Source organism: Populus alba, chromosome 4, assembly GCF_005239225.2.
Source record: "Populus alba chromosome 4, ASM523922v2, whole genome shotgun sequence".
In the NCBI taxonomy this organism is placed as follows: Eukaryota; Viridiplantae; Streptophyta; class Magnoliopsida; order Malpighiales; family Salicaceae; genus Populus; species Populus alba.
The window spans coordinates 784901-929079 of NC_133287.1; the positions used below are offsets into that span (position 1 = coordinate 784901).

The 144179-nt window shown below is 34.6% G+C and overlaps 8 protein-coding genes, 2 long non-coding RNA genes and 1 pseudogene across 15 annotated transcripts; 4 read left to right on the forward strand and 7 right to left on the reverse strand.

Moving 5' to 3' along the window:
- LOC118059263 (probable F-box protein At4g22030) overlaps nucleotides 1-6027 on the forward strand; it is a 12045-nt pseudogene extending 6018 nt beyond the window's left edge.
- A 2012-nt stretch (nucleotides 6028-8039) lies between these two features.
- On the reverse strand, nucleotides 8040-10925 carry LOC118059257 (aminomethyltransferase, mitochondrial). The gene is made up of 4 exons (XM_035072098.2): nucleotides 10766-10925; nucleotides 9636-10214; nucleotides 9189-9307; nucleotides 8040-8816 (listed from the first exon to the last, which is right to left on the reverse strand). Exons 2-4 carry the CDS (start codon nucleotides 10194-10196, stop codon nucleotides 8270-8272), a joined length of 1227 nt encoding a protein of 408 aa, XP_034927989.1. The 5' UTR covers nucleotides 10197-10214; nucleotides 10766-10925; the 3' UTR covers nucleotides 8040-8269.
- Nucleotides 10926-34626: 23701 nt separating this feature from the next.
- LOC118059261 (uncharacterized) lies at nucleotides 34627-37268 on the reverse strand. Its single transcript, XM_035072101.2, has 6 exons — nucleotides 37025-37268; nucleotides 36855-36931; nucleotides 36725-36761; nucleotides 36111-36318; nucleotides 35359-35497; nucleotides 34627-35093 (listed from the first exon to the last, which is right to left on the reverse strand). The coding sequence occupies exons 1-6, from the start codon at nucleotides 37245-37247 to the stop codon at nucleotides 34878-34880; spliced, it is 900 nt and encodes a 299-aa protein (XP_034927992.1). The 5' UTR covers nucleotides 37248-37268; the 3' UTR covers nucleotides 34627-34877.
- A 5524-nt stretch (nucleotides 37269-42792) lies between these two features.
- LOC118059273 (L-ascorbate oxidase homolog) lies at nucleotides 42793-46891 on the reverse strand. Its single transcript, XM_035072113.2, has 8 exons — nucleotides 46551-46891; nucleotides 46300-46409; nucleotides 44613-44883; nucleotides 44425-44527; nucleotides 43972-44317; nucleotides 43502-43870; nucleotides 43320-43398; nucleotides 42793-43205 (listed from the first exon to the last, which is right to left on the reverse strand). The coding sequence occupies exons 1-8, from the start codon at nucleotides 46692-46694 to the stop codon at nucleotides 42993-42995; spliced, it is 1635 nt and encodes a 544-aa protein (XP_034928004.1). The 5' UTR covers nucleotides 46695-46891; the 3' UTR covers nucleotides 42793-42992.
- Nucleotides 46892-50196: 3305 nt separating this feature from the next.
- LOC118059260 (agamous-like MADS-box protein AGL62) lies at nucleotides 50197-50667 on the reverse strand. Its single transcript, XM_035072100.1, has one exon. It carries the CDS (start codon nucleotides 50665-50667, stop codon nucleotides 50197-50199), a length of 471 nt encoding a protein of 156 aa, XP_034927991.1.
- A 3389-nt stretch (nucleotides 50668-54056) lies between these two features.
- On the reverse strand, nucleotides 54057-57493 carry LOC118059271 (uncharacterized). The gene is made up of 7 exons (XM_035072110.2): nucleotides 56978-57493; nucleotides 56806-56886; nucleotides 56487-56567; nucleotides 56059-56139; nucleotides 55620-55765; nucleotides 55429-55539; nucleotides 54057-54836 (listed from the first exon to the last, which is right to left on the reverse strand). Exons 1-7 carry the CDS (start codon nucleotides 57465-57467, stop codon nucleotides 54252-54254), a joined length of 1575 nt encoding a protein of 524 aa, XP_034928001.1. The 5' UTR covers nucleotides 57468-57493; the 3' UTR covers nucleotides 54057-54251.
- A 2120-nt stretch (nucleotides 57494-59613) lies between these two features.
- LOC118059269 (glucan endo-1,3-beta-glucosidase 1) lies at nucleotides 59614-62395 on the reverse strand. Its single transcript, XM_035072109.2, has 4 exons — nucleotides 62128-62395; nucleotides 60729-62033; nucleotides 60034-60061; nucleotides 59614-59844 (listed from the first exon to the last, which is right to left on the reverse strand). The coding sequence occupies exons 1-4, from the start codon at nucleotides 62198-62200 to the stop codon at nucleotides 59664-59666; spliced, it is 1587 nt and encodes a 528-aa protein (XP_034928000.1). The 5' UTR covers nucleotides 62201-62395; the 3' UTR covers nucleotides 59614-59663.
- A 1169-nt stretch (nucleotides 62396-63564) lies between these two features.
- LOC118059270 (uncharacterized) lies at nucleotides 63565-65125 on the forward strand. The gene is made up of 4 exons (XR_004689286.2): nucleotides 63565-63919; nucleotides 64073-64206; nucleotides 64478-64661; nucleotides 64814-65125. It is a non-coding gene; the product is annotated as an uncharacterized lncRNA (long non-coding RNA).
- Nucleotides 65126-68018: 2893 nt separating this feature from the next.
- On the forward strand, nucleotides 68019-90429 carry LOC140955502 (uncharacterized). The gene is made up of 5 exons (XM_073408677.1): nucleotides 68019-68223; nucleotides 68798-69684; nucleotides 69850-70014; nucleotides 70939-72497; nucleotides 90078-90429. The coding sequence occupies exons 1-5, from the start codon at nucleotides 68019-68021 to the stop codon at nucleotides 90427-90429; spliced, it is 3168 nt and encodes a 1055-aa protein (XP_073264778.1).
- A 14693-nt stretch (nucleotides 90430-105122) lies between these two features.
- LOC140955512 (uncharacterized) lies at nucleotides 105123-106285 on the forward strand. Of its 2 annotated transcripts, none has more exons than XR_012169706.1 (2): nucleotides 105123-105326; nucleotides 105918-106285. It is a non-coding gene; the product is annotated as an uncharacterized lncRNA (long non-coding RNA). The 2 variants fall into 2 exon arrangements; XR_012169705.1 differs by having other exon boundaries at nucleotides 106087-106285.
- A 513-nt stretch (nucleotides 106286-106798) lies between these two features.
- LOC118059258 (uncharacterized) lies at nucleotides 106799-110165 on the reverse strand. 5 transcript variants are annotated; one of them, XM_073408715.1, is made up of 6 exons: nucleotides 109998-110163; nucleotides 108845-109403; nucleotides 108702-108782; nucleotides 108252-108397; nucleotides 108060-108170; nucleotides 106799-107601 (listed from the first exon to the last, which is right to left on the reverse strand). In XM_073408715.1, the coding sequence occupies exons 2-6, from the start codon at nucleotides 108858-108860 to the stop codon at nucleotides 107176-107178; spliced, it is 780 nt and encodes a 259-aa protein (XP_073264816.1). In that variant the 5' UTR covers nucleotides 108861-109403; nucleotides 109998-110163; the 3' UTR covers nucleotides 106799-107175. The 5 variants fall into 5 exon arrangements, with proteins under 5 accessions (XP_073264816.1, XP_073264815.1, XP_073264813.1 ...); XM_073408714.1 differs by having other exon boundaries at nucleotides 109964-110163; XM_073408712.1 differs by lacking the exon at nucleotides 108845-109403 and having other exon boundaries at nucleotides 109964-110165.
- Nucleotides 110166-144179: the final 34014 nt, after the last annotated feature.

Genomic DNA, 144179 nt, shown 5'->3' on the forward strand with positions numbered 1-144179 from the left:
CGACATCGATAGCATTTGGTATAAAAGGAATCGTCAGATGGGATTCCAAGTTGTTTGAGATCGCCAGAAGGGGTCTCGTTTTCGATATTCATCAATGGAGGTCGCCAGAAGGGACCTCAAATTTCAGCTTTGGTATAAAAGGAATCGCCAGATAGGATTCCAAGTTGTTTCGCTAAAGGAGATCGCTAGAAGGGATCTCGTATTTCGATGGAGGTCGCCAGAAGGGACCTCATATTTCAGCTTTGAATAAAAGGAATCGCCAGATGGGATTCCAAGTTATTTGAGATCGCCAGAAGGGATCTCGTACTTCGACATTCATCAAGGAAGGTCGCCAGAAGGGACCTCATATTGAAACCATTTCTTAGAAAAAACATGGAGTTTACTAAGAATTCTTCCCCCTGGGTAGGTCACCCATACAATGAGACCATTATTTTTCTCGGGTAGGTCACCCATACAATGAGACCATCATTTTTCTCGGGTTCGTCACCCATACAATGAGACCATCACTTTTCTCGGGTAGGTCACCCATACAATGAGACCATCACTTTTCTTGGGTTCGTCACCCATACAATGAGACCATCATTTTTCTGGGTAGGTCACCCATACAATGAGACCATCATTTTTCTTGGGAAGGTCACCCATACAATGAGACCATCATTTTTCCTGGGTAGGTCACCCATACAATGAGACCATCATTTTTCTCGGGTTCGTCACCCATACAATGAGACCATCATTTTTCTGGGTAGGTCACCCATACAATGAGACCATCATTTTTCTGGGTAGGTCACCCATACAATGAGACCATCATTTTTCTTGGGAAGGTCACCCATACAATGAGACCATCATTTTTCCTGGGTAGGTCACCCATACAATGAGACCATCATTTTTCTTGGGAAGGTCACCCATACAATGAGACCATCATTTTTCTTGGGTAGGTCACCCATACAATGAGACCATCGTTTTTCTTGGGTAGGTCACCCATACAATGAGACCCTTCTCCATTTTTTTTATATGGGTAGGTCACCCATAAGAATGAGGCCATTCTTCCCCCTGGGTAGGTCACCCAAAGAATGAGACCACTCTTTCCCTTTCCACTCGGGCAGGTCACCCATCATAATGAGACCATACACACATTTTTTTTGTAAAGGAATCGCCGGTTGGGATTCCAGGTTAAAGGAGATCACCAGATGGGATCTCGGATGGATTTCCATGTAAGAATTCAGAGGATCGCTGGATAAGGATCTCGAGATGACTAAGTTTTGATCATAGTTTTTGGGCTAAGGAGGATTGTTATAAAGGACAAAGTTTCAGAATCAATCAAGCTTTGACCGGATCAGTTTCGGGAGTTCCGTTTCGGGGTTTATCTTTATAACACTTACTGCGCAAAATCCATGCTCCGTAAGTATTATAAAGAGGGGGCATCTGTTGTAACCCATTTTTGGGTCCCCATGAAAAATAAAAAATAAATAGCCAAAAGAGGCTAGAAAAATAACGGAAGGCAGAAGCACTCAGAAAATGGTTAGAAAACTGGTCAAGGAGTATAAAGATACAAAGATTGGATTTTTGACAGTATTTTCTTGAAGGATGAGAGCCCTATTGAGAAGGGAAATTTTTGAATTTTGAGGAGAAGCCCAAATTTGGATGTTTATGGACTTAATTGGATTTTATTTGAATTTATAAAGGATTTGATTGCAAGAAAAAATTGATTTTTAAGTCCAATTTGGGCTTTAATTAGAAGAAATTAAAGTTCTGGGGCCAAATTATGATTTTTAGGAATTTATTAAGTCAAATCAGGGGCTTAATTGCATAAATATTGAAGTTTAAGGGCCAATTAGGGACTTAATTAAGAAAATCCGAAACCAGGGACCAATTTGGAGAAGGCGCAAAGATAGAGGGGTCTGTTTGGAAATTGTTTCAGGGGCTTAATTTGAAGAAATTGGAAGTTTATTTGATCAATTAGGGGCTCAATTGCATAAATCAGAGGCCAAGGACCAAAATGAAAAAAGGCGGCCAACAAGAGGGGCGGGGACCGAATTTGAGGGACTGATTTGAAGTTTAGCCATTTAAATGAAACGGCGCGTTTTACCCAAAACGACGCCGTTTCATTAAAAAAAAAAAAAAAAAAAAAGACCAGAACGGTGTCGTTTTGAACGACACTGTTCATACTTCTTCCTTTCCCCCGTTTTAGCAGAACCGAAGGCAAAAATTTCGAAAATTCTCCCGCGTCTCTCTCCTCGCCCCCACCACCGCCGAAAGAGCCGACCAGCCGTTGCGTGATTGAAGGCGCACTAACCATGGTCTCCCACCCGTTCTGCCCCTATAAATATAGAAGAAAACCGAAGAGAAAAAACGGGAGAGAGGATCGGGAGAGAGAGGAGAAAGAGAGGAGAGAGAGAGAGAGCGAACCGAACATTTGGAAACAGCCGCAGCGCCGCCGCCCGGAGCCACCGTGCACGAGCCACACCACCGCCAGCGACCACCTCCTCCACGCCAGGTACATTTTCTTCCCCCCATTTTTGTGTCTTCTGCAGGTTTGCCTCCTGCATGCATTCTGCATGCAGGAGGCGGGGAAAGAAAATTAATTCTTCCCCCGCTGGGCCTGGGGCTGCTGGGCCAGCCCGATGCTGGCCCAGCCTTGCAAGTCTGGGCCGGTCTTGGCCCAGACCGTAGGAGTTTTTCGGGCCGAGATCGGCCCACGTTTGTTTCTCGGGCCGAGATCGGCCCAATGTCATTCAGGCCGAGATCGGCCCGTCTCTTTTTGAGGCTGAGCCTGGCCCATTCATTTGGGCCGGCCCAGCCCTATAATATATTATATATTATTATAAATTATAATATATATATGTGTATATGTTATATATATATATAAAAATATTTATAAAAAAAATCTGAAAAAATCTAAAAAAAATGTTGTTACTTTCCTTTCATATATATATATATTTTTTAAGGGGGTTTTGTATTTTTTTTTTATATTGTGGAGGCATAAATTCAGTATTTAAAATATCTGATTTTCGTCGAGGCACCCGAAATTTTCAAAGATAAATTTATTTTTTGCTTTAAAAAATTTCTAAAATTCCTTAAAAATATTGTTGATTTTTTTTTACATCTTTTTAAAATGACTTAATATTAGTTTGTATTTTTTATGATGTGGAGATACAAATTCAGTATTAAAAATACCCGATTTCGTCAAAAAAAATATATTGTTTTAAAAAAAAAAAATATTTTCTTGCGTGTTGCATACGGCCAATACTCTAACATGTTTTGAATGTTCTTTTTATATAAAAAAAATATTGGAAGTTTTTGAAAATGTGTTTTCGCATAGATTTCTTAAACACAAATTATTTTCTTGCATTTCTGGATTTTACAACATGTTTGTAAAAACTCCAAAGGGTATTGGCCAATATTCCAAAAACTATAAAAATCTTATTTTGGGGGAATTCATTTATTATTCACCGTTAATGTTTGGATAAAGAAATCCTTAAAAGGATGAATATCCAAAATATTATTGGGATAATAAATCCGCACACATTCTTGAAAGAAGCCTTGATTATAATCGAGGACATTTCAAAATTTAATTTTTTTTTTATTATTATCCCCACGATTTATGAGTCGCAAAACTCTTGAAATACTAAGGGAAAAATGAGCTTTCAAAGCACATGGAGTCTCCTTAGATTTCTATCCAAAATCAATTGACGAGCCTAGAAAATATCAACATCATAGCAATTATAAAGCAAACCAAACACCAAGCAGCTTACCTTAGGTAGGGCGTACTAGGGGTGCTAATACCTTCCCTTTACGCAACCGGTCCCTTACCTTAGAATCTCTGAAAGACCAGTTCGGTTTCCTAGTGACCAAAATACTAGGTGGCGACTCCAAAGAACCAAATCAGTAAAACAGAACAAAACGAAAGTCGTCAATTGAATGTCGCAAAAACAAACTTTTTTTGTTTGATTATTTTTTTGGGGGTGCGACAGTACATAAGGAAACAGTTTATATAGAACCTATGTACTATTTTAAGTGATCATAGGATAAAATTAATTATATTTACGTCAGCGGATAAATTTAATTTTTATATTTTTTTTAAATCTATATTAGTTTAAGTTAAATTTCGATTCGATCCGATTTTTATATCTATCATTCTAAAAAAAAAAAATATTTATTATTTATTTAATGTGGAGGTATAATAACATAAATTATGTGACATTTTATGTGTGTATCATTTGGCATATGCAGTAATTATTATAGGTTTTTTTTGGCAACTTTTATAAGTATCTATTAGATATATATACATTAATTGTTCAGTTTAGTGAATCAAGAATTAAAATAAAAATGTTGATTTAAATTTAATAAAAATAATATTTGTGTGTTTAATATTTATAAAAAGTATATTCAACATAATAATGTGTGTACGTAGAGCAAGTTTTACAAGGTCACACTTGAGACCAAAGAAGCTGGCTAGGCTAGGGAGAATTTTTGAAGTAAATAATCTTCAAGTGGTGGTGAACAGGTCCATGCGAGATTCAGCAGCCAATGTTGTGCCCTGTCAACTGTCACAAAGTCTATTCAACCTTATGACCTTTTCTTTACAGGTATGTTCGTTGCTATAAATACCCTTCCATTGCCTCCCTCCATTTTCATCATCAACCTCTGAATTCTCACCCTACATATTACAAACACATCGAAGAAGCCAGAGAACAGAAATAATCAAAGAAAACCCTTACATTTTTCTCAGAAAACAAAGGGAAAAAAAACATATATACAATATGGCCTCTTTACAAGCTTCAAGCTTTCTTTTCTCTTCTTCTTGTTCTTGTAGTTGTTCACCAAGAATCAATGCTGCTGTTGCGGTACCTAAGCTTTCAAGATTTCGTCTCCCAGTTCCAAGAACCCCATTAAGATTTGTTGAGGAGCTGAATTTAAGAGATGGGCTCACAAGTACAGTCCCATTATTAGAAAACACAAGGCCAGATCAGTGTGAGCCAATCGAGTCTAAAACTACTGCTGCAGCAGCCAAGCTTTACGCAATCTTAGAAGCTGTTTCTGATAGAGTAGAGATGCACAAAAAACATTGGGGAGCAACGTGACAATTGGAACAAACTTCTTTTGAATTCAATTAACATGATCACTCTAACAGCAGCAACAATGGCTGGCGTTGCATCAGCTGGTACAGTTGGAGAGCACCTCTTTTGGCTTTGAAGATATCTTCTACTCTTTTGTTTTCTGCAGCTACTGGAATGTTTACTGATCATGAACAAAATCCAGCCTTCACAGCTTGCGGAAGAGCAAAGAAAATGCCACTAGATTGTTCAAGCAACTTTATAGCCAAATACGAAACAACACTTGCTCTTCGCGATCCTACCGCGTTAGATGTGAAGGATGCAATGGAGAAGACATTGGCTCTTGATAAAGCTTACCCTCTTCCTTTGTTAGGAAAAATGATTGAAAAGTTTCCTGAAAATTTTGAGCCTGCTGTTTGGTGGCCTAAAAACACAAGGATCCCCAAGAAAGCAGCACAAAACACAAGGAAAGAATGGGTGCAGTGGAGATCTTGAAGAGGAGATGAGGGAGGTGATTGAAGTGATAAAGAGAAAAGATAGTGAAGATTACATGAGACTAGGCAACTTGGCATTGAAGGTTAACAAGATCTTAGCCATCTCTGGTCCATTACTCACTGGCATTGCAGCTGCTGGGTCTGCCTTTGTTGGCCATGGATCATGGGCAGCAATTGTGGCTGTCACAGCTGGTGCATTAGCTAGCACAGTCAATACATTTGAGCACGGTGGCCAAATCGGTATGGTAGTTGAAATGTACAGAAACTGTGCTGGATTCTTTACACTTATGGAAGAGTCAATTGAAACCAGCATTCAACAAAGAGATTTCGAGAAAAGCGAAGACGGAGAAATGCTCGAAATGAATGTTGCATTGAAGCTTGGAAGAAGCTTGTCACAACTAAGAGATCTTGCCAGAAAATCCTCTTCTTCTCATGCAGATGGAAGCACCATAGATGAGTTTGCTAGCAAACTTTTTTGATAGTTTTAGACCTCCCTGTCCATAACTAATTCACATTCTTTTAAAAATTCTTTTGTACATCAAAGTAACATGTATAGATTATCACAAATGATATTCAATTTTTTCCTCAAGATCGATGTTCAAGTATGAGAAACTTCTTTCTTAATTACTTTGCAAGGATGAGAATTACCACTAAATTCATGAGATCTTATGATATCTAAAATGTAAAGGGAAATTTGACCGGAATTTCCGGATCAAACCGAGATTTTAAGCGAGGTGAAACTTGTTCCATTTTGTTTTGTTTTTTTGACTGGTATGAGATGTTCCGAGCATTCCGGCTGAAACAGAACGGAATTAATAACTTTGGTTCAAAGAAGCAGGAGATTGTAGCACAATCCACGACTGAAGCAGAATTTATTGCAGCCACAGCAACAGTAAACCAAGCTCTATGGCTTCAAAACATCTTAAGTGATTTGTCAATGGAGGAAAGAGAATCAACAGAGATTTCAGTAGACAATCAAGCTGCTATTGCAATCTCTCATAATCCAGTATTTCATGGGAAGACTAAGCACTTCAACATCAAGCTTTATTTTTTACGGGAGGTGCAGAAAAATGGTGATATTAAGTTAATTTATTGCAAGTCTGAAGATCAACTTGCTGACTTATTTACCGAACCACTTCCAGTAAGTAGGTTTGAGTATCTAAGGAAAATGTTAGGAGTTTGCACTTCTTAAAACAATGAGGAGTGTTGAAGTTTGCTTCACGATGCTGCGGTCAAAGATCCTATTTGTAGTTTATTTTTTCCTGCAATAATAATAGCTTGTTCTAGTCATTAGTAATTTGTTAATCTGTTAGTTTGTTAACAAATCATGGCTTTATTTTAGCTTTTTCAGTTGTAATTTGCTTCTATAAATATGTATGAGATTGCTGTCAACTATCAAGCAATTTTGTTTTAATTCATTCTTAATCAAAGAGTGCAGTATCAATATTATTAGAAAGGATGAGAATTACCACTAATTAAATTCATGAGATCTTATGATATCTAAAATGTAAACGGAATCAATGTTCTTAAATTTTACATTTGTTCCAAGCAAGTGGTTATAGTTCTAAGAGATCATATTGTTAAAGATCACAAGTTTCATATATTTTTAGTCCTGATGCTTGGCTAGTTAAATAACGTTTCTCGAGCTCCCAAGTTGTTGAATCTGCTAGTTGCAAAGATTATAGTTGAGTGAGTCGTCATTTAAGCCACCAAATCCAGAGGTTGGTCTTTGTGTGCTACGATTCAAAGCTGTCTCATTCAACAAATTGCCTCGTAAAAATACTTCAATAAATTCCAAGAGAAAAGTCAAAATATCAAGTTTTGAATACGGAGATGTGAACAGTTGAACCTGGAATGAATGGACTTGCTCTTAATTTCAGGCCATTTCTAGGGCTTAAGGAAATAGTCCAATATGGCCCAAACAACAGCCCAGATGATTAAAAGCAACCGAACTTCTGTTGAGATTTTGAGCATTGACCTCTGGTCATAGAAGTTGCAAGGATAAAATGTGCCAAGTCCTCCTGGATTATTATTCGAAACACCAAGTGTCGATAAATTTATTAGATTATTTGTTCAAAAACTATCTACCTAGGTTCTAAACAGTAGCCACCAATGAGTTTGACGAATTTGAAACCATGTCATATTTGAACATCTTGGTGTACAAAAGCTTTGTGCTTTGCTTTTCTTGTGATGTGGGCTGACTCCATCTCCCATCTCATCTTTCCAAGGACTCAACTTTATTTATCTGCATACCATGGCGGCTGCTCTTGGACAAAGCATGGTAGCTGCAGATGTGTACCAGTCAGCAAATCTTCGGTATTCCAAAGGCCTGTCTCAGCTATTCAGTGCAGGTCCTCGCGTGTAGGAACATACCAAGACATGGCACAGCTCTTTTAGAGCTTAAAAGCCACCATACTAAACCAAACCACCACCTATATACAGAGAAGGCTCACAAAATCCTTTGCAACGAGTGCTTGAAATGACCATCACATAAAGAAAGTAAATGTGGTTTTCATTTATTATCACGAAATTTGTTCTCTCATTTGGAAACATGTAACACAATCATTCCTGTCAACTAATAATGAAAAAACATGAACAAGATATTGGGAACTTCTTAGAGACAGGAATAGGGGAGATTTCGTTGAAGTGATCGAGTTTATCGAAAACAAGTCAAAACAGGAACCCATTACAAAATGCATGAACTGAAGTACGAAACCTGAGTTAAGATGGCTTGTAATATTTAGTTGGTACAAATGGCTTTTTTGTGACAACTCCATCATAGGCCTTCCCACGTACCAGTATTTTAGCTTTGGTGCCTGCCTTGTGTGAACCAGATTTCACGTATCCCATGGCTATATTTTTCTTGAGGCATGGGCTAAATCCTCCACTTGTAATTTCTCCAATGTTAGTCCCTTTCTCATCCTGAATCTCACTGTGGGATCTGGGAGGTGGACCAGTAGAGGTAAATCCTACAAGCCTGATTTTTGGACCTTCTGCAAGTTGTTTGAGTATTACTTCAGCACCCAGAAAGCCACCTTCTGCCTTCCTTCTCTTCCCTATCGCCCAAGACAGTCCTGCCTCTACTGGTGTTATGTGCTGTTCCATGTCATTACCATATAAGCACAGCCCAGCTTCAAGTCGGAGACTGTCTCGGGCACCAAGCCCTGTCAACCTTATTTTTCCTTCAGATTTTTCTAGGATTGCTTTGGCAAGATCCACTGCATTCTCTGAAGGAACTGATATTTCAAATCCATCTTCTCCAGTGTATCTGAAAATCTCAGCAAAGAGACAAATAATTCATCATGACCAATAAGAGAAAAATAAGCATGGCAAATAAATGGTTTAAATGCAAGAGAACATTTGAGAATATTGTACCCTCAGCTCCAAATAGCTCTAAGGTTAAATTAATTCTTCTTCGCTACGTCGTCATAAGGTGTATAGTTGAAGACAATTATCATATTCCCAGAAATTTTATTGGAAAATAGAGAATATAGATGGGAAATTAAGCACACAATCAAAGTGAAATGTCAACAAGACAGCTATACTTAAACTCTTAATGACTACATATAAATGGTCATAGATGTGCATTCCATATTTGAGGAATGAGGACATATGAAGGAGAAACCAAAATGAAGCATACCCTGTCCTAGTGATAAAGCAGTGCGCTCCATTGATGTCTGTAATACGGAACTCCCCAAAGTATAACTTGCTCAAATCATCTTTTGTCAGGTGTTGGAGAACAGAAGCAGAAAGAGGACCCTGCACCCAAAAAGTGAAGAAACTCTATAAATGCCATGATATCAGGTGTTGGAGAACAATGTTGCTTCTCAAAAGATATGGAAAAGGAAAACAATAGGAGGGAGAGAGCGAGAGAGGTAATAACATTCAAAGCATAAGGCTATAATCGCAAAGCCTGACAGTATACACTTTAACTTTGTTCCAGACATGCTTTAGTTGTATACTAAAGTCACAGATTACTATGATAGCTGAATTCAAGTCAATAATCTAGTGTCATGAATATCAAAACACAATAAAATATCAAAAAAACAAAAAACAAAGAAGCAAAGATAAGAATACAAGGATTGACCTGGAGGGCGAGAAGAGATCTCTCATCATGGATGTGCCATGAGACATCTCCACCTTTTGCCTTAAATGCCTTCATATGCTCCTCAATGTGAGCAAGATCCTTATCTCTACACCCTGCATTCACAACTATGTACATGTGATCATTCTGAACTTTGGTGATCACTGAATCATCAATTGCTCCTCCTTTCTCATTAGTAAAGACAGTTAGAGTCCCAGTTCCAGGTGCAAGCGCGGCAACATCAGCAATAACAAGCTTCTCTAGGAAAGGAATACAGTCCTTGCCCTTGAGGCTAAAGCCACACATATGTGAGACATCAAAAATGCTACCGTTCTGTCTACAATTCACCGTTGATTCCATGATAGAGTCCTTGTACTGAATGGGCATGCCCCACCCAGCAAATGGCACCATCTTGCCACCATTAGCAACATGGAAGTCATAAAGAACAGTCTTTTTCAGCTCAGCTTCTGAGGCAAAGTATCGACGTCCCACAACCTTCTTATCAACCTGAGCAAGTCGGCGGGTAATTGATTGGCCAAGTTGCCACAAACCTTCTCCCCTCATTTTCTAAACTGAATATATCTGATCAAAATAATAATAATATGAACTCTTATTTACAAGTACCACCGAGAAGAATCTAACATAATCAGCGCGTGCAAAATACAGAATAAAGTTTGGATTTTGATCATATATGAGTTTATATTTAATCAACCCATAAAGTGACAAATGATGCCAGCACCTTCAAACCAGAGCAAAAGGGATCACAAATACGTGAGTGATATGAGAGCGCAAGGAAACTAGGACATGATTTACAAGTTAATGACACTGCATATAACACAAGGAACTAAACTATGCAATCCAGGCAACATTCTAACAATCGAAACAAAAATCACCAATCTTTTACTTCCCATTTCCCAACACTATCTCATAAACCAGCATTCATTTATGTAACATAACAATCTGTTAAGTCTCAAAAGCTACCAAATTGCCAGATTGGAAATGGGTTTTCTAGATCTCATTCAAATACTCGTTACACAAAAGAAGTATCGCCATTCAATCACCCTTATAGAAAGTAAAGCTGCAGTCTTTAAAGCATAAATGCCCAATAAATGTCAAGAAATAGAGAGACTTACATGGTTGTTGGTGGTGGTGAGTGTCGCTCAAAGGAAAGCAAATCTAGGAGAGCTCAAAAGAGCATCTCTTGCAATGGAGTTGAGAAGATAGAGAGAGAAAATATGGCCAGTTTTATATGTGTTGAATATGATACTATGTTTTTTTTCGGTAAGGATGTTTGGTGGTATGTGTAGTGGGTGGAGGAGGGTGACTCTGCCACATCAAGATGCAGCCAACTGCAACCCCACCATTAGTGGGTGGTGCCTAGGACTATGGACATGGCTACCCAATCTTTTTTTCTTGACCTTTACTTTTTTATGTTAAGATAAGAATATTTTCGATTAACTTTCTTTTAATATAGTACTTTTTTCATATAATAATGAGAATTTAAATTTCAATAATTAATTAATTGTTCTTTCTTGAGATTCTTAGTTTTGATCAAGATTATTTTTATATATATAAATTGATTTAAGCCGAGCCCGAAGGTATTCAGCCTTGTAACTCTTTCGTTTGTTCAGCTTTTACTCATTGCCTGTTAGAATCTTATGGATGTCAAGAGGTACAATCTGATACCAGAGAATATCTACCCTTTGATTCAACATTAGGTTAAAAGGGGCTTGCCTTTTATGCTGATTAGTCCTCTTAAATCAAAGCACATGAAGATTAGGGTGCAGGTTTTTTATAGGAGCTAAGAGCATGGGATTAGAACCATGACAGATTACCTATTAGCTGTTGAGGTATCACTGAGTCTGACACTGCAGAGAAGAAAAGGAAAATGGCAAAATGGGTTGGTGAGATTTGAAAGGATTCCACTGGGTCAGGAAAAGGCTATTGGCAGCTCAAGTATGGGAGTTGGTGGCTCTGGAAATAGTCACAAGAGTCCTGATAATAGAGGACTTGATGACCTCCTTCCTGGATAAATAGGCTATTGTTAGGCTGAAATAGATTGTGTATATTTGTGGTTGAAATTATATTTTATAATTTTTGATATTATTTTAATATTATTTTTGTTGTGTTTTTTTATTATTTTAGTAGTGATTATTTTTCAAAATAATTTTGTTTAAAAATATATTGAAATAATATTTTTATATTTTTTTTTAAATTTATTTTTAACATAGCACGTTAAAACAATTTAAAAACATAAAAATATTAATTTAAAATAAAAAAAAAATTTAATTTTTTTTTTTTAAATACTTTTAAAAACATTACAAAAAATACAGCTTTAATTACAGTTTCAACAAGAAAAGTAACTAGGGGTGATCATTTTCAATTCGGTTCAATTTTTATCAAAAACAAGTAACCAAACCGAATTTTTTAAAAAAAATTAAAACCAGTTCAAACCGGTTTTGGCTCGTTTTTTTTTGTTTTGGCTTGGTTTTTTGGTTTGGCTTAATTTTTCGGTTTGAATTCGGTTAGGTTTAGTTTTTTCGGTTTCAGGCTTAGAAAACCGAAATCAAACTTAACCAGTCAATTTTTTCAAAATTTTAATCGGTTTTTTTTCACGGTTCGGTTTTTTGTAGTTTTTTTTTCGTTTTTTTGATTTAATTGGTTTTTCAGTTTTTTTGCTCATCCCTAAAAGTAACAGTTTAAGATTAAAAATAAGGTTGTAATTTGTGCAAAGAGACAAGGTTATGTAACAAGTAGAAGTTTGTAGTTGCCTTGCATATTTTTGGCAAATCAATACCAGGTTATGTGGGCATTTATTTTACACAATTAAGACCACATTCAAGTCTCTGGTTTTTTCTGTATTAGACCCTCTACAATCTTGTCATGAATTTTTTATCAAATACAAGGCAGAGTCAAAGATTATAAAAAATGATGTGTGTTGTAACCCATTTTCGAGTCCCCAAATAAATGAAATAAAATAATTAGCCAAAGGAGGTTAGAAAAATAATAGGAGGCAGAAGCGCTCGGCAAATGGTCAGAAAAATTGGTAAAGGAGATTAAAAATACAAAGATTGGATTTTTGACAGTATATTCTTGAAGGATGAGAGCCCTGTTGAGAAGGAAATTCGAATTTTGAGGAGAAAAGCCCAAGTTTGGATGTTTATGGACTTAATTGGATTTTTAATTGATTTTATAGGGGATTTGATTGCAAGAAAAAATATTTTTTAAGTCAATTTGGGCTTTAATTGGAAGAAATTTAAGTTCTGGGGCCAAAATATATTTTTTAGGAATTTATTAGGCCAAATCAGGGACTTAATTGAATAAATATTGAAGTTTAATGGCCAATTAGGGGTTTAATTGTGAAAAACCGAAACTAGGGACCAATTTGGAAAAGGTGCCTTAAATTACTGTTCACTTTCTTCCTCAAAAAACTGCCTGAGTGGCTGCTTTCCATGCGCGTTTTCCGGCTCGTGTGGCCTCCAAATCTGACACAACATATACCAACATGTCCACATGAAACCCCTTTATCCCGTAGAATGATCAGGTCGGGTCGAAAAAGTCATAAACGGCTCCGGTGAGTGGCTCAAAGTGGCCACCTCGGGCAGTTCACAGCCTGGAGCTGCCAAATTTGGCAGCTCGAGGTGCACATTTTGAGCCAACGGTTAAGATGCTTCCCAACTGAATCAAGGGCTGAAATTTTTCCCCAACGTAGACAAGATTGCCCTCTTTCACAGCCTATAAATAGAGTCGGATTTTATGATCTGACGGTTGAAAAATTCAGGTCCAAAGTCAGCCAAAAACCAGCATTTTCGCCCAATTTCTGCAGATTTTTCTTCTTCTTCTTTCTTCCTCTGCAACAAGAAACCGACGCCGTCTTCCTCCAACTACACCGCTGCAACCACCGGCTGAACCACCTCATCGCAGCAGCCACAACCTCTTCGGCCAAGTGAGCCCCTCTTCCTTTCCTCCTCCTTCCTTTTCCTTTCCTCCTTTTTCTTCTTCTTCTTCCTCCCTGTCTACTGTTCATCTGCATGAACATTAGGCGTGAAATATAATTCACGTCCTACTGTTCACGCAGGACGTGAATTATATATATGTGTGTGTGTGTGTGTATTATTATATTATATATTATAATATATATGTATATATATATGTATATTTTTTCTTTAAAAAAATATATTTTGAAAAATCTTAAAAAATATTGTTGATTTTTCTGCATGTTTTTGTCAAAGTGGTTTAATGTTGGTTTGTATTTTTATACCGTAAAGATACAAAACCAGTGTTAAAAAATACCCGGTTTTCGTCAAAATATCAAAGATTTTCAGAATAAAAAATGTTTTTTGCTTTCAAAAAAATTCTAAAAAGTCCCTAAAAATGTTGTTGATTTTTCTGCATATTTTTATCAAAGTGGATTAATATTGGGTTGTATTTTTATACCGTAAGAATACAAACCCAGTATTAAAATACCCGATTTTTGTTAAAACATCAAAAAATAAATATTTTCCAAAAAAAAGGGTTTTGTTTTCATGCATACGGCCTAGTCTCTCCAATATATATATATAAATATTATAACATCATATTTTCACACAACAAAGAAAATTTTCAAAACAATATATGTATTAGCATGCATTTTGGCTTTAATAACCAGTTTATTTAAGCCATGAGAACTAGGCCAATATTTCAAAAATTCAAAAAATCTTTTTTTTGTTTTCTTTTAGTATTTGGGATTACGAATTTATACGTAAAACGTATTCCTAAATATTATTAATGAAATTTTGGTATGGACGTTAGAACGGTTAGGATTTTACCCGATAAGATAAAGTCTTTCTTACCGAGGAGGATTTTTCTTGAACCATAGACAGACCAACAACTAGGAAAACACGAAAATACCTTAGTTTTTATCAGACAATAAAACAATGCAGCTTACCTTAGGTAGGGCGTATTTGGGGTGCTAATACCTTCCCTTTACGCAACCAGTCCCCGTACCCGATCTCTGAGACCAGTTAGGGTTCCTAGTGACCAAAATACTAGGTGGCGACTCCCATTCCATTTTCTACCAATAAAAGACAATATTTTTTGTTGTATCCCATAGATATAGATAGATTTACATTATAGATTAAGAAAATGGAAAAACTATGTTATTTTCGCCGCGACGCCGCACACGTGCGACAGAATGGCGACTCCACTGGGGACCTTGTAGACTAAGCTTTGTTTTTGTCTGATTGGTTTGTGTTTTCGTGTGTTTATTGTTAATATGCCTTTCCGTTTATTTACATATTGGTTTTTTATTTTACGCGTATTATTTATGCATTGTATAAAATTGTCTCATGCATCACTTGCTTTTATTTTGAGAAGCACACACAAGCCTTAAGTTAAGTGGGGAATTAGCGATTTACCCTAAGACTATCGGTCAGGGTTTAAATGCGTGAAACACCCAACTCATATCTGAGTGTCTGCTTGGTAATGGCGGACATACGTGTCTTAGCTATTCCTTGCAACGCCCCCATACTGTCTTTACGAAGAACGTCACTGGGCAGATATGAGACCCTTCAAGACCAGATAGAAAAACTACCCACTCTCACTTAATAAATAGAGCTTGTCCTTAGGTTATGTATCTTATTTGCAATATTATACTCATCGCGCATCACTTGTGCATCACATTTCATCACGCATTTTGTTTTTTAAATTATCATATGCATTCCAGATCGTGAAACATAGGTCCCCCTTCCAGAGTCCACTACACTAGGCTAAGATCAAGAATGGAGAATGAAGAGAGGGTCATCCTAGAATCCCGCTACCAAAGTGAATTGGAATCTGTAAGGAATGAAGTTTCCCGAATGACCAATCTGCTTGAGCAACTTTTAAGAGCCAAGAACGGGGAGGGAACGTCTACCCAACCACCTATAGGAGCACCGCCCGCTCATGCCCCGGGGGTATCTCAGAACTTGGGGGCAGATTCAGTGACGGAGCAGCACTTTGCACCTGCCATTCCCATTCAGCCCCCTCAAGCTCACATCACTGTAGATTTAACAGCAGATGGGCCTTCCGATAATAGGATATCAACCTTGGAAGAAAGGTTAAGAGCAGTCGAGGGAAATGACTGGTTTGACCCCATGCGAGCGTCTGAAATATGCTTGGTACCAAACATCACGGTACCAAAAGACTTTAGGATACCAGAGTTTATAAGGTACACTGGGTTGGAATGCCCAAACACTCACCTTCGATCTTATTGCAATAAGATGGTTGAGGTGATTCATGACGATAAGTTACTGATCTACTTTTTCCAAGACAGTCTATCGGGGTCGGCGCTAAGTTGGTACATGAGGCTGGATAATGCCAAGATCAAGAAATGGAAGGATTTAGTTGAGGCTTTCCTTAAGCAATACAAGTTCAATTTGGAAATTGCTCCAGATCGAACGAGCCTTATGTCAATGGAAAAGAGAAGCCAAGAATCAGTAAGGGCTTATGCGCAAAGATGGAGGGACGAGGCCACGCATGTGCAACCCCCTTTGATAGAAACGGAGATGGTGACTTTGTTCGCCAATACATTCAAGGCACCCTACTATGAGCATTTAATGGGTAGCTCATCTCAACATTTCTATGATGTTGTACGCATAGCGGAAAGAATAGAGCAAGGGATTAAAGCTGGACGCATAATTGAGCCATTGGAGACAAAGGGAAGAAAAATGAAAGATCCCGTTAACAACTTCGAAGGTGGGTCCAATGACAAGATAACAGATTCATATAACCCACAAATACCTACCTCTTATGTGGCCCACATAAACTTTAACAAACCTTTTTCCCTTAATCGAGCAAATGACCAGTCAAACACCCAAAACACCCACCAAAGACCAAACACAAGATACATTTCAGAACAACTACCGCCATTACCCATGCCTCTGAAGGACATATATGCCAAACTACTGAGCATTGGACAAATAGCTCCTATCCCTACATTACCACTACAGCCACCATTCCCCATCTGGTATAAGCCCGAGTTGACTTGCGAGTACCATGCTGGTATTCCCGGGCATTGTCTTGAAACGTGCTATGGTTTCAAGAACAAGTTGTTGAAGCTCATCAAGATAGGATGGGTGTCATTTGAAGACACACCCAATATCAGTTCAAATCCATTGCCTGGTCATGACAAAAGTGATAGGGGATAAAGGGTTGGAAAACCTTGGTCAAGAATCATCAATAATAAAGAAGGCGAGATCGAAGGAGAAGATAAGGAAACGCAAGTGGGGAAGGAAGATGAAGCATTGCCTCGGTTGGCTTTCCACACACTAGAAGAAGTTTCAGAACGGGTTCACCCAAGAACTTCTCGTAGTTTTCAAAGTGTAAAACAATTTTATTTGCCTTAGCATGTTTTTGTCATTTGCTTTTGTCTTTGCTTTTATTTTCTCTAGTGGGCGATGAGGGCTCATGATGTCAGCCAGATTTTGTGTTTGTCTTTGAGCCTACCTTTTCTTTAAATAAATGATGAGATTATGCATTTTTTTTTGAACAAGTTGAGTGGTTACAAATAAAGTATCATAAAATGGTTTAATATGAAATTTAAGAAAAGCTACCCTTGAAATACAACCTCACCTCTGGATAACATAATGAATTGATACATCACCTGTAAATTTTCTTTCAAGATAAAAATAGAGTTTATCAACCATAACAATGGCATTTTGAAAAAAAAAAATAAATAATAATAATAAAAAAATCATTATTCACTCACTAAAAAAGTTTATCACCGGCTGAATGAATTGCTTCTCTATATAAAAACCCAGACTAATATCGCACCCCTATACTAGGGGGCAAGACGAGATGTTTTATGAAAAGTTTTACGATTTGAAAACCAAGCTAAAGCATTTGACAAAAGCATGACAAAGAGGCAAATACAAGTCATACATTTTGAGAAAATGACTACTTGAAGAAAGTCAAAGACCTTTTCTCCAAGAATATGATAGACAACGCGAGAGATGAATCCAGCATACGACTTCAAAAGCAAGTTCATGTTAAGAGGGAGTCCCATGAACTAGAAGAAGAGGATGGGGCCTATGTTTCAAAACCAGGTACGAATGCATGCATTGCATCTAATCATAAATCATTGCGTATATGTTTTTTTTGGATCGTTACAGGAGGAGATCTTAGCGCATTCCAACAAGATTATGGACGAAGAAAATCATTGAGTTGATTCTAGAACAACAAGAAGAGAAGATAATGGTTTTCAAACCCTGCCAGCAGGAAGAACGACATCGATAGCATTCGGTAAAAAGGAATCGCCAGATGTGATTCCAAGTTGTTGAGATCGCCAGAAGGGATCTCGTATTTCGATGGAGGTCGCCAGAAGGGACCTCATATTTCAGTTTTGAATAAAAGGAATCACAAGATGGGATTCCAAGTAGTTTGAGATCGCTAGAAGGGGTCTCGTTTTTAAATATTCACCAATGAAGGTCGCCAGAAGGGACATCAAATTTCAGCTTTGGTATAAAAGGAATCGCTAGATGGGATTCCAAGTTGTTTGGCTAAAGGAGATCGCTAGAAGGGATCTCATATTTCGATAAGGATCGCCAGAAGGGACCTAATATTTCAGCTTTGAATAAAAGGAATCGCCAGATGGGATTTCAAGTTATTTGAGATCGCCAGAAGGGATCTCGTACTTCGACATTCATCAAGAAAGGTCGCCAGAAGGGACCTCATATTGAAACCATTTCTTAGAAAAGCATGGAGTTTACTAAGAATTCTTCCCCCTGGGTAGGTCACCCATACAATGAGACCATTATTCCCCCTGGGTAGGTCACCCATACTATCGCACGTGTGCGGCGGCGCGGCGATCGTCCACCCTCAAGGAAAAAAATCGGAATGGAATATTCCTGGCAAAAAGGGAGAGACAAGGAATTCTTGTCTCTACATGTGAAAATATGGACTGCGAGTCGCCACCTAGTATTCTGGTTACTAGGAACCTTAACTGGTCTTTAGAGATCGGGCACGGAGACTGGTTGCGTAAAGGGAAGGTATTAGCACCCCAACTACGCCCTACCTAAGATAGGCTGCATTGTTTTGTCTAATAAAATCTAAGTCATGTTGTGGTTTCCTATTGTCCAAAATATGCATTACATGTAATGTCATACCCCGGGTTCTATTGTCCAAAAAAAAAAAAAGAATTAAATATCTGGAATACGCATTACGTGTAATGTCATACTCCAGGTTTTATTGTCCAAAAAAAAGAATTAAATATCCGGAATATGCATTACGTGTAAAGTCATACTCCAGGTTTTATTGTCCAAAAAAAGAATTAAATATCCGGAATATGCATTACGTGTAAAGTCATACCCCGGATACTAAGAGACAAACAAAATAAAATTTTTGTTGTTTTTGAAATATTGGCCAATATTTTCTTGACTTTAATAAACTGGTTATTAAAGCCAAAATGCATGCTAAAATATTTTTTTGGTGTATGAAAAATACAATATGAATTTTTAGCTTTGAGACACTTGGCCGTATGCACAAAAACATTTTTTTCTCCTTTTTTTTTTAATTTTTTTGTATTTTTGTGGAAGTTTTTGACGAAAACCGGGTATTTAAAAATCAGATTTTTGTATTTTTAACAACATAAAAAAACATACCACCAAATATTAATCAAAATGACATAAAAATTACGCGGAAAAAAGTGTAAAATGCTGAAACAAATATTTTTTGATTTTTTTAAATGGGCCGGATCAGGCCCAAAAATATGGGCTGGGCCGAACTTGGCCCAAAGAATGAGCTGGTTACTGTGCACATAGTAACCGGGTTACTGTGTGTACAGTAACCAAAGAATTAATCTGCGGGTTACTGTGCACATGCACAGTAACCGTGAATTAATTAGCGAGTTACTGTGCACAGCACAGTAACTCGCTAATTAATCTTCATCTGCTGCAGAACGTAAACGTTCTGCATGCAGATGAAGCTGAACAAAAAAACGACGGGAAAGTCTACCTGGAGCGGTGGTGATGTTGGCAGCAACTGATGTGGCAGGGGTGGCGGCGGCGGAACTGGCTGTTCGCGGTGGCCGGCGGTTTTCCTTCTCTCTCTCTCCTCTGTTTTTTTCTGTTTTCTTCTCTGCTTCTTCCTCTCTTCTCTGCCTTCTCTCCTCTCTTCTCTCGGTCTTCTCCCTCTCTTCTCCCTTCTGTTCCCTTCTGTTCCCCCCCTCTTTCTTCTGCTGTTCCTCCTCTATTTATAGAGCCCGTGAGCATGTTTTTTTCATTGTGGAGCCAAGGAACGGGTCATACGGCGGCTGGTCGGGTGCGGCTGTCCAGGCGTGCCTCCCTCAGTTTCGGCGGTGCGGTAGGTGGTCGGCCAATGTCTTCGGTCGGTGGGCTAGAGGGACCGACGGTCGGTGGGCTTGAGGGACCGGCGTCATTAAATATGCATTCTTTTTCCTTCTTTGCTGCTGTGTGTTCGGCGGGGAAGAAAGGGGAACAGTGCCGTACAAAACGGCACTGTTTTGAGCTTTTTTTTTTTTTGTATTTATTATTTTTTTATGGGGACCCAAAAATGGGTTACAACACATACAATGAGACCATTATTCCCCCTGGGTAGGTCACCCATACAATGAGACCATTATTTTTCTCGGGTAGGTCACCCATACAATGAGACCATCATTTTTCTCGGGTAGGTCACCCATACAATGAGACCATTTTTCTTGGGTAGGTCACCCATACAATGAGACCATCATTTTTCTTGGGTAGGTCACCCATACAATGAGACCATCATTTTTTCTTGGGTAGGTCACCCATACAATGAGACCATTATTTTTCTGGGTAGGTCACCCATACAATGAGACCATTCTTCATTTTTTTTACCTGGATGGGTCACCCATAATAATGAGGCCATTCTTCCCCCTGGGTAGGTCACCCATAATAATGAGACCACTCTTTCCCTTTTCCATTCGGGCAGGTCACCCATCATAATGAGACCACACACGCGTTTTTGTATTTGGTTATGGGTAAAGGAATCGCCAGATGAGATTTCAAGTTGATTTGAGATCGCCAGAAGGGATCTTGCATTTCGATATTGGTCAAAGGAGGTCGCCAGAAGGGACTTCATATTTTAGCCTTGGTTAAGAAAAATCGCCAGATGGGATTCCAAGTTTTTGGGGTTAAAGGAGATCGCCAGAAGGGATCTCGAGATGACTAAATTTTGATCATAGTTTTTGGGTTGAGGAGGATTGCTGTAAAGACAAAGTTTCAGAGCAATCGAGCTCCGACCAGATCAGTTTCGGGAGCTCAGTTTTGGTTTATCTTTATAAAACTTACTGCGCAGAACCTCTGCTCCGTAAGCTTTATAAAGAGGGGGCATCTGTTGTAACCCATTTTCGAGTCCCCAAATAAATGAAATAAAATAATTAGCCAAAGGAGGTTAGAAAAATAATAGGAGGCAGAAGCGCGCGGCAAATGGTCAGAAAAATTGGTAAAGGAGATTAAAAATACAAAGATTGGATTTTTGACAGTATATTCTTGAAGGATGAGAGCCCTGTTGAGAAGGAAATTCGAATTTTGAGGAGAAAAGCCCAAGTTTGGATGTTTATGGACTTAATTGGATTTTTAATTGATTTTATAGGGGATTTGATTGCAAGAAAAAATATTTTTTAAGTCAATTTGGGCTTTAATTGGAAGAAATTTAAGTTCTGGGGCCAAAATATATTTTTTAGGAATTTATTAGGCCAAATCAGGGGCTTAATTGAATAAATATTGAAGTTTAATGGCCAATTAGGGGTTTAATTGTGAAAAACCGAAACTAGGGACCAATTTGGAAAAGGTGCCTTAAATTACTGTTCACTTTCTTCCTCAAAAAACTGCCTGAGTGGCTGCTTTCCATGCGCGTTTTCCGGCTCGTGTGGCCTCCAAATCCGACACAACATATACCAACATGTCCACATGAAACCCCTTTATCCCGTAGAATGATCAGGTCGGGTCGAAAAAGTCATAAACGGCTCCGGTGAGTGGCTCAAAGTGGCCACCTCGGGCAGTTCACAGCCTGGAGCTGCCAAATTTGGCAGCTCGAGGTGCACAATTTGAGCCAACGGTTAAGATGCTTCCCAACTGAATCAAGGGCTGAAATTTTTCCCCAACGTAGACAAGATTGCCCTCTTTCACAGCCTATAAATAGAGTCGGATTTTATGATCTGACGGTTGAAAAATTCAGGTCCAAAGTCAGCCAAAAACCAGCATTTTCGCCCAATTTCTGCAGATTTTTCTTCTTCTTCTTTCTTCCTCTGCAACAAGAAACCGACGCCGTCTTCCTCCAACTACACCGCTGCAACCACCGGCTGAACCACCTCATCGCAGCAGCCACAACCTCTTCGGCCAAGTGAGCCCCTCTTCCTTTCCTCCTCCTTCCTTTTCCTTTCCTCCTTTTTCTTCTTCTTCCTCCCTGTCTACTGTTCATCTGCATGAACAGTAGGCGTGAAATATAATTCACGTCCTACTGTTCACGCAGGACGTGAATTATATATATGTGTGTGTGTGTGTATTATTATATTATATATTATAATATATATGTATATATATATGTATATTTTTTCTTTAAAAAAATATATTTTGAAAAATCTTAAAAAATATTGTTGATTTTTCTGCATGTTTTTGTCAAAGTGGTTTAATGTTGGTTTGTATTTTTTATACCGTAAAGATACAAAACCAGTGTTAAAAATACCCGGTTTTCGTCAAAATATCAAAGATTTTCATAATAAAAAATGTTTTTGCTTTCAAAAAAATTCTAAAAAGTCCCTAAAAATGTTGTTGATTTTTCTGCATATTTTTATCAAAGTGGATTAATATTGGGTTGTATTTTTATACCGTAAGAATACAAACCCAGTATTAAAATACCCGATTTTTTGTTAAAACATCAAAAAATAAATATTTTCCAAAAAAAGGGTTTTGTTTTCATGCATACGGCCTAGTCTCTCCAATATATATATATAAATATTATAACATCATATTTTCACACAACAAAGAAAATTTTCAAAAACAATATATGTATTAGCATGCATTTTGGCTTTAATAACCAGTTTATTTAAGCCATGAGAACTAGGCCAATATTTCAAAAATTCAAAAAATCTTTTTTTTTGTTTTCTTTTAGTATTTGGGATTACGAATTTATACGTAAAACGTATTCCTAAATATTATTAATGAAATTTTGGTATGGACGTTAGAACGGTTAGGATTTTACCCGATAAGATAAAGTCTTTCTTACCGAGGAGGATTTTTCTTGAACCATAGACAGACCAACAACTAGGAAAACACGAAAATACCTTAGTTTTTATCAGACAATAAAACAATGCAGCTTACCTTAGGTAGGGCGTATTTGGGGTGCTAATACCTTCCCTTTACGCAACCAGTCCCCGTACCCGATCTCTGAGACCAGTTAGGGTTCCTAGTGACCAAAATACTAGGTGGCGACTCCCATTCCATTTTCTACCAATAAAAGACAATATTTTTGTTGTATCCCCATAGATATAGATAGATTTACATTATAGATTAAGAAAATGGAAAAACTATGTTATTTTCGCCGCGACGCCGCACACGTGCGACAATGTGGATTTAGGATTTAGGGCATGAAAACAATCACTATGACTTGTTAAATGGAGGTCATGGTTTTTGAAAGGAAAAAAATAGCAAAAAAGAAGTGGATTTTTTTTTTTTTAATTAATATTTGTGTTTGAGTTAGTTTGCGTGTACGTTAACTAATTCTATGGATCCTGAAATTCACGATTATGTAATTTTTTAGTAGCCTTGAAATTTATGAGACTTGAACAAATGATCTCTAAAAAACAAAATTAAATTCTAATTAGTTGAGTTATATTTTTTAAAATTAAAATGGCGTATTTTTTTAGCACATTGCCAAACGGACAAGTCATTCTGTGACCTGCAAGCACCCCTCTCCAGGCTGGATCATCCTTATAAATATCAAACTTTGCCATGCAAAATCCCAAGAAGGACAAAGCTTTCAAGGTCACAATCACCAAAACAACGGTTAACAACAAGAACCAGAAATGTTTTTGGTAGAATCAAGCCATGGTTTGGAATCTTTATTAGCCATTCAATATATTGGTGGCTTAAGCACTTCCCCATATAATTCAAAGAGATTCTTTCTTGCTTTCACTCTTTATTAACCAACCAACTATCCGTACTTGAGTTTGAATCAATTTATCTATTGCAGCATTACCCTCTTGACTATATTGCTTCTAAGGAGTTTATCTGAATCTAGATAAGTAAAGTTCTTTTTTTATATGTTAATTCATCTATTTTGTTTTGGAATTTTGTTATTTTGATTGTGTTGGAGCACCACAAGATTTAACAGTTTTACCGACAGAATTTTTCCATCGACGTAAGACACATATTCCATCGGTAATTAATTTACCGACGAAATCACCTACGGATAATTTCCGTCGGTGAATCTTTCGTCGGTAATTTTTTGTCCTTCGGTAATTCCATCGGTAAATTAATTACCGACGGATTTACTGGCGGAACAGACGCGTCAGTAAAATTTTTTTATTACCGATGGATTTACCTACGGAAATTTCCGTCGGTAATTATTTAAAAACATTTAAAAAAAAATCATTTTATAAAATCATAAAATAATTAAATTAACATAAATCAACATTGTATAATATATACTCAAAATGCTTGGAAAAAAGAATAAGAAAATCAACTCAAAACAAATTTGCAACAAATAAATAAAACAAAAAAATTAATTCAACTAAAAACATTCATATGAAAAAAATGAAGTTGCAATTGCTAAAAATTTAAAAATCCTATAAATAAATCAACTAAAAATTGATCTCATATAAAAATAAAAAATAAAAAATCTCACAACAACATTTATACAATTATTAAGAACAAAATCAATTAAAATTAAATAAAAAACAAATATAGTGAAAAATCATGAAAAAATAAGAAAAAAAGAAAGATCTTACCTTAATATACTTGCAAGTGAAGCTAAGGAAAAAAAAATTCATGAAGCATATTAATTAAAAAAAAAACTAAGAGGATAAAAGAAGAAAGAAGAAGAAGACATACCCGAGAATGGAGGAAAATAGAAGGAGATGAGGAGAGAAAAGAAGAGAAAAGAAATAGATATTGATGTTTTTTACATATAGTGAAGAAGAAGAAGAAAGAAGAAGAAGAAGTAGAAGTAGTAGTAGAAGAAAAAGAAATAATGAGTCTGTTTCTTGTGAAATAAGCAGATTGAGGTATTTTATTGGGGCGCGTTACCGATGGATAATTGAAATATTAATATTTTTTAATTATCCCGTCGGTAATATTTAATTTAAATTTTTAATTTTGTAAAAAGTTTTCAGAAACTGTCAAAAATTACCGATGATTCCGTCTGTAATATTTAAATGAAATTTTTAAATCAATTGAATTTTTTCAGAAAACCGCCAAAACACGTCGATGAATTTTCAATCCGTCGGTGATTTTGTCCGTAAAGTAAAACAATTAACAATGCAATTGGAAGACGAACAATTCTGGAGCTCTCTGTAAAATACCGATGTAATTTTTTCGTCAGTAATTCCCTTTGTAATTGATATGATGAACAGTGTTCACAGTTTACCAACGGATTTCCAGACGGATTTACCAATGGAATTACCGACGGAAACATTCCGTCGGTAATTCCGTTGGTAAAAAACTGACACGTCATCTTTTTTTTTTTGCTTTGTTTTAATTTTTTTCCCACGGTAATTCCCTCGGTATATACCGAGGGAATCTTTCCGTCGGTAAAATCCCTCGGAAATATTTTCGTTCGTAAAATCTCTCAGAAATTTACCGACGGAAATATTCCCTCGGTATTTCCGTTTGTATTTATTGATTTTCTGGTAGTGGAGTTCAAAGTATGGATTTTTATGGATATGTTCCTTAGGGAAGAGAAACCCATGTTTTTGTTTGATTGATTCAAGGTATGCATTTGTTTGAATTTAAAATAGATAGATCAAGAAGACACAGAATACTTATTAATGCAATCCATGCCCTCTCTTTCTCTTATTCTGAGATACGAACGGACATCAAAGAATGATCCGTGTCTATTATTTACAAACTTTATGTTCCCACAAAACTTTGTACGTGGTGATAGATCCAAGTTGATGAATGATATTGGTTTGAAGTTAGTTTTGATTTTTTTATAGCTTTTCAAGTTTTATTTTTGAGGTTATATATAGATTGATCAAGGTATTTAAAATGTTTTATATTTGTTTTTTGATAATTTATTTCGGTTGAATAAATAATTTTTAGTTTATTTAATTAAATAAATGTATAAATTTTTAAATTTAGTATTAAAAAATTTTTATGTTAAAAAATACTTATAAAATGTTGTCATATTCAATTTATTTTTAATTTTTTTATGTTAGAGAAAAATTTATTTGACTCTAAGACAAATTACAGGTCCAATAGCTAGTAATATCTGAATGACATGGGTACGGATATGTAATAAACTTTTTTTTTTCTATTTATTATAATGCTTGCCAACTATTATCATGGGCTTCTTTTTTTCCCACCCTATATGTATCCCCGATGGTGGACATATCAGTTCGACTATATATATATATATCCACGACAAGGGTTATTCTTCGAATAATTCCCGCATTGATTGAAAAAATAAACTGTAAGAAATTGTTTATGATAGCATTTATCAGTATTGCAACTCGAATTTTTCCTTCTTTAATTTGGTGTGAGAGCTTCTGGAAGTGAAGAATATTTTTAAGCACTGGAGTCCACTATGAAATTTAAAAATATATATATATACTAGTACATATTTTTTATTAGAATGAAATTGTGAAGGGGCTGCTATAGTGGGAGTAGTTAGTTTCCCACTGAAAATATTAATAACAGCAAAAAATCTTTCAAAACATTTCTAAAAAAAAATAAATCTTTGAAAACAAATAATTGACATGATAATCTCGGTGCCTTTCTGAGTACCTTTTGTTTTTCCTCAAGAATTTGCCATTAATATTCTTACTGTTACTTGTTATTTGATGTTAATTTGTACTTCGGCGCCAGGCTTATATATATATATATATATATATATATATATTATATATATAATATATATATATATATATATATATATATATATATATATATATCTCAAGCGATCAATCTTCTTGCTAGGCACCATATATACCAGCTACAGGAACAACAAGAGGCATGCTTATTTCTCACAGCACTGTGTGGAATGATATTCGTGACTGTCCAAAAGTTTGCTAGGGTTCCAAACTCATACTGTATACTTGTTTTAAGTTCTTTAAAAGTGAAATGACAGAGAGGATTCCATTTAGATTTCAAGAATGACACCACATTTTTTCTTACTTAAATATAATTTGGTTTGTTTAATGCTTCTCTCCCTATCAAAGATATTTGAAGTTTGAACAATATACAATCACCTAATCCACCATCTCTGGCTAATTTCAATGATGTTAGCGTCATTATTTGGTATTGCAGTACATTAATTTAATTTCTTAAATATTTTTCAATAATTTTAATATATTAATATAAAAAGTAAAAAAATCTAAAAATATATATCATTTTCAATAGAAAATTATACTTTTACCTAAACATCAAACACATTAAGACACTAAGCTGCATGTACTCTCGCCAATTATTTGGGTATTGATTAGGAAATGCTCCATTTTCTTCACTTCTAGAAAAGTTTCTTGGCGGCTATAGTTGACGACGCTATAAACAGCCTAGACTTTTCTTGACTCGGATGCTTTGCTTATTTCTTTATAGTGTCATGTTCATTGCACTTGGTTTCCTTTGAAATATGGTATTGTTTGTTGGGGAAATAATTCCAAAAGAGGAAATGTAGGCATGGGCCATTGTTTGCTAAATGATTATGGTGGCAGAGTGGCTACAAACTCATATAAATAAAAGAGACTAGAGAGGGAGTCACGCAAGTTGGCTTATGTTTCGTGAGGAGTCATGGGAATCTCTAGTAAATTCTTGTACCTGGCTCTTTTTGTCTTGAGCATTGCTAGTGCTTTGAATGGCATTGATTATGGAGGTGATTTGGGTGATGAAAGCAACTATGGTGGCCGAAGTGGATGGAAGTCTGACAACGGTGATAACAGTTATAATTGCTATAAAAATTGGCGAAGTTGTGGAAGCTTTTTCGGGAATGGTAGAGATTTTAGCACCCAAGGTAAAGGGGGTAGTCATGGTAGTGGTGGTGATAGTGGTGGAGGAGGAGGAGGGGAGGAGGAGGAGGTGGAGGTGGTGGAAGTCATGGAGATGAAGGAGGTGGACATGGAGAAGGGTATGGGGCTGGAGCAGGTGGTGGTGATGCTAGTGTAGGAGGAGGAGGAGGTGGTGGTGGAGGTGGTGGGGATGCAAGTGGTGGGTTTGGTCATGGTAAAGGTTATGGTTTCGGAGCTGGTGTTGGTGAAAATGGTGGTGTTGGTGGTGGAGGAGGAGGAGGTGGAGGTGGTGGAAGTCATGGAGATGAAGGAGGTGGACATGGAGAAGGGTATGGGGCTGGAGCAGGTGGTGGCGATGCTAGTGTAGGAGGAGGAGGAGGTGGTGGTGGAGGTGGTGGAGGTGGTGGGGATGCAAGTGGTGGGTTTGGTCATGGTAAAGGTTATGGTTTCGGAGCTGGTGTTGGTGAAAATGGTGGTGTTGGTGGTGGAGGAGGAGGAGGTGGAGGTGGAGGTGGTGGAAGTCATGGAGATGAAGGAGGTGGACATGGAGAAGGGCATGGGGCTGGAGCAGGTGGTGGCGATGCTAGTGTAGGAGGAGGAGGAGGTAGTGGTGGAGGTGGTGGAGATGCAAATGGTGGGTTTGGTCGTGGTAAAGGTTATGGATTTGGGGCTGGTGTTGGTAAAAATGGTGGTGCCGGTGGAGAAGGAGGAGAGGGTGGCAGTGGAGGACAAGGGGCCAGTGGAGGATTTGGTCATGGAAGTAGATACGGTGCTGGAGAGGGAATTGGAGGTGGAGGTAATGCAAGTGGTGATGTTGGTGGTGGTGGAGGGGGAGGAGGGGCAAGAGGTTCAAGCCAAGAGTATGGTCATGGAAGTGGTTTTGGAGTGGGTGATGGTGGTGGTGTAGGAGAAGGGGAAGTAGGTGGGGGTGGCAGTGGGGGTGGAGGTGGAGGAGGAGGTGGTGGGAGTGGTTCTAGTGGTGGGTATGGTCATGGTAGTGGCTTTGGAGCAGGTGGTGGTGTAAGTAGCAATAAAGGAGGAGGAGGAGGTGGCGGCGGCGGGGGTGGTGGTGGAGGAGGAGGGGGAGCTGGTGATAGTAATGGACATGATGAAGGATATGGACATGGTGAGGGTAGTGGTTTTGGAGTTGGTGGGGGCAAAGGAGCGCCTACAGGACAAGGTGGTTACAAGGGTCATAATAGCAACAATGGCGTTGGCATGGGATTTGGATTTGGCATTGGCTTTGGCTTTGGGTTTGGTATAGGAAATGTTGAAGGTAATGATTCAAACGATAGTGATAATGGTAACCCTTAAACCGGACGTAATAATTGGCTGACCGTGAACAGAGCAGCAAGCTTGGGATAATTCTTTATAGCAATGCTCTAAATTAACGGATATAAAATGCTCATCACTCTCATATCATGTAGATGTCTTCTACATTTCATCTCCGGAATAAAAGTTCCATTTTCTCAGGCTAGCAAGCTCGTGTTAGTTTCTTTGAGAGATTGCTCTGTCAATGGCTATAAACAAGCTAGAAGCAATGTTATTGTTTCCTCGAATGGTCATGATGACATGAACATATTGGTTGTTGTTACACAAATTGTCACGGAGCTAGCATTTGCACTTCTCATCAAGCTTGAAACTTTCATGCTTAAAAATGAAGATCCTAAATATAGTATCTTACATTGCGTTTTATTTCATATTTTTATTTATGTCCCTTTAAATAAATATATATTAGTAATCAAAATACTAATTTAAAATCAATTTTTATGCTAAATATGTTTCTACTCAATTACAAACTAAATTCATAAAAATGTTTTTATTTTTAATGACTCCAATATAAAAAAGTATAAAAAATTATATTTTCCCCATGTTAATTGAATCCCATGGAAGTTCAAATCTTGGATAAACATGCAAGGAGAGAACCTATTTGGGGTTGGAAAAAAAAAACTATTTGGGTAAAGTGCATCTAAACCCTTGGACGATTATATAAATCTCGATCAGGTCCCCATCTACAAGGGCCCGGGGAATAGTCGTGGTGCGCGTAAGCTGGCCCGGACACCCCGGGTTACCAAAAAAAAAAAAATATATTCAATTTGACAACTAATTTATAATATTCATAAACTGTCAACCTTTTAAGTAGTTTATATGCATTTATCTTTGCCATCAATAGAACGAGATCATCTTGCTCATGAACAACACAACAAATTCTCTTGTAAAACACCTAGCTACCATTAATTAATGTTGGTAAGTTATATATTAATTAAATTTAAGACAAAGTTATACAAGATTTTTCTTTATTCTTGCGATGAGGTTCAATATGAATCTGGAAATTCTGATGATTTTTTTCTTTTGAAACATGTACTTAATTTATATTTAATTGAAGAACATACAAGTTGGTCCGACATTTATATTAATAAAAGAAACTATAATTCCACTATATATATGATAAATTAGTAGTGCGATTGAGATTTCTAGCTCGTAGGGACTTCGATTGAAACTTGGATGATAGTAGGGGAATTTTTATATTGTTTTCCGATGGTGTTTTCGTTGCTCGAAGAATTTTGCAGATGAAATTGTACTGGTATTTAGGTTATATAACAGAAAAGTAAAATTAAAAAAAAAAATAAAAAAAAATGACTTACTTGTCATCTTCATATTCTACGTTTTCGGGATTTCCTTTGTACATGCCAAATTTTGAGTGGTAATGAGTAATAATAAAATTATATATTATATTTAGATAGGTGGCTAATATTAAGCTGTGCGGTGGATTAAATGTTTTTACAAATATAAAAAAAATTCGTCAAATAATTATAGTGTTTCTAAGAATAAAAAAGAATTTGGGATCCGGGTTATTAATTCAAATGAGTTTAATAATCTTATGAACTCCTACAAGTTAAATTTCATTTATTGAGTTTAATATGTGAGTAATGTAATTTCCATGAGAAATAATAGCTTTTAAATACAAAACTGAATGTATAATCAAAATTTAAATTCTTAAATTAAAAATAGGGTTCTTGTAACATATTTAATTTCTAACATATGTAAGCATACAACATTTTCTCATCCAAACAAATACATACAACTATGATAATTTATGTTGTTACTTGTTTTTTTGATCCCACGTGATGAAGATGGTGTGTACCCCTTTTAAACAAAGTGCATGAGTTTAGCTCATGTTTGCTGGAAAATTGATAAAAACGGAGGAGAAAGAAATATTTTTTCAAACCCTGTTTGAACTGTTTTCTACTCTTTTTATCCTCTTCTTTGCTGCCAAAAGCGTCAAGTTTCTTAGGCTGATAAGAAGTCTTTATATAAATCCCTCAGAATTTGCATTAAAAAAAAAAAAAAAAAAACTGATTCTGCTGCTATTGCAATTTTTTGTTCCAACTTAGGCTTTAATTTTGACTTGGTTTCGTATGATATCTGACTATTCTAGCTATATTCTGTCACTCATGACTTGTTGAAAAATTGACCTACACCTTTATTAGGTCCTAGGGGTCACTGTTCTTAGGGCAGACTCTCAATCAGATTTGGATGCTTGACATTGTCAAATCAAGAAAATCTTTTTGACCAACCAGATTTCTGTCAGATTCTGTTATCTAAAATGATTTTATCTCACTTTGAATCCTTCATCAAAGTTGTAGTCCGGGACACGTAGATGAATTTGGGCTTTTGAATTGCTTGATTTTGAAATCATAAGCCCAAGATATTCATGTTTGAAATCTAGCATGAAAGCATAGAATTCTGCCGCGAAAAGGTTTCCAGCCGAGTTTGGTTGCCATTCTGTTATTCAAAACAAATTTATCTCATTTTTTATCCTTTATGAAAGTTGTAGCTCTATAAGTGTAGATGAATTTGGGACTTTTGAATCGCTTAATTTTGATATTAAAAGCTTATAATATTCCTGTTTAAATATCTAACGTGAAAGCAGAGAATTCTGCCACGAGAAAGATTCTGACCCGAGTTTTGCACTAAAAACTTTGCTTTCGTCACAATTTTGATGATTGTTGTTCTTACTTCATACTCTCAATCATATCAGAATACTCAACATTGTTAGTTTTTAAATTAGATCAGGAGATCCTTTTTGTCCAACCAGATTACTATCAGATTTTGTTCTTTAAAACGATTTTATTTCATTTCGAATTCTTCATCAAAGTTGTAGTCCTAAACGCGTAGATGAATTTGTGATTTTGAATCGTGTGATTTTGATATTAGAAGCTCAAGATTTTCCCATTTGAATGTGAAAGCAGAGAATCATGTCGCCAGAAGGGTTTAGCCCAAGTTCTCGAGCCTGATTCGAAGGATTTTTTTTTTTTACCAATGACTAAATTGAAAAGTGCTAAAATGAGGAATTTAATTAAAGAAGGATATTTGAAGCTGGAGAGGTGGGCTGGATTATCATAAATAACAGGATTTCTACCACACCGAATAAGAAAAATAAGACTTTGCAGCATGCAACCTTACCCATCTGATTTCTTTCCTTTTTCTTTGCAAATTTCCTGATGGTTCCATGTTTGTCTTGTCGAATTGGAGAGCTGCAAACCATATTTTTATTGCCTTATTTCAAAGAAAACAGCTGGTACCTCATGGTCCCATCTATGGAAGGAAAGAAAGGAGTTGTACCACCCTTTGATCAATGAAAACTAATTGCTGAAATCAGAATAGGAATCAGGATATTTCAGTTTTCTTTTGTGTTTTTTTACCGCAGATCAACAAGGATTTGCATCCTAGAATTAATGCATTGAATCTTTTCTAAATATAGATATATTAAACTATATATAAGCCCCTATAATGACCTAGGAGGGAGATGAAAAAAAAGAAGGGAAGCAAGATAGACAAGAGGAAGAAAGGAGCAGGAAAGGGAGAGAGCGGAAAAAATGAGAGGAAAAAAAACAGAGACAACGAAAGGATAAGATAATGCAAATAACAAGGGAACAAAGAGATGCTTTCTTTGATCCTTTCATCACTCTGAAAGGGAAAAAAAAAAGGAGAAAAGGAGAGGCAGGCGACAGGAAAACCGGTAAAAACAAGAGAAATAGAAGGAAAAACATTCAATTCACCAACACATCAGCTTCAGGATCTTTGCTTCGTCCATCATTTACCAATAGCTAAGAAGGCACGCGTGAGCTATCTTTCAATCTTTGGTTTTATTTGCTGCAAACAGGATATGCAGGTATAAGCCTCAACCTCTCCTCCTTTGTTATTTTTTTATACTAGGCATTCATTGGTCATTCGGTTGTAAAGCTTTTTCTTCCCTTTAAATAATTGATTTCTGTTTAGACAAAGCCCACGCTTGTCCATTTCTTCTATGATGTTTGAGTTTAGTTGTTGTCCATGTAAAAGGGGTTGTCTTCATGTTTAGGAACTTTTACATTTGGGGACTTTCATTTTGTTTTCCTTACACCCACTGGAGGAGAGATTAGCCGGCCATGGTTTTGTTTTTCTTAGTGATTGCTCCCAGTTTTATTTTGTCCTTGTTGTCTGCGTGGGATGAGTTGGCTTTCAATTTTTTTAGTTGCTTTAAGCTTATTATAAATCTTAGAATATATGTGACAGCTGATTAGCTTTTATTGTGATTTTTATGTTTAATTGTGATGCTTGTGTTTCAATAAAAAATTAATTTTTTTCTTGTATGTTGTATATGACCAATACCCTAACATGTTTTGAATGTTCTTTTATATTAATACATAAAAAATATCAAAAAAACATTAATTTAAACTTTTTTCCAAGGTGCATATAACCAGGTCCTATATAGCAATTTTTCTTTTTATATATATTTAGAATCTATTAGGTTGTTCATCATGGCTATTTATGATTTACGAATTGATTATAATTTTGATCCTTGTAGTTTAATAAAACTAATTAAGCGGTCCTTGTAGTCTAAAAGATAATTTAATAATCCCTTGCACCAATGACTTTCCTCGTATTTTTTTAAAAGTTTTTTTTACTTAAAAATATATTAAAATAATTTTTTTTTATTTTTTAAATTAATACATCAAAAAATACTAAAAAAATATTTAGCTATTTTTCTTTACACAATATCCAAAAGTGTAAAGTGTAAAAAATATTTAGCTATTTTTTAAATTAATTTAAACTTCTTTTCAAGTGGTATATAACGAGGTCCTATATAGCTATTTTTCTTTTTATATTTAGAATCTATTGGTAAGATGGAATGAGGTTGTTCGTCATGGTTATATGAACACGAAATGACCCTGCTTCAGTAAACAGCCGACAAATAAATTCATATAACTGGCACCGACACTTTGGTTGTTGCACAGAAAAAAAGATTCCTTCCATGCCTTTATACCATATAAAGTGTCTGCTAATTTTGCTTGCATGTAAATTCCTTTTTCTTAAAAGAAAATTTAGCGTGTGTTTAGTAAAGCATGAAAATTGTTTTTTCCAAATATTTTTTTCTGTGAATTGATTTTTTAGATTTCTTTTTAATTTTTAAAATATTTATATAAAATCATAAAAAATATATTTTTAAGAAATAAAATTGATAAATTCGCTTTTTTCTTTCATTTTCGTGCATGTTAATTTCCGGGGACTAAGAGAATATGTTAAGATTTCTAGTTCATTCTTTTTATGCCTAGTTATTTTAATTAAACTGCCATATATTTCCTTTTTCCATCTTAATTTCATTCGAAATTACAACATAAAATATATAGGAGAATTAATATATAGTTAAGACGGGAAGTTTGTACTAGAAAGTCTCGTACTCAAATCTAGAAAGTATTATATATATATGTGTGTGTGTGTGTGTGTGTGTGTGTGTGTGTGTGTGGAGTACTTCGTATGTGTTGAAAAAAGAAGTGCTTAATTAATTATGAGGCTATTTTCTCAATTGAAGCACATTCAATACAAAGTCTAACTTTTAGGCTCTCATCCATATTCTTTTATGATCAATAATTAGCTAAAAGTACTAAATTCTTATCAGTCTATTAGAATTACAGAGTTGAGGCTATTAATTTTCTCGAGTTGCTGCATCAATGGGAGTAAACTATAGGAACTTACAGCAATGATCAAGCTGAAAGACTTTTCTAAAGTTCCAAACTGTTAGCTTCATAATGTGTATGTCTTCAAGCAAGGGTGAGCTCAAGAGAAACATCATTCACATCTGAACTATTCTTTGCTTTGCCCAGCTTCAAAAAAGACTCGGAAACTTTTGATTTTAGGGATAAAGTCATCCTGTCACCATCTATTCTCTGTGCAATCTCATCTAATTCTTCTAAACTTTGATTACTTTTATTGCAACCTGCGGCACCTGCTGACGTCTTATCTTGGTCATTTGTCTCCTGAAATATCGAATGGCATGTGCTCAGAACTATGAATTAAATAATTCTCTAGATGTCCCAACTTTTTTTCTTCTTAATTTGATGACAAGATTGGATTCATGCAAATTTAACAAGGAAAAGATTCAAACAGGAAACCTCTTACGAAATGGGCATGCGTAAAAAACGTGTGAGATCCTGTTGAGCTACAAGTTTATTTGTCGTACTGGGTTTAATGTCATAAACATGTCGAAATATATCAGTACTTGACAAGAAGTAGAGAGTTTACTGTGCCATTGCAGCTCTTGAGTAGATCCTTGAAGATAATGTAATTATCAGGTTTCTGCTCCCACTCCTTGCTTGTTTTTTCTTCATGTAAGAACGGTTCGTTCACTTTCTTTCCAATCCACATCCCTTCCCTGTCTTTCCTGCAAAGATATCCGCAAATAGCCACATATGGTTATTTTGATTCTTATTAATTCTCTGACCAAATGGAAAAATCATTACAAAACAACAAGAAGACAAAGAAAATAATGTAATGAGTAGAAAAGGAAGAGAATAACACCTCATCTCATGAGTGAAAATTTTGACTACCACTAAAAGTAATATTCTTTCTCCTTAACTGATCGTGATGGTCAATTGGGACTTGAATCACTCAACAGAATTTACTTTCCTACTTCATTCCATTCAAAATGTGAGCATGATTTAATTAATACAGCTTTTGGTTATTATTTCAAGATAGAAAATATAGATAATTGGAGATATAAAATTATATGTTTTCATACTCTTTTTATTTTAAAACATTCAAAACAGAGAATAGCACAACATGAAACAATTAGATACAAGCCACAAAAGATATCACGTTTTCTCCCCGCACCTTGTTTTGCAAAGTTACAAGCCATATACTTTCAACTTTGTTCTTCAACAAAAACATACTGCTATCTTTTATATATATCTTGACTCTTTTATTATAAAATACTAACTAATAATCTGTATAATTATTGGAACTATGTTATGGAGAAAAAGGTTGAAATTATGAACCTTCGAGATGTCAAGAAGCTAGCATTTCTGAGGGCAAGCCCATTAGCAGGATTGTGAGCTCCACGGTCTTGATGGAGAAGTGCATTGTTATTGACCAATCCCTTGCCATTTAACTGACGATTCTGTTGGCAGCACATTGTATGCGTCAAATAATTTGAATTGTGAATCTTAGGCTCCTTACCATTCTTCTTTGCTTCCATAGCCGCTTCTGCACCAAGGAATCATACATGAGGCTAAAAGAATTATAGTAATAGGATTAAATTATTGACCCCTTTTAAATGAAGAAAATGAATTTCTTTATCATGGAGTTGTTGCTCTTTTTGTTTACAGAACAAGTCGCAAAAAGGGTTCAAAAATATGGTAGCAAAGCATGATACCCATGTCTAATCACTGATGCAGCTTTAACATAATTCTTCTTTTAGATGATAACTCTCTGACATGGAGCACAAAGAGTGCAGAAAGTATTTTCAGAAGTAGGGAAAATAATTAACTGACATGGTGACCATTGCTTGCCTGTATGACACTGTCACAACCTATTTCAGTTTTCTGCCAGAATTATTACCTTGTGTGTGTGTGTGTTGCCAGAATTAATAGCTAATACATTTGTTACATACCTTGTGTCATCTGCTCATGCTTCATGCTCCTGTACATCTGACCACAAACATACCAAAGCTTTTACTAAAACCTCTAAAGAAGATTCAAAGGCAAAACATTTTTCTCAAGGCAAATTTGATCATAGCCAACCTGAAGATGGCTCTTTACGTGAGATATGGATAGGCCCTTCACATCCATGATTTGCAAAACCATCTTTGGGGTGGCCCCTGTATATGAGAATTCAATATTTTTTATATACAATTAAGAACTAGAAATTAATAAAATGACGTGAAGGGCTTGTAAATAACAAGATAACTTACGATCTTCTCCACCAAGCCTTTCAACTGCATGCACAAAGCAGTGATGAAGATCAGGTGCCCAGCGAAGCCTGGGCATTTTCGATCGAACATAAGGCCTAACTGTGGCTGATTTCATGTTTTTTTCTTGCAAACTACCAGCTACACCTCTCTTAGTAACTCTTATATCAAGAGAAGATGATGGGGACCCTTTATTTAGAGAGCTCTCAATTTCAACTTTCTTCATTGCCTCCAGGATTCATCAAGAAGAAAGATAGAGATATATATAGAGAGTGAAGATGAGTTGGTCTATGCTAATACAAAAGAGAATAAATACTAAGGAGACTCAGTTGCATAATTTCGTCACTATGTGCAGCTTTTTTTTAAGGTCTTTTCTTATTATTATTATTATTATAAGGTCAGTTTAGGCATTGTGTGTGTGGGGGGGGGGGGGGGTTAGAAAAAGAAGAAATTGCGCTCGGAATATCAGAGACTTGCGTTCAAAAATGCGTTGATGATTGGGTGAAAATGAAAGGTGAAAGGAAGTTGAAAAAGCACTTGTATCCAAAAGTTCATGATGATATCATTTTGGGTGCATGTATGACATTCTTTGAGCCATATCTAGACATTCGTTACATGTTTTTAAAATAAGAGATATACTTGGATGAGGGGATTATCTTTTAGGCTCAAAAGTTGCAAAACGGATTTTGAATTTATTCAAGAAATGGAAAAGGGGAGTAATTAGATTTACCATAAATTACATTTTCATATCCATGGTGATTAAATTTTCTTCCTTAATGAGGAGGTTTGTTAGATTTTAAGCTACAAATAGGAATAGTGTAGATATTTTTTCTTTGAATCTATCTTTTATTAAAACTATTTAGAGAAATAAAAAGAATAATCTATTTTTTAAGTATATATAAAGGGAAGTTATTATTTATTTACTATAATCAAAGAGTAAAAATAAAACCCAATATGTTAAGGGCTTTACATATATATATTAAGATAGATTTTCGAAAAGAAAATAGATAAATTACCAAAGAAAAAAAATCAGAATTATACAATGCTTTTTTTAAAAAAAAAAAATCTTTGATACAGGTGAAGTTTGCTTTCTAATTACATTGATCATATAACTCTTTTCTTTTAAAGATTTCCTAACATCATACTAAATCTGATGAAAAATTAAATGATTAAATAATTGAAAGTAAATCTCGGACCTTTTTACACTAGTCCTCCTTGATTTTTCCCCTATTTTATTTCATGTTTATCGCTAGCTGCTTGTATTGTTGCAGATCAAGATATTCTTGATGAGATCATCTCCAATATTTGGTCAAATAAAACAAAAGGTAAGCCTCTTAGAATAGCAAACTAAGCATGCCAGCAGCCATTCCCAGAAATTCCCACGACCAGTTGCCTAAACCAAACGTTATAGCAAAGAAACGTACGTACAAGAAGAAAATTCACAAGAAAACAAGGAAGACATAGGCATTTGAAAGTGAAAAACATGGGCTCATGACCTAAGCCTTTGCATGACCTTAAGGAAACATACCAAGAAACCCTCCCACACCTTGAAACGTTCTCTCTTCTTATCCTAGTTTTTAAATAAATAAATAAATAAGACCGTATATAGCTTTAGCCTCCCTTTATCTTGCCTCAAAACCCGATAATCAATGCTCCGTTGACAAGACTTTGAAAAAAAAAAAAAAAAACCATGTTTATATTAGAGATATATATCAGGTACGTAGCTTTTGATTATTATATTGGATTAAAAGAGACGGAGTATTATTGTTTTGGGTTAAAAAAAGATAAACATAGTAGTGATATAAAAGATATGTTTTTCTATATTTCACTCTAAAACTAATTTAAAAATAAATTTATTTTATATTTTTAATTTTTAATCAAATATTTTTTTTATTTTGAAATACTAACCATATACAATTTTGAAGTAAGAATGGATGTTATTAAGCATGTAAATATGGGCACGTCATGTATGGTCCAAATGGTGTAATCATTAACCGACTTCTAACACTAGTTTTATTGTATTTTTCAAAAATAATTTTGGTAAACTAGTAGTGATATTAGAACATGTGGTGCCACGTAACATGCTTGGAATGTCGAGCAAATTTCCATGCACATGACACCTAGGGTTTAAAACGTCACCATTGGTGGTGGGATTTTATTTTTATTTTTATTTTTTCCTTTCAAGGTTGAGAGCTAGGGCATTGTGGGAAGCAATGCTAATAAGTGGGTTTTTTCATTGCCAATTGAGGCCAAAAGTGGTGAAACAAATTATGAATGTCGGGATGTGACTAAGCTGACAAAGGGTTGGAGAATTCGGAAGACGGTTTCAAATTGGGAAATATTCTTTGGATGGACTTGCCACAAGCATCGACAAGTGTTTTATGATTTCGTAAGCATAATTAAATTAATGATAGAATGTCAAAAAAAAAAAAAACAGAGAGAGGTAGAGAATTCTTGGAATTTTTGTGCTTTTTCTTAGATATTAAATTATACAAATGAGTGTTAAATTTTTTTATTATTATTAATATTGATATTCAAATTAACTTTTACATATTTTGACTAATTTTATAGATTTTAAAGTTAATGACCATATAAGTCTTTAATGACTCTAAAATTTATGAGACTCGAATTAATGGATCATTAAAAATTAAATTTAAAATTTGATCAATTAAACTATAAAATTAAATTTTATACATTTAACGTTTGTAAAGGTTGCATTGTCCCAGTTGGCCAATCTTAACAATTGTTTATATGTATATATTCAAATAGGTTAATTTGTTGGTAGCAACATAATTAACCTGATAATCCTTCTTTTTTATATTACTATTTGTGTTAAATGGTTGCATGAACTCATTAATTATCAAGAATTTTTGTTTAATGGGAAGATAAATTATATTTAGCTTAAAGTTGGGAATTACCTAGGCAGCCTGCCTCTGTTCATGAAAGTAGGGGGGAAAGAATACTACTATTAGGGGAAAACGCTAGGATTCCTAGAAGTGTAAGAGCTTCATTAATTAATTATTGGATAAAATGGTCACAAAATCCATGTTTCTTAGTATGTTGGCATCTTGTTAAATTCAATATTGTTTAATTCAACTCTCTTATAATCCGTTACATATCGAGTTTTGAGGTAAAATACTAAAATAGTGAGCAAGTCCACAGCATTCAACAGTTACAATAAGTTCAAAATATTTTAATCCAAATTCAAGTAGTTAAAAAGAAAAAAGAAAGAGTTCCCTTTCCTTTCCTCAAAGGAGTTAAAGAAATGATCGTTAAAGATCCCACCATTGATGATGATGATGATAGATTAAAAAAAACAAAAAAAATTCTTGATCTTGAGATCTTGAGCATGAAGCTGAGCCGATCACCTTTAGGGTGACGACTATGACAAAGAATTAAGCTTCCTTTACCAAGACAAGACATCATTCTCATAAGCTAGTGTTGTGGTTTCATAAAGTAGGAGCTAGCTTTCAAAAGAAGGGCACCATCGGACTAGAAGCCAAATTTTGTTTTATAAGATTGTTCTATGTATGATATTAAGCAATATTACATTCCATCTATAAAACTTATATGGATTATTTTTTAAAAAAATATTTTTAATATTAATATATCAAAATAATTAATAAACTAAAAATATAATTTAAAATAACAATAAAAATTAACAAAAGATGATTTAATACTATTGCACCAAACACTGACTAATAAATCACTAAATAGATTGTGATTATAATTTTTAAATCCGACCAGATGGTCGATTTGATATAATGATTAGATCACAGGTTAGATAGGTTGACTCGGATCAACCCAAAAAAATTCATATTATATTTATTATCCGGGTTAACCCAAAAAAATTTCATATTGTATTAACCTAATTAACAATAAAATAAGGATATAGTTTAGTTAAAATATTGGTTAGTAACAGCCCTTAAGGAATGCTAACATGGCAAGATTCCAAAGCAATGTCTTTTACTCGGTGTGTAAGGGATGCATATTATAATTGTCCTTAATTAATCCCCTGCTATGCAAAACACCAACATCCTCTCTGCTGTCATGCTCGATGCCAAGGTCTCTGCTCTTTTTTCCATCCCTTACTCTCCCCATTAATTACTCCTCCTATTAACCTCAATTTTTTTTTTTTTTATTGCTGATAATCTTAATCATCGTAAGTCTTCTTTCTTTCTATCCATCCACCCATCCATCAACCGCTCTTTGCCTGTCTTTCTAATCTATATTATACACAATTGATAATGTATTTTTCCTTGTTAATTAGGCATCTACAATCACATCAGTTTTATTACTTTGTTTTCATTTATTAAACCCACTTAGATCTGATTATTTACTTATTATAATCATAGATGATTAGATTCTCTCAATCTATTATTAACAAGAACATAAACAAGACAATAAATAAAGCTCAGATTCAAGCAAAACACAGGCAAAAAACATAAAAGGATTAACATATAAACTGGGCAAAAACAAGGTAAGGAACATAAATCTATCTTACATAAACGAAAAGCCAGTGAATTAAACATCTTACCTTACATTCATGGAGAGAAACGAAACCAATGAAGAACAAAAATCTAAGAGAGAAGAAAACCAAAACGAAACAAAAAACTATCTCATATCAAACCAGTGCTTTCATAAACAAAAAACTAAAGAGAAATAAGTAACAATAACTTCAGCTGACATTGATTTACAGATCTTAACTGAAGAAAATTAAATCAAGAAAAGAACACAAACACCCTGCAAAAACAAATTTAGAGTTTGCTGAAGGCCTCTTCTTGTTATTCTAACCAAAAGAGAGACGAGGACTTACCTAGTATGGCTTGCGTGTAGCTTAAATTTCTCTGCAACTGATATGCCTATGAACTTTAAAGATGGAGATTAGGTTTTTTAATTCTGTGAATTGTGATTCAGTATATCTTCACGATACAATACAAACAGTTTTGTTAATTGATTGTAAAAAGCTAAAGCCAAAAACGACATCATATATGTATATAAAGTCGGGTCTCAGTCGGGTATACCCAGATGGCCCGGGTCTCGAGTCGACTCTACAAGTCGACTGGGTTTCACCGGGTCACTTCCAAGCGGATTTTTATCTCCACCTGAACCGATCCCAAGCCTGGATCAGTTGAGTCCCAGGTTGATCCCCGGACCGGTCCGGGTTTTAAAAGTGTGGTTGTGACCCTCCATTAGTGAGGCTATGCTACATGCAGTAGAATTTTTAGCACTGTTCTAAAACCTGCCATGGCCCAAACTAGTGGATTTGAGAACCTATCAACTTGAGCCCTGGACCAAGGTTTTTATTCAGACCAGCCATGTAGGAAATCCAATTGACTTGATGGTCAACTCGTGGCCTAAAGATCAAATTTTCTAGTCATCTTTTGTTTTCGTTTTACTTTTTCTTTTTTTTTTTTTTCTTTTTTCTGGACATCGTCATTTTGAATTACAAAATTCATTGACCTAGCTTCACTCGCTATTCTTCGAGTTGACCTGAATCATCCATGATACCTTGCCAGCTTGGTGTTTTTTCCTGACAAAATTCCGAAACCCTCGAGTTATTAGAAAAGATAAAGGTAATGGCATCGGATTCCTTCATTTCTCCTGTGAGTTTGATTCCTGGCACTAATCCAGAGTCCACCATGAGCGAGATTTCACAATTTCTTCGACAACCATTAGTTAAACATGGTTAAAGAATTTGGTTTTTCTCTAGGCTTGTATCCTAATGAGATTCTAAGCAGTAATCAAGCTAAGTATAGAACCAGACGTGCTGCACATTGAATTCATAGTTATTTAAAAGTAGCACAGCAACAATCAGATAAAAATAAGCCAGACAAGAATGAATGAAAAAACACTCAAAAGCTCAAGCTGAGCTTGCATTAAAGATTTCCGCAGGGAACAGTTAGCCCTCATCTGCAATAAGCACATTGTCACCCTCTCGTGACAAAATTCAATGATCTAGCTACCTCTCTCAAAAAGGCCTCGTGTGACGACCTCTTGCCCGGCCGCAAAGGAGAGCATTTTTTGGAATTGGTAATTCATCTCTCCATGAGTGTGCTGGAGAGTAAACCCTGAGGTAGAACTGCTGACCTAAATATTGCCTAGCCCAGTTTTCTGACCTTATGTTCCACATTCCTACGTTGTCCAGAGCCATGTAAATCGCAGTCCATGACTTGGGATAAACCTGCATTCAATCAAAATATTTAGCAAAAACTACAAAAGCATCTACAGCTTTCACACTGAACACGTTTAGATCGAATAAAAAAATAACAAAACCAAAAGGTTGTTTTGTGCAAACCTGAGTGGTGCAACGAGCTACCGTGTCTCTTAAATTGTAGCGTGCTCTACTTGCTGGTGTCCATTGCCCTCCATCCATACTGATCACATAGCAAATCCTCAACATTTTTTATGACTGAAACATTGTACAGTATTTTGTACTATGGAAGCATAAATCCTGAGTATTGAGAGTGATAAGCTTACCCGACAACAAAGAAGGAATGACCATCAATGTGCCATGACTGAACAGTGTCCTCCCAATTTTGGAAAACAATCTCGATGAATTCACGGAAGTTAGCAGACATGACTGCAGTCTGGAGGTAAGCATTATTACCCCAGGAGGGGCTGCTAGGCATACTTCCAAGGCTGAAAACCCCAGGAATATTGAAGTAGTCTGCAATTTTTAATGGGGTGTCCGCAGGAATATACGAGACACCATTGACAGCATACCGCTGCTTGCGGTTGATAATTGGACCAGAGTTTGCGAGAGTGATTGTGCGGCTGGTCTTGATCAATCCATAGTGGTAAGACCCTTGGGGATTCGGCCTAGGTCCACTTGCAGTCAGATTCCATCTGGTTTGAGAGAATATGAGATAAGATTTGTGTTCATTAACCACAATCCCATCTAATATACGTTGTTAATATATACAACAAGTCTCATAACAGCTGAATACCTAAAAGATCGAGCCTGGTTGAGGGACCAATCAATCTGAGTAGTAGGTCCACCAGGAATAGGGCCGGAAACTCCTTGCCATGAATTACTGTAGTGAAGAATGGCAGTTGTGGTAAGCACAGGCTTGGTGAAGCGCGAGGAAACAACAATGTAGTAGTCTTTTGCTGGCTGATCGGCTGTGACGAGGACAGAATAAGATTGTCCAAGATGGATGTCGAGGTCAGAGTATGTGTTCTGTAGTGCATGGGATCCTTCTACCTCCACCAGTTTCATCTTGTGCCCCTGGATTCTGAAGTTAATGGATGTTGTAAGGCCAACATTTGATATCCTGAACCTATATGTCTTGCCTGCGGATAGATATACAATACATAGATTGCCCTCAGTTACTAGTGATAAATTAAATCGAAAGATTAAGCATATTTGCAGGCATATTTATAAGTTCAAGGGCAGGAACCTGGATCAACTGTGAATGTGTATCCATTCCATCCACGACCATTGATGAGAAGGCCATCAGGGAATGGGAGATTGTGGCCCCCATCCAAGATTCTTCTCAATTGCTACATAACCAAAGAGAACCTGGTATCAATACTAATAAATAAGAAGATATTAGGCTAAAGTCCGTTAATCTATGAGAGCTCTTACATAATGATTTCTCTTGTACCAGTCTCCAGCCAATACAGTGAAATCACCGGCAGGGGGAGGAAAAGGCACAGGAATGCGAGGCCGGCTCCAGATTCTGATGCCACCAAATGCACCAGCTGCCTTGTGGAATCCTAGTGATGGGAAGTAGAAAAAGCTACCAATCTGGTCCTTCACTTGGAGAGCATAAGTGAAGTTCTTTCCGGGTGGGATTGGGCAGTTAGTGCCATAGACTCCATCTTGCCATGAGTTCCTTCTTTGCTGTATGCCATTCCTGTTATTCCATGACATCCGAATTTCACATCAACAGCGTTTGACTTAATTGCTTTACTTTATAGACATAAGTGGAAGCTCAAAAAAGGCAGTTGAAGTCTCCAATATTGTGCTTGAGTGGAAAAATTGCTAATAAGGAAAAATTGCTAATAAGGAAAAATTTGCTTTTCCTAAGTAACTTTACTAATAAATTATTCAACATCTTATGTTTTTTTAATGCACTCCTGCACACTTCCATCAGAATGGCAGAAAGCACCATGAACCCAGATGCTTGTGGTTCCCCATAAAACAAATAAGGTGGAAAAATTGCAAGAGAGCTGAGGATGATAATGGGGTCTCAATCCACCTAGGGCTAAGATTAAAAACCAGAATCATACTCATATGAGGCAAGCATTTAACTTTAGCCAATCACTATAAATGACATTAATAATAATATTATATGTACCCTAAGGGGTGTAGCTCAACTGGTTAAGTTCTAGATTTGCTCATTTGAGATCACCTGTTTGAATCTCACAAACTTCAGGGTCACGAGAGGCTTACATGGTCGTTAACTTAGCTTAGGGCCCGTGAGATTAATCAAGGTATGCGCACATAAGCTGACCCGGACACTTATATTAATCAAAATAATAATAATAATAATAATACCATATGCAAAAATGTGGGGATAGTCAGGATCCAGAGATCTAGCATGTGAGTAGTGGAATTAATTTCAAGGGCCAGTTGTACAATTGGAATATTTTAACACCGCGTTCAGCGTCGGCCAATCAGTGAGTCGTAAGTGAAAGAAATTAGTTAGAGAAACTAGGATTTAACCATAGCATTACATCATTCTTAACAGTGATTCTAATGTGAGTGTCAACTATAAAAACACAGACCATAGGAAGTAGCTGAAAAGGGGCCATGTTTTTCTGCCCAACATTTTCTATAGATCTGTGTGCAAAACATATTTTTTTGTATTCATGCTATCCAGGAAGGCAAGGACATAAATCCAAATAAAAATATCTTCAACATGCAAATGGCCAAAGCAACCCCATGATTGATAAAATTGAACTATCATGGTGGTGACTTTTTACATCAAAATCTCAACCAAAAAAAAAAATCCCACATTTTTTACAATGGAAAAATTTTAGCCACAGATCTGGTAAGAGAATTTAAACCCAAAACAGAAAGATATTAAGAGTGGCAATCTGCTTGGTTGCCAGGGAAATGCAAGAAAAGAAAATGGCATGTGATTAAGGAGTTTCATGCAAAGTATGAGAAACAAAGAAATGAAACAACCAAGACAAAATGATAATAATAATAATATTTCTTTCTTTTCTTCCATTTTCCTACATTTTCTAAGCAACCAAGCAGAACCATGAAAACATCAAGAAAAAAAAACAGAAAGAAAGAAACATTGCTGGATAGTTAAATTTACCAAGAAATGAGGAATGGCTCTCTCAAGTAATTGTAAACACTGATAATGAGGTTCTCATTAGTAACAGCATCAATTTGTGGCCCTGGAAACTGCCCATTTATCAAGATCCCCTGAAACATTCAGCCCACAGAACTAAACACATTACATCAAAACCTTGAACCCGCTTCAAAAATAATTTCCGAAAGCAAGAACACTTCTTTCCAATCCAAAAATTACAAAGAAAACAGGACAAGAAACTAACAGTACTCTACCTGTTGCTTAACACCAAGAGGGTAGATATCACCATAAGTGATTTTCCATGTAATGAATCTATAAGGGTCTTCACAATTAACACCATTGCCAAGAAACAACAAGAAAACAACGAGAGAAGCACAAAAAACCCTGTAGTCTCCCATTTCTTGCAAACTCTCTCTTGTTATACTCTATGTAGCAAAAATTATTTGACAAGTGTTTGTATGGATCTGTTAAGCAAAGATTTAAGGCTGCATTACATTACAAAGAAACTAAAAGGGGTCTCTCTCTGTATCTATCTCTTCTTTGCTCGGTCACTTTTAAGCTGAGAGCTCTGTTTTTGTAAGGTAACCGAGCAGAGACAGTAGCAAGGAGTGCCTTGATCACATACATGCGTAGAATCTAGTGAACTTTAGCGGTGCAATCAAATCATAGACATCTCTCAGTGTCAAAGTGGGCCAGCACTCAGCACCAAAAGGGGATCACTTCTAGATTCGGTTTGATTGGATGATAAAAGAAATCTTTGATTGGTGGATAATAAAGAATAGCTAAAAAAAATACTTAGGCTTTCTATTTATTTATTTAAATTATGTTTGATTAATATTTTAAAATACATAAAAAATATAAATTAATGTATTATAGTAAATAGTTATTAAAAAAAACTAACTACATGATGTAAGATATTTTTAAAAATATTTTTTATTTGAAAATATATTAAATTAGTTTTTTTTTAATTTTTTTTATTTTTAACATCAATATATTAAAATTATTAATAAATACTATTTTTAAAAAATAAATATATTTTAAAAAAATATCTAAAAATAAAAATTACTGTATTTTCAAACAAACCTAAATATAATAAGTGTTATAAATAAATAAAAATGTGTAACATGGAGTGTTATGTTTTTTTTATTAAAATTAAAAATAAACTACTTACTTTCCACTTGTACCCAAAAAAAAATGATTTGATCCATTTAGTGTACCAATTTGTTTTATATCTTACTTTTAATGACAATATAAAACATGTGATAGTTGACTTGATTGTGTTTTTTTTTTAGTTATTTGATTGATTGTGTTTTTTTTTTTAGTTATTTGATTTCTTATTAATAGGACACTGCTTTCAAAATCTGATATTAAAAAAATATATATATATTAAAAAAATATTAATCGCCATGAATTATTATTTTTTATTCAGGTGGGGTGTTTGGATCAATTTATGCGTGACTAATCTTCAAAAATTCTAAAATTAATAATCAAATAAGCTTTTAATATTTATTAATATTAATAAACACAAATTTAAATCTAAAATCACATGAAAAACTTATTGATTGCAAACTTTACCGAATGAGTTGTGTCAAACCTATTAAAATAATGGAATGTGAATGATGGAGAAGTGGAGAGAATATGAGAAGAGAGAGAGTTACGTCCTTCACGTGATGCCTGAAATCACATGGACAGATCGTCCTCTGCTACAGACCGAGAACCACCCACGGGTGAGATTAGGGTTTCATTACATACGTGGCCAGTCTTACACCATGGATCTATCTTCCTCTATCTCTTATAGTAAAAAAAATCAACAGATATTAAGATGATGCAAATTTATTTAAAAAAAAATTAAGTTTTTGATTATTTACTTAGGATAAAAAAAATATTAAAAAAAAAACTGAGATAAATTTGATAAACTTGTTGTATTTATAATCTACAACAAGTTCGAGCAATTACTTTCAACATCATCATCTTGACCTGAAGTTTAAACAGAGCAGCTTGATGTCATCAAAAAATGTATAAATCTAACTGAAAAAAATAAAACCCAGTGCGGCTTTTTGGGAACAAGAATCTCAGTAGAACCCCTTGTGCTCCAACACTCTCCATGAACCACTTTCAGTTATTGTTATTTTTTTAAAAAAAATAAATCTTATAGAAAAAAATAAAAAATAAATATTAAAATGAAAAAACGTGAAAAAAAAGAGATTAAATTTTTTTAAAAAAAATCAAGTAAGTTCAACTACAATTGGAGAAATAACTTTTCATTTAAAAAAATTGCTAGTGCATACTTATTATGCGTAAGCACACAAATTATGTTTGTTTCCTTTAGATGACGTATGAGACGTCATCCAAAGGATAACCTACCATTTTGCTGTGTCTTTGCAAGCATCACTGTGTCCTTCTTCTATTAATGTGGTGTGTGGTGGCAAATGATGGACAGTTTTTACCGGTGACTATTTTTTTTTTTCTTTCTTTTTTTCTCTTTTTCTTGGGAAAGTACATGCCTTGTCATTTTTTTTTTTCGGTCTTTATATTTTTTATTGCTTATTTTTATTCTTTATCATTTTATAAAGGTTTTTTTTTTATGTTTTCAATGTAATTCTTAAATTACAATTTGTTATTTTTTTTGTCCAATTCAGTACTTATTCCTTTTTTCGTTGGTTTTTTTTGTTAAAATTTAGTTGGTTTTCATTTTTATTCTTGAATCAAAGTTTATGTTGTTTTATTTTTATACCTCATTTATTTGATTTCTTTTTCCTTCTATTAAAGTTTTTTCTTTTCAATTTAAATTTCTTTTAATGCCCTCTAATTTATTTTTATTTGATTTTCACCCTCACTTTTCTAATTATAGTTTTGTTTTTTATTGATTTTTTTTTTGGTTTCATTCTTTAACATTTGATTTGTTGAAAATGGGGTTTTGTGTTTTTTTTTTATTTGTTGTGCTTCCGATCCAAAGTGACACGGTTAACAAGTTTAAAAAGTTAGTATAATTTAACATCCTTTTTTTTTTTCTTATGATTTTATGATTTTACATTATTTTTTTTTAAAGATTGGTTTTGTAATTATTATCAAAAAAATTTCTATTAGTTTATTCTGATTTCATGACCCAGTCTATGGGCTTTGCATGTCTTTTTTTAATTGAGTTTTTTTTTTTTAAAAAAAAATTTGTTTGTATTTTATTTTTGAAGATTATTTTTATTTTATACAGATGAGCTTTATTTTTTTAAAATATATATTTTGTAATAATATTTCTAATTAATATGTTTGGCCAGCTTACATAATATTAATTTTCTTTTATCTTATTAAATTAGTTTCATATGTGTTTCTAGTTCTATTATCTTTTATTGATTTTATTAAAAAAAATTCAGTATACACAAATGGATAAATATCTTATTTTATAAGATCAAATATTCATAATCTACTTTTATCTCTCAATTTTGTTAGTTTCTCTTTTACTTGATATTAATGATTTTTGTTTATTTATTTACATACATTACTATCAATTTATTTAATTAAATGTTTGTGTAAGTTTTTTAATTTATACTTTGAATTTTTTTTGTGAAAAGACATATTAAAATAGTTTGTGTATCCAAGTATTTTTTATATAAAAAATTTACTACCTGTTGCATAGTATAGATCAAATAACTAGTATATTAATGGAATTTCATGCTACTACAGTTTTATTTTTCCTTCTCAAAAGAAAAAAGAAGAAGAAGAAGTAAAGCTAGGTTATATATTCGATAATTTGATTTCACTGCAAATTTTGCTTTTTTAGTAAATCATGCTGTAATTAGTAAAAATTTCACTAATGATAGAGTGATTGAATTAATAAAAGGACACCAAAATAGTAGCCATCTTACAAACAAAACCCTAAGCTGCTAAATTATATAAAAAAAAAAACTATGAAAAACCACCCAAGAAATCCCTGGTACTAACTCCTGTTCTCCTCTCTTCTTGGACTCTCATTGCCACATTATTCTTCAATGTTTCCAAAGATGCCCTAAACTTTTCAAGTTCCTCCAAATTCATATCTTCAACCGACCTCTCCCACCAACACCCTTCTCCTTCTTCATTAATGTTGTCACAATCCATGTTGTTTTTGCCATGTGTGTCCTCTGAACAAGAAATATTGTTTCTTTCACTGCTTTCTTGATCACCAAGGTATTGATCAACGACGGTATTCACATCAGGATGACCAAAAGAGTATGGTCTTTGGTTAGGGGACAAAACGATTATAGCAAGATTGGCATCATCATATAAATCGCAAAATTCACTAGCTTTCTTGAAAAGACCATTGCGTCTCTTGCAAAAAGTTACTATTAGGCTGCTTTTGCTCTCTATTTTCTTCATCTCCACCTTCTTCCGGCCCATGCCCCATCTCCTTGTAGTGTTTACTTCCGTTTCTTGCATGATGGTGTCAAATAAAAAGGGCCAAGAAAAGACAAAGAAAGAGAGAAATTCCGGTCAATTGGTATGTAATTTTTGTGTCTGAAAAACAATAAAGCAAGAAAGAATGTTGTGTGTCTATATATATAAGAGAGCTATTATAGTTTTTTTTCCTATATAGTTTGGTAAGTGGTAACTCCCAAAGTCGTTTCCTTCTATAAAGAGAGGGAATTTTGGAAATTATGAAACAGGAAAGCAAAAAGATTACGAAATTTCTAAATTTTGATGCTTTAATTATTAGTAAATTGTTAAAAAAAAAAAGAAGGTACTTTCCTTTTTGGACTTTTGGATTCCCAAATTAAGAGTATTTTTTCTTATTAAGGGGTCTCTTCGATCATTTCTTAATTTCCATGGACGCTTTCTTGGTCCCTTTCTTTTTTAAAAAAAAAGATTCTTGGAAACTCGCTTTGGCCTTTTGACATATATTTCTTGTAAGATTGATCGAATGCTGATTGTAATCCTTCCATGTTGAAGAAATTGAATGAGAAGTTTTATCAACAACGTGGATCCCTAACTTGACAATATTAATGTGGTCTAGAAAAGTACTTCATGCCTACATAGTCCAATGATTTGGTTCTTCGGCGGATTGACATGGTTGGGCTTCACTGTCGGCTAACGAAGAATACTGGTGTTCAGCTGATATTTAAGACTCCTCTATAGAGCTGGCATGGTCGCTGGGAATAAAAAACTGATTCTAGAGTCAGATTCAGAACTTGTGGTTGTTTTATTATCACGTGATATGGTGAAGATTGATGCAAATTATGTGTTAATAACAAAAGTAAGAGAGGTGTTGAAGTTGGCATGGGATATGTAAAGATACAACATGCACATATAATTTAATGTGTTAAAGCATCAAGTTGGAAACTCTCATTTGTAACTGGAAAAAAAAAAAAAAAAAAAAAAAAAAAAAAACAGATAGCAATTTGACAGCAATGAGGTTGGAATCATATAACAATACCTCGATTCCTTGACAATGCCGGCTAGCCTGGCATGTCTTTAGATGTAGCCAAATGTGTGGCAGCAGCCAGCAGGCTGCAGCCTCTCCTCTTCTATTATTTCCGATAGCAAACAAAAACTAGTGCATGGCTTTCTGACAGGAAAAAAGAAAAGAAGGAAAACGAGTCCCAAACAGACTGAAACCAGGCCCTCAGGCCAGGCTCAAACCAGTCCTCCTTAACCATTTCGACCTGAAACTGACCAGATCACAGGGTTGTGCTCCACATTTCAAAGACATAGCATGGCGCCACTTTATTACATACATGCACGTCTCCTGATTGGTTCACATTTTGGTGAAATAATATATTTTTATTGGCTGCATAATTCATTATTTTTATAGGTTAATACCATCAGGAAGAAGTCATTGTCCCCTCTTTATCATATGCTCACTCTTCCTCCAAATTAGTCTATCTCCATCTTTGTCCATTGCGAAGCCAATGTTGCGCCCCGTAGTATCCTCCCACATTCCCATGGCATCTTTGTCGAAAGAGTAGGGAAGTGATCTGTAAGCCAGCAATCAAGCCAAAACAAAGTTTTCTTGCCATTTCCGATAAGGACCAAAGATTGCTCATTCACAATATCCTGCAACTTATTATTTCTCACACAATGATTGACAATCCGGGACCCACATAGAAGCTTAGCAGATTAGAATAGATTTTTGATCACACCCTTCCACATACTTGATTCCTTAAACCTCCACCTTATTACATTAAACTTTCTCTCCCTCGTTCATCTCTCTTTATTTTCTCTAACTTCTCTGACTTAATCCAAATCATAACATTCAGGCCCAAACATTACGTCCAAAATCAGTCATGGAAAGCCCAATATCTGATCCTTCTCTACTTTCCTTTTTAATAATACACTGTCTCTTGAAGCGTAGAGAAGACACCATGAAGTCAAGCAACTAGGGCAGTCTTAGCTAGCTTGTATTGTCAAAGCATAGACAATTTAACGAGAATTAAAGATTATAAACTTTGATTTTATTGTATTTTCTTAGTAGCCAACGACCTTATCACTCTTTAGTCATCTAACACTTGAAAATCATATATAATCATCACAAGTAATTGAGAGGAAAAAGGTAAGAGGTACAGAATCTTTAATGGGAAAGGGGAAAGTGAGGTTGGTCAACCAAGGTCCATATGCAACTCTACTGCCCCACAAGTCTTAACTCTCACCTCTACCTCTCTTTCATACTACATGCTGGTGCTTAATTTGATGCAGGTCATACCGGACAAGGGTTTGGCGAGGCTCACAAGTCACAATATTGAAACCTCAAGGGTACTTAACAGGCCTTAAATATGGAGGAATGGACAACATTCTTGACCTAAAATCAAATGAATCTAGTAGAGGATAACCTTCAAAAAAAAAAAAAAAGCCCCACAATTATTCATACTTCAATTCTTTTTTTCAGTACGTAGTCTTGGATAAGCAAAGAACATGTTCTAATGCTGCTACTGCAATTGTAAGATGATCTCACTAGTCCATGTTCTTATAATCTTGATCATATATAACTTGTCAAGTCAACTATATAACATTGTCTGTGTATAATTTGCAAATATTGGGACATCAATCGCAACTTGCCAGGAGGGCAGGACAGATATCAATTATATGACCATCACTTGAACAAAATAGCTATGATACTAATTTCTTGTCATACTTAGTTTCTCTTAAATGATTCAAAAATATTTGTTACTTTGTATGTTGCAGATTGCATGGAGCTGAGTATAGTGTCATTTATAATAGTAATGACAAGTTAGAGATTTCATTTATGAGCACCAAACTGCCTCTCAGTATTGACATAAGGTCTTTGATCCATCTGAGCCTTCTTGTTCCTCTTTCAAAATTAATCTTCCTGAACTTATATTGAGTTTTAATATAATCTTCTTTCTGTTCTTAGCTACATATTGAATAGGTGGTGTTTCAGGTTCCTTTGCTAATTATGCCATGTTTGTTCTACGAGCTTCTGGCTAATGCCTGGATCTCCAGACAGAGGCCAGCTAATTTGCCTGATCTTGCCCATCCTGACAAGGATGGTCTTCAAGTTTGGACGCGACAAGTAAAATAATGCCTCTCTACGCTATTCGCTAATTAATGCCTCTTTCTGTACATGTTTGTTGGCTTTAAGCGAAAATGCTTATTTTAGATTTCATTACATGGCAAGTTCACTTGAGGTGAGAGAATGTTGCTAAGATGATCTATTGATAATCATGACAGAGACAAACAGCTTAGCCAACTTTCAATGCTCACTGATAAAATTCTGGACAATCCGTTAATTGATACTAGTGATGATAATGTAGAACATTTAATGAACACTTCAGTTACAAGAAACAGTTCATATCATTTCGATCCAAAGAGTTTTATACAAAATCTGTAACAGCATGCTCTGCAAGCTGCTCCAGGCCTTTGCATCTTTGAGTTTGTTTTGTACAAAATTGCATGCAAAGTATGCTCAAAGGATTTTTTGTTCCCTGACTGTATCGTGATCGTCCAGCTAGATAAAATCGTTACTAACTTTACAGGCCGGATATTGTTAAAAGCAAACCATAATGATCACTAGGCAAGACAGGTAACTCCAGCATCTTTACCTCTTTTCTCACTTTCTTCTCCTTCATATATGATAAACCAGGTATTGCATCCTTACCAATCATGTCAATTTTACTGATCTTGAAATCACACAGACTGCATATGAATCGATCCAGTCTCTTTTGCAATGCACGATTACCAGACAACATTTGGTTGGATTTGGTATCATATGTCCATCCATTGTCCCCTGGCTTCAACTCTACCCAGGCATCAACCCATCCATCAGGGAAAGGAAACTGACCATCCAACTTATCATCCCAGTTCATGTCACCGCAAAAAATCACATTTGAGTTCTTCTTGAGAAGGTTGATGGCCTCCTTTGCCTGATCCACACGTTCCTTGCTGAACATCTGATCCCATTTTGGAGGTGCTGGACATGGACTCTCTAGATGGCTAGTGGCAACAACTAATGACTTTTTTCCTGGAACTTCAAGCTCGGCAATGCAAAGTTCTCTCCCCATTATTGAATTCATAAAGGGTTTAGTGCTGAAGGATTTTACTGGCAGTTTGCTTAACTGCAAACAAGGGGGCAATATTAATAATACTAAAAAAAATGAATGCCAACATTAAATGAACTGTAAATGACATTTACAAAAAAACAATGCCAACACTAATTCTTTAAGATACTAATTTTTTTTCCCACGTTTTACAGAAAAACAATGACATTTAATGAACTGCTAAAATTTAGTTAAAGGTCAAACGTATTCAGTGATCAGTCAGATAATCATGGGCCGGTCCAGTAAATTAAACACTATCACTCAACCAAAAGAAGCAAAACCTGCAAAAGCTCATTCAACAGCCAGCATAAAACCATGTTTCCATGATTCTCCAGTTCTGGGGAGAGAGTGTACAGCAAGAGAACTATCAGGATCCATACTTGTTGGTAAAAGTTAGCCAGAAACATGCTAACGGTCATGTTAATTTGAAACCATGTATGCGTTGTCTCTGCCATAACAGGAGCATGAGAGTAACTGTAACAACTTTCAACATGGTGACTTACGGGACCACTAATTTTGATGCTTAATGTATCTATCTGGCAGGCCTGCGAATGGTGTATGATAAGAACATAGAAGCAGAATCACCATCCAGCACATGTCAAAACCATACCTGCATGCAAAAGTATCCTCTTGAACTTGCTATTTCAGAAGAAACAGAGCATTGATATGCTTTCCACCAGCTGGATCGCTGAAATATGTCATATATATCTGGAATAACCTCCTGCAAGGAAAAATGGAAATAGTTAAGATGAAAGTCAACACAGGAAGATCCAATTTCATGAGGTAGGGAACAAGAAAAACCTGTAAACAAATGACATCTGGTGAATGTAGTTGAATAAGTTCACCAAGTGCTTTCATCCTCCTATGCATCTCCAGGTCTTCTCGGAACCAAACATTATAGCTCAAAATCTTGAAGGAACCAAGCACTGCTGCTGAATTTGTATCCTCTGCCACAAATTTAAGATGCTTTGAATCGTGCAATGAACATATATAACTGGAAGCTTTTAATAAATTCCCATCTCCCTAGCAACCAGTCAAATTTTATGATGGTAAAACTGGTGCTAAAAAGCAAAATGAATGAAGCAACTCAACAAAACCAATGCTTACGCATGACCTCATCAATCCATCATTGTGGTTTCAGACAACATAAATAAACTAACAAAGCAAAGAACCATTAAACTGAAATATGTAAATAAATAAATAAAATGAAAACAGCTTGGACTATAAAAATCCCCGTTACCTGTCAAAACAGCCACTCCCTTGTTTGATGCCCTAGCACCTTGAAACGCACCCAATTTCACACTAGCCCCATCACTTTCATCTGCATATACTAGAACATTCAAGAACAAAATCTAGAAGCCTAACAAGAAGCACAAAAAACAACTAAACTTTAATTAAAAAAAAAAAAATATATATATATATATATATATATATATATATATATATAAAGAAAAGCTGGCTAGATGATTATTCAGGACAAGACCACAAGCTTAACATGTGACCGACAACAAGCAATGGTATTAATGTTCACATTTTTCACACACACTTTATTACTTAACATAACCTCTCTAACCCACCACTATCAATGAAGACAATATAAATAAATGACAAAACAAAAACCTTTAAAGAAGACTAACTAGAACCAAAAAAAAAAAACTTACGACTCACCCTTTAGAACTGTGACTCCCTTGTTTGATGATTTAACCCCTTGAAACCCACCCAATCTCACACTATGGCCATCACCTCCATCTGCATATATCAGCAACAAAACCCAAAGGACAAAGAACATTACTAGTAACTCACATTGTACTTAGCATACACACAATAATGTAATCAAACTCACATTGTTAAAATAAAAATAGCAACAAAACTACAACCTCGGAAATTTCCATTTTGAGTTGCACAGAGAGGAAATAAACTTACAGAGCATAAACCTTTAAAACGACCAAAAAAGAAGAAGAACTTGAGCCACAAACATTTGACTTACCCTTTAAAACAGTCACTCCCTTGTTTGATGCTTTAACACCTTGGAATGCACCCGATTTCGCAGAATCCCCATCACCTCCAACTGCATACACAAGCAACATTCATCCATTAAGCAGACAAAAAACCCAACAAAATCCATAAAGCAAACAACAAACACCCAAAAAATAACCAACCTTCGACATTGTTCAAAGACTTTACCCCACGAAACCCACCCTCTTGATGATCGTCAACTGGGTCTCTAACCTTCCTCTTACAATGCCTTAGGGGCATGAAAACAGACCCAACAGAAGAATCCACATCACCATCAAGACCACTAGTATCGGTCAAATCCTCTAAACTAGAAAGAGAAAAAACAGAACCTCTAGTGCCACATACTTCACAGCTACTGTTCTTATACGGGTTCAAGAAAGTGCAAGCCTTGCAAGACCATTTTGGGGTTTCTTGATTTGAAGAAGAGGAAGGTAGTGGAGGGGGTGAAGGAGGTGAGAGACAGATTTGGCAAGTGGGTTTTGGTGATGGAGAGTTAATGAAAGTACACTTCTTGCAAGACCAAGACATGAGGTTTGAGAGATGAACAGAAAGATTGCAGCTTTTACTAGGTTTATAAAGGGGAGAGATGATGACGATGGGCACAAAGGTTATTTTTTGCAACAAAGATTGCATTTTTATAAGTTTGGAAAGTTCAAACTAATTTGAAACATTAAAGTCCAGCTTTGGAGACAAAGTGCTTCAAGCATGGCCCACTGAAGAATCAAACGTGTAGGTGCTTAAATGGGGGACCCACATAATGGGCTAATTATTTTAAAAGAATGTTTTTTTTTTTTTTTCAGTTTAAAGCTGCATATTTTAAAATTGCGTTTAATTTGAAAAAAAAATAATTTTAATATATTGGTATTAAAATTAAAAACATATCTTAATATATTTTTAAATAAAAAAATATTTTTTAAAATATCTTGCATCACAATAATGACACACTCTTAGAGTGTATTTGACATTACATTTTAAAAGTGTTTTTGAAAAAAATTAAAAAAAATATTATTTTTTTATTTTAAATTAATAATTTTTAATGTTTTCAGATCATTTTGATGTGCTAATGTCAAAAATAATTTTTTAAAAATAAAAAAAATATTATTTTGATGTGTTTAGAATAAAAAATACTTTAAAAAACAATCATTACTATATACCTAAACACACCCAAAACAAAGAAATTTCAAGATTGTTTTTTTTTTTAAGAATTTTAAAGAAAAAAAAATAAAATAAAAATTCAAAAACAAAGAAATTTCAAGAATTTAAAGAAAAATAATAATAAAAAAATCAAATTAGATTTTAATTAGTTTAACTCTCTAATTAATTTAATTTAAAACTTGAAACAGAGTTGATAAATTTATTATTTTTTTCACAGTAAAATCAAATTTAATAATTAATAATTTGTTTTTTTTATTTGTTGGTTTTACAATAAGGGTATTTTAGGTTAACTTTGTAACTTGGACACAAAGCTCACCTTTAAAGTTCATTCAAAACCAATTTTATATCTCACAATAATGTTCTGTTTGTTTCAAGGGTGAAACAGTAAATCATGAAAACTTAATTTCAAGTCAACATACAATCACTGCTTTGAAGAAAGAAAGTGTTTTCCTTCGGTTAAAGAAAGGAAAACACTTTCCTTTGGCGTTCAAGTGAATCACTGCTACTGTAGCAGCGAATTATAATTCACTTCTCTCACTTAGCAGTGAATTAAAATGCAAAGGTTATTTTATTTAAGTCCCGGGTTTTTGATTAATTAAGTCCTTAATTCTTCGATTAAACTCTTGATTTCATTAATTAAAATAATCTAAAATTTAATTAAATTAATTTCCAATTAAACCCTTGATTTAATTAATTAAACTAGTTAAGAGTTTAATTAAATTTTTAAACTTCCAATCATGTTGCTCTTAACCCAAATTTTTAATTCATCCTTCATTTATTTTATTTTTATTTTTCATCATTTTTTTTAAATAATAAAAATAAAAAAGGTCAAAATTGGGTTATGACAATTGTAAGTGATTAAATATTTTATATATTAGATAAACTTGAAAAAAAATTTAATTCATTATTAAATTATTTTCCAGTTCATTTTCCATAACACAACCAAACACTGGAAAATGTTTTCCAGTTCATTTTCCATAACACTACCAAACATCGGAAAATACTTTCCCGGAATTCACTTTCCTCGAAATTTACTTTAAAAAAAAAACCCACTTTCCTGCAAACAAACGAATCCCTGCTCATCCATCTTATGTTGTTGCAGAGAAAGAAGCTCACCTTAATCATAGGTCAAACCTTAATTTAGACTGTTTGTCATGATCATTACGAGAAGATTAGCCTAAAAAACTACTGAATAAAAAAAGATAATAATAAAAAGAAGAACCTGGGTCTTAAAGACAAGCCTTTTCACAAACTACATCATTCTTTTTGGCTTGTTTAGAGGAAGGAAAAATGGAGCTTAAATAGAGAAACTGATAGCCTTTTTTTTTAAAAAAAAAAACATCTTGAAGATACTCCCATTATCTTGCTCATAATCATGGCCCCGAAAAATCCTGCTCTCTAGGCCTCCATGTTTGTTGCGGTATGCTCTTGCTTACAAGAAAGTATATAGTGCTAACCTACTTTTTTGAACACTTTTGATTCCACAGAAGAGCCCACAAAAAAATTGTCATCACTCCTTTCACAGAGAAGACCCTACCAAAAACATCTCTCAAGTGAGAATTTGCTTCTACAATGAAGAATTTGTGGACTAAAAACAGCCTAGCACAGCAATAGCCAATCATCATGAAGGAATTAAACACTATTACATTACAAAAAAATTGTTTATTTTACACCTCAAGACATCATAAAGGGAATGTATAACAAAATAGAGAAGATTACAGTCAAGAGAGTTTGTAATGCCTTGTCTACTGCACTCATTCTACTGCTTTTGAAGGTGATTAATCTTGAACCACCCGCTGGGTTACTTGGATTGGTTGTGTTCACCACCGTCCTCGCCTTATTCGTTATTTTTTTGCTGCATCCGAAGTTGGAAAATTGGTGAGAAATTGTTGCAAGGTGTTTTCATTAAGTAATGATTTTGCTTTTTGCACTTTCCATCTCTTTGACTACCAGGAAAGGGAAAGCAAAGAAGCAGAAAAGGAACCAAAGTGTGATGTCCTTTCGAATAAATTAGGCCACCAAGTAGAAAAGAAGAGTTTCTTACCTCCCAGGAAATATACAGCTCCCATGACCTGCCAACAAGGAGAAAAGATGTTAGGTTTGAGAAACATAACAGGTGAAAAAATATCACAAACAGGACTCATTTTCCTCAAGGTAACAGTCATTCGGTAGATAAAGAGCAATGATGGAGTTTCTTGCAAGAATGTATAAAAGAAAGAGGATAAATGGCCTTGAACTGTTGTTACTGTCCTGTCCTGACTCTATGGTGCTCTCTTGGCATATAGCGTCCAAGTTGAAATCATAATTTCCTAGGTTGGCTGTTTCAGCACAATTATAATGTTATTCCCTGCCCTTTCCACAATCCAATCACTCAAGAAACCATGTGACTCTGTCAGGTAGGAATCACACAACATGTACCCTTGAAGTCACCTCAACATTCACTTTCCTTTAGTGGTGTGGCATAAGGCAATTAGCACCTTTTTAACTTTTAATCCTAAATACTTGAGCTTAAGATATCTGTTTAACCACTCAAGAGCCTTAATGCACTTTTAGTAGATGCACAGCATACTATTTGGTTGTCTAAGCAGTAACCACGCATTCAATTTTGCACACAGACAACAGTTAAATAACGATCTATTGAGGACGGAATTTGAAGATCAGATCCTAAACTTTGTTAAAGTTCAATGAAATATGAAAGAACTGTGTTTATTCAAGGCGTTAAGAGTGAAAAATGCTTACTCGGATCGGTAGTGGTGGTCATGGCAATGCCCTTGAAATCACAGGACCCAGAAGCCCTTCCTTCCTTCTGGTAATAGCTATCAAATGCATAAGAGGCATGGTTCTTGACATTGTTAGGCTGATAGCAATTCTCCCCTGGCTGAATCTCACTACAATTAGCCCTTCCTGGTCCACATACCCAATCCAATGCTGCTTGCAATGTCTTTGAATCAACACCATCCATAACAATGCAATATGTTTGGTTGGTTGTATCATTAGCCAAGAAAGTCCCACTTCCAGATACATGAAGCAAATAAACCGGTGTCGAATTCGCATAAAACAATCCCCAATTTGCTTCCGATACTGGTGGTGACCTCAAGTCTTCATTGAACAACTCGTATAAATACACACTAGAAGTGATTTCTGGGTGAAAAGGAGTCCCGCTATGATCAAGAACATGCTTAATCAAATTAGAATTATAAGTATCTGCATTGTCAATTGTAGCATAAGGTTCTTTTGAATCACCCTTTGAAGGCCAACCACTCTCGGTAACAAGAACCACTACATCAGTAAAATTCATATTCTTCATCGAAAAATAAGCAGCATCAACCATAGCATCAAGAACATTAGTGTAATGCAACAAAGTATTAGGATCAACCATTTCCTTGGATGGTGTCAAGGGCTTGAACAAAGAATTATCAAGAGGCACCACTCCTTTATTTTGCATAAACACATAGTACGGATAGAAATTCATCATCAAAGGTGACCCAGTTCTTGATAAAAAATGAAGCAAAGGTTGAATAACCGAGATCCAACTCTGATTAAAAAAAGACTGAGAAGGTGGAAATGAATCAAGAATTATAGAAGCAGAGTGTGGAGTTGAAATCTTTATCTGATTATGCAAATTTTCAGCCACCAAAGCACTATAAAGAGACTCAATAGCTGGCATAAGCAAAGGAGCTGAAGAGGGTACTGTAGTTAAAACCTCATCACCAACAGCAATTGCAGTAATTACAGTCTGTGGATAATAAGCAACAACATTTTTACCAATCCAAGAAGCTGCAGTTGTATTGGAGGATCCAATAGCAAGAAGCTGATTATTTGGAACACTAATAATGACCCGGATCTTGGTTTTAGCCAAGGCCTTGAGTATGTCGGGGTCTGCATCATAAAGCTTGATATGTGTAACCTTTTGAAATTGTAGAAATGAAACAAGTTCTGTAGCTGACATAAGATTGGACACATCTTCTCCTATGTTGATTCCCACAAATGGCTCATTGTCTTGTTGGTCCTTGATTTGTGCCACTGCTATTTTTGATGATAAAGCTGCAAATTTGCCAGAAAAACATTAGAAACACAAAAGGGATTCTTCTTAGTTTCTTGAAATAGTGAATATACAAGTGGGGTTTTTTTCTATTACCTTGTGATGATATAGAAAGTGAAATGTACAGGAAGAAGAAGACACTGTAGAGAGGAAGCTTAGACAGTGCCATAACTGAAGAAGAAATTGAGCTTCACAACTTCATCTTCTGGTTCTAGTTCAGCTAAAGGTTCTTGCATTTGTAGGCTTAATTTTTTCGTTTTTTGAGTGAATGTTCTTGGTGGGTTTTGGCTTGGCTTTGGAGATGGAGTTGGCTAGTTGACCTCAAGAAATCTTCCAGTATCTAACAAGAATCAAGAAAGCAATCCCATGGACTTTACTGCTACCAAGATGAATTAAATTGTTCGGAAGACTTCAAGAATACCCCTAACTATATTACTAGTTTCAATTTCATCCCAAACAAAATTTTTATTCCTTAAATTTCAGTCATTTTTCAATTAAATCTTTCCATTCATGTTTGATCATGACTTCCATCCAAATCATAACTTTCTTTTACGTCTTTATTTTAATATTTTTCATCAATTATAACTCTTTTTTTTTACCATTGTTACTATGTTCCTTCCTTGAGTTTATAAGATTTGTTTTATACATGATTTTCTAATATTATGGAACGTAGGAGTAAGATCAAGCTTTCTACGATTTGGAGAAAATTATTGTTCTATTAGAAGAACTTCATTGAAAAATCCAAATTATTTGGGTATAAAATAATAGAAAAGGTTGTTTGGGGAGACAATCGACACTACTCCAATAATTGGGGGGTATAATTTGAAGTTTGCCCTAACTTGTTTGTTGATCTATGTGAATTGCCTAAAGTGGCCTTGTGAACCGACAAGTACTTTAGTTAATTTGCACCGTGCTCTTAAAGACCCCTAGAAGTGGAGCTTTATGGTAACTTCATCTAGATTGACATGGGTGGTTCTTGAAGTGATGGAAGTTGCAGAGGCTGGCATGGCAATCTAGAGAGAGACGTTAGAAACCTCTGACTTTCTAGCCCATCAGTACAGTGCACTCAGCTGCTCGCCGGAGTGTCCTTCCTTAGAGTTCGGACTTGTAGTTAGGCCTACACACTCGACATCATTTTGATTTTGATTTTGATTTTGATTGGAGTGTGGTTTATTTTTGTTTAATTAAAAATACCATTTTCACCTCTCTTTTTTAGCAATCCCACTTCGACACGAGGCATATACTCCTTGAGGAAATCTTCTCTCTGTATGTGTCTATAACCTTTATTTTACATTTGATCAAATCATACCTTCTATTTTAAATTTAGTAAAATCAACCACTCTATTTGTAATATTCGAAGACAATTAGACATCTTTTGCTCAATCTTTTCATGTCATGTGGTTTTTATTGGACCATTTTGCTAGTAATAAAAAGTTGGACAAAGAAACCCAAATCACTTTCGATTGGAAATAGCAGGGTAGTTTTGCCCACATCATAGATTACAAGAAATTAAAATATAAAAAAAATACTAAACAAGATCAGAAATCCTGTAGATAAGAGTGCTTTCACTGTAGATTTAAAAGTGTTTTGTGTTGAAATTTTTGTTGATCTCGAAGATATGTTTGGTTTTCTTCTCAGGTTTTGTATGTGCGGTTGAGTTCTGGGCAACGTGGCTTCTTTGTTATCATAATATATATTATACTTTGTGTTTTTGTCTCAAATATTGTTAAGGCCAGACACCAACATGCAGTTTTCCTCTCATATGAATCTTCCCTTTCGACCAAATATCACCAAACCCTTCACTGGCCATTGCTATGCATCACCAAACACATTGCCTCTCTGTGTTAGAAAAAGGGTGGGGCTTTCGCTTGTCAGCCAAGGAAGAAAGGTTTTTGATCTCTTCTGTGCTTTGCTTTTAGTGTTTTTTAGGGTCAATTGGCACAAGTAAGATTTTTTAAACAGAATTGTCTTCTACGGTGGTGTGTGCCCTTTCGCTTTCTGTTTTAATAACCCAGATTTTACATGATGAATTCTGATGAAGGACTACATGATTAACAAGACAGCCATGAGCAGTAGATGAAGGCTACTTTTCAACTCGAAAGCCTTGGGGAAGTTTCTTGCGTTCTTGCTGAAATAATGGGATAGTATATTATCAAAATAGTGTACTTGCAAAAGGTTGAAACTCATCCCTTAAGAAGGAAAGATTTAGACTATACATTTGAAGTTATAGCACCTAATCGAACCATTGTGCAGAATATTGTGTTTCAACGCCCTTAGTAGTTCCAGCAACCTGCAATGATGCTTGAATAATTGCTATCACAATAACATTTGTTCATTTACTTTCATGCGCACCTTTATACATGGATTTTCTATAGTTTTTTCTTTTCTTTTCTAAACATCTATGGTGCTCAATTATGGAGTATTAAGCGAAAATTGAATTTTTCAGGGGAAAAATTCTTAAAGCATCGAAGGATTGGGCAGAGAGAAATATCCAAGTCATTGTTGTTACTGATGTGCAAACCACTTCTTATCTCTTAATGATGCAATGGTTTTACATTCGTTAAGGAATGGGGATTCTGGTCGGAAAACTCTCTCTACAGACAGCATTAGGAGGATTACATCCCTTTGCAGTAAGGATAAATCTGCTATCAAATGTTCAACAATTTCATACTCATTTTTCTTCTATTATTTAGACACACCTCAATCACTGCTTTACTAGAGCTATTAGTTGTTCCTTGCTATTTAGTTACTAAAACCTTCCAACTGTATTCGATACACACAGGGCACAAACAATGAGAAGCTGTTGAATGAAGAGTTCTATATTGGTTTTGGACAGAGGAGGGTAACTAGACAGGTAGAGTAATTAATTTTACTTTCTTCCATTTCCAATCGACTGATATTTCTTCTTTTCTTTTCTAGATTTTAAATCATTCCAGGTCTCAAGATTTGTGCTTGTTATTTATTGATCTTTCTTTTGAATAATATTGCTTTTGTATTAAGTGATGCTGACTGAATTCTTTCTGGTCGAGCCAATGGTTAAAGAAGTTGTGATAGATGTCGCTCTTTCGATTTATAAATCGGTGCTTTTTTTCAAGTTTCCTGAATCGGTGAGGTTGCTGCTTTGAATATTGTTGTCATTTTTTCATTGATTTTTATTGCTTTCTCAACAATGTTTGTGTGTTGGATGTTGTTATGTGGGTTGTTTGTTCGCTTTGAGAGTTGCTACTCAGTGAGTTCGTAACTTTCTCCATGACTGGATTATTGAAATTGGTGCTTCGTTTTGGATCCCATAGCTGTCGTTTTCATGAATTCCTGGGTGTGCTGGCATTTTACTGAGTTGATATACAAAAACAATTTATCAATAATAGGCAACTACAGGGTGCCAAGCAAGCTATTAATGAAGGAAAAATTGTAGTGCTTTGGCAGCAGCTTGCAGAGCATTGGCCATAGAGATCACTTAAATATTGCGATCTCCAACTTCTAGGATCCTTGCATTCAAAGTCTTCCCCCCCTTAACTCTTGCAGTCCACTTCAGTGCACCTTTGTCTTAAAATCTTCTTTTTGTGGTCGAACTGATTAACTTACTGGTTCTTGGCTAAATGGGTTGTAGACCAGGTGCATTATTTTAAAACTTGATAAGGAATAAACTGAGAAAAATGGTACTATTATTCTTGAGTAGTTTTATGGTGTTGCCGGTTGAACATTAGCTAATACAGATGAGGGGCTCGAAGGACAACCACAGAAGAACAACAAAGAAGAAAAGGAAATAGAATTTAATGAGAGAAATACTGCAGTTTAAGTTGGCAGGTGCTTTTTTTTTTTATTATTATTAATATGGGTATTCGAGCTAATTTATGCATATGTTGACTAATCTTAAAGACCCTAAAATTAATGATCATATAAATCTCCATTAACTATGAAAGGATTCAAATTTATAATCATTAAAAAATAAATATAAGACTTGTACAGTTGAATTACTCCTTGTAATTAGGTTGGGTGTATTTTAATTAGTTAAATTGTTGTGTTGGTCTCTTTTTTCTTCTTTTTTTTCCTGTCATTTCTTTCCACTAATTCAATGTGCAGTGCTGCATGAAATGTTTGGTCTGTCGATATTGGTTAAATGTGGTGGTATTTAATCATCAAACTTGCTCTATTAGTATGGTGTGAGCAATTACACGATGCCTTTGAGTGAATGAAAAAACAGAGGCATTCATGAAGTTTTTTTTTTTTTTTTTTTTTAAATCATTGACTTTTTAGCGAGTGTTTTTTATTATTATTATATTATTAAATAAAATATAAAAGAACGAAGTAATTAAACAAGGCGAGGTTCATGACCTGAGGCCTGTATTTAACAGATCTCAATATTTAAAAAACAAAAGCGAATGCATTTTGGATTTTTAAAAAAAATCTTATTACTGCTTGAAAAAGCATTAATGCATGCACGAAAACTTTTTTTATGCGTCGAAAGGTAACATGTGGTGGCGGGAAACCTAACTAGTAATTTTCTATAATATTAAGGAATTAGCCTTGCTGGAATAAAAAAAAGGTAATCTCTTCTTTGATTTTCTAAGTTTGATGTGAACATTTTAAAGCAATTCATTTCTTCTAAATGTACCACAATGATATTTTCATTAAAAATTCTAAGATACATGAAAATAAAGTTTTTTTGATGATTTGGTAATTTGTCTTATTATTTGATCAATTCTCCGGCTTGATGTAGAAAGCTTAGTAACTGCAAAAACAGTTATATTTTCTATGAATTTAAAGATTTTTAGATTCTCAAGTCAATAACTACAATAACTCAGAGAAAGTCAAATAAATATACAAAAAATAACTAAATTACAATAATAAAGTAGTTTGTTTTAGTTTTGGTATGTAATCAATGCTTCCTTTATAAAAGAAAATGATATCATGCATATATGTTGAGAATGGAGAAATTATTAATTTTTTACCTATGTGGTTTATAAAGTATTTATATCTCTTGAATCTTATCATTTTATTTAAATGAGAGGGCTGAAAAATCATCTCACCTTGACAACAATAATGAAAGAATGTTTGTTTTTGCGTGTTTATAGATTTTAAATTGTATACATTCTAGGCTTACATTGAACAATCTTTTTTATATTTTATATGTTTTTGTTAGAATAAACTAAACAACATTACTTAATAGTCTTATAATATATTCAACAAACTTTTGATTTACATAGTTTAAGTATAAGCTTAGAAAAAAAAAAAACAACTTTTGATTAAATAGTTTTGTCTTTGTTTCCCTTATCATGGTGCCTTTTTGCAATTTCTTTCCTCTCTCAGTCTTCATCTATAGTGCTATTTTATACATAATTCTCTCTATTACTATTAAAAAAATAATGATAACTATTTAAATATATAATAAGAGATGCAAAGTGTTTTTATACAAAGACAGTGGCATTCATTTGTCTGAAGAAAGAGGGGAAAAAACATCACAAGCAGAGAGCACTGCTTGCTTCGGGGTACCCCATGCTCAACGCTGTTTGCTTCAGTTTAACAAGATTTTTATGCCTTAGACCGAGTCCTCGGCTAAACCAGGTTTTAGGAAGAGGAGGTCTTAACCACAGAGAGAAAGAAAATGGATGTACTATGCAATATCTAACAGCCAAAAAAAAAGAGAGTAAAATCATGAATCTGAAATCAGAAGACAAGCAATTAAAGCTTATGCATCAATGAAATAAACAAAAAACATTAAGATACAACAAAATCCAGTATAGATAGCAGAATCGGACGAAAAAATGTTTGCAGGAAATTGAAGTACAACATCAGATGGAACTGAATACCCCTATTGAACTGCTAGAACTCAGAATACCACTGATCTATAACACTGCTGCAGAAAAAGAAATGTAAGAGCACAAGTTATTTTAATTGTTCAACACATGGAATTTTGTGTCAAAACTCAAAACAATATGTGCATGGTTCACATGTAAATGATTTCGAATTTTGGTTCTCTAGCGAGCATGGATATCTTATTCTGGTTCAACCTGCCACCTGAAATATACACCTTCTCCGAAACTGTTGAGACTCTGAATAAAATCCTGACAGCATGCAATTCCTCCTCAGTTGCATCAAACGTGTGGATCTTGACGATCTTGAGTTGTGTCAAGAAACAAGGAGGCACTGGATCCAACGCGGAGTTTTTAAATTTCGACAAGAAGATACCCTGCAAATCAACCATACATTTCAAACTCAATATCGAAGCTTAACCCCAGATAACCACAGTAGTATTAAGGAATCTGATTAAAGATCTGATTAAAGCAAATCACAGAACATTCAAAATTCAAATGCAGCTGTTACGATAAGTTATGCTAGATTTTGTGCTCTACATAAATATAGGATTTGTTTGAAATATTGTTATTATCTTGACTGTAAATATTCTTCAGTTACACACATGTTTGAATTCAAAATTCAAGCTTCCAAATCTGTATAAATGTTACAGCAAATGAATAAGAAAAGTGTGTGTTGCATTACAGAAACATTGCAGTATAAGTTTCTATATGGTATCAGAGCAGTTTAATCTCTAACGAGTATTTTTCGATCATTCTGCTACTCTTCGTCTTCTGCTTCCTGCAAATGGCAACCATCACTACACCCATCACCGACTCCACACACTCACCCATAGTCACAATCAATACTGCCACAACCATCAATGAAAAACTCATTCCCTCTACTTTTCCACAGTGGTGAGCTCAATTCGAAGCCTTGCTCATCGGCTACGACCTCATTGAATTTGTAACAGGCAAGCATAAGTGCCCTGCCATTGATGCACTCAACCTTACTGCATCCAAAGCGGCAAATTCCCACTGGATTCGCCAAGACAAGCTTATTCTACATGCCATCCTTGCCTCCACATCTACCACCATTACCCCTCTTTTATCTGCCTGCAAAACATCTTGTGATGCTTGGACAACACTAACCCGTTTATATGCAGGAAAATCAAGAACACGCGTGATGCAGCTCAAAGAAGATCTTACCTTGAGCAATCGTGGGTCTCATTCGGTTACTGAATTCCTTCAAGGAATTAAAGTGATTGTTGATGAATTAGCAATCATCGACCACCCTGTTTCAGACGATGATTTGACTCTGTACATCCTAAATGGCTTGGGTGTTGAGTTTAGGGACATCGCTGCTCCCATTCGTGCTCGTGAGACGTCTCTGAAATTCGAAGAGCTTCATGATCTACTTGTTAATCATGAAAGTTACCTTCGGCGGCTGGATCAACAATCTGCAACTTCGTTTGTTCCAACTGCTAATTACTCTCATCGCTGGCGTCCACAATCATCTTTTAATTCTAGACAATCCAGATGGCGTTCCCCGGATGCTTCTCCACCTCCACGTGGCAATACTGGTGCTCACAGAAATGGGTCATTTAATTCGGGCCAAAGGAGGTTTAAACCAAAATGTCAATGGTGTGATCAATTTGGGCATACAGCAAAACAGTGCCCAAAAATGACTAATTCTGATTTTTCAGCAAATTGTGCAGCCTCTTCCCAACGCAAAAATCATAAATGGCTAGTGGACTCAGCCGCATCTCATAATATGACTACCGATCTCTCCAATCTGACAATTAATTCAGAATATGACGGTACTGATGAAGTGGTAATTGGGGATGGATCAGGTTTGCAAGTCTCTCATACTGGGTCCTTATCACTTAAAACATCCAATCATGTCTTTCATTTATGTGACACACTTTGTGTTCCAACCATCCATAAAAATCTTATCTCAGTTCATCATTTTACCAAGCATAACAATGTTTTCATTGAATTTCATCCTACTTATTTTTTGGTGAAGGATCGGATCACGGGGGTGACTCTACTCAAAGGCGAATGTGAAGATGGAGTGTACCCATTTCCGGAGCACCTACCCTCTATCAAGAAAAATGTTACTGCTTATGTTCATGAACGTACCACAACCGATGGATGGCACAAACGTCTTGGTCATCCATCGTCTAAATTGGTTAATCATCTCATTCATGCTTTTTCCTTACCCATCAATAAAAATGGCCATACATCTTTATGTACTTCATGTTCTACAAACAAAGCTCATCGTCAACCTTTTCATACTCATGGTCTCACTAGCAATCTTCCACTTGAACTGATTTACACAGATGTTTGGGGTCCATCTCATGATATTGGAATTAATGGATTTAAATATTATGTTATTTTTGTTGACCATTATACCAAATATATATGGCTTTATCCCATGACCCAAAAATCAACTATTCAAACTATTTTTCCTCAATTTCGCAATCTTGTGGAAAATCGTTTCAACACAAAAATCAAAAGTCTTTATTCTGATAATGGTGGGGAATTTATTGGTCTCAAAACTTATCTCTCAGTTCATGGAATTAGTCACTACACTACAGCTCCCCACACTCCCCAACAAAATGGTATTTTTGAAAGGCGACATCGTCATCTAGTTGAAACCGGTCTTACTTTGCTCACTGATGCTCATATGCCTCTTTCTTATTGGCCTTATGCGTTTCAAACCGCTGCCTACCTCATCAATCGCATGCCAACTGTCATCTTGAATAATAAATCTCCATTTGAATTATTATTCAATCAAAAACCCAACTATCTCAAGCTTAAACAGTTTGGCTGCCTTTGTTTCCCATTAACCCGACCATATAATAAACATAAACTTGAGCCGAAATCCAAACCGTGCACATTCGTTGGTTACAGTTTATCTCAAAATGCATATATGTGCCTTGATTCTTCTACCGACAAAATCATCACTTCCCGACATGTCATCTTTCACGAAAACCCAATTCCCTTTCAACCGACCAGTTCATTCCAATGTTAGTTCTTCTCCATCAGCGGGCCAACAATCTTCTATGTCAATTTCCTTACCAAAGTTATCCTTTGATCCGCCTCGTCCTAGCCCCTCTCTGGATATGGGCATGAAGTCTTCACATCGTCTGACAATGGATCGCTCTCTGCTCCGTCTCCTCTCCAGGTAAGCACTCCATCCTCTCCACTAGTTTTTGATTCCTCTGTCTCGATTCAATTGCCTGCTCCCATTGAATTACCTGCTTCAATTGATATTCCTACTTCTATTGTTCCTTCATCTGATGCCATACGTGTTCATAAAATGACTACTAGATCCATGAATAACATTTATAAACCAAAAAAATCTTTCCTTGTTACCAAACATCCCCTTCCATCTTCTCTGGAACCCACCAGTGTTACTGCTGCCCTCGCCGATCCTAGATGGCGTGAGGCCATGTCCACTGAGTTAAATGCCTTAATGAGACATAATACTTGGACATTAGTATCTCCTCCTTCGGATTGCAATATTGTGGGATGTAAATGGGTGTTTCGGGTGAAACGGCTTGCTGATGGGTCTGTTGATCGGTTCAAGGCCAGATTAGTGGCCAAAGGGTTCAATCAGCGACCCGGACTCGATTACAAGGAGACATTCAGTCCTGTGGTTAAACCGGTCACTATACGCACTGTGTTAACTCTTGCTGTAATGCAGGGTTGGACCTTGAGACAGTTGGATGTTAATAATGCGTTTCTACATGGGCATCTTACCGAAACAGTATACATGAAGCAGCCTCCTGGGTTTAGAAATCCTGACTATCCAGATCACGTTTGTTGTCTAACTAAGGCAATTTATGGCTTAAAACAGGCACCCCGTGCTTGGTTCTCTGCTCTTAAGCATGCCTTGACTGAGTTTGGATTTCTTAATTCTAAATCAGATTCCTCTCTATTTGTGTTTCATACTGGTTCCAATCTTGCTTATTGCCTAGTGTATGTTGACGATTTGATTATCACAGGCAATAACTCAGTTTTTGTTGCAAGTCTTGTTGATCATCTTGGCCAGAAATTTTCTATCAAAGACTTGGGATTACTGCATTTCTTTCTTGGTGTTGAGGTGATTCCCACAGCAGCCGGTTTGTTTCTGACTCAACACAAATATATCAGAGACTTACTTGCCAGGACAAACATGGATGGTGCTAGAGATGTCAACACACCACTCTCAACATCGGTTCCCTTACAATTGAATGATGGGTCTTCCTCTATTGATTCCACCGAATACTGTCAGGTCATTGGAGCATTGCAATATTTGTCTCTTACCAGGCCTGATATAAGTTTTGCTGTGAATAAACTGTCCCAGTTCATGCATCATCCCACACAAGCTCATTGGACAGCAACGAAGAGGCTGCTGCGATATTTGAAGAATACAATCTTCCATGGTTTTACTATTAGTAACACACCCAGCAGACTGTTAACTTGTTTCTCGAATGCTGACTGGGCTGGTAATTTGGATGACAGGAAATCTACTTCTGCATATTTGTTATTCCTTGGCACCACACCAATTTCCTGGAGTTCCAAGAAGCAGCGTGCCATTGCAAGATCCTCCACGGAAGCTGAATACAGGGCCCTAGCAATGGCTGCTGCTGAAAGTGTTTGGCTACTATCACTGCTCCAGGAACTGCATTTTTCTTTATCACAACCACCGCTGCTCTTATATGACAATTTGGGTGCTACTCATCTCAGTTTTAATCTTGTGCAGCACTCTCGGATGAAACACATCCAGATTGATATTCACTTTGTGAGAGACTTGGTTGCGAAAAACATTATTAATGTTCGACATGTCCACACTGTCACACCCCCACAAAAATTTTATAAAGGCACGACATCGGCTGGCGATCTTCGTTGTGTTCTAAGGATTTGGTTCTTTGGAGTTGCCACCTAGTATTTGGTCACTAGGAACCCTAACTGGTCTTTCAGAGATTCTAAGGCAAGGGACTGGTTGCGTAAAGGGAAGGTACTAGCACCCCTAGTACACCCTACCTAAGGTAAGCTGCTTGGTGTTTGGTTTGCTTTATAGTCTATGGTGTTGGTGTTTTTCTAATCCCGTCAACTCGTAAATCGCAAGGATAAGAGAATAAAAAAAACGAAGAAAATTTCACAGTTACATAAAAAACAATTTTATACTTTTTCACGACTCGTAAACCGTGGAGAAAAAAAAAATTAAAATTTTGAAATGTTCTCGATCGCAACCAAAGCTTCTTTCAAACATGTGCGTTGATTTATTACTCCCGATAATATTTTGGATGTTCGTCCTTTTAAGGATTTCTTCATCCAAACATTAGCGGTGAACAATAACACAACTTCTCCTCCCAAAATAAAGATTTTTATAGTTTTTTGGAATATTGGCCAATACCCTTTGGAGTTTTACAAACAGGTTGTAAAATCCACAAATGCAAGAAAATGATTTGTGTTTAAGAAATCCATGTGAAAACACATTTTCAAAAACTTCCAATATTTTTTTTATATATAAAAAGAACATTCAAAACATGTTAGTGTATTGGCCGTATGCATGAAAACAAAACATTTTTTTTTAGTAAAACATTTTTTTTGACGAAAACCGGGTATTTTAATACCGAATTTGTATCTTGACAATATAAAAATACAAACCGGTATTGACCCAAAATACAATAATAAAATTACAGAAAAATCACAAATTCTTTGAAATAATTTTTTTTGAAGATTTTTTTATTTTTTATTTTTTTTTTTAGGGCTGACCCATCGGGGCCACATGGCTGGGCTGAACCCAGCAGGCCTCATGTGAACAGTGAAATAAATATGATGTGAACAGTAAATAGCACTGTTCACGTGGATTATATTGTGATGTGAACAGTGAATTAACATTTTCACTGTTCAAGTGAATTATATTTCACTTCAACAGTAAAATGCAAGGAAATGGTGCATGCACAGCGACGAAGGGGGTGCAAACCTGGTGGCAGAATGATGTTGAAGACGATGGCGAACACTCCCAGTGATGCTGGTGGCGGTGGACAGGAAGCCAATGGGGGCTCACGATGGTTCTGACGGTGGCAGTGGTTTGGAAGCGCAACTGTTTTCTGCAGTATTTCTTCTTCTTTATGTAGACGCACGTACCTCTGTCTTCCTCCTTTTTGCTTATGTCTGTTCTTCTCCTCTTGATCCGGTGTTTTTCCTTTTGTCAGCTGTTCATCCTTCTCTGTGTACAATGGTCTCCCCTCCTCGGTCGTCCCACTTACTGTCTCTTTGCTTTTTTTTTGTTTGTTTCCTCCTCCCTCTCTTCTCTGTCCGTTCCTTCTCCGGTTTCTTCTCTCTCTCTCTTCGGGTTCTCTCCTCCTCTCTCTCTTCGGTTTTCTTTGTTTTTTCTTTTGGGTTCTTTTTTTTCTTTTCTGTCTTCCTCCTTTTCTTCTCTCTTTCGGTTCTCCATTTATAGAACCAGCGGGCGTGGCTTCACCGTGGAGCCAAGGAGCGGGTCGAGGAGCGGCTGTCGGGGAGCGGCTGTCCAGGCGGGCCTCCCTCGGCTTCGGTAGCGCGGCGGGTGGTCGGCCAGTGTCTTCTGTCGGTGGCCCACCGGCGTGGGGCCTCGGTCGGTGACAAGAGGGACCTGCAGAAAAATAAATAATGCAAACTTTTCCTTCTTCCCCGCTGTAATGTTCGGGGAAGAAGAAAGTGAACAGTGCCGTTCAAAACGGCACCGTTCGGTCTCTCCTTTTTTTTTTTTTTTTTTTTTTTGCATGAAACGGCGTCGTTTTGGATAAAACGCGCCGTTCCATTTTAAAATAAAGGCGCCAGAACATTTCTTGAATCAATCCTTAATCATCTGTGTTCAATTCAATTTCGTCCCTTCCAATTTCGGTCCGTCCCCATAGTTGGCCGCGTTTTTCCACTTTGATCCTTGGCCTCTGATTTTATGCAATTTAGCCCTCAATTGATCAATAAACTTCTAATTTCTTCAATTAAGCCCTTGGATCAAATTCAAACAGCCCCCTCCATCTTTGCGCCTTCCCCAAATTGGTCCCTGGTTTTCGGATTTTTACAATTAAGTCCCTAATTGGCCATTAAACTTCAATATTTATGCAATTAAGCCCCTGATTTGACCCAATAAATTCCTAAAAAAATATATTTTGGCCCCAGAACTTAAATTTCTCTAATTAAAGCCCAAATTGACTTAAAAATCAATTTTTCTTGCCATCAAATCTTCTATAAAATTCAATCAAAAATCCAATTAAGTCCATAAACATTCAAATTTGGGCTTTTCTCCTCAAAATTCAAATTTTCTTATCCACCAGGGTCCTCATCCTTCAAGAAAATACTGTCAAAAATCCAATCTTTGTATCTTTTATACTCCCTTGACCAGTTTTCTAACCATTTTCTGACTTTCTGCCTTCCGTTATTTTTCTAGCCTCTTTTGGCTATTTATTTTATTTATTTTTGTGGGGACCAAAATGGGTTACAACAGATGCCCCTCTTTTATAAAGCTTACGGAGCATAGGTTTTTGCGCAGTAAGTGTTATAAAGATAAACCCACAACGGAACTCCCGAAACTGATCTGGTCGAAGCTTAATTGATCTGAAACCTTGTCTTTTGGCAACAATCCTCTTTAGCCCAAAAAACTATGATCAAATTTAGTCATCTCGAGATCCTTATCCAGCGATCCTCTGAATTCTTACTTTAGTTTGATCAATATGGAAATCCATCCGAGATCCCATCTGGTGATCTCCTTTAACCTGGAACCCCATCTGGCGATTCCTTTACTCACAACCAAATACAAAAATGCGTAATGGTCTCATTGTATGGGTGACCTACCCAAGAAAAATGATGGTCTCATTGTATGGGTGACCTACCCAGAAAAAAAATGAAGAATGGTCTCATTGTATGGGTGACCTACCCAGAAAAATGCTGGTCTCATTGTATGGGTGACAAACCCAAGAAAAATGCTGGTCTCATTGTACGGGTGACGAACCCTAGTGCTGGTCTCATTGTACGGGTGACGAACCCTAGAAAAATGATGGTCTCATTGTATGAGTGACCGACCCAAGAAAAATGCTGGTCTCATTGTACGGGTGACGAACCCTAGTGCTGGTCTCATTGTACGGGTGACGAACCCTAGAAAAATGATGGTCTCATTGTATGGGTGACCGACCCAAGAAAAATAATGGTCTCATTGTATGGGTGACCTACCCAGAAAAATAATGGTCTCATTGTATGGGTGACCTACCCAAGGGGAAGAATTCTTAGTAAACTCCAATGCTTTTCTAAGAAATGGTTTCAATATGAGGTCCCTTCTGGCGACCTTCCTTGATGAATGTCGAAGTATGAGATCCCATCTGGCGATCTCCTTTAACTTGGAATCCCATCTGGCGATTCCTTTTATTCAAAGCTGAAATATGAGGTCCCTTCTGGCGACCTCCTTGGATGAATATCGAAATATGAGATCCCTTCTGGCGATCTCCTTTAACCAACTTGGAATCCCATCTGGCGATTCCTTTTTTAACCAACATGAAATACGAGGTCCCATCTGGCGACCTCCAAATAGTGAAACACGAGATCCCTTCTGGCGATCTCCTTTAATCATCTTGGAATCCCATCTGGCGATTCCTTTTAACAAACATGGAATATGAGGTCCCATCTGGCGACCCCCAAAATAGTGAAATACGAGATCCCTTCTGGCGATCTCCATCAACTTGGAATCCCCTCTGGCGATTCCTTTTATTCAAAGCTGAAATATGAGGTCCCATCTGGCGACCTCCAAATAGCGAAACACGAGATCCCTTTCGGCGATCTCAAACAACTTGGAATCCCATCTAGCGATTCCTCTTAACAAACATGAGATATGAGGTTCCATCCGGCGACCTCCAAATACCAAAATACGAGATCCCTTCTGGCGATCTCCATCAACTTGGAATCCCATCTGGCAATTCCTTTTATTCAAACATGAAATATGAGGTCCCTTCTGGCGACCTTCATCAAAATACGAGATCCCTTCTGGCGATCTCAAACAACTTGGAATCCTATCTGGTGATTCCCTTTTATCAAACATGAAATATGAGGTCCCATCTGGCGACCTCCAAATAGTGAAATGCGAGATCCCCTCTGGCGATCTCCATCAACTTGGAATCCCATCTGACGATTCCTTTTATTCAAACATGAAATATGAGGTCCCTTCTGGCAACCTCCATTGACGAATATCAAAATACGAGATCCCTTCTGGTGATCTCAAACAACTTGGAATCCCATCTGGCGATTCCTTTTTACCGAATGCTATCGATGTCGTTCTTCCTGCTGGCAGGGTTTGAGAATCCTTATCTTCTCTTCTTGTTGTTCTAGAATCAACTCAATGATTCTTTCTTCGTCCATAATCTTGTTGGAATGCACTAAGATCTCCTCCTGTAACGATCCAAAAAAAAAAACATACATGCAATGATTTATGATTAGATGCAATGCATGCATTCGTACCTGGTTTTGAAACATAGGCCCCATCCTCATCTTCTTGTTCGTGAGACTCCCTCTCAACATGAGCTTGCTTTTGAAATCGTATGCTGGATTCATCTCTCGTGTTGCCTCCTATCATATTTGGGGAAGAAGTCTTCGACTTTTTTACAAGTAGCCCTTTTTTCTCCAAATTTACGACTTGTCCTTGCCTCTTTGTCATGCTTTTGTTAAATGCTTTATCTTTTTCAAATCTACGGGCCCTCATCCCGTTTTGAAAACATGTAAAACCTTTCAGGAAATAATCTTTTATTGCCCCCTAGTGTGGAGTGCAACTATATGTCAAGAAGATCTGATTTTGGTGCTCTCCAATTGATGGAGTCATCTCTTTAGTCATGTGTAAAAAGTTCTTTTAAGTAAAAGATTTCAAATGCTATGAGATCATATGTTATATATATATATATATATAAAAGGCTCTTTTACAAAGAGAATTCATGGTCAGACTTTAATTTTTGTTGATTGAGAAAATTACAAAATACATCAAGCGTAATATTTCTTATAGAGTCAGAATTCGCCGGGCCTAAATAGATCTTCTCCATCCATTCTAGAGAACAATTAAAGCTTCTCCCAAAAACGCTTTCTTTACCACTAAAGGGGCCCACATTGTTTGGCGTCCATTTACTCTGACCTTCTCCTGGTAAAAGACAACATTTTCTTCAATATAAGATCTCCTTCGTGGAACCCTCAAGGTCGAATCCTCTTGTTGTATGATTTGGCCATCCTTCTTTGATAAAGTTGATGATGACAGATTGCGGCTATCCTCTTTTCACTTATCAGATTCAACCGTTCACATTTAACCTTCTCCCATTCTAACTCTTCTAGCTCAAAGTCTATCAATACTCTCAATGATGGGAGTTCCACTTCTAAAGGCATCAACGCCTCCATTCCATATACCAACATGTACGGGGTGGCTCCTATTAAGGTTCTAACTGTAGTGTGACATACATGAAGGGTAAATGACAACATCTCATGCCAATCCTTATAGGTGACTACCATCTTTTTGACATTCTTGTTAGCAGCTTCTACCGCACCATTCATCTTTGGTCTATATGGCGAAGAATTGGAATGCTTGATTTTCCATTTAGTGCAAAGCTCCATTATCATCTTGCCGTTGAAATTCTGGGCATTATTAATCTAGTGGACCATATCGATAGATCAAATATCTTTCCATAAATTTCTTCACCACTTTTTTCACGTCATCGAAACATCTCAACAAAGTTTTGTTAAATGATTTCTTATACAAAGTTTCCCCATCAAGATAGAAATCCATTGCCAACCTCCTCAACGTCTTCTTATTGATCTTTGGATGCCCCCACGAGATATGTCTGGTTTTGGATGAAATTCTTGATATCATAGTGCCAAGGGTTTCCATCAATTTCTCTTTCAAACTGAGCAACAGTGAGCTAAGTTATTTCTTATATCAATGTGTATTGGTTGTACCTTGTGCCCAAAGTCTATTCTAGCCATAGAAGCTGGCGTGACCAAAACATCAAAATGGTTTCATTCCCTTCCTAGATGGGTGAACTTTATTTCCTCAAATTCTCTAGCCCATCTAGACAAGTATTCTTGGCAAGGTCTCAACTTCTCGTCCTTGGTTTGCCCTTGTCCTTTCACTTGACAAATAATCAAAATCGAGTCTCCAATACACATCTATCTTTCTGATGTTTAGCTCTAATGCAACCTCTAAAATGCAAGCTTCAAACTCAGTTGTGTTGTTAGTGTACCCAAATTGCGACTTAACTAAAACCGGATACTGTTTCTTATTAGGAAAGATTAGCACTGCCCCCACTCTATTACCACAACACCCTCAAAGTACATAATCCAACAATCTGATTTCCCTTACTCGACTGAAAGCATATTTTTATCCAAAAAATTAAATCTTAACAGCCCATAAACTTTCACAACATGGTCAGCTAGGTGAATTGGCGATGACATTCATGGCTTTCCTTGTCATATATACTATGTTGTACTCAGCTAGTAGAACTTGCCATTTTTCAATTCAACTCGATAGATAGGGGTGGATTCAGTAGGTATTGCTTGATTTTCATGAAAGCTTCTTCACATTCTTATTCCAAATTCCAAGATTCTTCCTCCTTAACAATTTGAAGATGAGGTCATAAGTCGTGGTTAATTGGGATATAAATTGAGCAATGTAATTCAAACTTCCCAAGAACCTCCTTACATCCTTCTTAGTCTTGGGAGTTGGCATAGGTTGAATAGCCTTTACTTAATCAGGGTCCACTTCTATCCCTTTGTCACTCATCATAAATTCCAACAACTTCCTAGATTTCACCCCGAATGAACACCTTGCATGGTTAAGCCTCAACTTGTACTTTCTTAGTCTTTCAACTAATTCCTTCAATATTTGGTCATGATTCTCTCCCTCTCTAGGTCATGTCATCCACGTATACTTTAATCTCTTTTGCATCATGTTGTGAAATAAAGTTACCCTGGCACTTTGGTAGGTGCCCCCAACTTTTTTTAACCCAAACGACATGACCTTGTAGCGGGTTTCCAAGTTTGTTCATGTTGTTCATTTTTTGTGAATCCCCTAATGTTTATTTCCTACCATTCTTCCTCTTCTACAACTAATATGGATTCTTTAAAGTCCGGCCATTCATTCTCAGTGTAAAGTGCAGGTGTAGTTATGGAAGATTCGTTTTGAAAAGAAAAATGATGTGTAAAAACACCAAAGATGAACTTTTGAAAAGGCATTTGGAACCTCGATTTAAAAAGTTGAAAACACAATATCATGATCAAAACAAGCATTGTTGATTAAATCACCAAATGAAGCTTCTTGGGTCTCCCAATTCTAGAACATCTCTCCCTTTATGGATGCAAAAAGATATTATGGAGCATACATCCTAAGGATAGGCTCTAGTTCCTTTATGTGAGACATTGGGTAGGTTTACTACTGGGTCTCTAAAAAGGGTCTCTTGCTGTTCCAGTGATCACCCTCGTAAAGGCGATATGGAGGTCCAGTAGATAGTGGGATGGCACGTGTACCAATCACAATCAGTCTAGACACTCAGCAAAGAGTTGGGGTTTACACAAACTTAAACCTTGACTCAAGTCATAAGGCAAGCTGCTAGTCCCCCACTTAACCTTAAAGTTACAGGTGTGTGCCCTCATAATATAATAACAATAATAAAGTGATGCATGACCATGCCATGTACGATACAATGTAAAGATGTATGCTAAAGCTTTTAAACAAAGCATCGTAAGAAAACAAAAACCAATAACACATAGCATAAACAAACAAAAAAAATCAAGCTTAGTCCAAGGGTCCCCAGTGGAGTCGCCATTCTGTCACACCCCCACAAAAATTTTATAAAGGCACGACATCGGCTGGCGATCTTCGTTGTGTTCTAAGGATTTGGTTCTTTGGAGTCGCCACCTAGTATTTGGTCACTAGGAACCCTAACTGGTCTTTCAGAGATTCTAAGGCAAGGGACTGGTTGCGTAAAGGGAAGGTACTAGCACCCCTAGTACGCCCTACCTAAGGTAAGCTGCTTGGTGTTTGGTTTGCTTTATAGTCTATGGTGTTGGTGTTTTCTAATCCCGTCAACTCGTAAATCGCAAGGATAAGAGAATAAAAAAAACGAAGAAAATTTCACAGTTACATAAAAAACAATTTTATACTTTTCACGACTCGTAAACCGTGGAGAAAAAAAATTAAAATTTTGAAATGTTCTCGATCGCAACCAAAGCTTCTTTCAAACATGTGCGTTGATTTATTACTCCCGATAATATTTTGGATGTTCGTCCTTTTAAGGATTTCTTCATCCAAACATTAGCGGTGAACAATAACCACAACTTCTCCTCCCAAAATAAGATTTTTATAGTTTTTGGAATATTGGCCAATACCCTTTGGAGTTTTACAAACAGGTTGTAAAATCCACAAATGCAAGAAAATGATTTGTGTTTAAGAAATCCATGTGAAAACACATTTTCAAAACTTCCAATATTTTTTTTTATATATAAAAAGAACATTCAAAACATGTTAGTGTATTGGCCGTATGCATGAAAACAAAACATTTTTTTTTAGTAAACATTTTTTTTTGACGAAAACCGGGTATTTTAATACCGAATTTGTATCTTGACAATATAAAAATACAAACCGGTATTGACCCAAAATACAATAATAAAATTACAGAAAAATCACAAATTCTTTGAAATAATTTTTTTTAAAGATTTTTTATTTTTATTTTTTTTTTTTAGGGCTGACCCATCGGGGCCCACATGGCTGGGCTGAACCCAGCAGGCCTCATGTGAACAGTGAAATAAATATGATGTGAACAGTGAAATAGCACTGTTCACGTGGATTATATGTGATGTGAACAGTGAATTAACATTTCACTGTTCAAGTGAATTATATTTCACTTCAACAGTAAAATGCAAGGAAATGGTGCATGCACAGCGACGAAGGGGGTGCAAACCTGGTGGCAGAAATGATGTTGAAGACGATGGCGAACACTCCCAGTGATGCTGGTGGCGGTGGACAGGAAGCCAATGGGGGCTCACGATGGTTCTGACGGTGGCAGTGGTTGGGAAGCGCAACTGTTTTCTGCAGTATTTCTTCTTCTTTATGTAGACGCACGTACCTCTGTCTTCCTCCTTTTTGCTTATGTCTGGTTCTTCTCCTCTTGATCCCGGGTGTTTCCTTCTGTCAGCTGTTCATCCTTCTCTGTGTACAATGGTCTCCCCTCTCGGTCGTCCCCTTACTGTCTCTTTGCTTTTTTTTGTTTTGTTTCCTCCTCCCTCTCTTCTCTGTCCGTTCCTTCTCCGGTTTCTTCTCTCTCTCTCTTCGGGTTCTCTCCTCCTCTCTCTCTTCGGTTTTCTTTGTTTTTTCTTTTGGGTTCTTTTTTTTCTTTTCTGTCTTCCTCCTTTTCTTCTCTCTTTCGGTTCTCCATTTATAGAACCAGCGGGCGTGGCTTCACCGTGGAGCCAAGGAGCGGGTCGAGGAGCGGCTGTCGGGGAGCGGCTGTCCAGGCGGGCCTCCCTCGGCTTCGGTAGCGCGGCGGGTGGTCGGCCAGTGTCTTCTGTCGGTGGCCCACCGGCGTGGGGCCTCGGTCGGTGACAAGAGGGACCTGCAGAAAAATAAATAATGCAAACTTTTCCTTCTTCCCCGCTGTAATGTTCGGGGGAAGAAGAAAGTGAACAGTGCCGTTCAAAACGGCACCGTTCGGTCTCCTTTTTTTTTTTTTTTTTTTTTTGCATGAAACGGCGTCGTTTTGGATAAAACGCGCCGTTCCATTTTAAAATAAAGGCGCCAGAACATTTCTTGAATCAATCCTTAATCATCTGTGTTCAATTCAATTTCGTCCCTTCCAATTTCGGTCCGTCCCCATAGTTGGCCGCGTTTTCCACTTTGATCCTTGGCCTCTGATTTATGCAATTTAGCCCTCAATTGATCAATAAACTTCTAATTTCTTCAATTAAGCCCTTGGATCAAATTCAAACAGCCCCCTCCATCTTTGCGCCTTCCCCAAATTGGTCCCTGGTTTCGGATTTTTACAATTAAGTCCCTAATTGGCCATTAAACTTCAATATTTATGCAATTAAGCCCCTGATTTGACCCAATAAATTCCTAAAAAATATATTTTGGCCCCAGAACTTAAATTTCTTCTAATTAAAGCCCAAATTGACTTAAAAATCAATTTTTCTTGCCATCAAATCTTCTATAAATTCAATCAAAAATCCAATTAAGTCCATAAACATTCAAATTTGGGCTTTTCTCCTCAAAATTCAAATTTTCTTATCCACCAGGGTCCTCATCCTTCAAGAAAATACTGTCAAAAATCCAATCTTTGTATCTTTATACTCCTTGACCAGTTTTCTAACCATTTTCTGAGTGCTTCTGCCTTCCGTTATTTTTCTAGCCTCTTTTGGCTATTTATTTTATTTATTTTTGTGGGGACCCAAAAATGGGTTACAACACACACCACTGATCAGCTCGCAGATCTGCTCACCAAGCCTCTCTCCAGGCAACAGACCGACTTCTTACGCAACAAGATCGGCCTATCCGATGGTAGCCCGTTCTTGCAAGGGCGTATTAAGGAATCTGATTAAAGATCTTATTAAAGCAAATCACAGAACATTCAAAATTCAAATGCAGCTGTTACGATAAGTTATGCCAGATTTTGTGCTCTACATAAATATAGGATTTGTTTGAAATATTGTTATTATCTTGACTGTAAATATTCTTCAGTTACACACATGTTTGAATTCAAAATTCAAGCTTCCAAATCTGTATAAATGTTACAGCAAATGAATAAGAAAAGTGTGTGTTGCATTACAGAAACATTGCAGTATAAGTTTCTATAAGTAGAACCTATTTGGTGGTTAGAAAATATATCATACCATTCGGAAATCAAGACAGTCAAGATGAGGCAATTTGTGTAGGAATCTATGTGGTGCTCTGGAAGATAAATCCACACAGTTCCCCTTCAATTCAAGATGAGTCAATCTCTGAAACACTGGAATATCTATTTCTTCTGCATAAGCAAGAGCCTAGAAATCCAAAACAAAATAGCGAGAAATTCATAATTCCAGTAGAAAAACTCCATTTTGTTTAATATGACTTCAATCTTTAAAAAGAAGTAGAGCAAAACAACCTTGTATTAATAAGAAGCACTGTCCTAATGAAATAATTAACTGACTTCTATTCCACCGGAAACATATAGCACCAAGTGTTTTTTCTTTTTCTTTCATAGGCCATGGAATGCATGAAAACAATTAATAATAATAGGCATACAAGAGAACCAGAACCAGCTGACTTACAATCAAGAAACCAAAATCAAAACCATGCCATTGTTTCTTCAATGCAAGAAAACTCCACTTTGATAGTATCATTAAGGACCGTAGTAGTAGCTAGCAGCATCTGAAAATACAAAAGTCCTGCCCGTGTATAGTTGACAGAGAGAGATCAGCTGCTCAATCAAAGGCTACAATTTTTATTTCATTTATACAAGTTTTCTGTACATTGATTCATTTACATAATGTGTCCAGCTTTCAAAACTCACTGAATAAGATGATTCTGGGCAATCCGTAAATTGATACTAGGGATGACAATGTAGAACATTTAATTAACGTTGCAGTAACAAGAAACAGTTCATATCATTTCGATCCAAAAAGTTCTATACAAAATCTGTAACAACATGCTCTGCAAGCTGTTCCAAGCCTTATCGTCCAGCTAAAATCGTCACTTGATTTTACGGACCTGATATTGTTAAAAGCACACCATATTAATGATCACTAGGCAAGACAGGAAGCTCCAACATCTTTACGTCTTTTCTCACTTTCATCTCCTTGATATATGATAACCAAGGTATTGCCTCCTTACCAATCATGTCAATTATACTGATCTTGAGAAGGGCAAGCAAGCAAGGTAACAATGTAGATTAATTATTTTTATCTGCTAGCTTAACTTTGAAGCTTCTGTTTTTCCTCTGTTGCTTGCTCTAACGATTGATGGTTTGCTTAATATCTTGATTATCAACAAGAATCAGCTCTAATATCAACAAGAATCAGCTCTTGGCTAGAATTCCTGGTATGTATTATGTATTATCTTGATGGCTTTAAACTTAAAAAATGCACATATTAAACTGTTGCTTAATTTTAATGTGATATATGTAGATCAATCTCTTTTTTTAATCTATGCTCTTAGTTTTAAAAGAAAAGTTACATATAGATTTTCGTGTTCACTTCTCCGACTAGCACAAGGTTTAGCTACTTTTTGTCATAAACAGAAACTCTCGATTCTTGTCAATACCACCTAGTTTTAGCCATCAACGGTGGAAAAACATTCCACACATAAATATAGTTGCATAGGATCCTAGATTTCATTGAAAGCACAGACACATCTATACCCTCAATCCACTAAACCCATGTAAAAATTCAACATCCAAGTATTGTGTCAATCTAGAAGATCCTTTTCTTTTCCCTAAACTAAATATTTATAATAAATCTAATTCAAACTCGATTATATTAGTATTGAAAAAAATTATAAGAAAGGCGAAAGTTACATATATTACATATTATTTTTTGTTATGTTTTTTAGCATATTTTATCAAGCATGTCTATTTAACTTTGGCTTTATAATGCAACTTAAAATTAAAGTTTAAACTATCCTGATTTTAATATCAAAGTTAAAATAAATTGTGTCAATCAATGTGTAAATAATTGATCAAAATTAATCCATCTTAGCATAAAAAGACTTATCATTTGCAACATGATTAATATATATATGGTTTTAAAATTCACTTTTCACTTATATAGAAAATTATTTTTTCCATCTCATGAAAATCTAACTTTTGAATGTCAATTTATATAAGACGAAAAATATAAATTAATGCACCTCATGCATGCCGACGACTGCCACAGACTCTGACCAGACATATCTAAACCCTTTTTTTGGATACAAAATGGTGTCAAGGTAAAACATATTTTTAAGATTTTTTCGTAAGCAAAATTCATCATTTCAAGGGGCTCCGTTACTATGCGATCAGCCAGCTCGCACTGATCTCCACTCTCCACTATTAACGTCCCAATTCACCGTAAGCAAACTCTCTCATATCATCCTAACTCTTGATCCCTACCCATTTAGCTCTATCATGGCCACCGTGCTTATACGTAAACGACGCACTATGATAGACATCAAATCTTGTCTGTCTTATCCCACTCGTACAGTACTCTGGGCATTTCCGATGGTCGAGGGTCAAACGGCTATTTGGTTTCAAGCAATAGATCCGACAGGGAAAGAAGCATACCACACTCCATCCACAGAAAGAACGTAGTCAAAATACTGTTCTTCGTTAAGCAACGAACTTATTAAATTGCTAACGTTGTTCGATCTCCCGCAATGTCTCTAAGTAGCATTGCAACATAACATAAATTTATAGAGATTGAAAGTTGGCAATGAAGCTGATGGTCTATGAATTAGGACAACCAAATACCTGTAACATACAGATTTAGCTGTAGAAAGTTCTTTTCTCTGTTTTTACCCATAAATCTGACTAATTACCGGCAAGCTAAAGATCTTAATATTTTCTAGTTTTTAAGCTCACGAAACCTTTATAAAATTTATTTATTTTCTAGTCTTAACACTGTATAACCAACTTGACCAACCACACTCTTGTACCTAAGAAGCAGCTGTAGGTATCCTACGACCTTATGTCACCCCGGTCTTTGTAGTTATTTGTCGGCAGATATCCTTTTGATTCAATGGTGAGTCACATTGAGTCCTATGGTTTAGCTTAGTGCAATTTATAACACTGTAGGACCAGCCTGATCAACCAAACTCTTGTAACTTAAAAAAAAGGGTAACGCGTTATGGTTGAATATCGCCAAGCCGAATGAATACAATCATACATGTAGACAAGATTCGTTCGTAAAATGCTTGGAAAAAATGGTGTTCTCCATATAGTAGTAAGCCGTAAGAAAGATGAAAGATAAGCCCCTTGATTGATAAGATTCTAAGAAAAAATAAAATTTGTGTGAACCAACTAAATCCTTTTAGTTGCTAATTAGTTACATGACCCGCACAATACTGCGGGTTACTTTTTTTTTTTTACTTAAAAACATATCAAAAAAAAGTCAAGATTTTAAAAGTATTAGGTTTTTTTGCAAAGTTATACTCAAGAATTTTGGGTTTGGTTGCAACGGCTAATCCAAGAGTAATATTTATAATATTAATAAATAACATTAAACTTGTATGACCCAAGTTTAAGTGAGTCTGATTTGCAATATTAGATCTAATAGCCTTCGATGTGGGTCTAGCTGCAAGGTCGTGTCATAAAAATATGATAATTAAATATATTAATTATAAAAAATAAAGAAAAAAAACCAACAGGAAGAAAAAAAAAACTTATGAAGAAAAAGAAAAAAAATATGAATTAACTGGGTTAACCCTGCAAATCAGGTTAACCTGTCAAACTTTAAATTCATGTAGTGAAAGTTTGATAACTAAATAGAAAAAAAAAATTGACAGGTTACCCAGAATTCACTGTGCTAACCCGTCAAACCCGAGATTCGTGTCATGAAAGTTTAATAACTAAATAGAAAAAAGATTTAATATTAATGAACTATATTAAAAAAAGATTAATTAAAAAGCAAAAAGCAAAGAGAAAAAAAACCTAAAGGAAGAAAAAAAACTAATGAAGAAAAAGGAAAAAAAATCTGAATAACTGGGTTAATCCGTCAAATTTGGGATCCATGTCATAAAAGTTTGATAATTAAATAGAAAAAAATTAATATTAAGAAATTAAATTAAAAAAAAAATTAAAAAACAAAGAAACAAAGAAAAAAGCTAAAAAAAAAAAACTAAAGGCATCAGTTTTTTCACTGTGGACTGCACTGTGCAGTCCACAGTAAAAAGATTAAAAAGGAAAAGAAAATTAAAAAAAAACAAAAAAAAAGCATACGTAACGGGTTAATTATTTTTTCCTTGCATAAAAAAACATCAAAAAGAGGCTAAGATCTAAGAGTATTAGGTCTTGCTGCAAAGATATACCCAAAAACCTTGGGTCTAGCTACAATGCTTGACCCAAGAGTAATATTTATAATATTAAACTTACATGACTCAATTTTAAGTGAGTTTGGCTACAGCACCAGACCCAAGAGCCTTGGATATGGGTCTGGTTGCAAGGCCGCGTCATAAAAGTGTGATAATTAAATAGATTAATTAAAAAGAGAAAAAAAGAAAGAAAAGAAACCAACATGAACAAAAAAAACTAATGAAGAAAAAATAAAAAAAAATATGAATTAACTGGATTAACCATTCAAACCAGGTTAATCCGTCAAACTTGAGATTCGCGTCATGAATGTTTGATAAATAAATAGAAAAAAAAAAACGAATTAACCCATAATTAACTGGGTTAACCCGTTAAACCCGAGATATGTGTCATGAAAGTCTAATAACTAAATAGAAAGAAATTTAACCTTAACAAACTAAACTAAATGAAAAAAAATTAATTAAAAAAAAAAAATTGGGTTAACTCGTCAAATCTGGCTAACCCATTAAACTCGGGATTTGTGTCATGAAAGTTTGATAACTAAAAAAAAAAATCATTAACAAACTAAATTAAATAAAAAAATTTATTAAAAGAAAAAAAAAACAAAAACAAAAAATGACGGGTCAACCCAGAATTAACTGGGTTAACCCGTGAAACCAGGTTAACTCGTCAAACTCGAGATATGTGTCATTAAAATCTGATAACTAAATAGAAAAAAATTTAACATTAACAAACTAAAAATTAACAAAAAAATTAATTAAAAGGAAAAAAAACAAAAAAAATAATTTGGGTTAACTCATCAAACCGGCTTAACCTGTTAAACTCAGGATCCATATCATGAAAGTCTGATAACTAAATAAAAAATTTAAAATGAAGAAACTAAATTTTTAAAAAAAATTATTAAAAAAAAAACAAGGAAAGAAGCAAAAAAAAAAAAAAACCCTAAAGTCATAAAAAAACAAAAAAAAAAGCTAAGAAATAATAATAATAAAAAAAGACAAACAAAAAAAGACAGCTCAAAAACCAAAAAAAAAAAGACAGCTCAGCCAAAAAAAAAAAAAACATCAGTGACGAATGTGAACTGTATTGTACCGTACTGATTCGTTTTAGTATATGTTATAATTATAATTATAATTATAAATTGAGCTAATTTCAGCCCAATATATTATATTTGATTGGCAATCGACACTCATGGTCATGGTTATTACAAGCCGTCCTGGAAACTTAAAATATCAAGAATATAAGATCCGAACCACTTTAAAAAATGGCATTTGCTTGAAATTGTAGTGAAAAGCTTATCAGATCGTTAAAACCCGGTTTTAAAAGAGCTGTATAAAATTATAAATCGTATTTTTATATATTGGGATATTCATTATCACAAACTTTTCAAAAAAATTGCATTTTACGCTTTTATATAATAATTAATGAAATAATTGCTAATATCATTAAAAAAAAGTGCAATAATCTTATTTAAAAACAAAGGCAAATTCGATTTATATTTAGTGAAATAATACTTTAAATATAATTGTAATTATTTTATTTACAATTAATTTTAATTAAAATTTCAAACAAAAAAACAAACAAAATGTTTTTAAAAAATGTATAAAAAGTGGCTAGGCAATTGGCCAAGTTAGTTGAGTCTCCACTCTAGCCCATTACAAATAAGTCTAGGCATGTATGGGTCTAGTAGATCAAACTTGACTTAATTTGTTAAATTTGCTATTCAGGTTATAAGAACTTAAGATCCCTGTAAAAAAAAAAATAATAATAATATTAAACTCAATTATTATTCAATATAATATTGAATTATGAAATTAACTGAGATTTCATAAGAAAGAGTGCCGCGACACGAGGCCATTTTTACGGTACGAAAATAACACCTCTTGCTAACCGGAACCCGTCAATTCTAATCTAATAGCGCGCAAAAGACAAATCTGACCGCCCTCACAATCTAAACCCTTCTTTTTAAATAGTAAATACCCCCTCACAATCTAAACCCTTCTTTTTAAATATATAAATATATACCCCCTCCTTCTCCGTTATTCTGCGATCAGCTAGCTCGCCCTCTCCAGTCTCCCCTCTTAACTCACAATTCACCGAAAGCAAACTATCTCATACCATCCTTAACTCTTCCCTACCCATTTAGCTCTATCATGGCCACCGTGCTTATATATAAGCAACTCACTATCACAGACATCAAATCTTGTCTATCTTATCCCGCTAGTACCCTCTGGGCATTTCCGATGGTCGATGGTCAAACGGCTATTTGGTTTCAAGCAAGAGATCCCACTGGGAAAGTTTGGAACTTTGAGCTCTCTATACGGCCTCGTGGCTATCGAAAACCCGTCATCAGAGGTGACTGGCTGAACTACGTCCGTGAGAAGGGCCTTACAGTTAATGATGTTATCGTTCTCACAAAGGAACATGATATTCAAAATGGAGTAACCTACCACGTCAAAGTTGAACCAGATTTGAGACTCACCTTGAAGACATTTTCTTCGGCTTATGAGGTGATCACCTTACTCTTGCTGTGGCATTTATGCTTTGCTTCTTTCGATCTGTTTCAGATCCCCTAGAGAGTCTTCAACTTCTAGGGTTTATTTTAATATAATCTTTGACGGTATGATACTATTAATCAATATAGTTATACACTCACATACGTTGAGTCTACTCAGTGTTCGAGTCTACTCTACTTCTAGCCTTTCTTGTTCTCTAGCAAGTTCTCTCACATTTGATACAGCCTTTTGGATGCCAAGTCTGATAAGTTGTTAGATTTGTGGATTGTGATCTCCAATCTCTTTGTTCAGCTTTAGAATTATCATAAATTTCATGGATTTGACCATGATAAAAGCTTTGACTAATGGAGTCTCTTTTGTTCTCTTGAGTTTATTGGGATCGATGCTGGAGAAGACAATTGATGATGGCTAAAGATACCATGAGGTGGAAACTCTGTGCTATAGTAATTGAGTCTCTTAATGATTTGATTTTTGAGTGCATTTTCTTGAGTTCTTTGTTTGTGCTAAAAAAAATATACCTCTTGATTCCTACATAGCTATGCATCTCAATTCTACAACGACTGACACAGACTCTGACCAGACATTATCTCAACCCTTTTTTTTTATATACGAAATGGTGTAAAAGTAAAACAATTGACTAAAAGATTTTGTCGTAAGCAAAAATCAATTCAGCCATCCGGGTGTGTATTCAGATAAGTAGTTAGATTTGTGAATTGTGATCTCCAATCTCTCTGCTGATATTCTTTTTTGTTCTTGTTCAGATTCTGGACAAAAAAATTGATGATGGCTCAAGATACTAGGAGGGTTAAAGATGCAGAATAAAAGAATGCGTAGCATGCAGTTGAGACAACTTAGGGAACACTACCAGGAAATTGTCTATTACCTATCTGATGATAGATCCCATGGATTTGATTCTCTTTTGTTCTCTTGAATTTACTGGGATACGTTATGTATTTGTTTTTTAAGAAAGCAGTTGATGATCATGGCTAAATACATATACAGGGTGGTTTAAAAATGTAGAATACAAGAGTGCTTTGCTGTACTGAGACAACTTAGGGGGAAAGCTATTACATTTTTGGTATCAAAACTGAGGAATTCACTGTAGCAAAGGAATCTTAACTGAGATTGTAACCATTGTTATGAGTCCGTTGCTCACAGTAAGAAAAAAGAAAATACATCGACAGAAATCGAATTTTAACATTATGCCTTTGGAAGCAATAAAGCCAAATATTAAAAGAAATGTTTTATAATAGAGAAGTTTAACGATACATAAGCACAATTATGTCACCTTAAAAAATAAACACACGCAAGCACAATTACGCACTGCATATGTCACCTTAAAAGAAAAACACACATAAGCACAAATTCGAAGCCGAATTATTTCTCTCTCATCTATGCGTCAAATGCCGACAAAAAAAAAAAGCAGAAATGGAATCTTAACATCATGCCTACGGAGGCAAAAAAGTCAAATATTGCTGCTACAGAGCATTTTACTGTCGTTCTGATGTTTGGCCAATTCTTGAAAAAGTAAAATTAAATAATTAGTCAATGATCGTACTTGATACTTAACACACACAACTTAAGACTTTTGATTCACATTAGATATTAAATTGATTTATCATTTAACCAATAAAATGGAATTTTTCATATAGAACAAACTTTGATACAGATAAACTCCGTTACTCTACGATCAGCTTGCACTCTCCAGTCTGCCCTCTTAACTCACAATTCACCGAAAGCAAACTCTCTCATATCATCCTTAACTCTCCCATACCCATTTAGCTCTATCATGGCCACCATGATTATACGTAAACGACTCACTCCCACAGACATATACTTAGTGCAATGCAATGTTGATTATGGAGTGGATTTTCTTGAGTTTTTTTTTTTTCTTTGCGCTAAAAAAACTTAGTAAAAATACACAGCCATTTGGGTGTATATTCAGATATAATCTTTGAATATATCTGAATAAGTTGAGTCTAGAAGTAGTGTATCCAAACCCTAGAAGTTGGAGATTGGAGATACACTACTTCTAGCCTTTCTTGGTCTCTAGCAAGTTATATCACATTTGATGATTGTGTTTCTTCAGTATCTGCTAAGCAAACCATTGAATCTCTCTCTCTCTCTCTCTCTATGGAAAAGTTTTTCCTGAAGTTTTTCCTGTGTTTTTTTTTTTTTGTTTGTGCTAAAAGACACAAGTGTGGATGACATCATGGATTTGCTCCTAGTGGCAAGCCAAAATACTAGATTTCAAAGTCAGCCACACTTCAGGAGCACACTAGGAGCCAATCCATGATGTCATCAAATATGAACGGTTCTAACTCAATCCCTTTATCGGTACAACGAAAATTTACTAATTTCTTTTTTAAAGTACAGGTTGAAATTTATTTTGACATCTTTGATTGAAATTTATTACAGCTCTTACACTGCATGCATTTTCAAAGATCCCATATGTATATATATAGATATTAAATTTCATGCGTGTTTGAGAGTATAATAGATATTGATTTTTAAAATAATTTTTGATTAAAATATATTAAAATAATTTAATTTTTATTTTTTAAAATTTATTTTTTAATATTAGTATATCAAAATAATTCAAAAAATATATAAAAAAATAATTTAAAACTAAAAAATAATTTTTTTAAAAAAATCATAATCTAATTATAATCTCAAACACCTCTTGAATGCTTCATTATAATCAATGAGACTTCAACATATTTCATCATAATTAATGAAACTTGGTGGACTCTTATGTGTCATTTTTTTTAATAAAATAAGTGATAGAAATTGAAATTTAAATTGATTTAAATATATCAATATAATATTTTTTTATTTTTTTTAAAAAATATTTTTTTATACTAATTCACATTAAAACAATATAAAAACCAAAAAAATTAAATAAAACATTTTAAAATTAGTAAAAACATTGTTTGAACAACAAAAATAAAAAGAATTATTAACAAGAACTCTTTTTTTTATCGATAGTATTTTTAGAAATGTGGTTATTATTTAAAGTGGTTTAACACAAAAATATATTAAAATAAATATATATTTTTTATTTTTAAAAATTTATTTTTGATATTATTTCATCAAAACAATTTATAAATATAATCAAATATTAATTTTAAACAAAAACAAAATTAAAATTAAACTAAACTACTCAGTGGTAATCAGAGCCGCAATCTCTGACCCACTTGGATAAGGTTTAGATGTTTTTTTTTCCGAAAAAACAAAACAATAAAAACAACAACAAAAGGTGCTTTCTATATACTAGCACCTGCTATCTAGTTTTAGCCTACTGTCATTATTTGTTACGTGGAGAGGGGCGTCCCTGTCATCCGCGATTCTGTGCATGTGTGGAATGTTATGAAATAAATATTTACGATCTTTGACAGTGTCCATGTTAAATGCACAATTGATGTGGTAAATGGGTTTGTTTTTTTTCTAAACTTAAAAATTCTATTTTTACCTCTAAAAAAGATTTTTTTTAAAATAAATGCATCAATCTAATTGTAAATCATTCATCAAAATAAATTTTAATTTTTAACATAAAAAAAATAGTACAGACTCAAGTAAAAAATTTATATTATTCCCTAACACATCCTTTTAAATAAAAAGTTTTTCAAGCTAAAAACTTATACATACTTACACTGTCTTGTACTTAATTTTTATTAAATAAATAGAAATAATAAAATTAAAACTCGTGACCACTTGATCATTAAAGCTCTAATATCATACTAGATAATCAATTAAATCTAAATGTTTAAATTATTATGTGAGGTCTCAAGATATGATTTATATTATTTTTTAACAAAATTAAACTTAATAATTAATTTTAAAATTAAAAATAAAATAATTAATCTAATATCATGTAATTTATTACATGGATGAACAAGTAATGTTGTTCATAATATTGTAATCATTTTTTTATGATCAACTACATAAAAAATCAGATGAAAAACATAATAAAAGACTTGTGCTTCTTTAAAAAAAAAAAAGATTATGTATTAATAGAAACGGATGAGTGTAGAAATACATTAAAATGTAAGAATAAAGTATAAAATAAAAAAAATATATATAATGTGTTGATAGTTTAATGCACACAGAAACTAGAAGATTACACAAATGTTTTTTTTTTCTTTTATAAATATCACAAACACCTGGTAATGAAAGAAGGGATACCTTATTCCTTGAAGGATTCTTTTAAAAAATTCATCGTGAAAAAAAATATATATCTAAAAGATTTTAAAACAATGAAATATATGTGCATTGATAGATGCACGTTGCCTAGAAGGAGTTAAAACTATATATTCTAAACGTATATATTTACATGAAAAACACCTGTATTTTTTTTTAAGTTGACAAAAGGAGATTAAGTTGCAAGTTTTTTTTTGGTAACAAAAGGAGAAAGAACAAAACTACAAAGACTAACCGAAATTTACCAGATGCTATACTCCAGATCAAATTAATTTTTTTAATATATAAAAAAATATCTAGTTATTTTTCATTTATTAACACACACACACACACACATATATATATATAAAGAAGATTCACCTAATATAATCTAATTGACATTATAGATATAAAAAAAAATTGAACAACTTATAAAAAAATAATTTGACTTAAAAAAATCAAGACAATATTTTTAAAAAAATATTAAAATGATAATATATTAGATTAACTCGAATTAACTTTGCTTAATTTGTTAAATCCGCTACTCAGGTCATAAGACCTTGAGATCCCTGTAAAAAGAAAATTAAAAAATAGTATTAAACTCAATTATTATTCAACATAATATTGAATTATGAAATTAAAAATAAAATTTAACTAAAAAAAGAAGCTAAGTCAACCTAGGCTAACTTTTTCAAACACGGACCATGAGATCGAGATAACCTTACAAAAAATAAATCAAAATAAATTATAATTAAACTTAATTTTTAATCAACCCAATATTGAAAGATAAAATAACAAAAAAATACACAAAACCATCGAAGCCAACTCACAAAACCTATGATCTAGATCATGATACTAGGATAACCTCATAGAATAAAAACTGAAATAAATTATAAATTCTAATTCCCAGTCAACCCAATTTTAAAGGATAAAATTGAAAAACATCAACTAAAAAAAGAAGAAAAAAAACAACAAGTTAATCAACCTAACTCATAATTCGGGTTACAAGACCATGATAATCTCAATGAAAGCAAATAAAAAACAATATTACAAAGCCAGACTACGATAGCTCTATAGAAAGATAAAAAAAATTATAAAGTTCAATTTCTCAAACCTAATGTTAAAGAATGAAATTAAAAAAAATCAAATAAAAAGGATAAAAATGTAACAGAGTCAACTTGAATTAACCTACTAAACTCGGATTAAAAGAATGATATAACTTTATAGAAAGTAAATAATATATATAATCAACCTAGTGTTAAATAATGAAATTGAAAAAAAAAAATATTCAATTAACAAAAGGACCATAAAAAACCCGAGTCACCTGAATTGAATTCATATATGCATAACTCAAGATGTGTGTTATGTACTATTCCATTAAAAAGTAAAAATATATCCTATTAAAATGATTTTAGACTTTACTATAGAAAGAATGGACCATGACTCCATACATAACTTAAGATGTGCGTTATGTGGTTACATTAAAAACTGAAAGTATATTCTATTAAAATGTTTTTAGAATTCACCATAAAAAAGATATATATGACTCTATTCATTATATTATATGTTTAGTAGTTTTTGAATACATGAATACCTTTTATAGTCTAAAAATAATTATAAAGTATGTAAGTTTTTTATATATAGTAAAGTAAGATCAATAGGAAAAATGGAAAAGTATACAGCATTAAAACCCAAATGAGGATATTTAATGTTCGGGTCAACGTTGAGTAACGAGTAGTTGCCTCCTCCATGTTAGAGGCTACTTATTGTCTTCTGTTTTAAATTTATGATCTATGCTTTGTTGTGCAGCCTTACTCTCATTAGAATAAATTTACTTCCCTTTCTCTATCTGGCTAGAAAAGAGAGAGGCTGTTGTGTGTGTGTGTGTACCCTTTTCATTTTAGATTTCAAAACGGTTCTAACTCAAACCCTTTATCGGTACAGTGATATACACAAAATTCTCACTTATTAGTTTAAAGTAGCAGTGGGAATAGAAGTGACGCTGCTATTACTATAATAAATGTCAACAAAATCAATTATATTTAAGGAAGAAATTCAATTTAAGCCCTAATTTATAAGTGGAGGAAAATTTACTAAAACTATTTTTTTTAGTACAGGTGGAAATATATTTCGATATCTTTGATTCAAATTTAATAGACCTAGAGGTGAGAAAAAAAAAACCGAATAACTGATTAAACCGAGAATACTAGAAAAAAATAATTGAAAAAATCAAACAAAAAAAATTGAATTAACCAATTAGAAAATCATAAAAAAATTATTGTTTAGTTCGGTTTCAATTTCTAAAGTTTAAAACCGATTAAACCAAACCAAACCAGCTCAATCAAGCCAGCACTAAAAATAAAAAATAAAAATAAAAAAAGTATAAATAGTATGTTTTCTAAACCTAAATGCATTCTTAACCACCCCTTCTTGCTGCTATCTGTCTCTCATCTCTCAAATCTGTTTTCTTCTCCTCCATGCATTCTCAGTCCTGTGTCAATTTGGATCTCTCCCTCTTCTCTAAAGGACGGGTAATGGATTCTTCTGGGCTTCTTAAATTTTGCTGATTCTTGTCCAGTCTCTCTGAGTATTTTGCTTCTGTTGCATGGATTTGCTATTCTTCTTTTTTCTTATTTAGTTGGTTTATATTTATGGATGATAATGTTGCTTTTGGTGATTTAGATTTGGGTTTGTTACATAATGATTTTTTTTAAATAATATTTTTTTGCTAAAATTATCTATGTTGATTTTATTTTTTTAATATTTAGAATTTAGCTTTGTAATTTTTTTATTTAAAACATTTTGAATTGTTGCAGTGTTTTCCCATATGAATTTTTTATGATTTTTTCTAAAATTGTCTTTGTCAATTTTATTGGAGAAATTACTATAGTTTTCCTCCCAAAGCATTGTCAATTGCTACAATATTTTTTCTCATGGGTTTTTTTCCTTCTAAGATTATTTTTTTTTAATATTAAGTTGGTAGATAATTTAGCTTTGTAATTTTTTTTTATTATTTTTATTAACAGAAAAGTTAAATCATATGGCAAAAGCACTGTATCTTTCATCACAAAACACTATGAATTGCTACAAATCATTTTATTCAGTCTTTAAGTCTTTGATCACAAACACAACTTTTTTTTCCGTTAAAAATATTAGTTTCATCATATCTTTAGTTTTTATTACTTATTTAGTATTGATTCATAATTATAACACTATCAAATATATTTATTTTATAAACTCACAGCAGCGCATGAACATGCTATCTCGTTTCTTTTAAATTTTGTAGGTCCCCGTGTGGGTCTCAATACAAAATTCCGAAATGAGAATAATGTACAAAAAGTGAGGTTAGATGGAGAGGGACATCATTGAAATCTGGGATAAATGACATGGATTTGCTCCACCTGATATAAAATCAGCCACACCTGAGGAGGACACCACAATATCTATTTAAGTCCTTGTTTGTTTACTGAAAAATAATTTTTTTTTAAAAGTGAATTTTAAAAAAAATAAATTATTTTTCGATGTTTGGTAATGTAATGAAAAATAAGTTGGAAAATACTTTTCAATGTTTGATTGTGTCATAGAAAATAAGCTGGAAAATAAATTATTAATATTTTATTTTTTTCAAGTTTATTAAAATAATGAGGAACAAATTTTACAAATTAAAAAGTTGAATGAAAATAAAATTAAATAAATATATATATATAATTTCATAAATTATCTCAAATAAAAACAATGCACGGCATTAACTAATAGCAGGTACTTAGGCACCTTGACCTTTAGAATTTGATCACTCATTCAGTATATTTCAAGAATCAAAACATATTTAATGATTATTTTGTATCTTCAAAGTTTTCTATAACCACATGTTAAGTATATAAACAATGAACCTTGGCCCATTTATATCATGACGTTAATGCTTATCCCAAAAATCACTCAAACCGCAAATTAATATCTATTTAGCAATATTTTCTACTTGATGCGACTTAATTCCTTCATTCGAGAAAAAGCAAATCAAGAAAGATAAAAGTGCTTGCAACGACGGTGCAAAATTATAAGAAAAAATACCAAGTTGCGGTCATGCTAGTAAAAATAGCACTTGTAATTTCAATCACACCAAGCAATTATATATATATATATAGACATCGACCAGTGAGAAACTCACAAATGATTCTCTTCAATAGCTATTCACACTGTGACAATTCCTCACGTGTAAAGCACACACTTAAGACTTAAGAGTAAAGTCTTTTCTCAAATTCAGGGTTCTTAACATAAGTTGCAGATTGGTAGTAATCTCATGATAAATTATTTTGTTCTCCAAATGCTTCAAACAATTATATGTCTCCAACCGTAAGCCATTTGTCACGCATGAGCTTCAAACAGTGTCCCTGAAGAAGATTGATAAATTAGAGCAATTAATGATAGAATTTCACTTATTCCATAACTTTGAATACAAATTTGATAAATCAATTTAAATAATTAAGTGAATTAGAGGACATAATGATCTATATCAAAGTACACTAGGCTGCTATACCTGATAAAAGGAGAGATCATAATTTGTGAACGTTTTAACCTGCTACTTTTTTCAAATAAATTCAGCATTAGAGAAAAAAAAGCAATAAATAAAAATGAATGTGAAAAGAGCAACAAATAGATAAAGGATTAGAAGATTGCCACGTTTTCCAATAAAAAAGATAAATGAAGAAAAAAATAATCCAAAATGCCTATTTCAAGTTTGTAGAAGCTCCTGAGTTCTTGTTACTCTATTTTATCTTCACCATCTCACCTCTCGCTTGCGGCCTTCAAATAAAAATTGTAGTTTATTATATGTTGTTGACTTTCCATTCCATTAAATATCAATTTTTAATGGATGGTAATTCCTTTTTCTGCCTTAATTAATCAATATTTATCAACATATTTGGAGTAATTTATTTAATAGGAAAATCAGGTTAAGAAAAAACTAACTTATTTTTAAACTAAACAAATTTCATTACATCAAATTAAAAGGGCTGGGGAATATTGGCTCAAGGAGACTGTTTCAATTTATATTGTCTGGTAATACGATTTAATCTATTTTTAATTTTTTTTTCAAGTGTTTTTTTTTTTGTATGATTTCATTATGTTGAAGTAAAAAATAAAAAAAATATTTTAATATATTTCTAATTAAAAAATATTTTCACAAAAATATATTGAAAATGCAATACCGTAAAGATTTTTAATTGCATCATAACTGGAGTTAAAAAGAAAAAAAATGAAAGAAAAGGTTGGGGCTATTGTGCTGAAAAGGAGAAAAATCAACAAAGTAACATTAAGAAAATCAGAGCATTCAGCCCAATATAAAGGAGGAAGAATACTCTTAAATAAAATTGTCAATTATATTCTTGCCAAGGAGAACAAATTTTATTTTGGTCAGGAAATGGATTCATTCCGAATTTTCTCCACTTTCAGCCATGATATTTGGGGTTTACTTTGTCCGCCCAATTTCAAAATAGAAGTATAAATATATGTATACTACTTCCAATTACATTGTTCTCAACATCTCAGAAGTGCTGAATATGACATTATTTCTGTGTGCTAATCAGGCGAGATTAAATAAAAGATTTAATAAGTTGAGTGGTTTGGAAATATCTATCATTTACCATTCGGAAGTCAAGACAGTCAATATGAGCCAATTTCTGTAGCAGCAATCTATACATGTGGTGCTCTTGAAGATAAATCCACACACTTCCCCTTCAATTCAAGATGAGTCAGTAATCTCTGGAACACTGGAATATCTATTTCTTCTGCATAAGCAAGAGCCTGGAAATCCAAACCAAAAATAGCGAGAAATTGACATGGCTGGTTTGAAACAAGAAGCGGAGCTTTATGATAACTTCATCTAGATTGACATGGGTGGTTCTTGAAGTGATGGAAGTTGCAGAGGCTGGCATGGCAATCTAGAGAGAGACGTTAGAAACCTCTGACTTTCTAGCCCACCAGTACAGTGCACTCAGCTGCTCGCCAGACTTTCCTTCTTTAGAGTTCGGACTTGTAGTTAGGCCTACACACTCGATATCATTTTGATTTTGATTGGAGTATGGTTTATTTTTGTTTAATTAAACATACCATTTTCACCTCTCTTTTTTAGCAATCCCATTTCAACACAAGGCATTTACTCTTTGAGGAAATCTTCTCTATGTATGTGTCTATAACCTTTATTTTACATTTGATCAAATCATACCTTCTATTTTAAATTTAGTAAAATCAACCACTCTATTTGTAATATTCGAAGACAATTAGACATCTTTTGTTCAATCTTTTCATGTCATGTGGTTTTTATTGGACTATTTTGCTAGTAATAAAAAGTTGGACAAAGAAACCCAAATCACTTTCGATTGGAAATAGCAGGGTAGTTTTGCCCACATCATAGATTACAAGAAATTAAAATTATGGAGAGTTGTTAAATTCTGACTTCTCACTTTATTTCAAAATGAATTATTGAATATATACAGCATCTACAAATCTATATTAGAACAGCTATTAACTACACATAAATAGATATTATTGCTAGGTTCTAATTTATAGAAAATGATATTTGACTTTCTATTTTTACTCCCTACAAATCAGCTTCAAATCTGCCTTAATTACTTCAGAATCTTCGACACTCCCCCTCAAGCTGAATGGAAGAGATCTTTCATTCCCAGCTTGTCCAAGGTGTTTTTGAACACAAGATTCTGAACACCTTTAGTAAGTATATCAGCAAGTTGTTCCCTAGTAGGCATATAAGAAGTGCACATCAATCCACTCTCTAACTTTTCTTTGATGAAATGTATGTCTACCTCCACATGTTTAGTTCTATCATGTTGCACTGGATTGTGTGCTATTGCAATGACAACCTTATTGTCACAGTACAACTTCATTGGTTCATCCCACTTGATTCTTAAATCTTCTAAGATAATCTTCATCCATAGTAACTCATAAATTCCAAGTGCCATTGATCTGAATTCTGCTTCTGCACTTGATCTTGACACAACACTTTGTTTTTTACTTCTCCATGTCACAAGATTTCCTCCCAGCAGAGTACAATAACCTGATGTTGATCTTCTATCTGTTAATGCACCAGTATAGTCTGCATCTGTATAGCATTCAAGGTTCAGAGTACGATGATTTTTATACAAAATTCCTTTTCCAGGAGTAGACTTCAAGTATCTGAGGAGTTTATACACTGCCTGGAGATGTGAATCTTTTGGGTTGTGCATAAATTAACTCACCACAGTCACGACATAAGCCATGTCTGGACGAGTGTGAGCTAAGTAGATCAACTTACCAACTAACCTTTGGTATTGACCCTTGTCAGTTGTGGCTCCTTCCTCATCATTCTCAAGTTTGTGCTTTAGATCAATAGGTGTTTCACATGGTCTGCAGTCTACCATTCATGTTTCCTTTAGAAGGTCAAGAATATACTTTTGTTGAGAGATAAAAATCCCCTTTTCTAAATGTGTCACTTCTATGCCAAGAAAGTATTTCAACTTCCCCAATTCCTTGATTTCAAATTATGCTGAAAGTCTTTTTCTCAACTTATCTCTTTCCACATAGTCATCACCTGTTATTATAATATCATTAACATAAACAATCAGAATAGTAACCCCCCCTGAAATGGAGTGTTTGATGAACAAAGTATGATCTCCTTGGCTTTGCCGATATCCCATAAAAACCATGGCTTTGGTGAACCTTTCAAACCAGGCTCTAGGAGATTGTTTTAAGCCATAGAGTGCCTTCTTTAGTTTGCAAACCTGGTTGGGAAGAAGGGAGTGATTGAATCCTGGTGGTGGATCCATATAAACCTCTTCTTCCAACTCTCTATGTAAGAAGGCATTCTTAACATCATATTGCTACATACACCATCCAAGATTAGCAGATAAAGAAAACAGAATTCGAATGGTGTTCATCTTAGCAACTGGAGCAAATGTCTCTTGATAATCTATCCCAAATGTTTGTGTAAATCCTTTTGCAACTAGTCTGGCTTTATACCTTTCTAGGATGCCATCAACTTTATATTTCAGGGCATAAACCCATTTACACCCTATTGTTTTCTTCTCTTTTGGTAACTCAACTATTTTCCATGTTTAATTCCTTTCTAGTGCATTCATCTCTTCTCTCATGGCAGTTTTCCAATTCTCATTTCTTAGAGCCTCATGTAAGGTTTTTGGGATAGGTATGGTGTTTATTTTTGAGAGAAAGGCTTTACGTGATGGTGAGAACTTTTGAAATGACATAAAATTAGCTATAGGATATAAGGGATTCTTAGTGCATTCTCTTCTTCCTTTTCTAATAGCAATTGGCTGATCAAGGTCGGGAATAGGTAAAGATGAATGAGAAAGTTCATTACCTTGCTCTGGTTTGGATTATTAGGCTTGCAAGAGAGTCAAATCAGGTTGTATCCTTCTTCTATATACCTGAAGAGGTCTGTCAGCAGTAATTTCTCCCTGCAGAGTAATATTTGGAGACTCACAGGATGGTGAAATGGGAGATGATGTTTATCAACAGAGAGATTGGAGATCACATTCCACAAATCTATACAATGAATCTGAATATACACCCAAATGGCTGAATTTATTTTTGCTTACGACAAAATCTTTCAGTCAATTGTTTTACTTTTACACCATTTCGTATTAAAAAAAAAGCGTCTGGTCGGAGTCGGTGTTAGTCGTTGTAGGAAAGAGATGCATAGCTGTGTAGGAATCAAGAGGTATATTTGTTTTAGCACAAACAAAGAACTCAAAAATCAAATCATTAAGAGACTCAATTACTATAGCACAGAGTTTCCACCCTCATGGTATCTTTAGCCATCATCAATTTTCTTCTCCAGCATCCCAATAAACTCAAGAGAACAAAAGAGACTCCATAGGTCACTTAAAAAGTGAGGTTTAAAAGTTAGAAAGAATGAATGAATGCCAATTTGCATATTATTCGTTGATGGTTGCCGGCTCACTGAACGTTGGTCTGTATCAAAAAGTTGAGCTTCCCTTCACTTCGTTTACTGTTTTTATCTCTTAATTTAGCTAGTAACCAAACATTATCTATAAACACCTTATATGTAAATATTTATTGTTAATTGACAACCTTTCGAATGATTATCTGTCGGATACTTCAAACAAAATGCGATGTGACAAAAACTTTTAAAAAGCTAAAATTAATAACAAACTAGGTTGAATACACACACACAACCAAATAGAAACCATAATGATTTTTTTTTTGTTAAATATCAATACTATAAACGCTTCTAATATTATTAAAATAAATCACTATACATAGCTCCAGTATTTTTATATTAATAAATAAAAAATCTAATGCTGCCTGAAATCGTGAAAGTGGCTTCGTTTAGGGGAATCTGACAGAAATCGGGAGCATGACGTATATCCTTATAGAGATATAAAATTTGCGGATTGTATGAGAGCCGTCCACGTGTATAAAAGGAAATTGCGACACGAAAGAGCTAGACTACTGCATTGACCCAGTCAAATCATGTCGGCTTTGTGCACATTAAAACGATTCAAAAACATATATAAAAATTAAAAATTATTTTTAATATTAACACATATTAAAATAATTTAAAAACATATATAAAAAATTAATTTCAAGCAAAAAAATTTAAGAATCTAAGAGGTGGCTTAGTTCCTAGAGGATACTTTTTCATTCTAATTTTCTTTTCCATTTCTAGTTTTCATTCTCTATAAAAGATGTAAAAAAAAGAGGTGTTTATTTGGTAAATTTGAAAGTTGAATAAAATTCTTAAATAATTAATTTTAATAGTTAATTTGAAAACTAAATAAATGTTTAAATTTTTCAAAAAATCAATTCAACCTAAAAGCTTAAACTATTAGGCAAGTTCTGAAGATATGATTTATATTATCTTCTAACACTTTCTCTCGAGTGAAAAATCCTTCGAACTTGAATCTTATATAGACCTACACTACCTTATGTTTAATTTTTTTTTTAAATAAATAGGAATGATGAGATCTAAACTCGTAATTGTTTGGTCATTAAGGCTTTGATACCGTGTAAGAGAACCAATTCAACCTAAAAACTTAAGTTATTAGATGATGTCTCAATATATAATTTATATTATTTACTAACAAAATTAATTATGATTATATTAATAGTTAAATGCACATAGAAACTACAAGAGTACACAATTTTTTTTCTTTTTTTATAAATATCACAAACAAGATCCAAAACTAATATTTGTTTGAGGTCTAAGAATCAACTGGTGATGAAAGAAGGGATAAATATTCCTCGAAGGAGACTCGCTTGAGTGCTTGAAGGAGGCGAGTCCCGAAGCTTTTTTGCGTGAGGTGAGGCTTCTTGCGAATCTGGAGCCGACTCTTGGACCTCAATTTCGTCATGGGATGCGCCAGCATGGCTGTCATGCAGGTCCCCTTCAGTTCAAGATGAGTCACTCTATTTTTGGAGGGTTATGGTGGTTGGTTGCATGCATTTTGTATCTTTAAAGTTTTCTATAACCACAAGTAAAGTGTCCATATACAAATGAATCTTGGCCCATTTATGTCATCACGTTCGTGCTTATCCTAAGAATATCTCAAACCGCAAATTAATATCTAGTTAGCAACATTTTCTACTTGATGCGACTTAATTTCTTATTTTCAGAAAAAGAAAATCAAGAAATGCATAAAAAGCCGTGCCAGCTGATATCCTTTCAAAACATCACAATATGGAAAATTAGGCAAGATGCTTTCAATCGCCATTCCCTCTCCATTGCCTGATCTAAAAGATGCAAGGTAATCATGGGTATTTTTTATTTCTTTCAAATTCATCAATCTTTTTATTGGAAAATATGGCAATCTTCTAATCCTTTATCTGTTTGTTGTTCTATTTATTGCTTCATCTCTTATATTTTTGTTGTGTAGAAGGTTCTCTTATTCTTTTCAAATTTAGCTATGTAATATATACATATATATACAGGCATACATACATGCATATATATATATATATATATATATATATATATATATGTTCACCATCAAACTTTTTACCTCGTATGATTTCAACTTTATGGCTAAATTAAAGATTAATTGCTTAAAATTCTTTGAGAAATAGTAAGACTGGAAGAAAGAGAATCATGAAGTAGAAAAAAATAGGTGGAAGTTTTTACGAGCATGACCGCAACTTGGTTTTAACGTTATCTTTATTATATTGTTTGAATACTTCCTTTAAGAACATAAAAACCGAAAATGCCTATTTTAAGTATGCAGAAGCTCCTGAGTTCTTGTAACTCTGTTTTATCTTCACCGTCTCACCCCTCTCTTGCTACCTTCAAATAAAAATTGTAGTTTATTATATGTTGCTGACTTTCCTTCCCATTATCTTAGTCAATTGCTATAATGGTACTTTGTGGTGGATTATTGTTGTGCCGCTGCCTCTAATCTATGGCACTGTGTTTGGAATATCCACCTTTTCTCACTTCGTCCTGCTATCCACTCAAGTTAAGTTTTTGTTCTCAACATGAAAAATTAATTTTGTCGTGCATGCCTTTTGCAGATTATTATGATTGAAGTGCTGAATATGACATTCTTTCTGTGTGCTAAACAGGCGAGATTAAATAAAAGATTTAGTAAGTTGAGTGGTTTGGAAATATATCATAATATACCATTCGGAAATCAAGACAGTCAAGATGAGGCAATTTCTGTAGCAAACTATGTGGTGCTCTGGAAGATAAATCCACACACTTCCCCTTCAATTCAAGATGAGTCAATCTCTGAAACACTGGAATATCTAATTCTTCTGCAAAAGCAAGAGCCTAGAAATCCAAAACAAAATAGCGAGAAATTCATAATTCCAATAGAAAAACTCCATTTTGTTTAATATGACTTCAATCTTTAAAAAGTAGAGCAAAACAACCTTGTATTAATAAGAAGCACTGTCCTAATGACATAATTAACTGAATTCTATTCGACGCAAACATAGGTGATAGCACAGGTGTTTTTTTTTTAGGCAATAGAATGCATGAAAACACCTATTAATAGGCATATATGAGAACCTGAATAAATCTGCAGAGACCAAGAATCTTCAGAAGACAGAGAACCAGCTGACTTATAATCAAGAAACCAAAATCAAAACCATGCCATTGTTTCTTCAATGCAAGAAAACTCCACCTTGATAGTATCATTAAGGACCGTAGTAGTAGCTAGCAGCTTCTCAAAAAACAATAGTCCTGCCCATGCATCATTAACAGAGAGAGAGGAAGAGAGAGCTGCTCAATCAAAGGCTACAATTTTTATTTCATTTATATAAGTTTTCTGTACATTGATTCATTTACATACTGAGTACAGCTTTCAAAACTCACTGAATAAGATAATTCAGGGCAATCCGTAAATTGATACTAGGGATGACAATGTAGTTAACGTTGCAGTAACAAGAAACAGTTCATATCATTTCGATCCATAACGTCCAATACATGCTCTGCAAGCTGTTCCAAGCCTTATCGTCCAGCTAAAATTGTCACTTGACTTTACAGACCTGATATTGTTAAAAGCACACCATAATGATTACCAGGCAAGACAGGAAGCTCCAACATCTTTACCTCTCTTCTCACTTTCTTCTCCTTGATATATGATAACCCATATGAAATCACGCAGACTGCATATGAATCGATCCAGTCTTCTGCAATGGAAAATTGCCGGACAACATTTGGTTGGATTTGGTATCATATGTCCATCCATCGTCCCCTAGCTTCAACTCTACCCAGGCATCAACCCATCCATCAGGGGAAGGAAACTGACCATCCAACTTATCGTCCCAGTTCATGTCACCACAAAAAATCACATTTGAGTTCTTCTTGAGAAGGTTGATGGCCTCCTTTGCCTGATCCACGCCTTCCTTGCTGAACATCTGATCCCATTTTGGAGGTGCCGGACAAGGACTCTCTAGATGGCTTGTGGCAACAACTAATGACTTTTTTCCTGGAACTTCAAGCTCAGCAATGCAAAGTTTTCTCCCCATTATTGATTTCATAAAGGGTTTAGTGCTGAAAGATTTTACTGGTAGTTTGCTTAACTGCAAACAAGGGGGCAATATTAATAATAATAATAATAGAAAAATTAATTTAGAAAAAAAATGAATGCCAATATCAAGTCTTTAAGTTGGATCGCTGACAACTACAAGGCAATGTAACACATGAAATCCAGGTAAGATATTATTTGGTCCCGTGTTTTACAAAGACACTGACTTTAAGGAACTGCTAAAATTTAGTTATAGGTCAAACGTATTCCGTGATCTGTAAGATAATCAAGGGCCGGTCCAATAAATGAAACACTATCACTCAACCAAAGAAGGAAAACCTGCAGAAGTTCATTTAACAGCCAACATAAAACCATGTTTCCATGATTCTCCAGTTCGGGGGAGAGAGTGTGCAACAAAGAGAATTATCAGGATCCATACTTTGTCAGTAAGTAAAGTAAGCCAGAAGCATACTAACAAGCAGAATCACCATCCAGCACATATCAAAACCATACCTGCATGCAAAAGTATCCTCTTGAACTTGCTATTTCAGAAGAAACAGAGCATTGATATGCTTTCCACCAGCTGGATTGCTGAAATATGTCATATATATCTGGAATAACCTCCTGCAGGAAAAAAAATGGCAATAATTAAGATGAAAGTCAACACAGGGAGATCCAATTTCAAGAGTAGGGAACAAGAAAAACCTGTAAACAAATGACATCTGGTGAATGTAGTTGAATAAGTTCACCAAGTGCTTCCATCCTCCTATGCTTCTCCAGGTCTGCTCGGAACCAAACATTGTAGCTCAAAATCTTCAAGGAACCAAACACTGCTGCTGAATTTGTATCCTCTGCCACAAATTTAAGAGGCTTTCAATCACATGCAATGAACATACATAACTGAAACCTTTTAATAAATTCCCATCTCCGTAGTACTATAACCAAATATACATAGCAAGCAGTCAAATTTCATGATGGTAACACGAATGCTAAAAAGCAAAAAGCAGCAACTCAACAAAACCATGCTTATACATAACCTCATCAATCCATCATTATGGTTTCAGACAACATAAATAAACTCACAAAGCAGAAGGCCTGTAAATCGAAATAAATAAATATAATTAAATCAACTTGAACTACAAAAATCCCACTTACTTGTTAAAACAGAGACTCCCTTGTTTGATGCCCTAGCTCCTTGAAACACAACCAATTTCACACTAGCCCCATCACTTTCATCTGCTTATACTAAAACATTCAACAACAAAATCTAGAAGACTAACAAGCAAATAAGAACTAACCTTTATGAACAAACATAAAGAACAGCTGGCTAGATGATTATTGAGGACAGCACAACAAGCTTAACATGTGACTGACAACAGGCAATGGCATTCATGTTCACATTTTTCATCTCTAAATATATAAATATTTATCAGGAAGTACTTTATTAAGTAAAGATTACTCAAATCTTTTTAATGCAATCCCACACCCTTTAAAACAATCACTCCCTTGTTTGATGCTTTAATCCCTTAGAATCCACCCAATCTCGCAGAAGCCCCATCACTTCCAAAAGGATTCACTTCTCTCTCTCTCCCACGATCCCAACCACCTCTCCCTGTCTCCCACCACCACTACCATACCCACCGCGGTAATCGTTTCGTGGAACACCCCAGCGTGATCCACCACCATACCCAGGACGATCATTACTCGACGCAGACCCGCTATAGGCAGCAGCTGGTGGATCTGAAGATGGCGAGCGGTTGCGGAGATGAGGAGGAACATATGTGGATCGAGTAGGGGCATTTCCCGCAGTACCTCCACTTTCATTGTTAGCAGAAGAGCCAGCATTTGTGCTCTCATCTGCAGAATTCGAAGCCAAATCAGCCCATGAACTCCTCGTATTCATCACAATTCTTAACCTAAACGCAAAAACCCCAACACAAAATTCCCTTTCTGAAAAAAATCAACTTCTACTTCCACAAATCAAACTTTATGCAATTCCACTTTTCTTGATATCACAACTTCAATTCAAGCCCTGATCTGATTCACCAACTGTCAAAATTGAAATGCAACAACTCTAATCCAAAAAACAAACAATAATCCAACCGTTTTTCTAGAGAGAACCTGAGAAGGAAACGGAAAGGAATGCGAGAGAGAGAGAGAGAGAGAGAGAGGTCTTGGAAGGGAGGGAAGGATGGTGTGTTAGGAATGGAGAAGATCGAAGAAGACAAAGAAACTCTAAAATTAAGGATGAAGAACATGGAGAAGGAAGAGATTTTATTATAAAGAAACGCAAAAATATCTAATTGGTGGGGCTTCCAATCAAATCATATCATTATAATCACATTACAAAATTATAGTTATAATTACAAATTAAAAGAAAAAAAATATGTAATTATAATTTTATAAGAAACTCTTACAAAATAGATTAACAAATAACTGACAAACTTGCACCTCCCCAGTCGCATTCATTCAGAGTACTCAGCTTCTGAAATTCTGGGCAATCACCAAAGAACTGCACAGCTCATCTGGAAGCAGACAGCATGGCAATTTAACTTTTTCAGAATGGGTTTATTTTGGAGTTTCAGTTAAGTTAGTTCTGGACAAGAGAGAAGGTGATGAGGTAAACGGCTCATCATTATAGTTAAGGACAAGTGATCAGTCCTGTACTTGACAGCTGGGCAATTTAAATTTGCGCTTGATTTCACAAATAAATCAACTCAACATAAATTAAATTCAATTCAAGAAAAGAATTAAATAATTATTTTATTTTTATATACAAATTATTTTAAATAAAAATTATATCTAATTATATATTATAATAAAATTAAATATTTATACATAGTTGCTTACGAATACTTTTACTTTGACCATAACTTTAAAAATTATAGTAAAAACTTGGGTTGAAAACATCATAAATTTATAATATTTTCAAATCTAATTTTTTCCAACCTTAATTAAGGTTTATAAATATGCTACATACCAAGTAGCTTAACATATATGTTTTTTAAGAAAATACACGGCTTCGTAGTATTTATGAACCCAAACATAATGAATTGGACTCTTGTTCAATCTCATTTAGAGTCTATTTTATTAGAATTTTTGTAAATTAATTTTAGTTATTTCTGTTTAGATTTATTTGTCTTGATATTTCGAAGAGAAATCATATGTTTTGGTTGAAATTATCTTTGATTTTTACTCTAACTATTGAATCAAAATCCTGTATTTCAAAGTTACTGTTATAATTCATGCTAAATGCATTTTTTTCTTTATTTATTTACCTTCTACAAAATACACACATATTTAATTTTGTTTCTTTTATAATAGCCGAGTGAATTTATTATTAAATCTTGTGCAAGTAAGTTGATGGCAAATTAAACTAGGAATTAAGTAAAAACATGTAATCTCATGTACAAAAGAAAAGTGCAGAACATAGATGATTGAGTTAAAATTTGCTTAAGCTAGAGAAAGAAAAACTCTTTTAAGCTCATTATATACTTGTTAGTCCATTTCAGTGTCCCTTATATTTCATCTCTTCACTTTTCTACAAGAATGCTTCCACGCTTGCTCCAGAAGATATCCCTACCTTGCCTGTGCTGTGAATAACTAGTGATCAATGGAATACCAGAAACCGAAATGCTTCCTTTCAGCTATGATGCGATAATTTCTTACACCATTCTCTTGCACATGCATAGTCAAGGCAACTCTATCTCCTGGCCTGAGCTTTTTCTGAAGAACATAGAGCCCCCATTGACCACATATCCAAGGTTTTAGATACTTACCTTTCTTGCGTACAGAGATCTTCAGTCTCCACGGTTGGTCTAACATGTCGAATGCAACGAAATGAACTGAATTTTGACCGGCAGGCATAGGGAAAGCTCCCAAGCTCTCAGTCGGGAATTCGAATCGCTTATTATTCGTGTCACTTTCGGATAGCAATTTGGCCATCACCTCCATTTTTAGAGAGTGGCTGAGAAAAATGTATAATTAAGAAGGTATATGCGTTCTAAATGGCTAATTTGAAGATTTTTATTGGGATGGTTATCTGGGAGATGGATAGATACAAGTCATTCATACTGATCATCAAATTATGGAAATTTATAAACCTCAGTCTGTGGCGTTGACATATTGTTATATCTAGAATTTGGATTGGGAACATGCACTGAAATTACTAATGATCTTTCGAAAACATGGTGGTCAATAACGTGGAGTTTTTTTTTTTTTCCCCTTTTACTTTAAAGATTATAGTGGATTTTACTAGCATGTGAGCTTCGGGCTGGGTACATGCATGACAATTTAGTCAACCTACAGAAAGAAAAACTTTGTCCGAGTTTGTTTTGACCTCCTATGCAAGTAATGTTCTAGAACCAGTTAATGGAAAGGAGATGACAGACAATGTTGTCTTAGTCTATAGGTCCACAAAGAAAAACAGAAGTTAGTTTCACTAATACGGGTGGGAATCCGTCAAAATACATATTTAGAGAAGCTTTCAACTGTAGTTCACTGTGGAAAACAGGATACAAAACAGACAAAATCAACTTTTTGTGCCCTTTGATTGTGGCAATCGATTGTTTTTCTTATGAACTTCATAGTATGGTCGATTGACTTTAAAATCTACCGAAAGGAGGTCCATTGATCCATTTAATAAATACCCCTTCGAAAACTACCAAATTGCACCTTTTAGAAAATATTGCAATATTGTTTAGGCAGTTTCAAGTATTTTTTTTCTTTTTTGCTTCATTTCTCTGCTTTTATGGACTTAATACAGAAGCCAATTAATCATGTTTTGTTTTGTGATTTTTCTGTATATTTTTGGTTATTTTTTCTCTCCTGTTTAGCCATGTTCTTATTGGCTAAATATGATGATTAATAAAAATTCTCGTCTTTCATTTAAAAAAAAAAAAAAAAAAAACTATTGTTTTGGCTACCAGTGCGATTTAGAGTTTATCCAATTGTGCCAAGTTAACAATAAATAATATTGGAAATTTTTAAAAAAAAATCAATTTAGTCTCTATATTTTTTTTATGCTTTTTGGTAGATTACCATCTTGACAAAAAACAAATGAAAATGTGGAGTTAATCTCAGTATACAAAAAATTAATATATATATATATATATATAAACTAATACTTGATTAATTTATATGACATATTGACAGGCTCCACAAAAATAAAGCGAAAAAATACTTCAAGGAAATTATATTTGGAAGTGGATGAAGAAGAAATTATTTGCTAGAAGATCAAGGTAATTTAAAGCTGGGGCGAAGCAAAATATTAAGGAAGGGGGAACAACTTCTTAAATTTAAATGTCATTTGACCCCCTTCTAATTTTCCTCTTTTTCAATTTTATAAGAATTTTAAGGAAATTCAATCCCAAACCACACAAGGAAGATTAAAACAGAAATGTTTCTAGATCATATGTAGTTCCACAAAAGGCAACAGTTAATTTTCGAAGAATCAGTTATTTATATGATTTAAAATCATTATATTAATTTTAGAACAAATGTATAGAGAGGGTAGCTAATTCTCAAACGTTTATATTTAAAATTTGTGTATTTAAAGTTGTATTTTTATTAATTTATAATCTTTATTTGAGTTTAAATTTTTTTATTTATTATTATTAATTGTCGTTATATAATATCTAACTAAATTTGTTTTAGGAAAAAAAAATGAAAAGAACTAAATTCATGTATCTTAAGTTATTGTCTTTTATATATTTAAGAAGATTAATGGAAAAATAGAATATATATATTAAAGGATTTTAAATTTTACATTGAAAAGATATTATATTATTTTTAAAATTAAAATATTTAAACCAAAATTTTTTTTATTCTACATTAAAAAAAAATTAATTGATTTTTTTTTTTTTTTGCAGCATATATCCGATGGGCTCTTGCAGTATCAAGAAGACAACAACTGAATGTTATCTGTTGACGATAATGTAATGTCAAATAAGTAGAAGTCTAACAAAAGTCTGGTTCCGTTTCTAACACGTGATTAACCAATATGAGTCAAGAACCACAGCGCTATATATTCAGTGCATGAAGAAAAAAGTGCATGAAAAAAGTGACGAACAACCTTCGACATACTAGAAAGTAGAAATTGATGTGATTAATGAGAAACGAAGAAAATTATGTAACCATTAGTGGTCTAAATTCAGGCATCTAAAATATCTAGAATTGAAAACTGATGGTGCCCCGAAATTCCAATATATCTACATGTACAAGCTGATCTTATTTTAAAGTCTTGCATCCTATGGAACCAAGCATGCATGAAGAAAAGCAACAGAATTGATCAGGAATATATAGATGTCCTATCAATTAATATTTGGTTGATTTATATGACATATTTTTGATCAACCAAAGACGAGACATGCTCCAAAAATAAAGTGAAAAATAAGGAAATTTATATTTGAGGATGGAAGAATGTTGTAATCTAATTTTTTACCCAATATTTTTTTTAAAATATTTTCAACATGCAAGAAGAAAATAAAAAATATGTTTTTTATATATTGACATTATTTTCTGTGTCGTTCCAAAAAGATTCAAATTTCAATTATTTTTTTCAACATATTTAACTATTAACATGTTATTTTCAAAATCATTAGTTATTTTTGGATAAAAACATCAGGAAAAAAAAAAGACTAAAATGAATTTAGATGGCTTGTTAAACCAAGCAATCAGAGAAAAAAATAAATTTTTTACCAATAAAAAAAAAAAATTATCTCACACAATAAAATAAGAAAGGGAGATCAACCATTAAAAAAAAAACCAAAAAATCTCTCTAGCTTACACCCAAAAAAACATACACAAAAAAAACCCTAAATACATTTTTTCTAAACCTCGCCGCCACCCAACAGCCCCCTCCCCCTGGTTGAACTTTCACGCTAAGCTACACGCCCAGCTCTACATACCACAACCACGAGAGAGACAAAAAAAAAACTAGCAGACCCATTCCCCCCTACAGACTAGTTTGGATCCAGCCCGCCTGGCCTAGTTAACCAGTAACCCAGCCCGACTTTTATCGGCAAACGTGCGTAAAATTGTTCAAGAACACTTGCTACAGGGTCAAGGTAATTAAAATGACTAGGGAGAAACAAAAAAGCTTACCTAGTGTAGATGGAGACGAAGCCGAAGACGATGGTATATTGGTTAGACGCTGTTTTTTTTTCTCGACCCTAGACTCTCTCTGTGTTTTTTCATCTTCTGTTCGTCCTACTGTCCTAGTCCCCTTCTCTCTCTGTTTTTGTCCCCCCCGGGTTCTCTATTTTTGGGTTTTATCTCTGGTGTCCTGTGTGTTTTTCATCCCCCCACCTGTTCTCTCTGTCTTTTCTCCTCCTTCTCCCCCCGCTGATAGTGGCTTTCCTTTGTATTTATAAGGAACATCCCTGATTAGGACACCAACAGTCCTGCCATGGTTGGACTGTTGGTGGTGGGTATTAACCCGGACACTAGAGGCGTGTTGCGGGACGAAGGAGGCTGGGTTGACTCCGGATTTGTGGTATACCATTTGGTCTCTATTCTTCCTGGACTAAGAGGATGGTTTCTTGGCAGACCGGTGTCCTTTCTTTTGCAGGTGGCTTCCCTATTTCCAGAGGAAGAACAAGAAGAAGAAACACCGAATGTGAAACGGCGATGTTTTGGGCTGAGATGGTCATTCTTCAATTTGGCCACTGAAGTTCTGACATCTTGCAATCAAGCCCTTATTCATAGATTTTTTTTTAATTTCACCCCTAGATAAATAGCAATTGGACCCCTGTATTTCAGTCCTATTTACAAAATAGTCCTCTCTAATTTAATCAACTTAGTCTTTAATTGACTCTTCAACTTATAATTCTTTTAAAATTGCCCTTAAAAAAATCAATTAACCTCCCCTTAGTATCATTACGTATTTATTTCGGTTTTTGGACTTTAATTTCCTGTAATTTTGATCCAAATCAGCCCTAAACTTGGATATTTCTTTAATTAAGCTCATGAATTCATTAATTAACCTAATTCCAAGTTTAATTAAGTCCTCAAACTTGTCAATTCTTTTAATTTTTGCCAAAATTGACTTTCAAATTTATAAGTTATATCTTATTAGTCCTTAAACTTTCAATTTGTGTTGTCTTGATCCCATATTCAAATTATTTTTCTTTAATTTTTATTTTTTGATCAATTTGTATTGTCAAAAATTGGGTTATGACAGTTGCTCTCTTTTCATAATATTTACGATGCAAAACCACTACAAACCATTGTTTTCTTTTGGCCTTACCTAGTAAATTTATATATATAAAAAAAAAATAGTAAATTGACGAATGGCCATTATTTGAGAGAGAGAAATCTAAACAAAAAATTAGTCATTTGAAAGATGACTTACCATGTCAATAAAAAAATTATTTTTTTAGAAATTGTCTAATTGTTTCAGGTGACCTATCCAAATAGTAAAAAATACAAATATTTTTTCAAGAGTGGTTTAAATTGTTCCATGTGACTTGCTCGTTTGGTGAAAAAATATGAAGATTTTTTAGAAGTAATCTAATTGTTCCAAACGACATGCCCGTTAGTGAAAGATGTAGAGATTTCTTAATAAGTGGTCTAATTGTTTCAGTCAACTTTCTTGTTTGTGAAAGATGCCAGTGATCTTTTAAAAAAGTTGTCTAATTGTTCCAGGTGACCTGCTTGTTGATGAAAAATACGATGTTTTGAAAAGTGGTTTAATTGTTCTAGGCCACCTACCCGTGATGAAAAATACAAAGATTTTTTTTAAATGGTCTAATTGTTTCAGGTAACTTGCCCGTTAATGAAAAATATGAAGATTTTTTTAAAGTGGTCAAATTGTTCCATATGACTTGCCCATTGGTGAAAAACAGGAAGATTTTTTTAAAATGATTAATTGTTTTAGGCAACTTGCTTGTTGGTGAAAAATACCAAGATTTTTCAAAAGCGATCTAATTGTTCTGGGTGACTTGCTCATGGTGCGAAAAATTCAAATATTTTCTGGAAGTGGTCTAGTTGTTCCACGCGACTTGCCCGTGGGTGAAAAATACAAAGATTGTTTGAAAATGGTCTAATTATTAAAGGCGACCTACCCATTGGTGAAAAATACAAAGATTTTTCAGAAGTAGTCTAATTATTCCAGGCGATCTGCCCATTAGTGAAAAAAAAAGCATGGAAGTTTTTCAATCTTGGTTTCATTATAATGAATGACCTATCCATCGAAGAAAGATATGAAGATTTCTTTTAGCCTGATCTAATTCTCATAGGTGACCTGCCTAGGTAAAAAACTTGAAGGGTCTCATTGTGATGAATGACCTTTCCAATTGAAAACTACAAAGATTTTTTGGGTGGTTTTAATTTTCTCATAAACGGTTTGCCTGGGTGAAAAAAATCTCAAATAGTCTCATTGTGATGGATGATTTTTTCAATTGAAAAAAAATGATGATTTTTTAGGTGGCTTCATTTTTGATGGATGGCCTGCTTAAATGAAAAAAAAATCAAAGGGTTTTATTGTGATGAGTGACTTTTTAAATTGACAAATAAAAAGATTTTTCGGGTGACTTAATTCTCATAGGCGGCCTATCCTAGTCTAAAAATTTCTCAAAATGTGAAAAAATTTCAAAAGTTTTATTTTTATTTTTATCCATTTTGAGGTGGCTATTATTTTGATGGATCCCATTAGGGATTTCTTTTGTGAATTTTTATGATTTTCTCTTGTGAATTTTTGAAAACTTATCATGTATCTTTATCTAATTTGAAATATAGGCCTTTATTTCTTTTCAATCTTCTTTATTGCTTGAATTGATGAGATATGTTATTTCTAATCTTTTGGCTTCTAGCCCACTCAAGTTGCCCTATGTAGATCTTTTTCTAAAATATTAGCAATTTTACCCAAATCAAACCTTTATAGCCATTATGACCCATTTACTTGCTAGGTATTCTCTATCTTATTGATCATTTTGAGAGGATCATTTATTACTTCTCTTTTTTACTAATAACCTTCAGTGTTACTAGTTATCTTTAAATTATCAAACTGTCTTTTATAAGCAAGAATTCCCCCTTGTCTCATTGTAGGAAATGTTCCTTTTCTCTTTTTTTATAGTTACCCGAAGAGATTAAACCCTTTCAAAGCACAATATCGCCTATTTGTTCTAGTTATTACCTCTAAGTGTGCTTTGTTAGTGACTTAGAAAAATAATGGTTTTGAGTAACCATTCTCTCATTTCTCCTCTTTGGTTTTGGTGAAGAAATCTTCATCTAGAATGAATTGTGAAATCTTGATCTTGTATTTTAAAAATAAAACTTATTTCGATGTGAGTTTAAAACAATTTACTTTTGAAATCGTTTAACTCCTTGGTTATTGTCTTTCTTGGAAAAGAGATATTTGTTCTTGTATTAGCGATATTGTAATTGGTGAAGGTACATCATAAGGTGACCTTATACTTTTGTGGGTTTCAAAGCGAAGGACTCGAGAAGAAGCTCGAGGTTTTGTTTGAGAAACATTTGTTTATTTTTTAACACTCATTTTATCAGCATGAATAATAATGAGTAGCTTGTTCTCGATGTCATGACTCTTATGAAAAAGTATTTTTTTTACATTTTGAGAGCACCTTTTATTGTTCCAGGTTGCTTGTTTGCTTGCTTGATTAGAAATGACTTCTAAAAGCAAGTAACGTAGGTTGTAGTTCTTGGCTATGAAAGAAAAGGATTCATACAACTCAAAAGGTGTTTTAAGGTTTTAAAGACTTAAGATCACTATCATCAGCTTGACTCTTTATGTCTTTAAATCTTTTTTAGGCTCTTTTGCTTCTTCTTTTTTTTGCTTTCTCATGATTTTTCATCATTTTTCATCATTGAAATATTATATATGTATGTGTGTGTGTGTAGGAAATATTATAGGACTAATCTAGTGTTGTAATTTCTATATTAACTATTGTATATTATTGCTTTACATGTATAAATAAAAAAGGTTGGCTAACTAATAGGTTAAGCCACCTATTACTCTTCAACTCAATATCAGAGCCTTAACACATTAAAACTTATCTCTCTCTAATAGACTTTATAGCTGCTGACTTCTTCTACAACCAGACCATTGTTGTAGAACCACCGGCTGGCCACACACAGAATGTTGTCGATGGCTTCTTCTTACAGCAGTAGACCCCTTTCTCTTGCAGAGCAGAACAATGGTTCCTATTGTCATATGTGTGTCATTCCTCTTCATATTATAAGAACTTCAACTCTAGTCATAATTACCTTGTCCAATACTCAATAAGTTATTTTGATTAAACTTACAAACAACAATTATCTCTATTAGTGAATGTATATGAAGTCATATCTTCTTGTTCAGGGTATCTTCCACCTTGTTAATGCTTCCTTGTCGTGTCCTCCTTCTCATATAGCTGAAATTAATAGTTCTGATGGTTCTTCTCCACACATCGATCCTTGTTTTCTTTGTTGGAAGCAACGAAATCAATTTATTTTGAATGTATTACTCTCTTCTCTTTTAATGGATGTAATGCAACTTGTTGTAGATTGTAAAACCTCTCATTGTGTTTGGCATACTCTTGAGCAAGCTCTCACCTCTTACGGTCCAAAGAGATTTTACAATATTGTTATAAATTATAGTTCGAAGAGAGATGGCAGTTCTCTTGCAGCTTTAAAAATACAATATCTTCTTCTTTTCACACAATTTCTACTCTAGAAACAACAATCAAGATTTTCTTGCTTACCATTAATCTTTTTCTTGATCTGCTTACTAGTTAGGCCGGTGTGCAAGAGCTGAGCTTCCCTTCATCAATATGGATATTGTATTATATGATTTTAAAATTAAAAATAGCAGATATTTCTAAAATATGACATCATATAATGGCATTTTAAGCATGCCCTTCCACTTTGTGTGCTCAAATTTTGATTTTTATTTCTTGACTTCAAGTCACCGTATCTTTGTTCAAATAATTTAATTTAATTTTTTCAACTGAATTTAAACAAAAACAATTTACTTGGTTGTTATTTGATATCATTGTAGTTTTTTGTTTTTTGAAAACATATCTGGATGAATTAAATATTTTATTTTTTTTCCATTAACAATTTTTAAAAATAATAAAAAGTAGCTTTCCTTTTCTTTTTTTCTTTTTATGAGCAGAATATATTACTTATATCACCACCATACTACCACTTCTTTACCATGATGGCCACCATAACCATCACTAATTCTATTGTTGCTTCTTGATCACCACCATGTCTTTTTTTAATATTACCACTTTAAATTTATTGTAATGTAATACCATCCTATTCCTCCTATCCTATTTAATGTGCGTACTAAAATCCTCTTGAGAGAAACTCCTGTAGGCCAAGAAATTAAGTGAAACTCAGAATAGAAGGAGAAAAGGATGTTAGGGCAATGTTTGTTTCTCGGAAAGTAGTTTCCGGGAAACCATTTTCCAAACTTTCCTGTGTTTGTTTGTCATTAGGAAAGTTAATCAACGGAAAACACTTTCTGATCAATGGAAAATACTTTCCAGTCAACGAAAAACACTTTCCAGTCAATTTCAGTCAAAGAAAAATTTGACTTGGTTTTCAGGAAAGTGTTTTCCCTTTAGCTGTGTTTGTTTTCCGGAAAGTGATTTCCAGGAAATCAATTTCCAAACTTTCTTGTGTTTGTTTTCCAATAGGAAAGTTGGTCAATGAAAAATACTTTCCAGTAAAAAGAAAAAATTTGGCTTGGTTTTCAGGAAAGTGTTTTCCTTGAAAAATTTGGGGGGAAAACACTTTCCGGAAGTTGTGAAAAATTTAGAAATGTCATTATTTGTTGATTATATTAAATTTAATCCTCAAACTTTTGATTGCTATATATATATTTTGTTTTGAATATTTATTTTTCAATTTCATCTCTTAAAATTTTATTTTATTTAACTTTGGTCCGTATTTTTATAATTGCTATTTGCTTTTTTCCTTATCATATTTTTATTGAAATTTTTTATCTATCAAATTTGGTCCTCATTCTTTTGATTGTTATTTATTTTATTTGAAATAATTTATGAAAATGTTGATTATTATTATTTTAATTTCTTCATCTTTCATTTTTTTTTAATTTTTTAGATTTGATCTCTATTATTTTGATTATTATTTATTTTATTTGAGATAATTTATGAAAATTTTTTTTTTTCAATTTCATTATCATTCAACTTTTTAATCTGTAAGATTTGTTCCTCATTATTTTAATAAACTTTGAGGAAAAATAAAATATTAATAAGTTATTTTCCAGCTCATTTTTCATCACATAACCAAACACTGGAAAGTATTTTTCCAACTTATTTTTTATTACACTACCAAATATCAGAAAATACTTTCCTGAAATTCAGTAATTTATTTTTTTTAAAAAAAATATTTTCCAGCAAACAAACGGAGCTAGAATAGAAAAAGCACAGCAATATATTGAGTTTTATATTATTATATCTTGTAGACATGTAGTACTGGTGGTTCTTTAAAGATATTGTTTAATGCATTTGAGATATAATTTAATGATAAAATCAAGAGTTACAACTCAGTTGATAGATAATAGGTAATCCACTTGTGGAAGCTATATTGAGTTTTAAAATATTTATGTTGTGTTTGTTTTTTCTGTTGGACTATGTTTTTTTGAATTTTTTTATGCTTTAAATTAATTATTAATTTTAGTTTTTTTTTAAAATAAAAAAATTATTTTTGATATATTTTTAAAAAAAAAAACTTTTATAACACTTTTAAAAGTTGATAAAATGAGTTTTATTAAATATTAAACAATCATGTTTCATTACTACAAATATTAATTAATCAAGTTTTATTGATGTAATAAGACAATCTTATGGGGCCAACCATCATCAAAGACGGCGGCAACACATTCCCGGCATAAAAGAATGCACAAGGGAAACTGAATCCCATATTTCAATGATGTCACTCTCCAACAACCCTCACGTTTCCGTACATGAGGGCCACCTATTCTCGTTTCGGAGTTAGGCTAGGTTGGTGTTTAGTATTATCACATGTGGAAATATTTTTTTATTTTTATACCAGTAAGATAAAATAATCTAATTAAATTATTTAAAAAAATTACAGTCACGCAGGAAAAAAAAGAAAAAGAAAAGAAGAAGAAGAAGCATCTCCTGGCTCTCTGAGGCATGCAAACAGGAGCAGCAAAAGCCAGGTTACCATCGTCGTTCACTATTATGATTCGAGACGCAACTGGCAAGCTGCGTTGCAAGCAAACTACGGTAATGGATCACGTAAACAAGTGAACGACTGTAAATACAAAATATATGCAATTTCACTTACTACAAACACGACCGAAGGGGCTTTTTACAAGGAAATAATCTATCAAGGGACTCAATTATGATTTTTGAAAATATTAAAACGAATAATTTACAAAATTACAGAAGGTTTAGAACTAATAGCCACTGATATAAATAGGTCCTTGACTAGCGTTGACCATCCTAAACTTAATAGCTTTGTGTTCAAAAAATCGTGTTCTCTTGTTATCAAGTTTTCCATCTTATCTTCTTCTTTTTTTATTTCTTGAAAAAAAAAACACTCATTAATAAACGGATTTAAGAATATAGATAATTAAAAGGACTAATTAAATATTGACAAAGTACAGGAATTAATTTATAGTTAACTCCACTTTTTTATTGTAAAAGTTTTTAAAGCAACTAATGAATCTGTCTGTAACTAACGTCCCTCTCAACTGGTAAAAAGAAGAAACGAAAAGAAAAGTTTGTAAGATTGCTCCCATTAATTAGACGACATCCCATCCCATCATATATTATAATTAGTTCAATACTTGGGAATCGGATTAGGTGAACTGGATTTTGGAATCGGACTAGGTATATGCTATTCAATTTGGCCTTATGAAGGTTGGAGTTGCAGGTTTTGATTTCTAACTTTTAGTTGCGATCCGTTTTGTAAACTTGTTTTTCCTAGTTATCTACTTGCTTGTTATTCCTCTTAGCTATTGCATTATTGATTATACTAGATACTTGACCCGCGCGCAATGCTGCGGGTCATTTTTTTTGCATAAAAAATATTAAAACAAATAAAAATTTAAAAATCTTAGGTTTTTCTTCAAAGCTATATCCAAGAATCTTGGGTTTGGCTGCAACGCCTGATTTAAGAGTAATATTTATAATATTAATAATAAAATTAAACTTGCATGACCCAAATTTAAGTGAGCCTGACTGCAACACCAGACCCAAGAATATTGGATGTGGATCTAGCTATAAAGTCGTGTAATAAAAGTGTGATAATTAAATAAATTAATTCAAAAAAAAACAAAGAAAAAAAATCAACATAAAGGAAAAAACTAATGAAGAAAAAGAAAAAAATTGAATTAATTGGGTTAACTCTTTAAACCAAGTTATCCTGTAAAACCTGAAATTCACATCATGAAAAGTTTTGATAACTAAATAGAAAAAAAAAATGACGGATTTACTCAGAATTAACTGGGTTAACCCATCAAACCAAGTTAGCCCGTCAAGCCTGTTGCTACCCAATTTTTGACCCATGTTTTTGATATATTTTCAAAAAATCCAAAAATAGAGAAAAACAATGAAAATCCAAAAAATATGTTTTTTTTAATATATTTTCATCATTTTAGCATTTTCAACGTCGTCTAAAAAAAGAATTTAAATTGTTAAAAGATTTTCAAACGTGTTCGACTTTTCACGCTTCATTTTTAAATCATTGATTTTCCGCATTTGAGTCGACGTTGATATTGCTCTTTTCAAAAAATACAAAAAAATAAGAAAAATCAAAAATTTCCAAAAAAGAAAGAAGTTAAGGGACCAAGTTGAAAAACCTAGCAACATTTTGCCTATAAATACTGGTCTTTAACATTCTAGAGGGGGGGCAATTTTGAAAATACAAAAAATAACCTAACTCTAAACCTATCTCTACCAAACCTGCCGCCCCCCTTCCCCCCTGGTTTTAATTTTTTTCCTACAGCCCGCCGGCCACAAAAAAGCCAAGCAACCACTTCTCCTCAGACGGCCCCAAGCCACAAAGAAACCATTTCCCCCTCACAAATCAGCCCCCCACCGAACCAGAGAAAACCAGAGAAACCGTCCCTAAGCTCTCCATTTTCCCTGCAGAAGGAGAGAAACCCACCGGACACAAGCCCCACCCTTGACATTTTTTCGTCCCTCAACCGGCTGTTACCCCTTCAGCCGGACCCTCTCACTTTCGGCCAAAGAGCCGCCAGCCCCCGCAGCTGAGGCATTTTTTTTGTCTTCCCGGTTGTTCCCCCCTCTCCGCTGTCATCTTCCAGCACCGGCGTCCTCCTCCCTCAACAGCCAACAGAGAATCAACCACAGACCACCATCAGCCAGACGGGCTTCCACCCTCCTCTCTCAGCCGACTCATCGGAGAACCCAGCTCGCCGGACCACATCGAAGCCTCCACCAGCAGCCCTTCGGTCACACCGCCGAGTGCCTGAAACAGAGAAGGGTGGGCAAGCAAAAGACCAGAACAGATCGGCGGAGAAGGAAGCAGACCCGAACCGATGAAGAAGACCAAAAAAAAACAGATCTGAAAAACTAAGAAAAAATTAAAATCGACTGCTTTGTTGCGTTTTCTGTTGTTATTGCAGGTCACCTCCGGCGAGGAAAGAAAGGGGAGGAAAGGCTGAGCCAGATCCACCGGTTTCAGCTGGTTTCACGCGGCGGCGCGTCTGTTCTACGCGCCGCCAGTGGCGGGGGCGCGTGGAACAGACGCGCCGGTACTGTTCCTGCTCCCAGAAATCATGCTGAACACTGTTTCCGGAGGTGCAAAAGTGGTTTCTAGATTGTTTAGGGGCTTGTTTTGTAATTTAAAATTTGTTTGATGTATTTTTCTTTTATTTGGTTTTGAATTTTTTTTTATTTGTATTGTGTAAATAGGAATGTAAAAGAAAAGAAAGGAACAGAAAAAAGAAAAGAAAAGAAACAAAAATAAAATAGCGAAAGTGTATGTGTGTGCTTGTATTTTGTTTTATTATTATTTTTTTTTTGTATATATTTTGTTATGATAAAATTGTAAATATATTAAAGAAGAATTTAATATTTTTGATCGGATCACGGTTAAGAATTATTAACTTATACGTAAGTGATATTTCTAATTTCCGATGAAAAGACAATTATTAAAACTTCTTTAACACATCAAATTTGCGAAGCAGCTTACCTCAGGTAGGGTGCGTTAGGGGTGCTAATACCTTCCCTAACCACAACCAGTCCCTTACCCGTGAATTTCTGACGAGACCAGTACATCCGGTTTCCTAGTAGCCCGAAATCAATTACTAGGTGGCGACTCCAACGAACCAAATTCAAACCTGACGCAACGAGACGCAAAATCGCCAGCCCGATGCCGCGCGCTGATTTTTTTTGGGGTGCGACAGAATGGCGACTCCACTGGGGAAGGTATTTTTTCGATTATTGGACTAAGCTTTGTGTAGTTGATGTGTTTAAGTTTTTGCATTTTTATCTTTTTGTTAATATTTATTTCCATGCATTTTATAGAATTGTCTCATGCATCATCTGTATTTATTTTTAAAAGCACACACAAGCTTCTAGGTTAGGTGGGGAACTAGCGATCTGCCCTAAGACTATTGGTCAGGGTTCAGATGCGTGAAACACCCAACTCATATCTGAGTGCTTGCTTGGTAATGGTGGGTATATGTGCCTTAACCATTCCTTGCAACGTCCCCATACTGTCTTTACGAAGAACGTCACTGGGCAGATATGAGACCCTTTTGAGACCAGATAGAAAACCTACCCATGTTCACATAATGAATAGAACCTGTCCTTAGGTTGTATGTGCCATCGTTTTTTTTGCATAAGGGCAAACCCTTCTTGAAGCATCTTGACCTCAAGACTTGTGGGTGACACATTGGCCGTTGCTCCGAAAATTTTCATTGTAGAGTTTGGGCAAAAATCACGATTCTTGTCCATCATACAAGAGTTACGACCATATTGTCACCTCTCGAAGGGTGAGTTCACCATATAGATTGCATGTTCATACATTTGTCATGCATGCACCAGAATGAAAGGTAGGTCCCCTATACAAGCTGTGCTGCACGTGATTGGAGAAAAATGATGGAGGTGAAGAAAGATGTCAGATAGAGGCTCATTATCAGATTAAGGTTGAGAGCATTAAATGTGAAGTATCTAGACTCAGATCTGCTCGAACAAGTGTTGAGCATCAAATGGAAAGAGAATATCTGCACAGTCTTCTGTGGGAACACTGCTTGTTCATATCTAATTGAAGCTGTATCTCCCGTTTTTCATCATGAACAAAAGCAACAACGCCTTCAGTCATCAACTAATGACAACTCTGGTTCTTATCCAGTTGCATTGTTAAATGTTCATCGCCTCCACATCATCTAATGGAACCAAACAACTACCGGTCTCCTGTACATGGCGCATTAGTCTTCTTGGAAGCCACCCCAATTATGAGCTCAACTCCAGTTCAGCAACACAAGATGGTCTGAAAAACCATGATTAAACACTGAACTTCAATGTGGCAGAGCTCCCTCCATAAAAATCCATTTATGGCTCTGCAAATTGGGAATGCAAGAGGGAATTTATAAGTTGCATATGCTACAAATATTTCTCTCATCAGTTTCAGCACGGAGACATCTTAGTACATTGAAGATCCAAACCTGGTCTGAAAAATACGAGCAGACTTCAAACTTCAACGTAGCAGAGCTCTTTCGGCAGGAATCTGTGTGTAGATCCGCAAATGGGAAATCCAAGGAATACAGTAGTTTCAGATCAGATATGATTTTCCTCCAACAGTGTCAGTATTAAAATGCAAGAGTAGAGAGAAGAGACATGCCTAGACTGAAAAACATGAAGAAGACTGAAACTTCAACAGAGCAGGACTTCCTCTATAGGTATTTGTTTTGTTGTGAGGATTTGCCAAAAAATTGAACAAGCTATCAAGATGAGAAAGATTGAAGGTTCTGCCAAGGATTCCAGAGAAACAATGAGAGATAAATCAAAAGAAGACTCTGACGGCGGAAAACCTTAAATTATATGGTCTAGCCAGGTCTCACGGTAGCATCAATTGCTCAAATGTCTTTACCAAGATTGACATTCCTTTGCCACTTAAGTTTGTCGACCAGCATCTGCCAGATTCCAGAATTTTGCTTGACTCTGACAAATCTTATGCAATCACCATTTTCTGGGTGGTTTAATCCAGACAAGAGATGTGATGTCATGATGGGGTCCTCAACCATTTCAATTGAGCAATTTCAAGAATTGCAAGAATTGAGTTTGAAAGTTGGTGAGCAAGAGACAAGTGGAGTCGGTGAAGGAGGGTGTCATTGGCTATATTGTCCCCCGAACATCTTAAGAATGACATGTGATCGAAAGTGCTTTGTTAAACACAGATATTGCTAGAAAAGCTGATTCGAGAATGGTGATGAACAATCAATCATATTGTTATGGAATTCTGCATTTTGTTTTGGGATCACATCTCATCCTTCAACGAAACATGCCTTGCTTTTGTCTCTTTGTTGTTTTGAAATCAACAGATGTTTAACATTTTATTCTGACAAAATATTTTGATCAAACTCCAACATGCAATAAAGGTTAATCAATCCGGAAGATTAAAAGTGTTTTGATTACAGAAATGACTCTATGCTTGAAAATGACATGAGGTGACCAAATAATTTTGAACTCATACCTCCTGAAACTGAACCACACATCATATAGCTAAGTTTTAACAGTATGCATAATGACATGTAGTGGATTCGGTAGTTATGGACTCGTGAATCATGATTCTTACAAGTCCCAATCATTACACTAGATGAGGTCAAAATTTATCGGTTTTAACCGACCTTGCTTGAAATGAGAAAAGGCCATCTTTGATATCCCTTCACTTTCTAAAGATTATATCCCTTGCAGTCCCATTTTGAGCCTGGTAAAATATTTTCTTTCAAAAAAGAAACCCTGACTAGGATCACACCCCATACTGGGGGCAAATGAGAAATATGTTGGAGACATGGATAAGATCAATGGATCAAAGAAGGCTTAGAACAAAAGTCCAATGATTGAGAGAGAGTTAGAAGAAGACACATAGACTGGGGGCATATAAGAAAGTTTTGAGGAAGGCTATGAAAAAAAAGAATGAAAAAAAAGGAAGTTGAAATTGCCCTCACTTAAATACAAGTCAAAGATAAAGGAAGGAGAACGCCTATCAAGTCTATGAAGAGCAAAAGAAATTTCAATCAAGGAAGTGCACAACAAAAGTCAATACCAGAAAAGACTAAGCTATAAACGTGACTTTTGGTGTCCATTATAAAGCCTATGATGTTATCAGATGATTAAGGTTGGTTATTCCTCAAAGAAAGTTGGATTTGCATTATGACTTTTGTTAATAGAAGTATGATCATTGAGGTTAACAATGTTCTATGTTGTTTTCTCTACAAAGACAACAATAGAAAACGAGTTGATGGATAATTGATGTTGATCCTAGGTCTTTGAAACCCTCAAACACCATTTGAGCCTGTGAAATGCCTTTCTTTCATAGCCATGAACCATAGCCTGCATTACGTGCTTTTTAAAGCCCTTTTTAATTAAGCAAGCAACTTGAACCGATAAATGGCGCTCTCAAAACTTGAAGAGTTTTTCCATAAGAGTCGTGACTTCATGAATTAAGTTATCGGTCGTTATGCATGTTGATAAAATTATTGCTAAAAACAAAACATGTTTCCTTCATGAATCCTCAAGTTTTGACTTGAGCCTGTTGTTTTCCTTGAAATTCACAGAAGGTCACCTCACCATAAACTATCAAATGATATACCCAATATCAAGGATTCAAATTGATACAAAGAACCATGGAAAAAGCCATTTTTAATCCTACATTGGGTCAATTTCGGTTTTCAAAATACAAGACAATCAAAGGACTGTGTATTTCGAATAACGTGTGTTGGGTCTTTGATCAAAAAGCTTGATTTTCAAAAGATTTCCAAAAAAAGACATCTCTGATTTCATTTCAACAAACTAGACTCTGAATAGACATGATTTTTGAAATATGAGAGTTGATTCCAGAACAAGGAAGATTATCAAACACAGAAGAACATTGATTGAGTATGCAAAATCATTGATAGAAATGACATTGAAGTCCTCGACACTCCTTGAAAAGTTGGGCAGCTGGGGGCAATACAGTGGACCTTAAGAAGGGAAACAAACAGTATCCAGATCAGCTGGGGGCAAAGAAAGAATCAGATGATGAGTCATCAAAGTCCCGGAAAGTTATGATTATCATCTGACAATGACAAAGGAAAACATCATTGAGTATAAACTGATGAACGAGCATTCATATCATTGCTAGGGCAATGTTGCTCAAAGACAATCCATGATTCAGTGAACTTCAGCAGCAATTGATGAGCAACGCTGCACTTGAAGGATATTTTCATATCTCCATCTTGGGTCACCCTCTGAAACATGGCTATGACTCCTGACAGATGTTATCGGGTGAGTGCATTTGAATGAACATCGAACATATGCACACCACCAAGACTGACTGTGGAACAATGATGCACTTGAAGGACAATCTTATATTGTCATCCTTTGAAACATGGTTATCGACAGACATTACCACGCAACTGCATTGAATGAATGTCAAAAAGGCACCCACCCCGAAGACTAACTGTGTGGGACAATTTGTTTTGAAGCTAGATGAGCACTTCACCGCATGAGTATGGGTGATAGAAGTAGCATCATTGATGAGGCCGAGGCATTTCTTTTCACAATCTGATTAGAAGAGTTGAAAGGAGTCTATGAGAAGAGCACTGAGCATACAACCATGAGCCTTTGTACTGCAAGCTATGAGATGCATGATTGGATGACTGAATGAGTTCCAAGAAGGCTGAGGATAACATGTACTTAAAGAGTACTGTTTCAAATAGAGGCAAGTTCATGACTGATTAACAATTGTGATGGGTATTGGCATGATGCACACAATCAATCAGAGGATAATTCTCAGAAGAAGCCAGGAGAAAATCCTTCATGATGAATCAAGCAGTACCACACTTGGGGGCATGATCAAGCTAGGGGGCAATAAAGAAACATATGATAGGGCAGGCTTCATGATTCCCATTCCAAGAAAATGTCGAGCAAAATTGGCAACCTTTAAGATAAAGAAGCGGAGGACAAAGAAGTACGATGATATCAAGTCTTTCCTAGAGGTAAAAATCACAAGAGATGACTCGAGTAAGCAAGAGCGAAGAAGCCATCGAAGTTCACTGCCAACACTCCAACTTTTGAGAAAAGAAACACACCATGAAGAAAGGGGGACCTATTTTTTCTCAGGTAAGTATACATGCATATTGATCATAATGCATTGTTTTTAACATTGTCAGGTCGGTGTTTCATCATCATCTTTTGGGTAGTGTGTTTTCTAACCCTACCTCATTTTGAGTGCGCCTTTGAGCTCTCACCTCTTTTTGTGAGCGCCTTTGAGCTATCATCTCGGGTAGTGCGTTTTTCTAACCCTACCTCATTTCGAGTGCGCCGTTGAGCCCTCACTTCTCAGGTAACACGTTTTCTAACCCTACCTCATTTCGAGTGCGCCTTTGAGCCCTCGCCAACATTTTTCCTGGGTTGGTCACCCATTACAATGAGACCACATTTCATATTTTTTCCATTTTTTGGGTAGGTCACCCATTACAATGAGACCGCACTTCATATTCTTTCTATTTGGGTAGGTCGCCCATCACAACGAGACCGTTCATCATATTTTTTCCATCTGGGTAGGTCACCCATTACAATGAGACCCCACTTCATATTTTTTCCATTTTTCGGGTAGGTCACCCATGACAATGAGACCGCACTTCATCATGTTTTTTCCATCTGGGTAGGTCACCCATTATAATGAGATCGCACATCACATTCTTTCTATTTGGGTAGGTCGCCCATCACAACGAGACCACACTTCTTCACATTTTTTCCATTTTTGGGTCGGTCACCCATACAATGAGACCATCATTTTTCCAGGGTTAGTCACCCGTACAATGAGACCAACATTTTTCTAGGGTTCGTCACCCGTACAATGAGACCATCATAGGGTTCGTCACCCGTACAATGAGACCAGCACCAGGGTTCGTCACCCGTACAATGAGACCAGCTTTTTTTTCTAGGGTTAGTCACCCGTACAATGAGACCAGAATGAGGTCGCCAGATGGGATCTCATGTAGCTTTGGTTAAAGGGAATCGCCAGATGGGATTTCAGGTTAACCGAGTTACACATATTTCGTTCCATTGAATGAGGTCGCCAGATGGGATCTCATGTAGCTTTGGTTAAAGGGAATCGCCAGATGGGATTTCAGGTTAACCGAGTTACACACAGTTTAGCTCCAGAATGAGGTCGCCAGATGGGATCTCAGGTAGCTTTGGTTAAAGGGAATCGCCAGATGGGATTTCAGGTTAACCGGGTTACGCAATATTTTCGTTCCAGTTGAATGAGGTCGCCAGATGGGATCTCAGGTAAACCCAATGTGTGGGCAGGTCGCCCGTGAAAATAGACTATTGGGAGAGTGTGGGTCGGTCGCCCGTGAAAATAGACTAGGGTGAGTATGTGTGGGTCGGTCGCCCGTGAAAATAGACTTGAGTGAGTACGTGTGGGCGGTCGCCCGTGAAAATAGACTTGAGTGAGTATGTGTGGGCAGGTCGCCCGTGAAAACATATCAGTGTGAGTGTGTGGGCAGGTCGCCCAAGATAATGAAATCATTTTCCTTTTGTTTTCTTTACAAAGCTTACTATGCAAAATTTTGAGGAGTTTTGCTTTGTAAGCATTGTAAAGAGGGGGCATCTGTTGCTACCCAATTTTTGACCCATGTTTTTGATATATTTTCAAAAAATCCAAAAATAGAGAAAAACAATGAAAATCCAAAAAATATGTTTTTTTTAATATATTTTCATCATTTTAGCATTTTCAACGTCGTCTAAAAAAAGAATTTAAATTGTTAAAAGATTTTCAAACGTGTTCGACTTTTCACGCTTCATTTTTAAATCATTGATTTTCCGCATTTGAGTCGACGTTGATATTGCTCTTTTCAAAAAATACAAAAAAATAAGAAAAATCAAAATTTCCAAAAAAGAAAGAAGTTAAGGGACCAAGTTGAAAAACCTAGCAACATTTTTGCCTATAAATACTGGTCTTTAACATTCTAGAGGGGGGGCAATTTTGAAAATACAAAAAATAACCTAACTCTAAACCTATCTCTACCAAACCTGCCGCCCCCCTTCCCCCCTGGTTTTAATTTTTTTCCTACAGCCGCCGGCCACAAAAAAGCCAAGCAACCACTTCTCCTCAGCCGGCCCCAAGCCACAAAGAAACCATTTCCCCCTCACAAATCAGCCCCCACCGAACCAGAGAAAACCAGAGAAACCGTCCCTAAGCTCTCCATTTTCCCTGCAGAAGGAGAGAAACCCACCGGACACAAGCCCCACCCTTGACATTTTTTCGTCCCTCAACCGGCTGTTACCCCCTTCAGCCGGACCCTCTCACTTTCGGCCAAAGAGCCGCCAGCCCCCGCAGCTGAGGCATTTTTTTTGTCTTCCCGGTTGTTCCCCCCTCTCCGCTGTCATCTTCCAGCACCGGCGTCCTCCTCCCTCAACAGCCAACAGAGAATCAACCACAGACCACCATCAGCCAGACGGGCTTCCACCCTCCTCTCTCAGCCGACTCATCGGAGAACCCAGCTCGCCGGACCACATCGAAGCCTCCACCAGCAGCCCTTCGGTCACACCGCCGAGTGCCTGAAACAGAGAAGGGTGGGCAAGCAAAAGACCAGAACAGATCGGCGGAGAAGGAAGCAGACCCGAACCGATGAAGAAGACCAAAAAAAAACAGATCTGAAAAACTAAGAAAAAATTAAAATCGACTGCTTTGTTGCGTTTTCTGTTGTTATTGCAGGTCACCTCCGGCGAGGAAAGAAAGGGGAGGAAAGGCTGAGCCAGATCCACCGGTTTCAGCTGGTTTCACGCGGCGGCGCGTCTGTTCTACGCGCCGCCAGTGGCGGGGGCGCGTGGAACAGACGCGCCGGTACTGTTCCTGCTCCCAGAAATCATGCTGAACACTGTTCCGGAGGTGCAAAGTGGTTTCTAGATTGTTTAGGGGCTTGTTTTGTAATTTAAAATTTGTTTGATGTATTTTTCTTTTATTTGGTTTTGAATTTTTTTTTATTTGTATTGTGTAAATAGGAATGTAAAAGAAAAGAAAGGAACAGAAAAAGAAAAGAAAAGAAACAAAAATAAAATAGCGAAAGTGTATGTGTGTGCTTGTATTTTGTTTTATTATTATTTTTTTTTTGTATATATTTTGTTATGATAAAATTGTAAATATATTAAAGAAGAATTTAATATTTTGATCGGATCACGGTTAAGAATTATTAACTTATACGTAAGTGATATTTCTAATTTCCGATGAAAAGACAATTATTAAAACTTCTTTAACACATCAAATTTGCGAAGCAGCTTACCTCAGGTAGGGTGCGTTAGGGGTGCTAATACCTTCCCTAACCACAACCAGTCCCTTACCCGTGAATTTCTGACGAGACCAGTACATCCGGTTTCCTAGTAGCCCGAAATCAATTACTAGGTGGCGACTCCAACGAACCAAATTCAAACCTGACGCAACGAGACGCAAAATCGCCAGCCCGATGCCGCGCGCTGATTTTTTTTGGGGTGCGACAAAGCCCATGACACGTGTCATGAAAGTATGAAAGTCTGATAATTAAATAGAAAGAAAATTAACTTTAACAAACTAAACTAAATGAAAAAAATAACTTGTCAAATTAAGCCAACCCATCAAACCCGAGATCCGTATCATGAAAATCTGATAACTAAATAAAAAAAAAATTAACATTAACAAACTAAATCAAACAAAAAAATTCATTAAAAAAAAAATTAAAAAAGAGAAAAAAAGGAAAAAATAGTTATATAATACAATATAATATAACACAATATAATAATATTTATAATTATAATAATATAATATATTAATAAGTAAATATATTAGTAAAAGGCGTGACATGCTCGTACAATGCCGCGGGCTTGTAGCATGCTTGTGTATTATTGTGGATTTGTGTAAAAAATCATATAAAAAAAAAACCTGTTACCATCCATAATATTTTAAAGGAAAAAACTACAAAGCTATATTTTCAACCAGCTCAATATTAAAAAAAAAATCGACAAAAAAAATTATGGAAAAAAAAACAATGAAAAAAAGAAGATGACAATTTTGCAAGAACAAAAAGCAAAAACATAATAATAATAATAAAAAAAACATGTGGGGAAAGTTAAAGCTAAATTTTCAACCAGCTAAATATTAAAATTATTTAAAAAAACAATGTAGTAATCTGTAGTGTTTTGTGAGGAAATATACAACTATAATTATCAACCAGCTCAATATTAAAAAAAAAATTCAATAAAGATAATTTTGACGAATATAAAAAAAAAACGAAAGGAAAAAAAACATCCAGGGAAACACTATAACAATCTATAGTGTTTCATGAGAAAATCTACAGTTGTAATTTTTAACCAGCTCAATATCAAAAACAATAAAAACGACAAAGACAATTTAAAAAAAAAACATACGAAAAAAAAAAGCATATGGGAAAACACTGTAGCAATCAACGATGTTTTAAGAACAAAAAAAAAAGCCAAATTGTTAACCGGTTTAGTATGAAAAAAATAATTTTGACAAAAACATATTTGAAAAAAAACATCAATAAAAAAAATATGTAGGGAAACACTGTAGCAAGACAAAAATTATACGGGAACACACTATAGCAATCTACAGTGTTTTAAATAACTACAAAGCTAAATTCTCAACCAGCTTAATATGAAAAAAATAAAATCGATAAAGATAATTCTGAAAAAAAAAATTATTTAATAAAAAATCCATGTAGAGAAATACTACAGCAATCTAGTGTTTAAAAAAAAAAATTAAAAAAACTAAATTATAAATCATCCCAATAGTAAAAAAAAATAAAATCAACAAAAATAATTATGAATATATATATATATATATATATATATATATATATATATATATATATAAAGAAGAAAGACAATTTTGGGAAAAATTAAAAAAAAAAAAAAACGTGGGGAAAGCTAAAGCTAAAGCTAAATTCTCAACCAATTCAATATTGAAAAAATAAATTTGACAAAGACAATTTTTTTAAAAAAACATGTGGGGGAAACACTGCAGCCAAACAAAAACCATGTAAGGGAAATATTGTAGCAATTCATAGTGTTTTTTTTTATATATAAAAAAAAAACTAAAAAGCTAAGTTCTCAACCAACTCAATATATAAAAGAACTTGACAAAGACTATTTTCAAAAAAAAAAAAAAAACAAAGAAAGGAGTCAATTTTGGGTAAAAGAAATGAAAAAAGAAACATGTAAAAAAAAGGAAACAAAAGCTAGAAAAAAAACACGCGGGGAAAGCTACAGTGTTTTAAAGAAAAAACCTAAAATTTCAACCAGCTCAATAGCAAAAAAGTAAAATTAACAAAAATAATTCTGAAAAAAATTAAAAAAAATATATGTAAAAAATGACAATTGTGGAAAAAAAGAAAAAGAAATAATAAAAAAAAAAACATATGGGGAAAGCTAAAGCTAGATTATCAGCAAACTCAATATTGAAAAAATAAATTCGATAAAGATAATTTTTTAAAAAATTATGTGTGGAACATTGCAGCAAAACAAAAACTATGTAACTATGTAGGGAAACACTGTAGTAATCCATATTGTTTTTTTTTTTAAAAAAAAAACTACAAAGCTAAATTCTTAACCAATGCAATATAAAAAAAAATAAAATCTACAAAGACCATTTAAAAAAAAAGAATAAACAAATCACAAAAAAAAAAAAAACAATGTATGAGTACATTATAACAATCCACAATGTTTTAAAGAAAAAAGATACATAGTTAAAATTTCAACCAGCTCAATATTTAAAAAAATTAGCAAGGATAATTTTGAAAAAAAATTAAAAAAAAGAAGTCAATTTTGGGTAAAAAAATGAAAAAAAAAACATGTAAAAAAAATGAAGAAGAAACAAAAGTAGGGAAAAAAACAATGCTCCAGAAAAAAAAAAAAGCAAAAAAAAAAAATGCTACAGAAAAAAAAAACAAAAGCAGAAAAAAAAAACTGCTCTGAAAAAGAAAAAAAAAAAACAGTTACAGTAGCTGCTACAGTGAAAACGCCACGCCTTTTAGAGTTCTTTAATATGGAGGTTAACTTGATCGGCTTGTTCATCTAGTTTTTTTAAAATATTTTAAAAATAAATTAATTAAAACGTAATTTATTTTAAAATGATCATATCTTAGCCATATATTTGTGCCCTTTAATCACCACACTTAAACTAGTTTTAATTACATTAACTTAACTCTTGTTAAATTAACTAAAGCTTAAGTTAATCAGCTGTCAACAATAACTTAATTTAACTAGTTAGAATGGGATTAACAAATGATTTGGAAACATCCATCCTTATTTTCAACGCTCAATAGACATAAAGAAGCATACCACGCTTGTTTTCAAACTTATTTACACCGAATTACTTAACGCCGCCATGCATCTAAGATTCTTGGCCAACATTAGATAGTGGGGTTCGTGGCTAATTAATTAACCACAAGTTTCTTAACTTCAATTATTAATGTAACTCATCAATATCGCTCATTGACCTTATGGATATATATTCTTAAGAAGATCCCATCAAAAAATATTTCCATCCCATCTTAATTTGAAGGCTATGTTTGAGCTGACTAATCCTAGTAGCATTGCAACATGTAAATTTAGAGATCGAAAGTTGGCTATGAAGCTCGTCTGTTAATTAGGACAAACAAATTCCTGGAAGATACAGATTACCCATAAATATGACAAATTACCAGCAGGTTAAATCTCATACTTACAGGCCCTTTCTTCTATAAATAAAAACGAGAAGTGAAGGTGCAAGAAACGTCCATTTTGGGATGCCTACAGAGACAGTAGAACAAGCCTTACCAAGGATGTAAGAACTGGTAATTAACAACTCCAACAGACACTATGCACATGGCACCTGCATATAGCAACAAGAACAGGATACCAAGGCAGAAAGACAACAATTCATAGGGACAATTGTTCTTACGACTAGCTAGGACTTACGTACTTCAAGACAGTCAGACACATATTGCTTTTTTTAACCTATAGTATATTACTCTACCTGACGAACTGAATTTCTTAACAGCTCCAAAAGATACTTTCCGCTTGCCCGTGGCACAAAACATAGGGGCAGAGACAGCCTCAATCGTCAATTTATAGAACCATTACTGCTGATCAATTGAATACCAGAAACCGAAAAGCTTTCTCTCAGCTCTGATATAATATATTCTGTCGCCATTCTCTTGATCATCCATAGTGAAGATAACTTTATCTCCTTTTTTGAGCCCTTTCTGATGAACATAGTCATCCCATTCGCCATTTAGCCAAGGTTTGCGATACCTTCCTTCATTGCGAATGGAGACCTTAAATTTCCATGGTTTTTGCAGCCTGTCAAATGCCACAAATTCCATCGAGTTCTGACCGTCAGGCATGGGGAAGGCCGGGAGACTCCTAACTGGAAACTCGAGCCTCTTATTTGCTGTGTCGCTGTTGGATAGTACTTTGTTCATCGCCTCCATGTCTACTTAATCAAATGGGTTGAGCAAAATGTAAGAGATTAGCTAGTCGTGTATGCAATGGTGTGGAGAGAATTCAAGTACAAAGTAGGGTTCGTGGTATAGAAATCAAGGCGGATAGTGATATATAAAGATTTGAGAACTAGATAATTAGAGAAGTCTTATTAATCATGGTGTGTTGTTATTAAGATCGTGATCGAACGCTTACTTGTAAGTTTTTGTTAATCATCGCGCGACAATGACCATCATCTAGATTGTGAAAATGATGATGCATACAATAGAAGAATATTCAAAGGGTACTAGAGATATTTCCAATAATTTGACTAGGAAAACTGATCAGCATTTTGGCAATAATTAAAGCTAAAAACCATGTTAAAAAAGTTGAGATTAGGCGGAGAAAAAAGCGAGAAGATCTGACTTTTTGCCGAACCACAATCAATAACCATTGGTCTTTGATACTTGGATTAGATTTTGCTGTAAACTGTGAAGATTAAAAATAAAGTCACATTAACTCACTCCAATTCTTTTTAAGTTCACCGAGAAAGATCAGTACTTACAGGAACCACACATTTTTTTTGTGTGTGTAAGATTGGAACTTAAAACATAATGTGTGTGTTGTGTGTGTGTGTATTGGATTCAAATTTGATCTTTAAATAGATGATGTGAAATGATTCTTATAAACCATTAAACGTATAATCCGTTTTAGAAAAATATAATGAATTTTTTATAGATCATATAACTAGTGTCATGATCCGATATTAGTTCCAGGACATGAGAGGATTAGGGGTAGCAGCAGTAGGGATTTCAGATTCACACATATACCCTAGTTCTTGTAAATATAACAGAAAAATAATCACTAATTATTATCGGATGCAACTCGAACCCATATGTATTTGCTTACGAAGCCTGTTCATGTCTTTGACAAGAACTTCAAGCAGACAACTAACCTAAGGCATTTCCAAAAAGAAAAACTGAAAAAAAGAAATTGGGGCCCTACGTGTCGGTAATCATATCCCTACTAATTAGCTCAAACATAATTTATATGTTGATCATGACAAGATATACGTGTGTGTATGTATACGCATATATATACATATACACATAACAGCACATATATGCATGTATTTATATTTATATATGTCACATGGTTTTAGTAGCCAAAGGAACCATCTCAATTAAAAAATTTAAATTGTTAGGTAGGTCTCAGAATATGATTTATATTATTTTTTAATATACTCTCTTAAATATTTGTATTTAAAATTTACATAAATTCACATTATTTTGTATTTTATTTTTATCAAATAAACGAAGAGAATGAAATTTAAATTTACAACTGCTTGGTCATTAAGGTTTTGATATCATGTCAGAGAATTATCTAAACTCAAGAGATTAAGATATTAGGTGAGATCCTGAAATATGATATAATTTATATTATTATCTAAAAAATACTAGATTTTAAATTTGTGTGTTTCTTGAAATTTAAGATATGTTCATTCTTGTTGTAATGAAATCTTAAGTTGTTGCATCTTATATCTTTTGAATTTCGTCTTGGTACGTACTAAGTGGAAATTGGATTTGTTAATTCACATAACCAAGTTATCTAAAACGTTGCAGGAAATTCATGCTGTAATAAAATCTCTTTCTCTAATTCAGAGAATAAAAAAAAATTATCTAAAAGATTTTAAAACAATTAAATATATGTGTATTGCTAGATGCATGTTGCCCAGAAGCAGTTAAGACTGTATTCTCATTTATTTTTATTTTTTATTTTCTTGAGTTTGGATAAGAGCCATTTAATTTGTTAGCATTATTATAAGGTGATTTTGTATCTATCCTCCTTTTACGTGGGATAACCCTAACAATCTTTTTCTCACACAACAATTTTTTTCTCACGCGTCATGTTTTGGAACGGAGCCCTGGCAATTCATTTGTCATCCTAATTGTAGGGTCCAAATTTATAGGCAAATCCAATGTATTCACGTTTATAAACCTTTCACTTACCGATCCCTTTCCAGAACTGATGTGGAATAACTCAGCGACGTGGTCCAACAAGATGACCAATATCAGACTAAGTTGATAAAAATTGATTTTGACGACTTAAAGTGAAAAGGTTTGCCTGTATGACCTTTTACAAAGACATTTGATCACAAATAAAGAGCAGCAACCTTCTTTTCGTTGTTCTCATTGAGCAAGGACGCCTCTCTTTTCTTCTCATCGAATCTCACCGGTGCTCACTTTCCCCAGCTTGCATAAGGTGCGCTCATGAGCTACTTTCTTTTTTTGGTTACACAAAAGTGAGAGAATAGTTTTTCTTTCATTTGTTTTTTCTCATCAGAAGTGATGTAAGTAGAACAACAATAACACATGAAATACATAAAAAAAATTAATGAAAAAAAATTCTAAATTTACAATTTACAATTTACTTTCCGAAAACAAAACTAATAAGGTATGTCTTGGTAAAAAGTTTACAAAATCTTTAAATAGATCATAAAAAAAAATTAGGTATATTTTACTGATATATAAAAATACTTATATAGGACCATTCACATAATTTATCATGGACAAATCATTGTCGAATCTTCAGTTTTTACAAAACCAATAGCATCAAGAAGGCTAGTTGTCATAAAATTTCTACAAAACCAACTGCAAAACATCCAACCAATTTGTTCTCTCGTATCAGTGGTGATCAGCATTCCTATTTTCAATTCTTTTACCCTGCATGGTGCGTGCATTTATCAATTCTAGTTCTTCTTTCACAGCCTCGTCTGTGCTCAGATTGTTCTATCAGCTTTGTAAACTCTTTGATGTCTTCGTCCCTGCATTCTTTCTCATCCATTGCAGTTATAATGTTATTAAAGTTAGGTTAATTATTCTCAATGTAATGAATTTGTAAGTTTATTGATGATCCGCTTTCATATTCCCTGCAAGCAAAAAATGTTTTGGTTATGAGTGTATAATTATGGGAAAATGACTTGACAAATTCAAAAGCGGGGAAAGCAAAGGACTTACCGGTTTGCTGGAGACGAAGCCGAAGACGATGGTGCGTTGGCTGGACGATGCTCTCTCTCTGTTCCTCTTTTCGTTTGTTATTCTCTCTGCTTAGTCTTCTCTTTGGCTCTGTTCTCTGTGTTTATTTTTTTGTTTTATTTCCTTCTCTGGCTCTCTCTCTGTCTTTGTTCTTGGTCTTTTCGTTTTTGTGTTTGGTTTGTTACAGTGATCATTGTTTAGGGTACAACCCAGATGACAATGAAACGTGAGGGAAGGGTGGTGTGGTTTGCGTGGTTTAGGTTTAGAGGTGATCCCCCGATGATTGTTCCTGGAGTTTTGAAGGGAATTCTACAGTCCCTCTCCTCTGTCTTGCTCTGGGTTCTGTCTCTCCGTCCCCCTTCTCTGTTTCTTCGCTGGCTTTATATAGGGATAGACCCCTGGTTATGCCCGGCGGGTCTGTCTCATCTCTCCCAGGATGTGGATACACATGACTTGAAGGTGTTCGTGTTTTGGTGGGATTAGGACACCAGCAGTCCTGCGGACTGTTGGTGATGGTTTCCTTAACGTTGATGGCTCATTGTGGCGGCGAAGAAAGACTGGAACAGAATGGAATAGATTGGCTGTGTTGATGGGTCCAACCAAGGCCCTCATCATTTCGTTCTTCTTTTTTCTTTGCAGGTGGATCCTCTGCTCCAAGGAGGAAGAGGATGAACAGTCCTCATTGGAAGGACGCCGTTTCTTCGGCTGAAAGGGGCATATTAATCCCCTCCCCCTGAATTTATGACATTTAGCAATTGGACCCTTATTAAAAACATTTCACCCCCGGACCACTGCAATTGGACCCCTAGATTTCGGAGCAATTTATAACATAGTCCTTGGTTTTTAATTTCATCAACTGAGTCCCTAATTGACTCCTCAACTTTTAATTCTTTCAAAATTACCCCTATAGTATCACCACATATTCCCTTAGGTCCTCGGACTTTATTCTCTTACCATTTTAATCCACCCTGATCTTTGATATTTCTTCAATAACACTCCTAATTTCATTAATTAAATTAAATCAAAGTTTAATTAAGTCTCCAAACTTATCAATTCTTCTAATTTTCATCCAAATTTACTTCCAAATCTATAATTTTCTTTTTATTAGTTCCCAAACCTTCAATTTGTGTTGTCTTGACTCAATTTTGAGATTAATTTTCATTCATTTATTTTTTTATATTATTATATTTTTAAATTTTTTTAGATTTTCATTCATTCTTTCTTTTTTATTTATTGTTTTGGAAATTTAAAACAATTTTGAGTAGGCATTCCTATACCTGATCAATTTTGATGAATGTGCATGTCTTTTTTATTTTTCTCAAAAAGTAGGCGTTCCTATTTACTTTGTACCTGATCAAGAAGAAAATCTACTTTATTAGTAATGTTTTTTATTATGCTATATATATGTCCTTAATTTCATGCTTCACACGGGGCTGGAAAGGACATGATCAGGCTTTTATAAGCAAGCACCGTTTCCAGCAAACTCCCCTTCCAGATGTACGAGGATATAAAACAATATTTTCTCATTTCTTTGGAAAGAAATTTATTATTAAGACTGCTTCTGTTTTTGTTGTAAACTGGATGAACAAACAACAACCTGTTAGATCATGGGGAGATTAATTCATGATCTCTTCATTCTAATTTCTTCTCGTTACTCTGCTCAGTTGGGTTCTGTATCTTTCTGTCATGTTTTAAGAGAGGCAAATCATATATATGGCTGACATTTAACATTGCTAAACATGGAATCATGAATAGAGTATGTGAGTTGAAACCGATATGACTGCTCTCTCTAGTTTGCTTCTTCTAAGGAATTGTTTATGGCTACTGTGGTGCAATATGTCCTGGAGATGGAAATGGGAAGGCCAGGATCTCTGTTTGTTTTAATTTACAGTCCTGTGATGTCCGTGGTTCAGTTTTGCTTGGTTTCTTTTGTTTTTGTTTGCTGTATCTGTTCCTCTGTCAACCCTTTGGGTTGCTTATCTTGCCTCTACCATGCTTCATGTATTTTGCTTATTAGAAAAAATATAAACACTTGAAGGTGTATAGTTAAATAACTGAGACCAACTTTTTGAAGGGGCAGGTGCCAGGTCTGATATCAATTTCATATTTTAACAAAAATAAAACAAAACCAGGCCTGACTTTGTCTAAGACCTGCATTAAGCGTGGTTCTATACTCATAACAACTTATCAATATTCAAATCCGTACATAACAATTTTCCAAGTTCAATTAAAGAAAACAAAAATCTCTACCATTGTCAACATTACCATGTAACAAAGCCTAAGAAGCTTCAATTGCTTCATATGATTCCATAATGCTAAAAGACGTTGAGTAAATACAAAAAAATATTGCTCGAGGAAACCCTTAAAACTTATAGCACCCACACCGGATAAAACCTGGTTTCATTAAGAAAGATCCATCTATAATTTGCTTTAGCCAGCCCTACATTGGAGTATTCAAGGATGTCAATACACGACTGGGATTAAATTTAAATATTAGGCATTATGCTTGGGGCTTCTGTATCTCTCTTTCTTTCCCTTAATTTTAATAAAATTCTGCTCACATTCATTAAAAAAAAATTATGGTAATGGCCCAAAAGAATTGTTTAACTAAAAGTATAGCAAAAATATTAAGCTAATAATGAAATTGGATGCCCAAAACTATACTTTAGCCTTTTGGAAGGTCCAATAGCCCAACACTAAATTGTCTCCTTGTTTATCTTCTTCTTTGTCTTTCAATTCTTCGTTTTGCCTCGCATGACAGAGCTAGCAAACCAGTGTTCGAAATCTTCCTTGCCCGTATCGTGTCGACAGCTAGCGGTATTTCGGAATAAAACGAAGGGCTCAAGCAACGGAGCTGTTTGACTGTTTTAAAATATTATCTGAATACATATATATAAAAAATAAAAATGTCAATCATCTAGCACTGTCAGCAACATTATTATATTGTAACAAGAGCTCAAATGAGGCTCGTGCTCGCCGTTAATGAAGAAATGTTTTGGAACCTATGAGGTCATTACATGACGTTGCAATATTACCTCGCTAACATCACTTTGCCTGTTCTCGTTATTTATTTTAATGAAGACATTACTCTATAAATATGTTTAAGGGATTGTCCAACGTGACCCACACGGTATCAGCCGGTAATTTTTTGTTACATGTTGATTGCTTTGATTAGGAATCGCTATCTAATAATTGATTAAGAGCTACTAACAAACCAAATATACTAATCTTATCATAAATTCACGAATAAAAAACTAATTGTAGTTAGAAAATATATTAACACCTCTAACATAATATAGCTGGTGTAAACTGCTTCATGGCTTTAACATGTTAAAATTTTTTAAAAAATTTTATCTTTTCATCAGATATGAAAAATACAACTCACATATAAATTAACAATTCTTAATCGTGATCCAATTAAAATATTAAATTTAATATTTAATATGGTTTTCATCATTTTTAAAAAATGCTAAGGAAAAAATTGGTTTTCATCATTTTTTTTATTTTATTATGTTAAGGAAAAAATTAAAAAATAAAGACTGTTTTAATATATTTCTAATTAAAAAATAATTTTATAAAAATATATTGTCGCGTTATTTGGCATCATAACTGGAGTTAAAAGGATAAAAAATAAGAATTAAATTATAAAATCCAACACATAAATTTAACAAAAATAAAAAAAATTAAAAGAAAAATAACCAAAGTACAAAAAAAAGAGACAATATAACATAGTTTTGAATTGAGAGATAAAATTAAAATCCAATCAAATACAAAAATGCTAAGAAAAAAAATCAAAATAATAAAAATGTATAAAAACAACACATAATATATTAAGATTAAATGATAAAATTTAAATAAAAAATTAAAAATCGACAACAAAACCAAGGAAAAAATTGAAAATTAAAAGAAAATAAACCAAATAAAAAAAATCGAGAGGGTTCCTTTGAAAATTTGAGAGTTTA

Excerpts from the sequence above, each read along its gene's own strand:
- LOC118059257 (XM_035072098.2), bottom strand. The coding sequence starts at position 10,196 with ATGAGGGGAGAAGGTTTGTGGCAACTTGGCCAATCAATTACCCGCCGA. Across the intron at positions 9,308-9,635 it reads GATCTCTTCTCGCCCTCCAG|GGTCCTCTTTCTGCTTCTGT; the intron begins GTCAATCCTTGT and ends TTTTGGGTGCAG. Across the intron at positions 8,817-9,188 it reads TGCTTTATCACTAGGACAGG|ATACACTGGAGAAGATGGAT; the intron begins GTATGCTTCATT and ends TGAGATTTTCAG.
- LOC118059261 (XM_035072101.2), bottom strand. The coding sequence starts at position 37,247 with ATGAAGAAAGTTGAAATTGAGAGCTCTCTAAATAAAGGGTCCCCATCA. Across the intron at positions 36,932-37,024 it reads AAGGCTTGGTGGAGAAGATC|GGGCCACCCCAAAGATGGTT; the intron begins GTAAGTTATCTT and ends TCTCATATACAG. Across the intron at positions 35,498-36,110 it reads AGCTTCTTGACATCTCGAAG|GAAAGACAGGGAAGGGATGT; the intron begins GTTCATAATTTC and ends ATATCTTTGCAG.
- LOC118059273 (XM_035072113.2), bottom strand. The coding sequence starts at position 46,694 with ATGGGAGACTACAGGGTTTTTTGTGCTTCTCTCGTTGTTTTCTTGTTG. Across the intron at positions 46,410-46,550 it reads CTCTTGGTGTTAAGCAACAG|GGGATCTTGATAAATGGGCA; the intron begins GTAGAGTACTGT and ends TGAATGTTTCAG. Across the intron at positions 44,528-44,612 it reads GGTACAAGAGAAATCATTAT|CAATTGAGAAGAATCTTGGA; the intron begins GTAAGAGCTCTC and ends TTGGTTATGTAG.
- LOC118059260 (XM_035072100.1), bottom strand. The coding sequence starts at position 50,667 with ATGGGCCGGAAGAAGGTGGAGATGAAGAAAATAGAGAGCAAAAGCAGC.
- LOC118059271 (XM_035072110.2), bottom strand. The coding sequence starts at position 57,467 with ATGCAATCTTTGTTGCAAAAAATAACCTTTGTGCCCATCGTCATCATC. Across the intron at positions 55,766-56,058 it reads GGGAGTGGCTGTTTTGACAG|AGGATACAAATTCAGCAGCA; the intron begins GTAACGGGGATT and ends AATTTGTGGCAG. Across the intron at positions 55,540-55,619 it reads CAGATGTCATTTGTTTACAG|GAGGTTATTCCAGATATATA; the intron begins GTTTTTCTTGTT and ends TTTTCCTTGCAG.
- LOC118059269 (XM_035072109.2), bottom strand. The coding sequence starts at position 62,200 with ATGGCACTGTCTAAGCTTCCTCTCTACAGTGTCTTCTTCTTCCTGTAC. Across the intron at positions 60,062-60,728 it reads GACCACCACTACCGATCCGA|GTCATGGGAGCTGTATATTT; the intron begins GTAAGCATTTTT and ends CCTTGTTGGCAG. Across the intron at positions 59,845-60,033 it reads AGCTGTATATTTCCTGGGAG|CAAAAAAATAACGAATAAGG; the intron begins GTAAGAAACTCT and ends CTTCGGATGCAG.
- LOC140955502 (XM_073408677.1), top strand. The coding sequence starts at position 68,019 with ATGGATATCTTATTCTGGTTCAACCTGCCACCTGAAATATACACCTTC. Across the intron at positions 68,224-68,797 it reads TTTCGACAAGAAGATACCCT|GCAAGCATAAGTGCCCTGCC; the intron begins GCAAATCAACCA and ends AATTTGTAACAG. Across the intron at positions 72,498-90,077 it reads CTATCACTGCTCCAGGAACT|TACCCTCTGGGCATTTCCGA; the intron begins GCATTTTTCTTT and ends TTATCCCGCTAG.
- LOC118059258 (XM_073408712.1), bottom strand. The coding sequence starts at position 110,015 with ATGAATGCGACTGGGGAGGTGCAAGTTTGTCAGTTATTTGTTAATCTA. Across the intron at positions 108,398-108,701 it reads GGGAGTCTCTGTTTTAACAA|AGGATACAAATTCAGCAGCA; the intron begins GTAAGTGGGATT and ends AATTTGTGGCAG. Across the intron at positions 107,602-108,059 it reads GAGGATACTTTTGCATGCAG|TTAAGCAAACTACCAGTAAA; the intron begins GTATGGTTTTGA and ends CCTTGTTTGCAG.